General features: G+C 39.1%; 1 protein-coding gene across 2 annotated transcripts in view; it reads right to left on the bottom strand.

Annotated features, from left to right (window-relative positions):
- Window positions 1–143,544: 143,544 nt before the first annotated feature.
- Window positions 143,545–144,179, bottom strand: part of LOC127074467 (uncharacterized) — a 2,997-nt gene continuing 2,362 nt past the window's right edge. For both annotated transcript variants that reach the window (XM_051015794.1, XM_051015793.1), the window contains exon 6: window positions 143,545–144,161. In XM_051015794.1, coding sequence (XP_050871751.1) covers window positions 143,988–144,161 — 174 coding nt within the window. In that variant the 3' untranslated portion in view covers window positions 143,545–143,987. The remainder of the gene's footprint in view (window positions 144,162–144,179) is intronic.

The following is a 144,179-nucleotide window of genomic DNA, read 5'->3' as shown; positions in this document are numbered from 1 at the left end:
TCATCTAGTTTGGAATTTAAGAGTACTGCTTCAGTCTTCAACTTGGAGATGGTTTCCACATATTCTTCCTTTTCATTTTCCAGCTGAGCAAAGACTTTCTTCTGAGTTTCAACTTGTCTGCACACTCCTGCACTTTTGTGGCATAACTCTTTGTAGGTAGTGGCCAGCTCTTCAAAGGTTACTTCATCATCTCCTGAATCTTCATCAGAACCCCATCTTCCTGTCAATGCAGTCACATGATTTGCAGCTTCTTCTGTTTCACTTCCATCAGACCAAGAGGCAGCAAGACTCCTCTTTTGTTTCTTGAGGTAGGTCCCACATTCAGTTTTAATATGACCATACCCATTACACTCATAACACTGAACTTCTTTGGGCTTTTCTTCAGACCTTGTTCTTCTACCAAAACTGTTGGATTTACTGATGTCAGATGCGATGTTCTTGACATTAGATCTCACATCAATCTTTTTCATAAGTCTATTGAACTGTCTTCCCAGCATTGCTACCTCTTTTGCCAGATCTTCATCAATATCTTGACCCCCTTCCTCATCTTCCTCTTCAGTGTTTGACATGAAGGCTATGCTCTTGGCTTTCTTTTCAGATCCATCACATATTCCCATCTCAAATGTTTGAAGTGATCCAATTAGCTCATCAACTCTCATATTTGAAATGTCTTGAGATTCTTCTATGGCTGTTACTTTCATAGCAAATCTCTTAGGGAGTGATCTGAGTATTTTCCTTACTAACTTTTCATCTGACATCTTCTTTCCCAAAGCTCCAGAGGCATTGGAAATTTCAAGGATACTCATGTGAAATTCATGGATATTTTCATCTGCTTTCATCCTTAAGTTTTCAAACTTGGTGATGAGCAGCTGTAGTCTAGACATTTTCACTCTAGAGGTGCCTTCATGAGTGGTTTTAAGAATGTCCCAAGCATCTTTAGCCACTTCACAGTTGTTTACTAATCTGAAGATGTTCTTGTCTACTCCATTGAAGATGGCGTTCAATGCTTTATAATTTCCAAGGGCTAGATCATCCTCCTCCTTGGACCATTGTTCTTCAGACTTCTTATCAGCAGTGGCTTCTCCTTCCTTAGTAATTACTGGATGTTCCCAGCCTGTTAACACAGTCTTCCAAGCCTTATTATCAAGAGTTTTTAGGAAGGCTACCATTCTAGGTTTCTAGTAGTCATAGTTAGATCCATCCAAAATTGGTGGCCTGTGAATAGATCCTCTATCTCTCTCCATTGTACCAGAAAGTGTTGTCCCTAGATCTCACCCAGAACAAGAGCATGATGCCTGCTCTGATACCAATTGAAATTCTGGTATCAGATATGAGATGTCGAAGGTAATGTCACGACACTAATATCTGAATAACACAAACAGAAGAAAGATATAGAAATAGTAATGCAAAGGCACAAGCAATTGTTAACCCAGTTCGGTGCAACTCACCTACGTCTGGGGGCTACCAAGCCAGGAAGGAAATCCACTAAAATAGAATCAGTTCAAAGACTCTCTGTACACTTCAACAAGTTACAGTCTTTCTCACCTAATCTCTACCCGTGCAATTTCTACCTAAGCACTCTTAGATATGAGAACCCACTCACTTCCCTACAATCACACCTGTGATCTTAAACAACACTCCCTTGAGAAAAGAAAACACTTTTCAATAACAGACTCTTGATTTTACTTCACAGTTTCAATCAAGAAGACACACACTTGATCTTGCTTAACAACTTTGATCAAGTAGACACACACTTGATCCTGCTTAACAGCTTTGATCAAGTAGACACACACTCTTGCTTAACAGCTTTAGAGTGACAAATTACAACCACAAATCAGACCAATTCAATCATCAAAGGATGACTTGAATGGCTTACAAGTCTCACGACTAAACAAGACACAAACCCTAGCTCTCTCTATATTTCGCTCAGTATTGGTTGTGTTGTCAAAACAGGTTTTCCAAGTCCCTTTTTATAGAAGCTTTCAGCCGAGCTTCGACATCTTGAAAACCCTAAAACTATTTTCCAATTAAATCTTTTCATAACAGCTGGTTAGATCTCCTTGGAAAATAAGTAAATCAGGTTGTAATCAATGATTGAATGCGCCTGCAAATTAGATCTTCAATCATACATAGATTTCCATGAAATGCGCAATCACATAACACCAGACATTCATACTGAATGTACTGTGTACAGGATGTCATGACATCGGGTCTGACATCCTGAAACAATCCTGCATAATTCCATAACTCTTTTTATAATTTCCAACAGGTACATAACATCAGATGTCATGACATCGTGTATGACATTCTGAAATAATCCTGCATAACTATATTTTCCATTTAAACTCCAGCAGGTACACATCATCAGATGCCATGTCATTATGACATTCTGAAACATTCCTGCATGATCATGTTCTTGAACTCCAGCAGGTACACATGATATCTTATGTTAAGACATCACACATAACATCTTGTGAACACTCTTTGTTTTACCAAAATTGCTGCCAACACATAGAACCAACACTAATGATTTACCTAGTACAAGAAAACCTGCTCTGTCTGTGCACTATAAATTGTTTAAAGGCAGTCATGTCGAAGATATTGTCATGACATCTTCCATGAAAAAGCCAGCCTCAAAAGTTGGAACTATTGCTGAGCTTAAGGAGACTTGTAAAGAGCTGGGTGAAGGGATAAGGTAGATATAGCTAGGAAACAATCATTGGAAGCCTTGATTGCAAGCTTGGAGCAAGCTGGAGGTGAAAATATTGAACATGCTAAGGAAGCTGAAGCACACACCTCTATTGAGAGGTCTGCAAACGATGATGAGACAAGTGGCAATTCTGTTTCTGGTGTTGATGAAGTTGCAAGCTCAAGCTCCTCTGATTAGCTCCTTTGACTTTGGTCCTTATTGATGTGATGGTTTTTATTGATGTGATGGGTTTTCTTGTTTTTGGAAGTTTGTTTTTCTGTTTTGTTGGTTTGTATCTCAGCTTGCTTACTGCTAATTATGTACTTGGTTTTGTAACCCCTTGACTTTTGACATTTTGGTTTATGACTGAATAGACATTTCTTTTGTCTCTTTGGTCTCTTTTGGCTAAAAGGGGGAGAAGTAGATATAGCTATAGATGATGTTTGAGATTATGTTTGATACAAAGAGGGAGAAGTGTTATATCTGTGTGAAGCAGATTTGTGCTTGGTGTAGACTAGCTAAAGGGGGAGTTGGTGTGTTCTGAGCACATGCGTATGTGTGTATGTTTACTTCTGCTGCTGAACTGATACTTTAATTGATTTCTTATGAACGTATGATCTAATGTATATTTTAGCCAAAATTTGCCAAAGAGGGAGTTTGTTGGTTCTATGTGTTGGCATCAATTTTGGTAAAACTTAGAATTATAACAAGATGTCACGCGTGTTGTCTTGACATGTGATATCAGCTTCCTGCAGGATGTTTAAATATGGTTGTGCAGGATTTAGTCAAGATGTCAGACCCGATGTTAAGACATGTGCACACAGAATATTCAGTCTAAATGTTATGTGTTTTGTTGCTGCATTTTTCATGCAAATCTTTGTGTGCTTATGTGGAGATTGCATGCGCTGTTCAAGGAGTAATTATATTTAAAACCAGAATGTTCTATTTTACAAAAAGGAATGGTTAGCTGTTGTATCTTAGGAGATACACAAGTAAAATAAAATTAGGGTTTCATGCTGCCCTAGCCCATCCAAAAAGCTTCTATTTAAAGGCCATGTAAAACGATAAAGTGAGAGAGTTTTAGGGTTTTAGTCTTGTGAGAGCGTGTGTATTGTGAGCCATTCATTCATCTTGTTGATGTATGAATTGGATTGACTTTTGTGTTGTAATTTGTCCACTCTAAGCTTTGAAGTACGAGTGTATTTGTTTACTTGGTTGAAGCTTTTAAGCAAGATCAAGTATGTGTCCTTGAAGTGTGTCTTCTCTCTTTTTGTATTTGTTATTATATCACTGTTGTGATTGAGGGGGGTGAGTAGGGTCTCATATCTAAGAGTTCTTAGATAGAAGTCACACGGGTAGAGATTAGGTGAAAAGACTGTAACTTGAAGTTGTTTACTGAGAGTCTTTGAACTAATTCTGTTTAGTGGATTTCCTTCCTGGCTTGGTAGCCCCCAGACGTAGGTGAGTTTGCACCGAACTGGGTTAACAATTGCTTGTGTCGCTTGTTCAATTGTTTCTCTATTTTTATCCTGTTTATATTGCACTTGTCATTCAGATATTAGTGTCGTGAAATTACCTTCGACATCTCATATCTGATGCCAGAATTTCATTTTTAAACAATTAAAAATATACACAAAAATAATTAATTCATGAAAAATATCAAAATGAATCCAAAAAATAATTTTAATTCAGAAAATGAAAAAGGAAAATATTTGAAGTTATTTGGTGAAAGTCCCGTATTTTTTGGATTAAAAATGAAATTAATTAAAAATAATGGATTAAATGAAATATTCAGAAATTCAAAAAAAGGAGAGTCATCTGATCTCCCTCATTAATTGATGTGGCATATCAGATGGATGGAAACACGCGTTTCACATGCGCTTCAGTCAACTGTCCCACACACGTGGTAATCAAAAGCAACACACAAGATTAAAATGAATCAGTTGGATCCTATGGCTGAGATGCATGACAACACATCACCGGAGTTAGGGCTCCGGTCATCTTCTCCGGTGGACCTCACCGAACTGGTCCACCATCAACCATCACCAAAATGAAAAACAAGGACATGGATTTAAAGAAAAAATGCTCAAAAGCTCGAATCTGGCCTCAATTTTATCCAATTCCAAGCATATAAAAAGATACAGGGATTTGAATTTTGAGGATCATGAACTCAGTTGCTTCGATTTGACCTCAAAGAAACTCAATCTTCTTACCTACATTGATAGGACTTCAGACAACCAAAAATCGACAAGAATAGTGAAGAATTGAGGGAGAATCGAAGAGATAAAATTTTTGAAAATTCACCTTCAATGGAGGGTCAGATTGGCATGATCTTGCTTTCAATTATGCTTGGCCTTGCTTCAGATGCTTGATGGGAGGGAAATGGATCAAAGAAAGGGATGGACTCTTGGAGTTTCAATCTCCAAACAGATGGAGAATTGAAACTCGATTTTCAAAGAAAATCTTCAAGTTTATCCTTCAATGGTGAGGGTTTGAGGTTGCAGGTTCAAAGCTTGGGCATGAGGTCCTTAATTCTGAGCAATGAGGGTCTTATTTATAGGATATGAGATTGATTTCCACACACTTCCAATTTTGGCAAATTTTGAAATTCTCCCTTGCATGTTTGCATGGGCGTGTGCTAGGCCCATGAGATGATGTGATCTGATCCATAATTGAGTGTGCATCATGTTGAAATCATGTTAGAAGTCCATGCAAATGTGTGTGAAAAATGGAAGTTGAAATTATCCAAATGGTCCATTAACTTACAGCCATGTGCAAGTACCTCATACTTTGGCCAGATGAGACGATCTTGGACTTTTTGGAAAGGTGAGATCAAGGGGAACAATTTTCATCTTGAACACTTTTTCATTTGGAGCTTGGATCATGATGAATTTTGAGGTGGAAGTTTGGGAAATCAAACGTATTTGAAAATTTTCTAAGTCCCAAGTCAAATGTTCACTTCTTCCACCTTGAATAACTTTTTCTATGGACTTCAAATGAGAAACATTTTTTCATTAAAGTTGTAGCTCTTTCAAACTTATTCAATTTGGTCACATATTTGACCTCATTTGGATTCGGCATGAAGGAGTTATCCATTTTATAAGTTGAGGAAAATTACTTGTTCAATGGTATTGGTCCAAAGTGGCCTATAATGTTTCCTCTTGGCGGATGCATTTGCAAGTTGAATATGCACTTCCTGAAAACATCAAAGTTGAAGTAGACATCTTTAATTTGATCATGAAATTTGAATGGCTTCCATCTCATAAAAATTGAGCAAGTTATGGTCTTGGGAAGTTGACCTCCAAACTAGGGTTCAGACAAAATGACCGATAATCTTTCACCATAAAAAATGACTTTCAAAGAAAAACTATCTCTAGAATTCAACATGAAAGTTGTTTGAAATGTAATTTTGAGTAACTTTTCTCTTGTAATCATTTTCATATGACAAAAATTGTAGGGGATAGGGTCTATGAATCCCCAGTTTTGACGAGTTGACTTTCTCTGGTCAACCACCATGAACCAACTTGCTAGCTTGACATTCTCTTGACTTTTGGGAATCATGGAGGATCATATATGCATAAGATGGTGTAATGTAAAGTATCCCTTGAAATATTTGATCAATTGTTGAAGAAACTCGTTGAAGAAGTCACACAAGATACCCAGATGAATTAGGGCTTCCAAGGCAAACCAATTCCAAACTCTTGATGATTTCTTGATCAAAATAACATGTGAAGATCATGGGGATCCATATATGATGCTTAGAGTCAATGTGAACCAATTCCTGATTGAACTCCTTGTATTGAGGGTCTTAAATCCTAGATATGAGCTTGATAGAGCATAAGTGAGCATACACACTACCTACAAAAGCAACAAACTATATATTGACATATTTTTGGTATTCTGGTTAGTGAATAATGAAAAACAAAGTATGATACAATCAAATTGTGCTTGGTGATCTCTCCCAATGCAAACCCAATGAATGAGGGGTAAGAAGGATGCCAAGGTGTGATCCCAATGCTAATGCATATGATGAGATATCATGAGGGATCTTAGGGTCAAAATTGGGGTCTTACACTTCGAGAGTAAATAAATTTTGGTGGCGAATCTATTCTATCTTTGAGAGTGCAATATGCTCATGTATTTTTCACGGTACGACAGCTAGCAACTCTGTTGGGGATCTCGCTGGCAAGTCAAGCCTAGTTTTGTCTATTCCCTTGTTTGTTTGGGTGTTTATCTTTACTTTTTACTTGCTCTATCTTTATATTGTTTATTTCATTCTTTATTACTTTAAATATTCATTATATGTCATATATTTGTTATATTCTCCATTATGGGTTGAGCTTTGTGATTTTATAGAAGCTCTATACCCGAGCTTGAGTATGCACACAAGATAGAATCGTGGATAGTCGTGTTGACCTACGTTTCATGCATTAGGTTGGCACGAGACCCATACACAGACTAGATTCACTTGGAAGTACCATTGTCCTGCAAGCATTTTCTATGATAAGGTATTTTGATTTGGATCCATGACCCTGGGAGGCCTCTTTTTTACAGGAAACCATTGACTCTACATTCCTTGAAAATCATAAATGCGTCAAACCTTTAAACCATCTTTGAGGAGCATATACAGAATATCAAGAGCATGTTGGACCTTTATCTATATTGTTGCATACCGTTATTGCATTATCGTGTATATATCAAACTTTTGAATATAATTTATTGTATCATCTAACTTTTGAATCAATAGATGTTGCATACCTGTTTGCATTCCATCCACATAAACAACATATGCATACATTCATACATTTTCATTTCATACATACAAACTAGAAATAGCTCACCCTTTCCCTTCCTCAACCATAAAAACAACGACTCTCTGTCACACATACTTCACAAGAGCAAACAGACAGAAAATCATGGCTGACATTAAATAAGAGAGTGTTATTTATAAGGAGACCTTGGACCAGTTTCAAATCTAGATGAATCAGTTTCAGGGCAAGGTTGATACTATTATGGAGTACCTTCATACTCAAAAAGAGGCTACCACTTCTGTTGTCGTTGGTACTCCTGTTGAGAATACTGCTCAAACTATCTCCAACTACTTAGGCTAAAATATTGGGCCTAGTGATCACACTTCTTCTTACCCCTGGGGCATGCCTCAGAATTTTGTTCCTCAAACTGCTAATGGGGGTGATTTCATTCCTTATCAGCCCATGCCAGTGGCTACTGTTAATGGGAACTCTGCTACTTATTGTCGCATTACGCGAAAAACCGGCGGGAAAACAAGAACAACAGAGCCGCCACCGTGCGTTATTTATCCCAAAAGAGGGAAAGGAAACGCTCAGAGTAAACCTGGAAAAAGCATGGTCTCGCGACCAAAGAGAATGGGATCGGGAGTCGGTTATGCGAAGGGAAGGTATTAGCACCCCTACGCATCCGTCGTACTCGACGGGATCCACGCACAATAGGAAGGAAAATGGTTGCTAAAAAAAACACTGCTCAAACACACACACACTGGCTGAAAGAGACACAAGAAAACAGACAAGACTGACTCGGCAGGACATCGCGTCCTGGGCCTACTTAGTCTATCAAGCATAGACATCAGAGTCTAAGTAGTTCGGACTGGGGAAACGACACATGCTCGCTAGGATATCGCATCCTATGCATACGTATCTCCTTTGGACGAAGGAGAATCGGAGCATTCGTAGCTCGGCTAACACGCACACAAACAAACACAGGCAAAGGCAAACGTGGAGCCTGAATGCCAATCACAGGACTTACATCAGCATCCGAACCAACAAACCCACACTAGAACCCGAATGCCACTCGATGGACTTACATCAGCTTCCAAGCACACAACAACACAAAACAAAGACACAGGCACCCGGAGAGATCTGCTCATCTCCTGCCTACGTACCTCATCTGGTATGAGGATCAAGGCGACGTAGTTCCCCTACGAAGGGACACAGGACTAGCCTAACCAGATAACAGAGGGAGACACAACTAGGGAGACTACGACTCGAGCCTAGATGTTATCATGCAAAATCATCCCTTAGTCAAGGTTTCTAGCTAACTTGCACAGGAAGCAAGCCTATCCTAATCAGCGCAAACATCAAACCAAGCAATCACAAGTAGCACACACTATATACACACAAGTGGGGCTCAATCAAAGGGTGAGACTGCAAGAGCAAGTCATCTGTACAGGGTGATGTTAGCTCTTAACCTTGACATTAAGAGCCAAGGTGAAGCAGATGAAAGGTGAGTGAAGATTAGACTTCACAGCTCTTATCCCTGGCCAGGGAGAGCTTCAGACAAAGGAGTGTGGGTTCAGAATGTGGGAACCCTTCTACACTCAAGACACGGACTCAACTGTACAACTGTACAAGATCTTGGGTTACTGTCCTCAATGCGTCAACACAGTGGTGTGAGCAGAGGGACGACTCAACAGAATAGCGGGAGATAGATTGCATATCTCTTATATCCGCCAATTGCCTCATAGAGGTCTTTACCTGCTTGGGGACAAAAGTAAACAAGCACAAACATCGCCTCTTAAGGAGGACTTCAGACAGGTGCCTGGCCAAGTAACAGGCCAGGTCTTCCAGACTACATGGAGACAAGAATGTTATACCTCAGTGCAAATTGCTTATCAAGCAAAGCAAAGCAATATTAGCAACTAATGTACCTGAAATCAATCAAATACAATCAGTATACCAATCACAGAACTAAACAGCAAATGGTTCACAATTAACTATACACAGACAAACACAAGCCAATGCACCAAGGTGCAAGCCACTAAGGCTCAAACTCAAGCATCAAACCCTGCAAAACAAAGTCAAAATTAGCTATACACAAGTCACAAGTCAACTCCAATGGAAGCACATTTGTGCTATTAACCTGAAACACAACTCAAAAGTGAGATCACAAACCGCTAGTCCAAGACTAGGGTCAAAAGGAGATGAAAAATCCAAAACAGCAAGTGAAAAATGATCAAAACCAATATAAATCAATTAAGAAGAGAATCCAATTGGTCTCATATCAAAACTATACACCAAATTCATTTCATGCACACTTTAAGTCAAACTAGGCAAGTATGAACCACATATGAGCAAACAGAATGATCACAATCAAACAAATACCAAAACAGCTCAATAAATTCCACAAAAATTCAAGTCTAAACAGAACACATTCAATGAGCTTCATGTCAAATTTCATGCTATTTGGACAAGAGTAAGTAGGGAAATTAAATTCAACAAGTCAGGACATGCAAAAATCAATCCAAACTAGGTCACAAAGCATGTGTCAACTTCAAACAAATGTAAAACAGTGACAACAAATGAGAAATGAATGGGACCAAAGCCAACATGAAGTTAGACATGTTAATAACCACTCCATCAAATTTCATCTTCATATGATAAGGAATGAGCATTTCACAAGCTATGTAAGTTGATCACTCAAGAAAAGTTCACAAAATGGTAAACAGCAAACAAAAATACCAATCAAATAGGAAATTGATCCACAACTCCTACAAAAAATCATGGTGAAACTAGACATACAGATGGTATCACATGCTAAAATTGGGAACAAATGGCAAAGCATAGGCATGGAAACAAAATTCATGAAGTTGGCATAACCTAGTGTGACACAAATTGTCACACTCAACTTGATCACATCATATCTCTCTAACCAGGAACTCAAAATTAGCAAACTATACATCAAAATCACCAGGAAAGAGTCAAGAACATACCTATAAAATTTCATGCATTTTGGCTAAAGCATCAAGATTTCATGATTAAAATGGTAAAACATACACATGAAACATACATATCAAAGGCATTAGACAAAGTCAAAAAATTCACCAGGCACAACTTTGACTATCATACCTAAAAAAAACTAGAGAAAATTTGGAGATCAACACAAAAATCCCCATCCAATTTGGATAATCCATGATTTAATTATGATTTTTTGAAGTTTATTGGTGAAATGAAATAATTATTTAATAATTTAAATGAATTTATTTAGCACGAGTGGCAGTTTTGTAATTATCCATAGCCAGGACCAAAACGCGGCGTTGGCATTTATTCAGTGGCGCCATGTGATTGGCTCAGCCACGCGGGAAACAGGTTTTTTTGAACGCAAGCCATGGCAGTGAAGATCAAACACGCGATCTGGACCATCTTCTTCACCACGTTCATCAAACAAATTTCCAGAAAATCCAAATGCACAAATCTTTCACCAAAATGAACAAACAATATACCGTTGGAACCGTCTAAGCTAGCACAAGCATAATATCCACATGAAATCATCCAGAAATCCACACACAATGAGAATCGATCAAAAATAGTTTTGGCATCTAAACTTGGATTCAAGATTTCTCAATGAATATCCTATGAAAAGACGCGATTCAAGCTTTAGATTACTCAGCGATGAACATTCTATTGAATCCATATCCTAATTTAAGCAATTATGAAGTTTGATTTCCAACCTTAATTCGAGTGCAGTTGGAGATTTGGTGAATTCAAGCCTTGAAATCCAAAACAGATGCGCAGCAAGGTGTGGATAAGGAGATGGAATCAACTTTTCAGCTCGAAGCAACTCCAATTTGTGGCAATCTTCAACTGTCATACACAAAGTGCAAATGCCATGGCCATGGATCTTCAAGGTTCTTCTACTGTGAGCTTCAACAGAACTCTTACTCCACCTACAAATGATGATCCACAAGAGAAACAGCAGAAAAATGGAAGAAATCTTGATGAATCATGAAAAAAAGTGGAAGTGCAAAGTGTGAAAAATTGAGAGAATTTGTGAGATTTTCTGTTTAGATCTGAAAGAATGAAAATGTAATTAAGCATTTCTGTTACAATTATCTCTTTATACCTCACACTAATCCAAAATTTAATCTCAATTAGGCAAATTAGAATGATTAGTGTAATGCACATTTTCATGACTTTGGCCAAAATGCCCTTTTTCTTATGCAGTCCATGTATCAGTCAAAAATCAGTCCAAGCAAGTTCTAAATGATATTTTGGATGTGTTGCAATTGGTCCCAAGTGCGTATGGCTTGTATTTTTGAAAATCACCATTTCATGCTAAAAAATGCAAATGGATTCACTTGAAAAATGTCATTTTGCCATGATGATTTTTGATGAAATGTAATGATGCACCATGAAAGTTCATATGAAATGTGGTTTGCTCAAAGAAAAATCAGCCAATTTGGCCTTTCCATGTGAAAGTTATGGCACTTTGAATTTAGGCATTTTCTGAAAATGATTGGACCATATCTTGCCAACCACACATGGGAATTTCATGTTCTTGGACTTTTTGGAAAGGTGAGATCAAGATCTTCAACTTTCATGTTGGAAAAAATTCCATTTGAATCTTGTATGATGAAGTAATTTTGAGGAGCAAAACTTTCCATTTTGGGCAGTTGAAATTACAGGTCACCTGCCATTTTAGGAAACTTTCTGTCTGACCTCCAATTCTTCAACCTTGGTCTTTGATATGTCAAATGAGACTTATATGTGTCGCATTACGCGAAAAAACCGGCGGGAAACGAAGACAACAGAGCCGCCACCGTGCGTTATTTATCCCAAAAGAGGGAAAGGAAACGCTCAGAGTAAACCTAGGAAAGACATGGTCTCGCGACCAAAGAAAATGGGATCGGGAGTCGGTTATGCGAAGGGAAGGTATTAGCACCCCTACGCATTCGTCGTACTCGACGGGATCCACGCACAATAGGAAGGAAAATGGTTGCTAAAAAAAACACTGCTCAAACACACACACACTGGCTGAAAGAGACACAAGAAAACAGACAAGACTGACTCGGCAGGACATCGCGTCCTGGGCCTACTTAGTCTATCAAGCATAGACATCAGAGTCTAAGTAGTTCGGACTGGGGAAACGACACATGCTCGCTAGGATATCGCATCCTATGCATACGTATCTCCTTTGGACGAAGGAGAATCGGAGCATTCGTAGCTCGGCTAACACGCACACAAACAAACACAGGCAAAGGCAAACGTGGAGCCTGAATGCCAATCACAGGACTTACATCAGCATCCGAACCAAAACACACACAAGAAGGCAAACGTGGAGCCCGAATGCCAATCACTGGACTTACATCAGCATCCGAACCGAACATACACAAAGAGTGTGGAGACACAAAGGTTAAAAAGAAAAGAAAAGGCGCCCGGAGAGATCAGCTCAATCTCCTGCCTACGTACCTCATCTGGTATGAGGATCAGGGCGACATAGTTCCCCTACGGAGGGATACAGGACTAGCTTAACCAGATAACAGAGGGAGACACAACTAGGGAGACTACGACTCGAGCCTAGATGTTATCATGCAAATTCATCCCTAAGTTATGGTTTCTAGCAAACTTGCACAGGAAGCAAGTCTATCCTAAACATGACTTGCATAGGAAGCAAGCCAAACTAAACCTATCTTGCACAGGAAGCAAGCTAAAGCAAACACACAAGCACAAGTAGCACACACTATATGCAAGCAATGGGCTCAATCAAGGTTAGGTTTTAGTCGAGGGGTCATATCAACCTCAACAAACAAACCACTGTAACTGGGTAGTGTTAGCTCTTAACCCTAACATTGAGAGTTAGGGTGAAGCTGATGAAAGGTGAGTGAAGATGAGACTTCACAGCTCTTATCCCTGGCCTGGGAGAGCTTAAGACAAGAATGTGTGGGTTCAGAAAGTGGGAACCCTTCTACACATATGACACTGACTCATTGTACAATGATCTTGGGTTAATATCTGCAATGCATCAACACAGTGGTGTGAGCAAAGCAGATGACACACATAATAGCAGGGGATGGATTGCACATCCCTTGTGTCTGCCAATGCCTCTTCACTTAGGAGGTCTTTGAATAAGTGCAAGGACAAAGGTAAATAGTCACAAACATTGCCTCTTAAGGAGGACTTCAGACAAGTGCCTGGCCAAGTAACAGGCCAGGTCTTCCAGACTACATGGAGTAAGGAAATTATACCTCAATGCAAATTGCTATCAAGCAAAGCAAAGCAAAGTTCACAAAGAACTACTAGCAACTAATGTACCTGAAATCAGTCAAACACAATTAGTATACTAGACACAAGGTTAAAACAAACAGCATAAGCCAACAGACAACACAGTCAAGCATATGTGCAAAGCACAAGCTCATAACAAGTGAGCTAAGCAACCTACAAAACAAACAAGTTAGTTCATGATAAACAATCAAACTCATTCAACTCGTATTAATCTCTTTGGAGCATTTGTTGCTTAACCTGAAAAACCAAGCTTAAACATGAGTAACAAGACCACTAGGACAAGCCTAGGGTCAAAAGGAGATAAAAAAATCAAAACAGCAAGTGACAAGTGTCCAAAGTCAAGATAAATCAATCAAGAAACTAACCCAAGTGGTTTCACATTCATACCATTCATCATTATTATTTCACAAGCAAATTAGATCAAAGCATGGCATATAGAACCTCAAAGAAGTCAACAGAATGACTCAACTCAAATTAAATCACAAACATTCCAAAAAATCCTCAAATAAATCATGATCAAAAATCATCCACAACATGATACGCATACCAAATTTCAGCTCATTTGGATCAAAGGAAGTAGGTCAATGAAAATCAGAAAGTCAAAGCAAGTTCAAACATCCTCATACAAAGCATCAAAACATGCACCAACTTCAATTAATCATAAAACAGAAACAACATATGATAAATGAATGGGACTAAAGCCATGACAAGCTATTAGGTGTCTACAATCCACATGTTAAATTTCAAGTCCATCCAATTAAGCATTAGAATTTCACAAATCATATGGCATCATGTGTCACAAAAGTCAACAATTTGGTCAAACAGGAGAGAAATTACCAATCAATTAGGAAATGCATTCAAAAATTCCAGAAGAATTCACAAACATTCTAAACATGCACAAGTGTCTTCATGCAAAAATCCAGGCCATTTTGAGTTCAATAAGCATGGTAATTAAAATCATGAAGTTGGACATGCATGGTGTGACACAAATTGTCACACCCCTATTCAAAATATCATATCTCCACAACCAGCAATGATAAAATTACAAACTATACACCAAAATCACCATGAATATGTCTAGTTTAAGCACAAAAAATTTGAGAATCATTGGATAATGTATCATCATTTCACAAGCAAATTGGCAAAGTATACACAAAATGGATACACATGAACAAACCCTAGCACATTTAAAAATTCACACGTGCAAAAAATCTGGAAAAAATCACCATAATAAAATAGAGATCAAGAGGAGCATGGTGCAAAAAATCCCATCTCAAATGGACAAATATTCGTTGACTTATGATTTTTGGAAGATCATCATGTGTAATGAAATAAAAATTTGAAATGAAAAAAGGAAATAAATGATTTAAATATGATTTTTTAATAAATGACAAAAACGCCCCTTGCTGAGTACAAAACTCAGCGTTTCATTAAAAGGGGGGGGGGGGGTCAACGCCCAGTCAACAGAAACAAATGGCCACTCGCGTGCCAGCATGGCTACGGCATGACCAATCATATTGCGTCTTCTAAAAACATCATGCAAACCCTATTTTTTGCTACAGGAAATCGAAAAAGAAGAAAAAAGAAAATCTGGGCAGCGCTTCATCAAGCTCATCAATGGAACCCAGCTCAAGAACAAAATTTTGGTAAATCGAGTTTAAGCACATCATCGTGTAGCTCTCACTTCATACATCACAAATCCATATTCCGTTCATCAAGAAAGATTAAGGCAAGTGTGAATCGAAGCAAACAAATTCAGCATCAAAATATTCAATCGACCCTAACTAACTCAGAACAGCACCATTTTCCTCGAAATTCATATCAGCGTCATCACCGAACTAAGCTCTACATGAATATCACCAAGAATCACAAAAATAGAGAAGTCGAAATCCTACCTGTTGAAGAACAGCAGTTGAATTCGTCGTGATTCCAGGCCTATGAAGTTCCAAGATCCGTGTATGATGCTTATGGAGGTGTTTGGAGAAGGATTGAGTCACTAATCGTTCATGAACTCAGCTCCCATTGAAGTCACCATTGATGCTCATGCTTGGAGAATGCAGTTATCTTGTACTGCTAGCTTCGATCTCGTGTATCACGTTCTCTTCAAGAGCAATGCAGTAGTATGAATCTTGTGAGATGAATGCAGGTTGTGTGAAGAAAAAGCCAGAAAAGTTTTTAGAGCAAAATATTGATTTTAGATCTAAAATGTGAAAAATGATTATTGTCCCCTCCATTTCTGTTACAGTTAGTAATATATATGCCTTATTAATCATGTTTGTTAATCCTAATTAGCTGTAATGGAAATGAGTTAGTGAAATACATGTTTATGCACAAATTGGGCCAAACACTCTATGCACATGCTAACCTTGCTACAGTACCCGAATTTTAGCTCAAACACCTCCCAAATGTTGATTTAAGGCCAAATGTGAAGCTTAGAAGTGTGGCAAATGCATATGGTGAAAGTCACTTTTTTCTACTCTCCCTTTTTAAATTCAAACCACTTGAAAAATGCCCTTTTGATTGGATGATTTTTGATGAAATGTAATGATGCAATGTGGTAGATCATGTCAAATGTGACTTGTAGCAAAAAACCTCACTCCATTTGGCCAAATGGTTTGGAAGATATGCCACTTTGAAGTTCAAAAATTTCTGAAAATGATTTGATCATAACTTGCCAACCATGAATGAGAAATGAGTGTTCTTGGACTTTTTGGAAAGGTGAGAGCAAGATCTTCAACTTTCATGTTGGACAAAAATTTCATTTGAAACTTGTATGATGATGTAAATTTGAGGAGAAAAACTTTCTATTTTTGGCAGTTTCCAATTACAGGTCACCTGCCATTTTAGGAAACTTTTTGTCTGACTTCAAATTCTTCAATCTTGATCTTTGAAATGTCAAATGAGACTTGTATGGACATGAATGAACCCTTTCAAACCATCTCCCACCTTGAAATCCATAAAATCAGGCACAGTTGACCACAGTTGACCATAGTTGACTTTCTAGGGTTTCTGGTGGACTGAACAATGACTGATGACTTCTGAGCACCCAATCCTTGACCAAACCACTTCAAAATGATCCTCAAACCATATGAACTTGATAAATCAACCCTAGGGCTTTATCTCAATGAAAATGGCACATGCTTGCTTGCTTGACCTGATCTCCTGACCAATTTGACCTAATTTATCAGTTGAACTTGCACTTGGGCAAATGGACAATGCAATGTTATGCAGTGGCCCATGCTATGTTAATGACCTAATATGAAATGAATGTACAAAAGGTAGGGTGCAAATTTGAGGTGCTACAGCTGCCCCTATTCAATCAACTGGGAACCCGAATGGATGAGAGTGACGGCTGTCAAACCTTCAGGGTAAACAGGGATTGAATACCAAGAACCGTAGAATTTGCACAATACAAGGATCCAGCAATGGAAACGTCCACTGGGATTTGATATTTATTACTGGGTATTTTTTTTTTGGTTTTTTCTTCTCAAAGGATACGGCCACATCCAGACATCACAACGACGATGAATGGGAATAGAAATCACAACTAGATGCCAACGGACAACTAGGAAAAACTCAACGTTTATCGGAACCAACGGAGAGGTAACCAGACATTAATGAATGACTGGAAGAGATACAACCATACGTCAACGGACGAAATGGGAAAAACTCAACGTTTACCGAAACCAACGGAGAGGTAACCAACTGGGGACGACCAGGAAAAACTCGACGTTTACCAAAACCAACGGAGAGGTAACCAACTGGGGACGACCAGGAAAAACTCGACGTTTTCCAAAACCAACGGAGAGGTAACCAACTGGGGACGTCCAGGAAAAACTCGACGTTTACCAAGACCAACGGAGAGGTAACCAACCATCAACGGATGAATGGGAAGACTCGACCAGACATCAACGGATGAATGGGAGAAAACTCGACGTTTACCGACATCGAAAGATGATGTTTACTGACACCAAAAAAAGGATCGACCAGACATTTACTAATGAATGGGAAGAATTCGACGTTTACCGACATCGAAAGATGATGTTTACTGACACCAAAAAAGTATCGACCAGACATTTACTGATGAATGGGAAAAACTCGACGTTTATCGGCACCAACGGAGAAGGAGAATCCACTTCACTGAGGAAGGGTACAACAACCTGAAACCAAACAGGACGTCACCGACGACTCTACTGGGGATTCTGGCTGGGAATCAACCAGACATTAATGAATGACTGGAGAATAGGGTATACAATCACACGTCAACGGACGAATGAGAAAAACTCAACGTTTATCGAAACCAACGGAGAGGTAAATCCGCATGGGGAAGGACACAACTAGACGTCGTCGGACGAATAGGAAAAACTCGACGTTTATCGACACCAACGGAGAGGAGAAAATTCTGAGGGGAATCATCTGGTTCTACCAAATGATCTGTGGGAAATAAGCAATTATACGTCATCGAACGTATAGGAAAAACTCGACGTTTATCGACACCAACGGAGAGGAGGAACTCTTCTGGGGACGACCCTTTGGGGAAAGATAACAACTGTACGCCAACGGACGTATAGGAAAAACTCGACGTTTATCGACACCAACGGAGAGGAGGAAATCTTCTGGGGAGAGAGAACACAACCAAATCATCAACGGATGATCGGGAAAAACTCGACGTTTATCGACACCAACGGAGAGGAGGACACTTCTTCACTAGGGAAGGAGGACGACGTTACGAACATCGAAATATGATGTTTACAGACATCAAAAGAAAACCAGACACTTACGCATGACTGGGAATCACCGAAAGATGGTGTTTACCAACACCAAAGAATACCAGACACTTACGCATGACTGGAAATCACCGAAAGATGGTGTTTACCGACACCAAAGAATATCAGACACTTACGCATGACTGGAAATCACCGAAAGATGGTGTTTACCGACACCAAAGAGACAACACACGCGGGTGTCGACAGGATACTGACATCTGCAAGATGACAGGGCAAGGCTGAACACTTGCAGGGGGTCTCACCGGGGAGAAACAGGCTTTCCTTTCACCAACGGATGAGGAAATAAACCTCTGTGGGGATTGTCACCACCAAATGTTGACTGGAGCAACTGTAGCAAACGTGCCGTACAGGTTGAACAAAGATCCGCTTCTGCCGGGGATACGGTCTGATGGGTTTCGAACACATGAATGCATATGTTTGAATTTTCCTGTGGCGTAATGCTCCATATAAAATGGAAATGCTACGCATTTTGAGGATGCAATGATTACTACATGCAACAATGCAAAACTGGTTGGGGAGCCGAGCGATCAGATACTCCAACTCTGTGGGGAGACTCTGCCTGAAGAAATGCTCTGCGAGGAGACTCTTGTTGGGGAATCATAAAGCGACCTCGCTGGGGAAGACTCAACCAACCCTTAGATGGGATAAACTTTGCTTATGAGGAATAATTGCTACTCCGCTGGGGACGACCCATCCAATCCACATGTAGGATAAACTCAGCTAGGGATGCAAATATCAATCTGCTACGGAAACTTGTCCAACCCACAAGTAGGATGAACTCTGTTGGAGAAATATTTCTTTAAAACCCGCTCCACTCGGGGAATTTGCTGAGGAAAAAACAACACCAATCTCTACTCAGGAGATCTGCTAGGGAAATCCACCCTGCTGGGGATAACACACCTCTCTGCTGAGGAAGAGCAAAACTCTGGTGTGGGAAACCACCATACCAGACCCTGTGCTGGGGGAGAAACATCCACAACTCTGTCGAGGATGAGCGCTCACGACCACGTTGGGGATAACATCTGCCAGGCACTCAACGGGGAACCTCAACTGGGGAAATATTCGCTGGGGAATACACCCACTGGGGGAATCTGCAACACAAGCCTGCTGGGGATAGGCAATCCTTAGATCTGCTGGGGAAAGAAGGTACTATCCACAGACATCTCTGCAGGGGAACATAGCTCTGACAGCTCTCAAACTGGTTTGGGCTGGGGAAACGTCCTCCACCCTGAGAAACATTCTGCCCCTGACACTCCCACTGGGGGACGTGACAACCTTCAGGCTCGCTGAGGAGACACCGATCTCGGATCTGTCGGGGAGATCACACTCTCAACCCACTGGAGAGATACGGCTCGTTTGACATGGGATGTCGGTCGACTTGTTCGAACACTGGTATTCAACATCCACCCACAGTGTCGACTTTCCACTTTTAATAATCTCCCAGACTCATCTGGACTTTTCTGCTCCATCATCTTGTATTCCCAACTCCTTCGTACTCCACGGAGATCGAACTCCTGGGATTCACACATACTTTCCAATCATCAGACTTTGAAGAGTCTTCTTGATTATCCTTCCAGGATCGCCGTCGTAATCCTTCACCGTCTTTTCACCGTTCATCTATCCCTTGCCCCTGATCAGGCTCTGCAGGGATCTCTTGTCAAAAGGGTTCACATTACCACCGGCAAGTGAATGAAGATATCTAACAGTACCTGCACAAGAGATCGTCAGATAAAAGCGTGCCCCAGGCGTTCCAATATTTCAACACTTAGGTCACTCAAACTTTCGAATAAGATTTCCAGATTTCAATCTCATAAGCATGCATCGAAAGGGATCTCTATGTTTCAAAAATGCAAATATTATTATCAAAATAACGGATGTTTTCGTAATAAAAACGGTAATGACACAAAAACAAAATTTATTTGACTGAACACACACTTTATTGACTGAAATAAAAGGTGGCTCAAAACTGAGCGACGCACAGGAAGCAAACCCTGGAAAGAGGTGATTACATACAAAAAGGAAAAATCTATCCTAATGGCAATGTGAAACCGTGATCTCATCGGGTTCCAACTCGGTCACACCTCATATGTCCTCACGACTTTCCGCACTTTCTGTTTGCTGAACAAGACGCTTCCGATCGATCTCTGTCGGAGATTATCCAAATGTATCTTCCAATGTTTCAAACAATCGTGTTGGACGCAGTTGTTCGTTCAATCCCTCTTTTGCCTGGACCGCCCTTTCGGGCTTCAGTCCACCGGGATACCCTTTTTTGCCCAAGTTGCCCTTGTGGGGTTTTCGACTTGCCGGGTGTACAGTTCTTTTCTTTTATTATCCCTAACTTTTGCCCGAACCTTTTCTCTTTTTCTTTTTTTTTTTGGTTCGCCGGGATGCCCTTTTTTGCCTGGACTCTTTTATTCTTTTTGTCCAGCGGGTCTCTTTTTACGAAGTATTTTCTAACTGCGTCCGCATCCGCAGGGGATGGAAAATCCTCGCCACTCATGGTCGTCAGCAACAAGGCTCTGTCGGAAAAAGCCTTCTTGACCATGCGGGGGATTCATGACTGCATATCCACTTGCCCCACGATCGTCTCGAGGAGGAAGGATCCTTTTCAACACCACATCTCTTCCATGCTACCCACGAGGTCGCACTTCTCGGTTAACAACACGCTTCATTTACCGGGTACAACTGCCCCATGACAAGTAACTGTCAGCCCTTTTCTCCTCGGTCAGGCTCAACGTGTCATACTGAGTCCTTATCCACTCATCCTTTTTCAAGTTTACGTCCAACGGGACCCCATGACGAAGCCTGAGTCTCAAATGGTAGTACAACCTTCATCCCATATCTGAGTGAGAAAGGCGTTGCCCCAGTAGACGCACGCATCGCGGTTCGGTACCCAGGATGCCAACTTCGTACTCAGCCACCATCGTTGGTGCATTCGGGGAAGCGCTAACTCATTCACTTTAAACTCTCCCCATCAGACATCAGAATCCGTTCGGATTCAGGGTCAGGCCCCTCCTCCGGGATCGGTCACTCTCAATCTTTCGATTTGAGCACCTCGAGATGTCCTCATCAGGGAACTCAGACTTCCTTGGTTGATAATCACCAATGGGTTGCCGGGCGAGATAACCATACAATACCCTCCTCTTGATTGCTTTCTGGGAGGTACTTTGAACACCATGTCCCATCAACCTCCTTTGCCCTCTCGCAACCTGTCCGGTCAATACTAGCTCATCAAGCACATACTTGATCAGATCCATTTTGAACATCCACAAAGTCATATGAATCAGCATGCACTGTCTCAGTCGGCGAGCAGCCTATGCCAAAGTACATCAAGTTTTTTCGAACAGTGAGTGTATTGTTTCACAGTCGATAAACTTTTTGCTTAGGTAAATTGCGTGCTCTTTTCGACAAGACTAGTCATGCTGACCCAATACACCTCATAGACCCCTCGAGGGCTGTCAAATACCAGATTAACAATTGTTTCTTCCATGGAAGGTATTGGAATCAGAGGTTCCTGCCACTTATTATTTTTCTTTCCAATGCCTCTTGGCAATCATTATTCTACCTGACCGTTTGATATCTTTCTTTTGTTTGTTTTTGGTTCAGGCGTTTCTTGCATTTTTTTTTTAGCAGGATCGACCTCGATTCCTTTGATTTGCTCACAACAAGCCTCGGTAGCTTACCGGACAGCACTCCATAAGTGCACTGACTCAGACTCAACAGTATGAGTTATCTCAATCGGTCAAACAACTTGCCCCGGTCTACCAGATGCCCCGGTTTTCTTGGGACTTTGCTATCATGTCATCAACATGGCATTCGCTCTCACGATGAATCATATCATGAAACAAAGTCGCCTTAGACCTGTGATACTTGGCACCGGCCTTCTCGATACTGAACGACATCACCTTATAACCAGAAGGTGCCCCTTGTGTGATGGACATGGTTTTCTTCATATCATCTGGCAGCAATTCAATCTGGTCTTGGCCGAGAAGCCATCCATGAAGATAAACACTGAGACCCGAGCTATATAATCAACCGATACCTCGTTGTGACGTACCGGGAATTCATCTTTCAGATTAGCTCTGCTCGCATCTTGGTGGTCCGTACACATTCTCATCCTTCAGCACCGGTTTCCGCTGAAGGAGAATTGCCATCCAAGGCGCAGCGGAATATAAAATTTTCTCCTTTAATGATCCTTACGAATGAGCATGATCATTGATAGAATCGTTACCTCTTGTGGAGATTCAAACCTTTGGTGCAGATCTCTGACAATGATCAACCTTTGATACAGATCCACGGGGCGATCACGAACGTTGAACGATGACAACGTCTCTACTCAGTCCACACGAACGGATTCCTTCAATCGCAGTGCTAGCTGTTTGTGAGTGAAGGCTTTGAGTGAGAGAGAGAGAGATACGAAATTCCAACTCTTCAGTTGTGTTGTCTGGAGTATGAATTTCCTTACAAAGCTTCTGCACAAGAGCTCTATTTATAGAACCACTTGTGTGGGCTTCAAGCCAAAAAGCCCACTTAAGTGCATTTTGGCCTATATCTCATAATATGCCAAAATCACTTAAGTATTTGGTACCTTACCATATTTCGTATTCTGCTTAAGTACACCGTACCTTACGATGTCCCTCAATTATTCTATCTCTCATCAATCCGTCCTTTGTGTGTGACCCTATAGGTTTTCGCGGCGTTGGCAATTATATTAAATCATGCATTTAACATAATAAACAGTGAGCGGTATCTAGCAACACATCACTGCTACCCAAGTCACGAAAATGTCATGTGATCTGACAAAACCTCCTGTGATAATAATTATGTGCATAATTACCCCTTTGCCCTTATGTCTATATTGAACACAAGGTATAGACCGTGTCACCCTTGTCCAGTTCAATATTGGGCCCATAGACATTTATCCTGTTACGCAGGATTGGCAAATTCCATCTAGGACACTCATGTCCCTCAGCATGCTTCGTGGAGTACCCATCAACTGTCTTTATGGTCATCCAGTTACGGATAACGTTGGATCAGTAATAAAGCACTCAACTCTACATCTAGGATCCATAGTGGTTTCAGGTCGAAGAGTGGTATACACTATTATCACCATGAGAATAACTTATGACACTTTGCATAACTTTCTATATAGTATTCTCATAGCGGGTCAATCCGATATAAATATTACTCCTAATATTCATACCTATGTTTAAGACTTGATAACTCTTTATCCATGATCCATGAGATGTGATCATCAGTCTACAAACATAATAGTCTTAATGCTTTAATGTTATCCCACTTCATATTAAAGCTCGACTACGGATACTTTAAGAATAGTGTCCTTATGTTTAATGTGTTCTCATGATTAAGTCACACTTAATACATTAAACGGACTATCTATTCTAGGGACTTTATTAATCAACCATAATAAAGAAAATGCCTTTTATTATTAATAAATAATTCGATACAAGTACCAAAAGTATTGGCCTCTAGGGCTTACACCAACAATCTCCCACTAGCACTAGAGCCAATCAGACATACCCCGTATGCCCATTGATCTAGTATGGCCATCATGCTTCTGCTGCGCAAGAGGCTTTTTCAGTGGGTTAACAACATTGTCAAGTGTAGGTACTTTACATATTTTCACACAACGCCTAAGTATGTGTTTGGATCGTTGGTGAGATCTAGGCTCCTTAGCTTGTGCGATAACACCATTGTTATCATAATAGAGACCAATGGGATCCACAATGCTAGGGACTATGCCAAGTTTATTGATCTAAACAGCTTCCTTTGCTGCACTTAAGGCAGCAATATACTCATCCTCAGATGTAGAATCAGCAACTGCATCTTGCGTTGAACTTTTCAAGCTCACAGTGCCACCATTTAAGCAAAACACATAACCAGATTGGAATCATTCATATTAAAGCGTCTCAACACTTTGTCTATGTGCTCTGACTTAGGCCAAGCATTTCATGATCTATCTCTATAGATTCTGATAGGTTGCTTCACCTAGGTCCTTCATAGAAAAGCATTTCCCCAACCAAGACTTTACTTGTTGCAGGGTAGGGATATCGATTCCAATGAGTAATATGTCATCTACATATAATACCAGGAATACGATCATGCTCCCACTAACCTTCTTGTAGACACAAGGCTCATCTTTGTTCTTGATGAATCCATACAGTCTTTTCATCAAGGCGAAGATTCCATGAGTAGGTCACAGGCTCATCTTGATCCATGAGTAATACATCACCTTGATCAGATATCCATATATCTCAAGTAGGTGACGTATCCTGCCTGACCTACGCTGGTCTTGTTCTATTTGAGCAGGTTGCTCTTACACAACTACTTGTGTTTCCTGCTCTAATTCCTCCATAGGTGTATCAATGCTTTGCGATTCTTGAATTTCTTCAAGCTCTACTTTCCTCCCACTGGTTCCTTTGGAAATAAAATCCTTTTCTAGGAAAACTCCAGTTCGAGCGACAAACACTTTGCCCTCAGAAGGATTGTAGAAGTAATATCCTCTTGTTTCTTTAGGATACCCCACAAATAAGCATTGGTCAGATTTGGGCTCAAGCTTAGTTGAAATTTGTCGTTTCACATAAACTTCGCAACCCCAAATCTTCATGTAAGACATATGTGGTCTCTTACCACTCCATATCTCATATGATGTCTTTTCAACCTTTTGGATGGAACACGGTTAAGTGTGTAAGCTGATGTTAATGGTGTATGTCCTCAAAAGGAGTTTGGAAGATTGGTGTGACTCATCATGGATCGGACCATGTCCAACAGGGTTCGATTTCTTCTCTCAGATACTCCCTTCCATTGGGATGTTCCTGGAGGATTAAGTTGGGATAGGATCCCACACTCTTTCAGATGGTCATCAAACTCTAGGATTTAAATACTCATCACTTCGATCTGATCGAAGAGTTTTAATATTCTTACCTAGTTGGTTTTAACTCGTTAGGTTTCACCCTTTTGTATTAATGTTATTAATAGGCATTTCAAGATCAAGGACATACAGTCCATTGTTCATTTGTGCAGTAGCATAGAATATATCATTCAAATAAATTGAGCAACAATTGTTCTTTATTATAAATGAAAAACCAAACTTGTCCAAACAAGCAATGGAATTAATATTCCTGCTAATTGCAGGTACATAATAATAGTTCTCTAACTGAATTATTAAATCACTAGGTAAAGTCAATACATAAGTTCCTACGGCTAAAGCAGCAACCTTTGCTCCATTGCCAACTCGTAGGTCAACTTCACCTTTTGCCAAATCTCTACTCCTTCTCAGCCCCTGCACATTCGTACAAATGTGAGAATCGCATCCAGTATCTAATACCCATTATGCAGAAGTAGATGAATTAATAACAAAAATACCTGAAGTTGAAGTCTCTACTCCATTCTTCTTATCTTCCAGGTACTTTGGGCAGTTTCTCTTCCAGTGTCCGGTCTTACCGCAATGGAAGCAGGTGCCTTCTTTTGCTATGCCTCCACTAGGCTTCAAAGCAGCAACGGTGGGTTTGGGATTTGCAACTTCCTTGCCTTTCCCTTTATCGCCCTGCTTGATGGGCCTTTTGTTCTGTCTCTTTCCATTTCCGATCATCAGAATGGACTTCCCTTTTGTCTTCAGATTCTGCTCAGCAGTTCTTAACATGGCTAGCAGTTCAGGAAGAGATTTGTCCATATTATTCATGTTGAAATTCAGGACAAATTGACTGAAACTATCTGGCAACGATTGCAAGATCAAATCAGTCGCAAGTTCCTTTTCGAGGGGAAAACCCAATCTCTCAAGGTTTTCCACATACCCAATCATCTTGAGTACATGGGGACCTACAGGGGCTCCTTCAGCTAACTTGCTTTGAAAAAGGGCTTTTGAAACTTCAAACCTCTCATGCCTTGCTTGCTCTTGATAGAGCAACTTCAGGTGTTCGATCATATCGAACGCTGACATGTTCTCATGTTGCTTTTGCAATTCTGAGTTCATGGTAGCCAGCATGAGACAAGCAGTTTCATTGGCATCATCGACATGCTTCTTATAAGCATCTCTTTCTGCCTTAGGTGCAGAACTAGGAGGTTCCTCTTCAGGAACAGGTGTCTCCAAGACATACAGCTTTTTATCATGTTTGAGGACAATCCTCAGGTTTCGGTGCCAATCCAGAAAATTTGTCCCAGACAATTTTTCCTTATCAAGGATTGATCGCAGGATGTTGTTAGAGGTGTTTGCTGTCATGGTAATCTACATAAGGATTAAAGAAAATATAAGTATCATTGACATATTTAATCAGGCCTTTAATTAAACATGCTCCCACTATTTTACTCAAAACAAATGACCCTCATCATCTGATTCGGAAAATCCCGTTGGAAGATTTTCTAGTGGGTCGAGATCCATATTTCACTTCGTTCTAAGTCCGCGTAGGCGGATTACACAAAACTAGGTTATTTAGGTAGGAACTCCTTCCAATTGTATCTTATACAACTCTCGAAAATTTCAGTTGGGTGAATAACTCCTTATTCCAATCCATCATATGGATTATTCCCAACTCTTGCTTCTAAACATATATAAGAAAATTATAATCAAGTTTGACTCATCGTTTTAGCAGTTGGATATTACAATTATCCCATCGCACCTTAACTAATACAAAACATGCACCTCGTGTAGGCGAAACCTACATATCCTATACCAATCTTGATGAGTGCTAAAACTTGGAAAGCCAACATATATAATATTCTCATAATTTGTTTAGTTAAGTTTGACCCATTGTTTTAACAGTTGGATATTACAATTATCCCATCGCACCTTACCAATATATAGATCATGCACCTCGCGTAGGCGAAACCTACATTATCCATTACTAGTCTTGATGAGTGTTAAAACTTGGAAAGCTTAAAACTTAATATTTAGTTTTGAGGGAATTGCAATTTTACTGATCTCACCCGGCTTATTTATCATATAAACCGTCTCTCACATGCATCAACATACATACACATGCATCAACATACATATAAACAAAATGAAACAGTTATGGCCCCTAGCGCAATTGTTCTCCCAAGCCAATGAGAGAACCTAAGCTAACCTATAACGATCTAAGCTTCTCCAAGCAAGATCTTCAATGTTGTCTTCCTTTGGCACTGACTTCTTTGCTTTCTTCATATCATTACATTACAAAAAGAAACTCGTTTTACATACGAGGGAGTGAGATGAGAAAAGAAGTTACATTTGAGAGATTAAGAGAGAGGCACGACACGCAGGTCGTATTTTAAAAACCCAAAGCAGAATAAAGGAAAACTAAGGCCATAACCGATCACCACAAGACAATAATAAACACTTTATTATTATTATTATTAATTTCTTTAATTAATCAAATTAAATTTCGACAACCGATCACACTACGCAGAGTTAGCCGGGGGTCCGCTGCCCGGACAGCGGGAACGGGTGTTCCGCTGCCCGGTCAGCGGACGGTGGTTCCGTTGACCGTTCAGCGGACGTCGTTTTTCGTATCAACACTTGATACTTCAAAGCACTTTTTCTAGCCGAACTGGTGAATTTTTCCTTGCGTTAACCGGTTAACCATATGCATTAACCGGTTAACACTGTTTGAAAACATTTAGAAAACTCTTTTCTGCCTTGCGTTAACCGGTTAACCAAATGCGTTAACCGGTTAACACTGTTTGAAAATCTCAAAAAATTTATTTCGCATTCCGTTAACCGGTTAACCATATGCGTTAACCGGTTAACACTGTTCCAAAATTAAAAAAAAAATTATTTCGTATTACGTTAACCGGTTAACCATACGCGTTAACCGGTTAACACTGTTCGGAAAAGTGTTTAGGACGCACAACTCTTGTGCAATCAAACCCCAATCGCATAACTCTCTAACAACACAACCCTTGTGTCGTCACTAACCCTGATGCACCAATTTCAGACCGTCAAACACGTCTCGATTGTTAATTCAGTATGATTGATCAACACGTCATTGCTTCACCATACTAATGTCGGATCAAGAAGCAAACGACCATTGATCGCTCAAAGGAAAACAATCATCGAGGTTTTTGAATGAATGAAACAAGAACACTATATCATATATAATGTATTTTGCATCAGGGTTACATATATCACATATATGTAACTTGATCGATCTCAATTTAACCTTTGATTCATTCTGTTTTAATCATATTATTACAGAACAAAAACAGTTATCAGATTCATGGTTTCGTAAGTGGCTCTGATACCACTGAAGGAGAATTGCCATCCAAGGCGCAGCGGAATATAAAATTTTCTCCTTTAATGATCCTTACGAATGAGCATGATCATTGATAGAATCGTTACCTCTTGTGGAGATTCAAACCTTTGGTGCAGATCTCTGACAATGATCAACCTTTGATACAGATCCACGGGGCGATCACGAACGTTGAACGATGACAACGTCTCTACTCAGTCCACACGAACGGATTCCTTCAATCGCAGTGCTAGCTGTTTGTGAGTGAAGGCTTTGAGTGAGAGAGAGAGAGATACGAAATTCCAACTCTTCAGTTGTGTTGTCTGGAGTATGAATTTCCTTACAAAGCTTCTGCACAAGAGCTCTATTTATAGAACCACTTGTGTGGGCTTCAAGCCAAAAAGCCCACTTAAGTGCATTTTGGCCTATATCTCATAATATGCCAAAATCACTTAAGTATTTGGTACCTTACCATATTTCGTATTCTGCTTAAGTACACCGTACCTTACGATGTCCCTCAATTATTCTATCTCTCATCAATCCGTCCTTTGTGTGTGACCCTATAGGTTTTCGCGACGTTGGCAATTATATTAAATCATGCATTTAACATAATAAACAGTGAGCGGTATCTAGCAACACATCACTGCTACCCAAGTCACGAAAATGTCATGTGATCTGACAAAACCTCCTGTGATAATAATTATGTGCATAATTACCCCTTTGCCCTTATGTCTATATTGAACACAAGGTATAGACCGTGTCACCCTTGTCCAGTTCAATATTGGGCCCATAGACATTTATCCTGTTACGCAGGATTGGCAAATTCCATCTAGGACACTCATGTCCCTCAGCATGCTTCGTGGAGTACCCATCAACTGTCTTTATGGTCATCCAGTTACGGATAACGTTGGATCAGTAATAAAGCACTCAACTCTACATCTAGGATCCATAGTGGTTTCAGGTCGAAGAGTGGTATACACTATTATCACCATGAGAATAACTTATGACACTTTGCATAACTTTCTATATAGTATTCTCATAGCGGGTCAATCCGATATAAATATTACTCCTAATATTCATACCTATGTTTAAGACTTGATAACTCTTTATCCATGATCCATGAGATGTGATCATCAGTCTACAAACATAATAGTCTTAATGCTTTAATGTTATCCCACTTCATATTAAAGCTCGACTACGGATACTTTAAGAATAGTGTCCTTATGTTTAATGTGTTCTCATGATTAAGTCACACTTAATACATTAAACGGACTATCTATTCTAGGGACTTTATTAATCAACCATAATAAAGAAAATGCCTTTTATTATTAATAAATAATTCGATACAAGTACCAAAAGTATTGGCCTCTAGGGCTTACACCAACATCCGCTTCACTGGAGGACAGTCTTCTCTCCATGGTAGCTCGTGCCCCCACAACATTGGTATCCTACCTTGGTGTATCTAGATACAACCAGGCACACATATCAACCTGCTCTTTTAACAGGGCTACCATCCTGTTCTTGACTTGCCTCTGAAGCGGCCTCAATATTCGCTTTCTGACCTCGGCGGTGCTTGGAGCAACAATTCTGAACACTCCTCATGCGGTTGAATCACCTTCTCCTCTTGTTTCAACAACCTGGCTAATTCCAGCAGATCACAATCTCCTTCGCCTTCTTCTTTGGCATGATAGATCGGATTGTCGAAGTCATACAGAGATGTAACCAAATTGTTATCGATGAGATCAGGAGGGTAATCACTTTTGAGGTTGGACCGAGACAAATTCAAAAGGAAATAGAACGAAAAACATTGCCATTTATTTGTTTTTAAAACTGCAAAATTAAATGAAAAACAGGGAACACCGCTTTTAACTACAAAAACATCCATTTATTACTGATGCAAAATGTTGCAAAATGAAACACATGAGGTGGCCCTTACAATGGACCATTACGTTTCGGGCAAAACGTATGGCTTTCATGCAAACAAAATTAAAAACCAGAAATACTACACTTCCGGATGAGTGACATTAATGCTTTTGGAGACCTTCCAGTTTCCTGGTACGCACGACTTTATCCATAACCCGAGCTCGCGGTCACAGTCGATCTCTTCACCCACTGAACAAGCATGACCAGGATCCAGCATTCCTGCACTGACAAAGGCGTACGATGGGCGATATCCTCTGTTTGGTCTAGACGACTCTTGATCTGGCTGATAACCGACCCCAAACATGTCTGCTTTTACCACTATGTCAATGATCCTTCCCCAGCCTTGGGCCTCTTTGTTCTTCACCACTTCCAGAGCTTGTTTATAAGAAGAAATGGACAGCTTCTTCTCTTTCTCAGCAACAAGGGCATTCTCCACCTGGACGGTTTCAACTGCCAGACTGGGTGCTCTACATCTTACATCGTCCATTTCTACTTTCTTCATCTTCTGGGTCGTGTCTTTCATCAATACACACCCCTCTGTGGTGACGGTCGCACAACAAATATCAACAACAGGGAAAGCTCCATCCTGCATCAGAGATTTTGGGACCACAGACATTGGAACCTTTAACTGATTCTCCTCCGCCACTTCCATTCCTCTCTTGGTCTTTTTCACCATCTTTACCTTTACCGGACCCTGCCTGGGTACGGGGTTGACATCCTCATTCATTATCTGGGCCAAGCTGATAGCCTTGGAGTCCACCATATCTTGGACGATATGCTTGAAAGCTCTACAACCCTCAATGTTGTGTCCGGGTGCCCCAGAGTGAAACTCTCACTTGGCACTCTCATCATAGTTTGCAGGCCTCCGCTGCTGTTCTATAGGAATCAAAATCCTCGGCCGAACTAATCCCAGATCCCTCAACCTCTTGAATAGAAGGGTATAAGTCACGGGTGGCTCCTCAAACTGACGATCCTCCTTCTTCTTCTTTACTTGGCTCTTAGCTCTCGGTGCCTTCTGTGGAGGTGGCAGTTGTTGCTGTTGAGCAGGTGGATTACTGAGAGGAGTGGTTACAGTGGAAGCATAAGGGTGATAACGATCTTTACTACGTTCTTTCTTTGCTGGCACACCAACTGGCTCAACCTCCTTCTTGAATGGACCACTGTCGGAGGGTTTCTTTGCTACAGTTCCAGAAGGTTTGTTCACTTCGGAGGACGGAGCCTTCCCCTGAACTTTCTCCACTATCAGCCACTTCTCAATCTTTTCCAATCTCTCAGACATGGCTTTCTGCCCCAAGGCAAGCCCTTGCACAATACTGAACAAGTCCCTCATCATCTCTTTCAGTTCAAGGATGTCGGCGTTGGGAAGATCCATCAGCTTGGATTTGTTGAGTTTGGCAGGATGTCTGAGCAGACGGGCAATGCGCACCGGTTGGATACTGAAACCTACAAAACAGCAAGTGGGTTAGTATGACTCACACATGCAATGTCTATCCGTACTAGGAAAATTCTGTCCTTTGACTCCGGTTTCATCGAGACAGATAAAATTTTATCAACAACATTCTGACATCTGGATGTCTCTCAACCTGAGTCTCAATAAAAAATACTGGACCCTGAGTACGGACAGACATGATTCGAATGCAGATATATGCGAAATGATATGATGCAAATGCATGAATGCAGGCCACTGTGCCACCAAGTCATCTGAAGACCCAATATTTCTCTGAACCAGTCACATCTGTAGGACCAAGTCACCATAAATCCAACTTGGGGAGTTCCGAAATAAACGGAACTGGAGATTACATCACCATCTTCACAGGAACATCCACTGAACGGATGACAAACGGATCCTCTGAACAAGTACTCTCAACTCAACCCGGGGCTCCGAAATAAACGGAACCCGCTGATAAACCACGGACAGAACTCTGGCGTCCCAGAAATAAACGTCCACAATTCATAGTCACCATCAGTACCAAGAGTCACCAACAAGTCACCAACAAATCAGCAACTGTACCTGTAATGATCATTCCCTCCCCACTCGCGGGTGTCATCTAGGTCAGGGTAAGGTCGAGAGAAACGCAGCATAAATAACCTTTCGCAGAATATCATCATATACACACCCGAAGTATGTAACGATAATATCCCACCAGGGTCTGAACTGCTCGTGATATCAATGTTCTGCTAAGTGGCGCATACCACCCGCTTCCCATGAATCACTCTATTCCTAGGGTTCCTAGATTTCACTCATAGCCTGGGTATTGGGCCTTTTATCTCGAGTAACTCCCACCCCAAACAGAGAGACACAGCACAACCAGCAGATGAATATGAATGAATGCAAACATTAATGCACACAATAAATGCACATATATACAAATGAATGCAATAAATAAAGCAGCACAAAGCAACCAAAGCCCTAACCTAGAGAGCGCTAGGAGAGACTCGCTCAGGGAAGATGGACCAGCAAGAGGTTAACTTCTCCAACTCCCCAGCAGAGTCGCCAGCTGTCGCATTACGCGAAAAAACCGGCGGGAAACGAAGACAACAGAGCCGCCACCGTGCGTTATTTATCCCAAAAGAGGGAAAGGAAACGCTCAGAGTAAACCTAGGAAAGACATGGTCTCGCGACCAAAGAGAATGGGATCGGGAGTCGGTTATGCGAAGGGAAGGTATTAGCACCCCTACGCATCCGTCGTACTCGACGGGATCCACGCACAATAGGAAGGAAAATGGTTGCTAAAAAAACACTGCTCAAACACACACACACACTGGCTGAAAGAGACACAAGAAAACAGACAAGACTGACTCGGCAGGACATCGCGTCCTGGGCCTACTTAGTCTACCAAGCATAGACATCAGAGTCTAAGTAGTTCGGACTGGGGAAACGACACATGCTCGCTAGGATATCGCATCCTATGCATACGTATCTCCTTTGGACGAAGGAGAATCAGAGCATTCGTAGCTCGGCTAACACGCACACAAACAAACACAGGCAAAGGCAAACGTGGAGCCTGAATGCCAATCACAGGACTTACATCAGCATCCGAACCAAAACAAACACAAGAAGGCAAACGTGGAGCCCGAATGCCAATCACCGGACTTACATCAGCATCCGAACCGAACACACACAAAGAGTGTGGAGACACAAAGGTTAAAAAGAAAAGAAAAGGCGCTCGGAGAGATCAGCTCAATCTCCTGCCTACGTACCTCATCTGGTATGAGGATCAGGGCGACGTAGTTCCCCTACAGAGGGATACAGGACTAGCTTATAACAGAGGGAGACACAACTAGGGAGACTACGACTCGAGCCTAGATGTTATCATGCAAATTCATCCCTAAGTTATGGTTTCTAGCTAACTTGCACAGGAAGCAAGTCTATCCTAAATATGACTTGCACAGGAAGCAAGCTAAAGCAAACACACAAGCACAAGTAGCACACACTATATGCAAGCAATGGGCTCAATCAAGGTTAGGTTTTAGTCGAGGGGTCATATCAACCTCAACAAACAAACCACTGTAACTGGGTAGTGTTAGCTCTTAACCCTAACATTGAGAGTTAGGGTGAAGCTGATGAAAGGTGAGTGAAGATGAGACTTCACAGCTCTTATCCCTGGCCTGGGAGAGCTTAAGACAAGAATGTGTGGGTTCAGAAAGTGGGAACCCTTCTACACATATGACACTGACTCATTGTACAATGATCTTGGGTTAATATCTGCAATGCATCAACACAGTGGTGTGAGCAAAGCAGATGACACACATAATAGCAGGGGATGGATTGCACATCCCTTGTGTCTGCCAATGCCTCTTCACTTAGGAGGTCTTTGAATAAGTGCAAGGACAAAGGTAAATAGTCACAAACATTGCCTCTTAAGGAGGACTTCAGACAAGTGCCTGGCCAAGTAACAGGCCAGGTCTTCCAGACTACATGGAGTAAGGAAATTATACCTCAATGCAAATTGCTATCAAGCAAAGCAAAGCAAAGTTCACAAAGAACTACTAGCAACTAATGTACCTGAAATCAGTCAAACACAATTAGTATACTAGACACAAGGTTAAAACAAACAGCATAAGCCAACAGACAACACAGTCAAGCATATGTGCAAAGCACAAGCTCATAACAAGTGAGCTAAGCAACCTACAAAACAAACAAGTTAGTTCATGATAAACAATCAAACTCATTCAACTCGTATTAATCTCTTTGGAGCATTTGTTGCTTAACCTGAAAAACCAAGCTTAAACATGAGTAACAAGACCACTAGGACAAGCCTAGGGTCAAAAGGAGATAAAAAAATCAAAACAGCAAGTGACAAGTGTCCAAAGTCAAGATAAATCAATCAAGAAACTAACCCAAGTGGTTTCACATTCATACCATTCATCATTATTATTTCACAAGCAAATTAGATCAAAGCATGGCATATAGAACCTCAAAGAAGTCAACAGAATGACTCAACTCAAATTAAATCACAAACATTCCAAAAAATCCTCAAATAAATCATGATCAAAAATCATCCACAACATGATAGGCATACCAAATTTCAGCTCATTTGGATCAAAGTAAGTAGGTCAATGAAAATCAGAAAGTCAAAGCAAGTTCAAACATCCTCATACAAAGCATCAAAACATGCACCAACTTCAATTAATCATAAAACAGAAACAACATATGATAAATGAATGGGACTAAAGCCATGACAAGCTATAAGATGTCTACAATCCAGATGTTAAATTTCAAGTCCATGCAATTAAGCATTAGAATTTCACAAATCATATGGCATCATGTGTCACAAAAGTCAACAATTTGGTCAAACAGGGGAGAAATTGCCAATCAATTAGGAAATGCATTCAAAAATTCCAGAAGAATTCACACACATTCTAAACATGCACAAGTGTCTTCATGCAAAAATCCAGGCCATTTTGAGTTCAATAAGCATGGTAATTAAAATCATGAAGTTGGACATGCATGGTGTGACACAAATTGTCACACCCCTATTCAAAAAATCATATCTCCACAACCAGCAATGATAAAATTACAAACTCTACACCAAAATCACCATGAACATGTCTAGTTTAAGCATAAAAAATTTGAGAATCATTGGATAATGTATCATCATTTCAAAAGCAAATTGGCAAAGCATACACAAAATGGATACACATGAACAAACCCTAGCACATTTAAAAATTTACACGTGCAAAAAATCTGGAAAAAATCACCATAATAAAATAGAGATCAAGAGGAGCATGGTGCAAAAAATCCCATCTCAAATGGACAAATATTCGTTGACTTATGATTTTTGGAAGATCATCATGTGTAATGAAATAAAAATTTGAAATGAAAAAAGGAAATAAATGATTTAAATATGATTTTTTAATAAATGACAAAAACGCCCCTTGCTGAGTACAAAACTCAGCGTTTCATTAAAAGGGGGGGGGGGGGGGTCAACGCCCAGTCAACAGAAACAAATGGCCACTCGCGTGCCAGCATGGCTACGGCATGACCAATCATATTGCGTCTTCTAAAAACATCATGCAAACCCTATTTTTTGCTACAGGAAATCGAAAAAGAAGAAAAAAGAAAATCTGGGCAGCGCTTCATCAAGCTCATCAATGGAACCCAGCTCAAGAACAAAATTTTGGTAAATCGAGTTTAAGCACATCATCGTGTAGCTCTCACTTCATACATCACAAATCCATATTCCGTTCATCAAGAAACACTAAGGCAAGTGTGAATCGAAGCAAACAAATTCAGCATCAAAATATTCAATCGACCCTAACTAACTCAGAACAACACCATTTTCCTCGAAATTCATATCAGCGTCATCACCGAACTAAGCTCTACATGAATATCACCAAGAATCACAAAAATAGAGAAGTCGAAATCCTACCTGTTGAAGAACAGCAGTTGAATTCGTCGTGATTCCAGGCCTATGAAGTTCCAAGATCCGTGTATGATGCTTATGGAGGTGTTTGGAGAAGGATTGAGTCACTAATCGTTCATGAACTCAGCTCCCATTGAAGTCACCATTGATGCTCATGCTTGGAGAATGCAGTTATCTTGTACTGCTAGCTTCGATCTCGTGTATCACGTTCTCTTCAAGAGCAATGCAGTAGTATGAATCTTGTGAGATGAATGCAGGTTGTGTGAAGAAAAAGCCAGAAAAGTTTTTAGAGCAAAATATTGATTTTAGATCTAAAATGTGAAAAATGATTATTGTCCCCTCCATTTCTGTTACAGTTAGTAATATATATGCCTTATTAATCATGTTTGTTAATCCTAATTAGCTGTAATGGAAATGAGTTAGTGAAATACATGTTTATGCACAAATTGGGCCAAACACTCTATGCACATGCTAACCTTGCTACAGTACCCGAATTTTAGCTCAAACACCTCCCAAATGTTGATTTAAGGCCAAATGTGAAGCTTAGAAGTGTGGCAAATGCATATGGTGAAAGTCACTTTTTTCTACTCTCCCTTTTTAAATTCAAACCACTTGAAAAATGCCCTTTTGATTGGATGATTTTTGATGAAATGTAATGATGCAATGTGGTAGATCATGTCAAATGTGACTTGTAGCAAAAAACCTCACTCCATTTGGCCAAATGGTTTGGAAGATATGCCACTTTGAAGTTCAAAAATTTCTGAAAATGATTTGATCATAACTTGCCAACCATGAATGAGAAATGAGTGTTCTTGGACTTTTTGGAAAGGTGAGAGCAAGATCTTCAACTTTCATGTTGGACAAAAATTTCATTTGAAACTTGTATGATGATGTAAATTTGAGGAGAAAAACTTTCTATTTTTGGCAGTTTCCAATTACAGGTCACCTGCCATTTTAGGAAACTTTTTGTCTGACTTCAAATTCTTCAATCTTGATCTTTGAAATGTCAAATGAGACTTGTATGGACATGAATGAACCCTTTCAAACCATCTCCCACCTTGAAATCCATAAAATCAGGCACAGTTGACCACAGTTGACCATAGTTGACTTTCTAGGGTTTCTGGTGGACTGAACAATGACTGATGACTTCTGAGCACCCAATCCTTGACCAAACCACTTCAAAATGATCCTCAAACCATATGAACTTGATAAATCAACCCTAGGGCTTTATCTCAATGAAAATGGCACATGCTTGCTTGCTTGACCTGATCTCCTGACCAATTTGACCTAATTTATCAGTTGAACTTGCACTTGGGCAAATGGACAATGCAATGTTATGCAGTGGCCCATGCTATGTTAATGACCTAATATGAAATGAATGTACAAAAGGTAGGGTGCAAATTTGAGGTGCTACAATATGGACATGAATGAAGCCTTCCAAACCATCTCCCCCCTTCCAATCCATAAAATCAGGCACAGTTGACCACAGTTGACTACAGTTGACTTTCTGGGGTTTCAGCTGAAATTCAGCTTGAATGATGACTTCTGAGCATCCTATCTTTGGCCAAATCACTTCAAAATGATCCTTAGACCATATGAACTTGATAAATCAACCCTAGGGCTTTGTCCCAATGGCAATGGCACATGCTTGCTTGTTTGACCTGATCTCCTGACCAGTTTGACCTAATTTGTCAGCTGAACTTGCACTTGGGCAAAAGGCAATGCAATGTTATGCAATGGACTATGTTATGCTAATGATCTAATATGAAATGAATGTACAAAAGATAGGGTGCAAATTTGAGGTGCTACAGCTGCCCCTATTCAATCAACTGGGAACCCGAACGGATGAGAGCAACGGCTGTCAGACTTTCAGGGTAAACAGGGATTGAATACCAAGAACCGTAGAAATTTGCACACTGCTGGGAATCACCAACGGAAACGTCCACCGGGATCTGATGCTTATTACTGGGAATTTTGATTTTTCTGTTTCTTCTTCTCAAAGGCACAACCACCTCCAGACATCTCAAAACGATGAATGGGAACAGAAATCACAACTAGATGCCAACGGACAACTAGGAAAAACTCGACGTTTACCAAGACCAACGGAGAGGTAGCCAGGCATTAGTGAATGATTGGGAAGGGATACCACCATACGTCAACGGACGACATGGGAAAAACTCAACGTTTACCAAAACCAACGGAGAGGTAACTCTACTGGAGGATGACCAGGAAAAACTCGACGTTTACCAAGACCAACGGAGAGGTAACCAGACATCAACGGACGACGGATGAACTGGGAAGACTCGACCAGACGTCATAGGGCGAAAGGGAGAAGCTCGACGTTTATCGACACCAACGGAGAAGGAGAAAGCCACTTCACGAGGGAAAGGCACCACAATCAGAAACCAAATAGGACGTCCCTAACGACTCTACTGGGGATTCTGGCTGGGAATCAACCAGACATTAATGACTGGGAAATAGGGTATACAATCAGACGTCAACGGACGAATGAGAAAAACTCGACGTTTATCGAAACCAACGGAGAGGTAAATCCGCATGGGGAAGGGTACAACTAGACGCCATCGGACGATTAGGAAAAACTCGACGTTTATCGACACCAACGGAGAGGAGGAATCTTCTGGGGAGAGTGAACACAACCAAATCATCAATGGATGATCGGGAAAAACTCGACGTTTATCGACACCAACGGAGAGGAGGATAGCTACTTCACTAGGGAAGGAGGACGATGTTACGAACATCGAAAGATGATGTTTACCGACACCAAAGAATACCAGACACTTGCGCATGACTGGGAAAGCACCAAAAGATGGTGTTTACCGACACCAAAGAAGACCAGACACTACGCATGACTGGGAAATCACCGAAAGATGGTGTTTACCGACACCAAAGAAGCAACACACGCGGGTGCTGACGGGATACTGACATCTACATGTCAGGGCAAGGCTAAAACACTTGCAGGGGATCTCACTGGGGATCAAGGTCACGACAGCGAGCAAACGGGACGGAACACCAAGGATACCGGGTTGTAGGTGTGAAACGGGTGACCGACCAAAGCGTGAATTGGTTTGTGTTCCAAAACACTCAACATCCTGAAGAGGGCTAGAAAAGCGGTCTTGTTAAAGGATGGACATTCGATTCCGAACAAAGGAATACGAATCTTACTCAACTGGGGAGGACGACTTCGACCCAAGAGCGCATGAGATACATTATCTATAGCCGTCAAAACGTAGATAACATACTCGCATGGAAGATTATCCTTAACCGGGTTGGTTGTTAAATGGATAAATCGACCGACATCATCCTGAAGAGAGCAAAGGCAAACTTGTTAAAGGATGGACATTCGATTCCGAACAAAGGAATACGAATCTTACTCAACTGGGGAGGACGACTTCGACCCAAGAGCGCATGAGATATATTATCTATAGCCGTCAAAACGTAGATAACACACTCGCATGGAAGATTATCCATAACCGGGTTGGTTGTTAAATGGATAAATCGACCGACAAGAAAGGCATCGGGGTACCAGATTAGGTATGCAAAGATGACCAATCGAAAGGGGATAAAGTTGCTTAATCAAAGCAAATATCCGAGAGGCGAAAGGAATATCAATACCGAGACTGGGTAAGGATAACCACAAAGAGGGGATTACATCTACCGGTTAGTAGGCAGAAAACCATAGAAACAGGAACCGTCATCAACTAGGATGAGCACAGAGGGTTAACTCCACAACAAGGAGAACAGAGGATTCACATCTACCGGCTAGTAGGTAGAAGACCACAAAGATCGGACTTACAACTACCGGGTTGTAGGTAGAGGCCACAAAATCCGCCAACGATCAGAATGAACCACAGAGGTTACCTCTGCTAGGGGACGAAAGTGGGATTTTACAACTACCAGGAGTAGGTAGAAAACCACAAAGATAAGACTTACAACTACCGGTTTGTAGGTAGAGGCCACAAATTCCACTGAGGACGAGATGAATGAGTGTCGGTTAGTAAGAAACTATTCATTCATGCCCTAGGGAAGCACAAGAGACAACCACAAGGAAGCCAATTCAGGATCGATCCGAAAAGGCAAACTGAATCAAGACATCCTAATGAGGAAAGAACTCAATAGGGAAAACCCATCCCAAGGGGAGGGAACGGAACCAACCGTCATCCACGAGGATATAACTCAGTGGGGAAATGCAGAAGAAAACGACAGACACTTTCTGCTTAAGGGGTCAACTCTACATGGAGAGATCAGACACACCCACATCTGCTAGGGGAATTGACCCAATCTTGCAAGATGCTACCAATCGGGGAGTAACAATGCTGGGGATACCCACTCGACTAAAGAGTCACTTGTTGGGGAAACACTTCTCTCAACCCTGCTGGGGAACCCAATTCTGAAATCGATCCAAGCGATGCTAAACTCTTTCCAACAATCCATTCTCGGTCACCACGGCTAAGGGCTAATGGATATGCTTGCAATGCAGATGCATGAGAGTTTTTTTTTTAGCGCAATGCCCCATGATCATGGAAATGCTACGCACTAGTGATGCAATATGTTATGCTTATCTAAATGATGAATGCATAAAACACACGTCTCCTCCAGAGACAACACCGGGGAGCTCCAGGAACTCTGCTGAGGATCTCATTACCACGTCAATTTCCACCCTGCCGGGGAACGATAAACTTTGCTGGGGATGACCTCCATCGAACCCGATCCGCTTGGAGATTACCCTGCTAGGGGAGGCAGCCCATGCTTATCTCTACTGGGGATAGTCTTCGCCGAACCCGACCCGCTTGTGGACCTTGCTGAGGGAAAACCATCAACACAACCTCTGCTGGAAAGACAACTTCAGACTTGGAAAACAATCACAACTCCGCTGGGGATATGGTAACCTTCAGGCTTGCTGAGGAGGCACCGATCTCGAATCTGCTAGGGAGGTGACACTCTCAAACCCATTGGGGAAATACGGCCTATCGGACACGATCCGCCCTTCGATTCATCGAACACTGGTGTTCACCATCCTACCGCAGTGTTGACTTTCCACTTTTGAGAACTCCCAGACTCATCTGGACTTTTCCGATTCATCACCTTGTATTCCCGACTCCTCCGTACTCCACGGGGATCGAACTTTTGGGATTCATACAAGTCTTTCCAGTCCTCAGACTTTGAAGAGTCTTCTTGATTAACTCTTCCAGGATCGTCGTCCTTCTTTTACCGTCCTTTCATTGTTCGTCTATCCCTTGCCCCTGGTTGGACTCTGTGGGGATTTCTTTTTTTTTCAAAAGGCTTCACATCACCACCTGTCAGCGAATGAAGATATCTAACAGCACCTGCACAAGAGATTGTTAGATAAAAGCGTGCCCCAGGCGTGCCAACACTTCAACATCTGGGTCACTCAAACCTCCGAATAAGATTTCCAGATTTCAATCTTATAAGCATGCATCGGAAGGGACCCCTATGTTTCAAAATGCAAATATTCTTATCAAAAATGAACGGATGTTTTCGTAATCAAAGCGGTAATGAAAACAAAAACAAAACTATTTGACTGAACACGCATTTATTGACTGAAACAAAAAGGTGGCTCAGAATCGAGCAACACACAGGAAGCAAACCCTGGAAAGAGGTGATTGCGCACAAAAGGAAAAATCTATCCTAATGGCAATGTGAAACCGTGATCTCATCGGGTTCCAACTCGGTTACACCCCATATGTCCTCAAGACTTTCCTCACTTTCGGCTTTCTGAACCAGACGCTTCCGATCGATCTCTGTCGGAGATTATCCAAGTCACATCTCGAGCACAAACGATCATGCTGGACACAGTTGTTCGTTTCAATCCCTCTTTTGCCTGGACCGCCCTTTCGGGTTTCAGTCCATCGGGATACCCTTTTTTTGCCCAAGTCGCCCTTGTGGGGTTTTCGACTTGTCGGGTGTACAGTTCTTTTTCTTTTATTATCCCTAACTTTTGCCCGAACCTTTTCTTTCTGTTTTTTGGTTCGCCGGGATGCCCTTTTTTTGCCTGGACTCTTTTATTCTTTTTGTCCAGCGGGACTCTTTTTACGAAGTATTTTCTAACTGCGTCCGCATCTGCAGGGGATGGAAAATCCTCGCCACTCATGGTCGTCAGGAACAAAGCTCTGTCGGAGAATGTCTTCTTGACCATGCTGGGGATTCATGACTGTATATCCACTTGCCCTACGATCGTCTCGAGGAGGAAGGATCCTTTTCAACACCACATCTCTTCCATGCTACCCACGAGGCCGCACTTCTCGGTTAACAACACGCTTCATTTACCGGGTACAACTGCCCCATGACAAGTAACTGTCGGCCCTTTTCTCCTCGGTCAGGCTCAACATGTCATACTGAGTCCTTATCCACTCATCCTTTTTCAAGTTTACGTCGAACGGGACCTCATGACGAAACCTGAGTCTCAAATGGTAGTACCACCCATATCTGAGTGAGAAAGGCATTGCCCCAGTAGCCGTACGTATCGAGGTTCGGCACCCGGGATACAAACTTTGTACTCAACCACCATCGTGGGTGCATTCAAATGTTATCGGGGAAGCACTAGCTCATTCACTTTAAACTCTCCCTATCAGACATCAGAATCCGTTCGGATTCAGGGTCAGGCCCCTCCTCCGGGATCGGTCACTCTTAATCTTTCGATTTGAGTACCTCGAGATGTCCTCATCAGGGACCTCAGACTTCCTTGGTTGATAATCCTTAATGGGTTGCCGGGCGAGATAATCATATGATACCCTCCTCTTGGTTGCTTTCTGGGAGGTATACTGAATATCGTATTCAGTCGGCACCATTTGCCCTCACGCAACCCGTCCGTTCAATGTTATCTCCTCAAGCACATACCTGATCAGATCCATTTTGGACATCCACAAAGTGGTATGAATCAGCATACTGTCTCAGTCGGCGAGCAGCCTATGCCAAAGTAAATCAAGTTTTCTCGAGCAGTGAGTGTATTGTTTCACAGTCGATAAACTTTTTGCTTAGGTAAATTGCATGCTCTTTTCGATAAGACTCGTCGTGCTGACACAATACACACTTCATAGACCCCTTTGAGGGCCGTCAAGTACCAGATTAACAGTTGTTTCTTCCACGGGAGGCATCAGAATCAGAGGTTCCTGCTACTCATTCTTTTATCTTTCCATGCCCCTTGGCAGTCATCATTCCACCTGACCATTTGATTTCTTTCTTTTTTTCGGTTCAGGCGTTTCTTGCACTGTTCTTTTTTTTTTTTTTTTTTTTTGCAGGATCGACCTCGATTCCTTCTTCATTCTCAACATGCCTCGGCAGCTTGCCGGACAGCACTTCATAAGTGCGCGACTTCGAACTCAACAGTATGAGTTATGTCAAACAACTTGGTCCAGTCCACCGGATGCCCCTCTCTTGCTCGGGACTTTGTCATCATGTCATCAACATGGCATTCGCTTTCACGATGAATCATATCATGAAACAAAGTCACCGTAGCCCTTTGATCCGTGGCACCGGCCTTCTTCTTCATCCTATAACAAGAAGGTACTCTTTGGTGTGATGGACATTGTTTACTCCATATCATCTGGCGACAATTCCACTTGGTTTTGGCCAGAAAGCCCTCCATGAAGGTAAACACCGAGAATTGAGTTGTACTATCAACCAATACATCAATGTGAAGTACCGGGAATTCATCTCTCGAACTAGCTCTATTCACGTCTCGATAGTCCACACACATTCTCATCTTTTAGCACCGGTTTCCGCTTCACTGGAAGACAGTCTTCTCTCCATGGTAGCTCGTGCCCCACAACATGGGTATTCCACCCTGGTGTATCTTGATGCAACCAGGTGAATATATCAACCTGCTCTTTCAACAGGGCTACCATTCTGTTCTCGACTCGCCTCTAAAGCGGCCTCAACTTTCATTTCCCTTCTGACCTCGGCGGTACTTGGGATGACAATCTTGACTCGCTCCTCGTGTGGTTGAATCACCTTCTCCTCTTATTTCAACAACCTGGCTAATTCTAGCAGATCACAATCTTCTTCGCCTTCTTCTTTGGCATGATAGATTGGATTGTCGAAGTCATACAGAGGTGTAACCAAATTGTTATCGATGAGATCAGGATGGTAATCACTTTTGAGGTCGAAACCAAATGAATCAAAAGGAAAGAGAATAAAAACATTGCCATTTTTATTTTTATTTTTAAAACTGCAAAAAAGTGAAAAACAGGGAACACTGCTTTTAATCACAAAAACATCCATTTATTACTGATGCAAAATGTTGCATAATGAAACACATGAGATGGCCCTTACAATGGACCATTACGTTTCGGGCAAAACGTATGGCTTTCATGCAAACAACAATTGAAACACAGAAATGCTACACTTCCGGATGAGTGACAGTGGTGATTTTGGAGGCTCTCCAATTGCCTGGTACGCACGACTTTATCCACAACTCGAGCTCGCGGTCACGGTCGATCTCTTCACTCACTGAACAAGCATGATCAGAATCCAGCATTCCTGCACTGACAAAGATGTACGGCGGACGACGTCCTCTGTTTGGTCTAGACGACTCTTGATCTGGATAGCCAATCCCGAACATGTCTGCCTTTACCACTATGTCAATGATCCTGCCCCAACCTCGGGCCTCTTTGTTCTTCACCACTTCTAAGGCTTGCTTATAAGAAGAAATGGACAACTTCTTCTCCTTCTCAGCAACAACAGCATTCTCCACCTTGACGGTTTCAATTGCTTGACTTAGTGCTTCAACTTTTTCACTGTCCATTTCCACTTCCATCATCCTTTGGGTCGTATCTTTCATTCCTACACACCCCTCTGTGGCGATGGCAGCACAACAATCATCAACAACAGGGAAAGCTCCATCCTGTACCAGAGGTTTTGGGACCACGGCCATTGGAACCTTTAACTGATCTTCCTCAGTCACCCCCATTCCTCTCTTGACCTTTTTCACCATCTTCATCTTTACAGGACCCTTCCTGGGTACAGGGTTGACATCCCCATCCATGATTTGTGCCAAGCTGATGGTCTTGGAGTCTACCATGTCCTGGACGACATGCTTGAAAGCCCTATAACCCTCAACACTGTGTCCGGGTGCCTCAGAATGGAACTCGCACCTGGCACTCTCATCATAGTGTGCAGGCCTCTTCTGTTGTGCTATGAGAATCAAAATCCTTGGCCAGACTAACCTCAAATCCCTCAATCTCCTGAACAGAAGGGTGTAAGTCCCAGGTGGTTCCTCAAACTGACGATCCTCCTTCTTCTTCTTCACCTGGCTCCTAGCTCTCGGTGCCTTCTGTTGAGGTGGTGGTTGTTGCTGCGGTACAAGTGGATTACCAACAGGAGTGGTTATAGAGGCAGCATAAGGGTGATAACGGTCCTTACCGCGTTCCTTCTTTGCTGGCACACCACTTGACTCAACCTCCTTCTTGAGCAGACCACTGCCAGAGGGTTCCTTTACTACTGTGCCAGAGGGATTGTTTGCTTCGGGTGACGGATCCTTCCCCTGAACTTTCTCCACTATCAGCCACTTCTCAATCTTGTCCAATCTCTCAGACATGGCTTTCTGCCCCAAGGCAAGCCCTTGCACAACACTGAACAAATCCCTCACCATCTCTTTCAGTTCGAGGATGTCGGCGTTGGGAAGATCCATCAGCTTGGATTTGTTGCTTCTAGCAGGATATCTGAGCAAACGAGCTATGCGCACCGGTTGACACCTACAAAACAACAAAAGGGTTAGTATGACTCACACATGCAATGTCTATCCGTACCAGGAATATTCCGTCCTTTGATTCTAGCATCACTGAGACAGATAATTTTTCATCAATATCAATCTGACATCTGGATGTCTCTCAACCAGAATCTCAATCAACAATGGACCCTGAGTACGGATCGACATGGGTTGAATGTGGATGAATGCAAAATGGGATGATGCAAATGCATGAATGCAGGTCACTGCGCCACCAAGTCCTCTGAAGACCCATTCTATGAACCAGTCACAGTCAACTGAGTCACCATAAATCCGACTTGGGGGAAGTTCTGAAATAAACAATACCGGAGATTACATCATCATCACAGAAACATCCGCTTAACGGATGACGGCTAGATCCTCTGAACAGGTACTCTCAAATTCAACCCGGGGATCCGAAATAAACGGAACCCGCTGATAAACCACGGACAGAACTCCGGTGTCCCAGAAATAAATGTCCCTAATTCACAGTCACCATCAGTTCCAAGAGTCACCAACAAGTCACCAATAAGTCAGCTACAGTACCTGTTAAAATGATCATTCCCTCCCCACTCACGGGTGTCATCTAGGCCAGGGTAAGGTCGAGAGAAACGCAGGATAAACAACCCTTTCAAGAATATCATCCTGTGCACACCAGATGTATGCATTGATAATACCCCATCAGAGTCTGAACTGCTCGTGATATCAATGTTCCGCTGAGTGGCGTACACCACCCGCTTCCCATGAATCACTTTATTCCTAGGTTTCCTAGATTTCACTCATAGCCTGGGTATTGGGCCTTTTACCTTGAGTAACTCCCACCCCCCAAACAGAGAAACACAGCCAGCACAGCAGATGAATATGAATGAATGCAAACATTAATGCAAACAGTAAATGCAAACAATAAACAATGACTGCAATAAATAAAGCAGCACAAAGCAACCAAAATCCTAACCTAGAGAACGCTAGGAGAGACTCGTTCGGGGAAGATGGACCAGCAAGAGGTCAACTTCTCTAATTCCCCAGCAGAGTCGCCAGCTGACGCATTACACGAAAAACCAGCGGGAAAACAAGAACAACAGAGCCGCCACCGTGCGTTATTTATCCCAAAAGAGGGAAAGGAAACGCTCAGAGTAAACCTGGAAAAAGCATGGTCTCGCGACCAAAGAGAATGGGATCGGGAGTCGGTTATGCGAAGGGAAGGTATTAGCACCCCTACGCATCCGTCGTACTCGACGGGATCCACGCACAATAGGAAGGAAAATGGTTGCTAAAACACTGCTCATAAACAAACATCGGCTGGAAGAGACACAAGAAAACAGACAAGACTGACTCGGCAGGATATCGCGTCCTGGGCCTACTTAGTCTATCAGGCATAGACATCAGAGTCAAAGTAGTTCGGACCGGGGGAACGACACATGCTCGCTAGGATGTCGCATCCTATGCATACGTATCTCCTTTGGACGAAGGAGAATCAGAGCATTCGTAGCTCGGCTAACGCGCACACAAACAAACACAGGCAAAGGCAAACATGGAGCCCGAATGCCAATCACTAGACTTACATCAGCATCCGAACCAACAAACCCACACTAGAACCCGAATGCCACTCGATGGACTTACATCAGCTTCCAAGCACACAACAACACAAAACAAAGACACAGGCACCCGGAGAGATCTGCTCATCTCCTGCCTACGTACCTCATCTGGTATGAGGATCAGGGCGACGTAGTTCCCCTACGAAGGGACACAGGACTAGCCTAACCAGATAACAGAGGGAGACACAACTAGGGAGACTACGACTCGAGCCTAGATGTTATCATGCAAAATCATCCCTAAGTCAAGGTTTCTAGCTAACTTGCACAGGAAGCAAGCCTATCCTAATCAGCGCAAACATCAAACCAAGCAATCACAAGTAGCACACACTATATACACACAAGTGGGGCTCAATCAAAGGGTGAGACTGCAAGAGCAAGTCATCTGTACAGGGTGATGTTAGCTCTTAACCTTGACATTAAGAGCCAAGGTGAAGCAGATGAAAGGTGAGTGAAGATTAGACTTCACAGCTCTTATCCCTGGCCAGGGAGAGCTTCAGACAAAGGAGTGTGGGTTCAGAATGTGGGAACCCTTCTACACTCAAGACACGGACTCAACTGTACAACTGTACAAGATCTTGGGTTACTGTCCTCAATGCGTCAACACAGTGGTGTGAGCAGAGGGACGACTCAACAGAATAGCGGGAGATAGATTGCATATCTCTTATATCCGCCAATTGCCTCATAGAGGTCTTTACCTGCTTGGGGACAAAAGTAAACAAGCACAAACATCGCCTCTTAAGGAGGACTTCAGACAGGTGCCTGGCCAAGTAACAGGCCAGGTCTTCCAGACTACATGGAGACAAGAATGTTATACCTCAGTGCAAATTGCTTATCAAGCAAAGCAAAGCAATATTAGCAACTAATGTACCTGAAATCAATCAAATACAATTAGTATACCAATCACAGAACTAAACAGCAAATGGTTCACAATTAACTATACACAGACAAACACAAGCCAATGCACCAAGGTGCAAGCCACTAAGGCTCAAACTCAAGCATCAAACCCTGCAAAACAAAGTCAAAATTAGCTATACACAAGTCACAAGTCAACTCCAATGGAAGCACATCATCAAGCATAGGCCATTTGTGCTATTAACCTGAAACACAACTCAAAATTGAGATCACAAACCGCTAGTCCAAGACTAGGGTCAAAAGGAGATGAAAAATCCAAAACAGAAAGTGAAAAATGATCAAAACCAAGATAAATCAATTAAGAAGAGAATCCAATTGGTCTCATATCAAAACTATACACCAAATTCATTTCATGCACACTTTAAGTCAAACTAGGCAAGTATGAACCACATATGAGCAAACAGAATGATCACAATCAAACAAATACCAAAACAGCTCAATAAATTCCACAAAAATTCAAGTCTAAACAGAACACATTCAATGAGCTTCATGTCAAATTTCATGCTATTTGGACAAGAGTAAGTAGGGAAATTAAATTCAACAAGTCAGGACATGCAAAAATCAATCCAAACTAGGTCACAAAGCATGTGTCAAATTCAAACAAATGTAAAACAGTGACAACAAATGAGAAATGAATGGGACCAAAGCCAACATGAAGTTAGACATGTTAATAACCACTCCATCAAATTTCATCTTCATATGATAAGGAATGAGCATTTCACAAGCTATGTAAGTTGATCACTCAAGAAAAGTTCACAAAATGGTAAACAACAAACAAAAATACCAATCAAATAGGAAATTGATCCACAAATCTTACAAAAAATCATGGTGAAACTAGACATACAGATGGTATCACATGCAAAAATTGGGAACAAATGGCAAAGCATAGGCATGGAAACAAAATTCATGAAGTTGGCATAACCTAGTGTGACACAAATTGTCACACTCAACTTGATCACATCATATCTCTCTAACCAGGAACTCAAAATTAGCAAACTATACATCAAAATCACCAGGAAAGAGTCAAGAACATGCCTATAAAATTTCATGCATTTTGGCTAAGGCATCAAGATTTCATGATTAAAATGGTAAAACATACACATGAAACATACATATCAAAGGCATTAGACAAAGTCAAAAAATTCACCAGGCACAACTTTGACTATCATACCTAAAAAAAACTAGAGAAAATTTGGAGATCAACACAAAAATCCCCATCCAATTTGGATAATCCATGATTTAATTATGATTTTTTGAAGTTTATTGGTGAAATGAAATAATTATTTAATAATTTAAATGAATTTATTTAGCACGAGTGGCAGTTTTGTAATTATCCATAGCCAGGACCAAAACGCGGCGTTGGCATTTATTCAGTGGCGCCATGTGATTGGCTCAGCCATGCGGGAAACAGGTTTTTTTGAACGCAAGCCATGGCAGTGAAGATCAAACACGCGATCTGGACCATCTTCTTCACCACGTTCATCAAACAAATTTCCAGAAAATCCAAATGCACAAATCTTTCACCAAAATGAACAAACAATATACCGTTGGAACCGTCTAAGCTAGCACAAGCATAATATCCACATGAAATCATCCAGAAATCCACACACAATGAGAATCGATCAAAAATAGTTTTGGCATCTAAACTTGGATTCAAGATTTCTCAATGAATATCCTATGAAAAGACGCGATTCAAGCTTCAGATTACTCAGCGATGAACATTCTATTGAATCCATATCCTAATTTAAGCAATTATGAAGTTTGATTTCCAACCTTAATTCGAGTGCAGTTGGAGATTTGGTGAATTCAAGCCTTGAAATCCAAAACAGATGCGCAGCAAGGTGTGGATAAGGAGATGGAATCAACTTTTCAGCTCGAAGCAACTCCAATTCGTGGCAATCTTCAACTGTCATACACAAAGTGCAAATGCCATGGCCATGGATCTTCAAGGTTCTTCTACTGTGAGCTTCAACAGAACTCTTACTCCACCTACAAATGATGATCCACAAGAGAAACAGCAGAAAAATGGAAGAAATCTTGATGAATCATGAAAAAAAGTGGAAGTGCAAAGTGTGAAAAATTGAGAGAATTTGTGAGATTTTATGTTTAGATCTGAAAGAATGAAAATGTAATTAAGCATTTCTGTTACAATTATCTCTTTATACCTCACTAATCCAAAATTTAATCTCAATTAGGCAAATTAGAATGATTAGTGTAATGCACATTTTCATGACTTTGGCCAAAATGCCCTTTTTCTTATGCAGTCCATGTATCAGTCAAAAATCAGTCCAAGCAAGTTCTAAATGATATTTTGGATGTGTTGCAATTGGTCCCAAGTGCGTATGGCTTGTATTTTTGAAAACCACCATTTCATGCTAAAAAATGCAAATGGATTCACTTGAAAAATGCCATTTTGCCATGATGATTTTTGATGAAATGTAATGATGCACCATAAAAGTCCATATGAAATGTGGTTTGCTCAAAGAAAAATCAGCCAATTTGGCCTTTCCATGTGAAAGTTATGGCACTTTGAATTTAGGCATTTTCTGAAAATGATTGGACCATATCTTGCCAACCACATATGGGAATTTCATGTTCTTGGACTTTTTGGAAAGGTGAGATCAAGATCTTCAACTTTCATGTTGGACAAAATTCCATTTGAAGCTTGTATGATGAAGTAATTTTGAGGAGCAAAACTTTCCATTTTGGGCAGTTGAAATTACAGGTCACCTGCCATTTTAGGAAACTTTCTGTCTGACCTCCAATTCTTCAACCTTGGTCTTTGATATGTCAAATGAGACTTATATGGACATGAATGAAGCCTTCCAAACCGTCTCCCCCCTTCCAATCCATAAAATCAGGCACAGTTGACCACAGTTGACCACAGTTGACTACAGTTGACTTTCTGGGGTTTCAGCTGAAATTCAGCTTGAATGATGACTTCTGAGCATCCTATCTTTGGCCAAATCACTTCAAAATGATCCTTAGACCATATGAACTTGATAAATCAACCCTAGGGCTTTGTCCCAATGGCAATGGCACATGCTTGCTTGTTTGACCTGATCTCCTGACCAGTTTGACCTAATTTGTCAGCTGAACTTGCACTTGGGCAAAAGGCAATGCAATGTTATGCAATGGACTATGTTATGCTAATGATCTAATATGAAATGAATGTACAAAAGGTAGGGTGCAAATTTGAGGTGCTACACTTATCTGTGGGGAATGCCTCCCCGTCTATCTCCTTAGGTAGTGGACGTTGACAATCATGAGGTACCTCGGGAGCAACCTCAACAGAACCCAATGCTTGTAACTACCGAGGCACCTGATGAAACTGAGCCTGAATATAGGGTTCCTCCCATTCATGTTCATATTCCTTCTCAAGTTGCTCACCTGCTGCAGAGTATCTATATGAAGGTTTTTAATTTGGAATGCCTACGACCTATACTGGGGAACCTTCTACTGTTGTGCCTCCATATGCTTATCCCAGGGCACCCTATGGTCTGTATGAGGTCCAACATGGTCAAATTGTTAATCATGGTTTAATGTATCCTGCTCATATGTTTTCTCAATTTACTTCTCCATGAGTTCCTTCTCAAACTACTTCACAATTTGCTCAGCTTCCTAATACTCAAGCTCATCTGCAAGGTGAGATGATTAATTAAAATATTCATGGTGCAAGTCAGAGCAAGTCTGTTGATTATAAATTGCTAGATGAGCACATCAGGGCTATTTAGGGGTTTTTCGCGTATGGTATGAATGCAAAAGAGTTATGTCTAGTTCCAAACATGGTCTTACCTCAAACGTTTACGGTACCAGATCCATAAAAATACAAATGGATCAGTTGTTCAAGAAGTCATATCACTAAGTAATGCGGGAAGATGGCTTCCTACATTGATAATGATGTATTGCTCATCCATTGCTTTCAAGATAACCTGTCTAGGGCTTCTATTGACTGGTATATGGGCCTCGAGCGTAGCAAGATCCGTCCTAGAAGGATCTATCTGAAGCATTCTTGATACGATACAAATACAATATGGACATGGCTCCTACAAGACTACAGTTGTAGAATCAGGATTAGAGAACAAATGATACTTTTAAAGACTATTTTCAGAGATGGCGAGAAATGGTTGCACGTATTTGACCTCCAATGTCTGACACCGAACTTATTGATATTTTCATGGGTACACTTCAGGGAATGTACTTTGAGAAAATGGTTGGTAGCATGTCCTCAAATTTCTCTGATGTTGTAACAATTGCCGAGCGTATTGAAAATGGGTTGAGAGTTGGAAATATTTCTAGCACTACTAATCAACAAGCAGTAGCCAAGGGACCTCAAGGTAGCTTCACCAAGAAGACGAAAGGGGAGACAAGTGCTGTTATGGAAAATGTTCACCCTCATTTCAAGCTCTTATGGCTCCAATGCCATATTGTCCATATCCATATGTTATTGCGACCCAATACCAACAACCACCATTTCAGTATCAAACACCGCCTGTTTACACAAAAATCTCAAGCCTTTCTATCGAGGTTTACTTGTAGGACCGACTACAAATTCCTAGATTAATATGTGTTAAGTATATGGGGTTTCTGTTGGGAAAGTGTTTGGAACACTAGATAAATAAGCGAAATGTTTGCAAAATAGAGAAATGTAGTAATAGTAAGAGAGCATAAAAACAAGATAAAGATATAAATGAACAAAACAAATGAAAATAACTTGATAAGTTAAATGGTTTGAAAATAAAGGTGGAAGAAAAACTATACTTTGGCAGGAAGTTAACTCTTTTCTCTCAAACACTTGATAATTCAAGTGTTTTCATATTGCAATGTTATAAATGCCACCCCTTGGAATGAAAATTACATCTACTTAAATAGTTACAAAAAATAACTGTTGGAAGATCATGATCCATTTATGATGCACCACGTGTCGGATCCCATCAACCACGTTGCTGGTAACTTCCCACTCTCTGCTTCTCACGATCAGCTCCCATTATGATACGTTTACCTTTGACTTTGACAGAACTACCTCCTTCATCGACCCAACTTTCTTGGTTTCCCCCTTCGTCGGTTCTACTTTCAACCTCTTCTTGGTCGACCTGGCTTCGTGCTATCAAGGTCAAAATTTGCCAGCTAACAAATTGCCCCCTTAACAGGCCAGTTTCAACTGAGACGCTTCGACCGAGAAACTTGACTTTTTGACTTTCTAGATTTCGGCTGGATGTCTGACTGTTAATGACGTTCTGTGCAATGATGATTTTTTCTATGTCGCGGTATCCCAGAAAAATTGCCATCATTATGAGCTACTTCCTAGGTCGTGGGCTCTTAACTAATGCTACTAACTTTCCCTTTACCTCTTAGTGGGACAACTGTCGTCAATCGAATGACGCTTGATTGTCATTTGGTTTGCCTATAAATAACGCCTTTTTACATTCAGTATTCTCTTCCTGTTTCTTCATCTGCATATTCTCTCTGCAATTTTTCACAACAACCTTATTCTTCTCAATTTTCCTTCATCTTTCCTTTCAACGGCTTCCTCTACTCGTACCAAAAACGCCACCACCTTCAACACTAGCAACAACCTTGATGCATTTCAACTTACTGAAATGAAAAGTATGAAACCTATTCCTCAACCCACTTCTACTGATGAAGCAGTGGTAAAAATCTGGCAACGCCAGATGCTCATTACATTTTTCATTGACGAAAAACTTGTAGCATTTCACGGAACATACCCAGATACCAAAACTCAACCAAAAATGGTTCAAGGCCATTTTCCTGGTTACACTCCTGCTGCCCCTCCAGCTTTCGAAAAGGACGGAACCATCGGCATTAGATGCATGGACCCAAAGGCAAGAGTCTTTAGGTCGATGCATACTCCAGGCAACAAAGAGTACATAGTTTGGATTAACAAAGTCCAACAAAAACGCCACGACCAATGGAGAAGAGCGAGGATCTTCAATGCTATCCAGATTTCAAGGCATGCTCACCGAATCAATCCCTGTATGTTACTGGATTTGATGTATATCTAGGAAGGTTTGACCAACATTTTTCAGCTTCCAAGTGGCATGTTAACGCCAACTCTCTTCGATGTGGTGGCTATCACAGGCTTATCGCCACTAGGCGAAACTTTTGATCTCATGCTTCCGACAGAGACCACTTTCTCGTTTAGTCGTGCTAGCCTTCAAAACTATATCGAAGATTACAATAACAAGGATTCTGTCGAAGTCTCTGACAAAGAGCATACTATGTTTTCTGTCCTGGCTCTTTACAAATAGCCAAAAGTTATATAAGTTTGGCGATCCAAATCCATGAATGTCGACATGTCTCTTTAGGTAAGATTTTGCTAGCTTCTTTATACCACTCCCTGGGGCTCGCAACCCTAAAATTGAAATACCTCCATTCTACTTCCAAGACCCTGAACTTGTCAGGTCCTATGTGGCTTTTGCAACACTAGTTGAATGCCACTTTTGAATACCAGTTGGGTTATCTGGTGTCGGAGTGCATAATGAGTTTAAATGAGGATCGACCATTCGAAGGAGCAAGACTTACCCTGATGACATGCTAGGAAACCCCCAACAAATATGTTTTCATGAAGTACCTCAACATGTTTATCGAGGTCGACTCCTTCTCTCCAGGTATGGCTCCATTCGAGGATCGAAGCTTTGGCCCGAAATGGTTTAAGAATCCTTTCCTAAGTGATTCCCCTCAAGCTGCAGCATATTCGAGTGTTGTGTGAAGGGAGTTTTTGACCCTAAGACTATTATCCTTTAGGATAGAAGTGGGGTCGAAGGGGTATGGCTTCACGAGTTACCAACCCAACTTGGTGGCTCGCCAATTCGGCCTTAGCCAAATCTTACCGAAACCTTTGGTGTCACATTCAACTGACATCGTATGGTCTGGTCGATCACTAAACGTTGATGACCATAAAGCTTGCCTGAGATTCCATAAGTCCACTCAACGCCTTGAACTACCAGTGTTTAAGTTCCAACAATCCTTTTTGACAACCTCGGACTTCGACGAACGGTTGGCCGACTAACAACGTCAAGGTTTTTCTAGTGCTTTTTTCCTTCAAAATATGATCGATGCTTTTTCCAATCTCACTGGAGAAATATCGCCTCCACCACCATCTACAGATGCTCCCGACGCAACAATCCAAATTACCAATGCTGACGAAGTCCCAACAAAAAAGGTAACCATTGTTCTTTCGCCTTTCCCTTTTTTTAGAGAGAAAAAATAAACACTCCTTTTATCTGTTGTTAGGGTCGAAAAAGGGTTCCATCAACTGAACCAGCCCCTAGCAAACCTTCCAAAAGGCAACAGACGCCATCAACTCCGAAACCGAAGGTACTTAGTGTCAGCGTTTCATAAGGCTTTATTTTTACAATTTTTTCACCTTCTCACTTATCTTACGACTTAGGTTCTGGAAGAGGTATCTTCGGTCAACAATGAAGACTCTGATGGCAGTGTGTATTCATACATCTTTCTAACATCGAAGGTGCCACCGGCTACTCCACCTACATCGGCACGAAAAAAGAAAATCCAAGCCAAGAAACCCCCTTCAAGAGTCACTCCTTCGACCATGAAGATCGTAGTTCCAGATGATCTCAGTGAGGTTTTTCCCCCATTATCAAGAAAAAAGTCCTCCTGTCTCTCCGTAACACGTTGCTTCTCAAGTATTTGTCTCCTTTTGTTTTACCAACTCATGAACTATTCTCCGACGTGGGTTCTAACTTCTTGGTTATAGGAACATGTGGCCAATTCAACTCCAGCTGAGCCCGCAGTTGAAGCGAGGGTCGACAGTCAAGCAACTGAGACTATCTTGAGCCCTCAAAAATAAGACGAGTTTCAGAGCGTATCGCCCGAGGCTCAATAAAATCTCACTGCTCAACAAACTCAGGACCCTTCGATCATTGTTGGCAAAGGAATCTCTAGTAGTACTTTGACTCCGGAAGAGGTTCTGGCTACGAAGCGACAGAATCCGGAAGACGCACTAAGGAAGTTGTAGCAACTTCGTCAAATTTTGAATGAGGCCCAGCCTTCTTCTTTGACTGTTATACCTTCTCTAGGGATGGATGTCATTGTCACTCTCAAGCTTCAACAGTTAAAATACCATATGTTTGAGCGTGAATTCTTAAATGTCCTCGAAGAAGAAGAAGGTCTGGTGCGCGACATATTTAAGCTTCTCGACGAACTTTCCCTTCATGAGCTTCCTGCCCCGATTGTCAAATACTTGATTGTGTTTGAAGCTTTCTTCACCCAACTAGTCAAGGATCTTGCCCTTCATCGAAAAGTTAATTTTCAGATCAAGACCAAGATTAACGAGATGACGCTTTAGTGGGATTTTAGTGAAGAATGTGAGAAGAAACTCAGTGACTTCGAAGCCAATAAACAGGAGCGTATCATCCAACAACAAGCCTTCGATCAACAAATTCTGGACTATCAAGCTTAAATAGCCGAACTTAATAAGAAGATTGTTGAAGTGGAAGCGCAAAACGCTTCTTTGGATACGACTGAACCTCTTCCTACTCAAGATGTCATTGACCATGAAGTTCTGAAAGGGATTTCACATGGTGAAAAGGCCCTTAAGATCGAAGCCAGTTTTAAGCAGTTGTGGGGGAAGAAAAGCCTTATTGACAGCAGAATCGGTCATGAGACGACCCTTTTTTAGGAATTTAAATCTAGGTTTCCTGCTTGATTTTTCTCTTTGTAGCGGCCCTTATAAGGTCGGTGGACCACTTTGTATGCATTTTGGCTTTTAAATAATTAATGAATATTTTCACTATAATTGGATTTGAATCTCTTGTAGCATAGGTTTATAATTTTTCAAATATTTTCCATTTAATCTTAAGATCCTTCGATCTATACCCAGATCCTGAATTTCGTAGGCTTTGTTTGTAAACGTTTGGGTTATTAGAAACGGTCCTTCCCATTTTGGTGACCATTTTCCTAAAGTTCGATCTCTTTGATCCATAGGTAAAATTACCTTCCAAACATAATCATTTATTGTAAAGGTTTTCGTTGTAACCCTTCTGTTGTACACTCTAGCCACACACGCCTATTTTCGTATTAATACGTATATTGTGGCCAATCTTTCTTCGTCTAAATCATTCAGTTCGTCGAACATCAATTTCTAATACTGCTCCGACCGGATGTCGTTCTGGCGTTGCACCCTGACTGATTGTAAATAAATCTCTGCTGGCAACACAACATCGTGCCCAAATGTCAAGCGGAAAGGCGTCAAATTCGTTTCCTCTTTTGGGGATGTTCGATAAGCCCATAAAATTTGGTCTAGTGTTTTCTGACAATTCTTAGATTTCTTAGCAACGTTTTTTTTATTAAACTAATTATCACTTTGTTGGGTGTCTCGACTTGACCATTGTCTTGGGCGTAATAAGGTGTGGAAGTAACCAACCTGAACCCTGTTTCGACGGCAAATTCTTGCATCTTTTTTCCCACAAGAACTGAACCTTGATCTGTGGTAATGGTTTTGGGAATCCCAAACCTATACACAATGTCTTTTGGAATGAATTCGATCACAACCTCCTGATCCACTTTTACCAAATGGATAGCTTATATCCATTCTGTAAAGTAGTCTATTTCGACCAGGATAAACTTTTGTTGTTTCGATGAGGCCGGACGAATTTCACCGATGATATCTAACGCCCACCCCCGAAAAGGCCAAGGCTTAATAATTGCGTGCAACTCACTTACTGGTACGTGTTGGACGCTCGTGTGCATCTGACATTCTTGGTACCCTTTTGTGAACTTAATACAATCTTTTAACATAGTTGGCCAATAAACACCTTATCAGAATAGAAGCCATTTCATCTTATGGCCTGCTTGGTGTGCCCCCACAGGATCCACTGTGTACCTCAGATATGGCCAAGTAAGCTTCTGTATTTCCAAGACACTTGAGAAATATTCCTTCTGGAGTTTTCTTCAGCAACTCATTTCCCAGGCATACATAACTTAAATCCATATACTTGATTTTGATGTCAGTGTTTCCGACTGGATTTTACAAGTACTCTATGATTGGTCATCTCCAATATGATTGTGACAAATTGTCAATGGAAAAAACTTTGTGTCTTGCAAAAATTTCAAGACTACTGTTGGAGTCCTTTGCCCCCCCCCCCCCAAGTTTTTGGGATTGCCATATTAGGTGACGGCGGGATGTTTGACACCACCTTTTCCTTTATCTCAATAAAATCCTTGAGCTTTTGTTTCGATACCTTGTACCTAAACGCAATCTGTGCTAACTCGTTGGCTTCTTGATTCTCCATTCTTGGCACATGCGTAATGCTGGCTGTAAGACCCCAATTTTGACCCTAAGATCCCTCATGCTATTCTCATCACATACATTAGCATTGGGATCACACCTTGGCATCCTCCTTACCCCTCTTGCACAGGGTTTGCATTGGGAGAGATCACTAAGCACCATGAGATTGTAACATACTTCATTTTCCTTTATTTTTACTAACCAAAAATATGTCATTGTATAGCTTAACTCTTTTGTAGGTACTGCACATGCTCATCTATGCTCTATCAAATTCATATCTAGGGAATAAGACCCTCATTTTAAGGATCTCAATCAAGATTTGGTTTACTATAGCTCTAAGTATCATATATGAATCACCATGATCTTCACATGTTATTTTGATCAAGAAATCATCAAGAGTTTGGAGTTGGTTTGCCTTGGAAACCCTAATTCATCTTAGTATCTTATGTAACTTCTTCAACAAGTTTCTTCAACAATTGATCAAATATTTCAAGGGATGCTTTACATTTCATCATCTTATGCATATATGATCCTCCATTTATCCCAAAAGTAAAAATAATAGCAAGCTAGCAAGTTGGTTCATGGTGGTTGACCAGAGGAAGTCAACTAATCAAAATTGGGGTTCCCTAGACCCTATCTCCTACAATATTTGTCATATGAAAATAATTCCAAGAGAAACGTTACTCTAAATGACATTCCAAACAACTTTCATGTTGAGGTCTAGAGCTAGTTTTTCTTGGAAAGTCATTTTTTATGGTGAAAGATTATAGGTCATTTTGTCTAAACCCTAATTTGGAGGTCAACTTCCGAAGACCATAACTTGCTCAATTTTCATGATATGAAAGCCATTCAAGTTGCATGATCAAATTCACGATGTCTACCTTAACTTGGATGTTTAGAGGAAGTGAAAATTCAACTTTTAAATGCATGTGATATGAGGAAACATTATAGGTCATTTTGGGCCAATACCATTGAACAAGTGAATTTCCTCAACTTCTAAAATGCATAACTCCTTCATGCTAAATCAAAATGAGGTCAAATTTGTGACCAATTTAAAGGAGTTTGAGAGAGATACAACTTTAATGAAGGAACTTCTCTTATTTGAATCCCATAGGAAAAGTTATTCAAGGTGGAAGAAGTGAACATATGGCTTGGTACTTAGAATTTTTTTTGATATGTTTGTTTTTCCAAACTTCCACCTCAAAATTAATCATGATCCAAGCTTCAAATAAAAATGTGTTCAACATGAAAGTTGTTCCTCTTGATCTAACCTTATCAAAAAGTCAAAATTCATCCCATTTGGATAAAGTATGAATGACTTGCACATGGCTTAAAGTTGAATGACCATTTGGAATACTTGAACTTCCAATTCTCATACACGATTGCATGGACTTTCCACATGACTTCAGCAATGCTTACACATGATTTTGGACCTGAATGCATCATTACATGGGCCTATCACACGCCCATGCATCCATGCAAAGGCATTTTGCTATTTTTGAACTTTTGAAAGAAGTGTGAAAATATCAAAGGATTTGGCTATAAATAGAAGTGTCTATGCTCAGAACTAAGGACCCTTGCGCGCCAGCTTTGAAGCTACAACCCTACACCTCCACATTCAAAGGATAACCTTGAGGATTTTCATTGAAAATCGAGTTTGAATCTTCCACTGTTTTGAGATTAAAAACTCCAAGAGTCCTTCTTATTCTTTGATCCATTTCCACTCTATCAAGCATCAGAAGCAAGGCCAAGTACAATTGAAAGCAAGATCGTGTCCATCTGAACCTGCAGTGAAGGTGAATTTCTGAATTTTTCATCTCTTCGATTCTCACTCAATTCTCCATTATTCTTGTTGATTTTTGCTTGTCTGAAGTCCTACCAATATAGGCAACAAGATTGAGTTGCTTTGAGGTCAAATCGAAGCAACTCAGATCATGATCCTCAAAATTCAACTCCCTATATCTTCCTATATACTGGGAGTTAGACAAAATTGAGGCCAGATTCGAGCTCCTGAGCATTTTTTCTTTAAATTCATATCCTCCTTTTTCATTTTGGAGATGGTTGAGGGTGGACCAGTCCGGTGAGGTCCACCGGAGAAGAAGACCCAGAGCTCTGGCGATGCGTTGGCGTGTCTCTAGACCACATGATCCTCTTATTTTGTTTTAATCTTTAGCGTCCAAATTGATTACCACGTGTGTGGCACATTGACTAAGGTTCGCCATGGAACGCGCGCTCTGATCCACTTGATATGCCACCTCAATTAATGAGGGAGATCAAGTGGTCCACGTATTTTTGCATTTTCTAATTTTTATTTTTATTGCCTTATTTTCATTAATTCATATTAATTTTAATATTGATCCAAAAAATATGGGACTTTCACCAAAAATTCTCAAATATTTTCCTCTTTCATTTTCTGAATTAAAATTATTTTTTGGATCAATATTAATATTTTTCGTGATTTAATTGTTTTTGTGCATATTTTTAATTGTTTAAAAATACTTTTAAGTTTCCAAAAATAATGAAAAAAATTCTGCAAGGTCTTTTGAGCTTGTTTGACCTATGATAAATCTCTTGGCCATTTATTTGGTGTTTTGAAGACATTTTAGGATTTTGATCAACCATAATTTGATTTAATGCATTTTTAATCTATTTAATTGAAATAAATTATGTAGAGCTATTTGTATTGACTTGTTGAGTTTCACTTTTGTTGCTTGGGCCTTGGTCAAAGTGGATTTGACTTTGTTGGATTAAAATCATTGGATTTAGGGGATTGATGAAATATATATTTCATCTCCCAAAATGAATGAATGATTTTAATATGATAAAAGTCCTCCCATGACCAATTTGTGTTTGTTCCATTTCCCCTCCCTCTTCATCTTCAATCCCATTCTATCATATCCATTTGATTGATCTATGATATCTCTATATCCTAAGGCTAGTTAATTTCAAAATCAACATAAGTATGGATGAGATTAGGTCCACTCTTTTCCCATTTTCTTTTAAGTGTGGTATGTTTTAGGAGTATGGTTCATAATACCATGTCTCTAATAAGCATTACCACTAAAATTTATATTTCCCGACCTCAGATAGTTGTGACTTCTACGTAAGTCCAATTACAATTGCATAACATAGCGCTAAATTTTGACCCAAAAGCATAGCATTCTAGTAAGTGAGATTGTAAGTCTGCCCCCTTTCATGGTATTGTGTGGAAACTTGGCCTTTTTTCCTTCCTTTGGAAGATGTCTTGGTTCAAGGATCCATGCTTGTGAATAGAGGGTTGAGTGTTCTCCAAAGAATAACTTAAACAACAAAAAGCAAAAGCAATACTGACTTCTAATCAACTAACATTTAACTAACATTTAATTTCGAGCCATTTACTTTTATGCACTTTAAATTTAAGTCTTTATTCATTTGCCATTATTCATACCATTTAACTTGTTTACTTTAATGCCATTTTCAGTTTGCTCACTTGAGCCATACTTTGTGATTATATTATGATTGTATATAGTTGTTAGTATATTTTGTTTGTGTTTGTGGTCTTTTGACCTTAATGTACATAATAACAACAAAAACTCTAAAAAAGATTTGTGCGTACTATTGGATTTGATCTGAGACTTTAGACTTAGAATTAGATAGCACTCCTTATGCAAAAGGACTTGGCCAATGCCAACTTTTCTGAAGCCAGTCATTGTGAATTGAACTTTCATCTGAAGCAAGTATTGAGATCCCTTTTGAGTTCATCTGATACATGGTCTTGATGAAGTTGTTTCTTTGAACCTGTGTCTAATGCCTTATTTTGAGCCATTCAAGGAGTATGTCATCTGATACATGGGAGATTTTGAAGAAGACTATGGAGTTGCTAAGCTTGGATGTGGCTATCTTTATTTGATGCCTTGCTCTTCACCTTGCTATTTGTATTGCTTGATTCTAAAGTCCAAGGGAAAATTGGGTTTCTATATGACATTCTTGTCTATTGGATTGCATCCCATTGGTCAGGTCTTTTCAACTCTTAACTCTTAATTTTTGCTTAGGATTACTCTCTTCATCTCCTCCCCACTTCTTTAATTTCAAATCTCTCCCTCCTTTTAAAATCTTCTTTGCTTTTGATTTCTAAACTTTGACCTTTATTGCAAATTAGAAACTTTGGCATTATTCCATTGCATTTTTAAACTCTTTTTCTTGATCAAACTTGTAAATGAACTTAACCATAGTTAACTTAAAATTTCAAAAGACAAAAAGAACTAACACCCATTCAAAGTTATTTAGGCCCTTTTGTGCCTCTTTCAAACTTAAAACTTTGTTAAAAGCAACTCACTCACTTTGAAATTGTTACCATGAACTACGAGGTTTTGATCCCTCATTTTATGTTGGTACGTAGGCACAAGTTTGAAGGTCTCGTCAAACACAAAAATATAATTAATGAATTAGTTTTTTCATCCCCACACTCTATTTTATTGCAAATATCTTTTATACCAAAACACATGTACACACAAAAAAAGGCTCCCTAGGAGTACCTAGGACACTTTGGGTGCTAACACCTTCCCTCTGTGTAACCAACCCCCTTACCTGTAATATCTAGGATTTTATTAGTTTTGATTTGAAAACTTCTTATCTTTGGGTTTTGTTCGTACTTTCCCCTTTTCCCTTGGAAACAATAAAAGCACGGTGGCGACTCTGGTTTTATTGACGTTAAGTTTATCCATAGCTTAATGGTCATGAATTTACAGCTACAGAAATTAAGTGGCGACTTTGCTGCGGAGTAGTCTCTAGTGGGTTTAGCCTACTTTTTTGTGTGTATATAATTGTATATTTGATGTACGTATATTTGTTTGTATGATATAATCTGCTTGATGTGCTTGGTGATCTCTGAGTGGTGAGATAAGTTCTAACCCTAACTTGAGTGCAATTAAGACAGGAGGATGGTATAGTCATGTTCGACTTATGTGGAGTAGTCCTTAACAATTTGGCTTGAGACCCATCTACTCAGTGGAGACCCTTTTGAAGTTATTGATGTCACACAAGTTATTTGTGGTTAGGCATTACTTTCTTTGATTTGGGGTCCGAGAAGTGGAGGACCGTAGAACATTTAACCCATCTTAGCCTATTTAGGAGGTAGTGTAGAGACTGTTCAGGTGTAGACTTGATAACAGTTGTTATGCAAGACTACACTCAGACGAATTTCTCTTGAGAATATTATGGGTTGATGAGTCAGTCATCCTAACCTGTAATATCCGATAGATGGAATTAAGACTTTGGGAACTTTTTAGAACATGATCTACATGTTTTTATCCTTAGTACACTCCTTTGGGATGGTTCTTAACCTGACTCCATGCTCGTGACTCACAATAAACCCTTGATTCTTGGTTGATCCAATCAAGTCTTGTCAATATCAATGGAACTTGGGTGTTGATAATGTGAAAACCATAATCCACCAAAATGGATGATTGATCTTGACAATGACTTGATTCATCCCTTGACCTTTGTTTGTTTGCCTTGTGTGTGATCCCTTATTTGTGATTCTTGCATTCATGCATTCATGTGCATTATAACATTCATCACACGAAAAAATAACTTCAAGGAACTGAGGTTTTACTTGCAAATATTTTCAGACCATGGATTATGGACGAAGGAACACTAAGAAGTACGGTTCCAGATGTCCCGACTTGAAAGAGTTAAGGAAGCTATCATCTTTTGTATTAGATCCCTTGGACTTCAAACAACATCATGGAAAGCTTCTATCTATGTTATCTGCTGATGTGGTTGAAGGACTCTTGAGTGTATTGGTTCTGTTTTATGACCCTCTCTAATGTTGCTTCACTTTTCTTGATTATCAGCTTGTGCCTACGTTGGAGGAGTATGCACATCTCTTGGGAATACTTGTTTCTAACAAAGTGCCTTTTAGTGGATTGGAGGAGATTCCCAAATCTCATATCATAGCTGGAGCTCTTCATCTAAAGAAGTCTGAGATTGAGGCTCATTGGGTGAAAAAGGGAGGAATGTTTGGATTGACTTCTGAGTTCCTCATCAAGGAAGCTACTGCCTTTGCTCAAGTCGGTAGTATGGATGCTTTTGAAGCTATCTTTGTGTTGCTCATCTATGGATTGGCATTGTTCCCTAACATTCACGGTTTTGTTGATGTTAACGCCATTAGAATCTTCTTGATTGGGAATCATGTGCCTACTTTGTTGGGTGATATGTATTTTTCTTTGCATCTAAGGAATTCTAAAGGTGGTGGGACGATTGTGTGTTATCTTCCTCTTCTGCACAAGTGGCTTATTTTTCACTTGCCTCAGATGCCTGCTTTTATGGAGAATAAACAATGTCTAAGGTGGTCTCAGAGACTTATGTCTCTCACTAATGATGATATAGTTTGGTATGATTCTTCATTGGGTAGCTTGGAGATTATTGATAGTTATGGTGAATTATCTAATGTGCCTCTTATTGGTACACAAGGAGGAATCAACTACAACCCTGCTTTGGCTCATCGTCAACTTGGGTTCCCCTTGAGAGACAAACCTAATAACACTCAGTTAGAAGGTCTTTTCTATCAAGAGGGTAAAGATCCCCAACATTTGAAGCAGAGGATGGTGCATGCTTGGCATAATATGGATAGGAAAGCAAGATCCGAGCTTGGTCCGTGCAACTGTGTAGCTTTGGATGCCTACACTACTTAGGTGAAGAAGAGAGCTTTGGAGTTGAAGATGCCTTATGCTTGTGAGAGACCTATGTGTATGGTTGTGGCTGAGCCATCAACTCTCCCTAACCAAGATGTAGAGGAGTTGGAAGACACACTCGCCAAGATGAAGCAAGAGAAGGATATGTGGGAAGAGCGATTCCATGCTTTGAGCCGAAAGCATGAGGAGTTACAGCTAGAGTCTAAGGACAAATATACACTTAGTGAGATTCTTGAAGACCGAGTAGAGAAGAGACAGAGAGATCCAGATGGTCCATCTTCCTCTATTATACCTCAGCCTTCCGTTTCTTGGAAGAAGATTGTTGACCAGCTTGTCCTCGAGAAGGCTCAGATGAAGACCTCTTTTGAGTCCGAGATTCGACACATCCGAAGGAAGTACGCGCTTGCAGCCAGATCATCTGACACTGTTGTTAGGGGATCCTTAGGATGACTAGTTTCCTTTTATCTTGTATTTGTATTTTTGCTTCTGAAATTATACTCAGCGTAATCCTTCTAAATTATATAAATAAAAGAGATTTATATAGTCAATCAAATTGTTACAATTGTTTGTTATATATTTGCAAATAAAATAGCATGTTCCTTGAAAATAAAAACAATCAAAGTATTGCATTTCATGCATCATTTGCATAACAGCTTTTTTGTCCGGCAGATGTCTTATTAGTTATTATTTTGTGCTTCAGCCAGGCTGACTCATCGATACAATACTCACACCAATCATCCAAGAATCATGGAGCATTAGAGCAAGAGAATAGAGAGCTGAAGGACGAGATTGCCCGTCTGACTGCCATGATGGAGTCAGTGTTAGCTTCTCAAAGTCAATCTTCTCCAACACCTGCAACTCCTCCTCCTCAGAGGACTGTCATTTCAGAAGTTGTTACTTCAACCGTTCCTGCCACTCAGTTTGCTCCTACCATGCCTACCGGATTCTTGTGGGGAATGTCGGCGAACTTTGTGCCCAAAGGTTTTGCGCCTACTTTTTCTTCCATACCGACATCTAGCCCGGTCATATATGTGCCGCCACCGGTTGTTCATACCCTGCCTCGTGTTGAGGAGACCATCTACCATTCCGAGTCGTCTGAGGGTTCGGATGTTTATGAGAAAATGGACGAAATGAAAGACCAATTCCTTGAGCTACGAAAGGAGTTGAAGTTCTTGAGGGGAAAAGATTTGTTCGGTAAGAGTGATGCAGAACTTTGCTTGGTTCCTAACGTCAAAATCCCGATGAAGTTCAAAGTCCTTGACTTTGAAAAGTATAAGGGGAATACATGTCCACTCAGCCATCTTGTCATGTGTGCTAGAAAAATGTCGACGCAAACTGATAATGATCAGTTACTGATTCATTACTTTCAAGATATTCTGACCAGTGTCGCTCTGAGGTGGTACATGGGTTTGGATAGTGCGAGTGCCCACATGTTCAATGATTTGGGTGAGGCTTTTGTAAAACAATACAAGTACAATGTGGATATGGCCCCAGATAGGGACCAGCTTCGGTCGATGTCTCAGAAAGACAAGGAGACGTTTAAAGAATATGCCCGGAGGTGGAGAGAGCTAGCTACTCAGATTAACCCTCCATTGGAAGGAGACGTTTAAAGAATATGCCCTGAGTTTGTTTTATTATGAACGCATGATTGCTAGTCCCCCCGTGATTTTACCGAAATGGTAAACATGGGGATGAAATTAGAAGAAGGTGTCTGTGAGGGACGGTTATCTAAGGAAGAGGTATCTTCAAGCAAGAGGTATGGTAACAGTTTCGCTAAGAAGAAGGAATATGAGACCAATGCAGTATCAGTGGGGAGGCAGAGGAGGCCTCATGTCAGAAGCAGTCCGCAACCACGTCAGCACCATCATCAAGTATCATCTGTTATTCTAGTATTCTCCAACAATCAATCAGTGCCAGTTCAACAACAACGTCAACAACAACCACAACAAAGAACAAACAACTACAACAACAACAACACCAACAATAATCAACAACAACAGAACTTTGAGAGGAAGAAGGTCTCTTTCGACCCGATTCCTATGACTTATGCTGAATTGTATCCATCTTTGGTTCTCAAGAACCTTCTCCAACCAAAAAATCTGCCATAAATACCATAACCACTTCCATGGTGGTATAAGCCAGAGCTTCATTGTGCCTTTCACCAAGGAGCTCCCAGTCATGATATCGAGAACTGTTACCCGCTAAAATATGAGGTCAAAAATCTTGTAAAGAGTGGGATGGTGTCCTTTGAGGACCGTGTGCCTAATGTCAAAGCTAACTCATTGCCTGCTCATGGTAATTCCTCTGTTAATATGGTAGATGGTTGTCCAGGGAGTTTTCGAGTGTTTGATGTGCGGCGTATTCGTCGATCTTTGTTTGAGATGCATATGACCCTGTGTACTATTAGTGATTGTGAGCATGATCATGACCGTTGTGCAGTATGCAGTGTGAACCCCCGAGGGTGTTTAGTTGTCAAGAGAGATATCCAGAGGTTGATGGACGAGAATATGATTCAAATTCAACAATCAAGGGATATAGATGATGTCAATGTGATATTTCTTGTGTTCAAAACCCCCGAGAAGGTGGTAATCCAGTTTGATAGTAGCACCAGCAACAACGTCAATAGATCGGTATCGTCGTTGGTAATACGGTTAGCAAGCCCTTTCTCGTATTCATCCGATAGAGTTGTTCCATATCAGTACAATGTGACTATGTTAGAGAATGGTCAAGAGGTTCCATTGCCTACGACCAGTTCTGTTGTGAGTATTGCGGATGTAACGAAGGTGACCCGTAGTGGTCGTGTTTTTGGGCATGTGTTCCCGAAGGATGTAGAGGATGTCAGAAAGAAGGTAGATGTGCCTGTGGTGAATCCGGTTAGCGCTCCAAGATGTCAGTCTAGTAAGTCCAGCAGTTTGACGCCTAATGATGATGATGAGGTACTCTGTTTGATCAAAATGAGTGAATTTAATGAGGTGGAGCAGCTGCTCCAAACTCCTTCCAAAATTTCAGTGTTGTCTCTACTCATGAACTCTGAAGCGTACAAAGAAGCATTGCAAAAGGTATTATAGCAAGCTTATGTAGAGCATGATGTAACTGTGGATCAATTCGATCATATTGTGGCTAACATTACTTCCTGCAACAACTTGAGTTTTTGTGATGAGGAACTTCCCGAGGAAGGCAGAAATCACAACTTAGCATTGCACATATCAATGAACTGCAAGGAGGATGCGTTGTCCAATATGTTAGTTGATATTGGTTCGTCTTTGAATGTACTCCCGAAGTCAAATCTTTCCAAATTATCGTATAAAGGAGCTCCGATGAGATACAGTGGCGTAATCGTCAAAGCTTTTGATGGTTCTCGCAAAACTGTTATTGGCGAGGTGGACCTTCCAGTGAAGATAGGTCCGAGTGATTTCCAAATTACTTTCCAAGTAATGGATATCCACCCGGCCTATAGATGCTTGTTGGGAAGGCCGTGGATACATGAGGCGGGAGCTGTGACATCCACTCTACACTAGAGGTTGAAATTTGTGAAGAATAGTAAGCTTGTTATCGTCGATTGAGAGAAGGCTTTGTTGGTAAGTCACCTGTCATCTTTTTCGTGTGTGGAAGCTGAGGATGAGGTTGGAACCCCGTTCCAAGCTCTATTTATTGCTGAAGAAAAATGAGTTGAGGCACATACGTCCTCTTTCAAAGACACGCAGAAGATTGTTGAAGACGGTAGTTTTGATTAGTGGGGCCGGATGGTAGAGGTCACCGAGAACAGGAGCAGAGCTGGTTTGGGATTTCAACAAGGGTCTTCAGTTCAAGATATGCAACCCAGTTTCCGTAGCAGAGGGTTCATTCATGGTAATAAGCAACACTTAGCTGCTGTAATCGAGGGGGATGAAGATGAAGACTACACCAATTTTGTGACACATGGAAAAGCTTGCAACAATTGGAGCGTTGTCGATGTTCCTGTTATTATGCATCGCTCTAAGTAATTGCTTTTATTGTTTTTGAAAATCCTTCTCCTATGCCTAAGGGAGAAGTGAACATTGTCTGGCATCTTTTAATTTGATCATCAATAAAATAGAATTCTATTCATCCATATCTATGATGTTTTACTTTTACTTTTTGCCTTTTTGAAAATGGTAGTCACAGAAAAACATAAATAAATAAACATTAATTGCCTATCTGCATAAGATTTGGTCACAATTCACTTCTCTAAAATCAAAATATCAAATCATTATGCAGGTTGGTTTATAAACCCATTGAATACAATGATCCTACTCCTTCTCCAAACTTTGAATTCCCTGTGTTTGAGGCCGAGGAAGAAATTGATGAAGAAGTGTCTGATGAATTGTATCGTCTACTTAAGCACGAGGAAAAAGCCATTCAGTCGCTCGAGGAGCAGATTGAGTTAGTCAACTTGGGTTCTAAGGATGATGTAAAGGAAGTCAATATTGGATCTCGACTGTGTCCAGAGGTTAAGAAGGGGTTGATCGATCTTCTTCGAGAGTATTCAGATATGTTTGATTGGTCCTATCAAGACATGCCTGGTTTGGATTCTGAGATTGTGGAGCATAGATTTCCGTTGAAGCCAGAATGCCCGCCAGTCAACCAGAAGTTGAGGAGGACTCATCGTGATATGGTAGTGAAGATCAAAGAAGAAGTGCAGAAGCAGATTGATGTTGGTTTCCTTGTTCTTGCAGAGTATCCGCAGTGGGTGGCCAATATTGTGCCTGTTCCGAAGAAGGATGGAAAAGTCTGCATGTGCGTTGATTATAGAGATTTGAACAAAGCTAGTCCGAAAAATGATTTCCCTCTGCCACACAATGATATGTTGGTAGACAATATAGCTAAATTCAAAGTCTTTTCATTTATGGACGGATTTTCCAGTTATAACCAGATTAAAATGGCACCCGAAGATATGGAGAAGACCACATTCGTTACACCCTGGGAACATTCTTTTATAGAGTGATGCCTTTCGGTTTAAAGAATGTTGGTGTAACTTACCAGAGAGAAATGACCACTCTTTTTCATGATATGATGCATAAAGAGATCGAAGTCTATGTCGATGATATGATTGCCAAATCCAGTGATGAAGAAGAACATGTTAAGCATTTGTTGAAGCTATTCCAACGTTTGAGGAAGTACAAACTCGGCTTGAATCCCAATAAATGTACATCTGGTGTTCGTTCTGGTAAGTTGTTGGGCTTTATTGTCAATGAGAAGGGTATTGAAGTTGATCATGCCAAGGTCAAAGCAATACAAGAGATGCCTGCGCCCAAAACTGAGAAGCAAGTCAGAGGTTTTCTCGGCCGCTTGAATTATATCTCAAGATTCATTTTGCACATGACTACCATGTGTGCGCCTATATTCAAGCTTCTTCGGAAAGATCAGTCTTGTGATTGGACCGAGGATTGCCAGAAATCTTTTGACTGTATCAAAGAGTATCTGCTTGTGCCTCTGATTCTATCTCCACCTGTTGAAGGAAGACCATTGATCATGTATTGGACTGTGCTTGAAGAGAGTATGGGTCGTGTTCTTGTTCAACAAGATGAAACTGGAAAGAAAGAATATTCTATTTACTACCTCAGTAAGAAATTCACCGATTGCGAGACTCGGTATTTTATGCTTGAGAAGACTTGTTGCGCATTGGCTTGGGCTGCTAAGCGTCTGCGTCAATATATGTTGAATCATACTACTTGGTTGATATCCAAAATGGATCCAATCAAGTATATTTATGAGAAGCCTGCTTTAACTGGGAGGATTTCCCGTTGGCAGATGTTGTTATCCGAGTATGATATTGAATACCGATCTCAGAAAGCGACCAAAGGTAGTGTCTTGGCTGACCATTTGGCTCACCAACCAATTGAAGATTATCAGTCAGTGCAGTATGACTTCCCTGATGAAGAGATTTTGTACTTGAAAATGAAAGATTGTGATGAACCATTGCTTGAAGAAGGGCCAGAACCTGGTTCCCGTTGGGGCATGGTATTTGATAGAGCTGTTAATCAGTATGGTAATGGCATTGGGGCAGTGATTATTACTCCTCAAGGCACTCATTTTCCATTTACAGCTAGATTGACTTTCAAGTGTACAAATAATATGGCTGAGTACGAAGCTTGCATTATGGGGCTTGAAGAAGCCATTGATCTCACAATCAAGTATTTGGATGTCTATGGAGATTCAGCTTTGGTAATGAATCAGATCAAAGGTGGATGGGAGACGAATCAACCCGGTTTGATACCATATAAAGATTATGCGAGGAGGATTTCAACTTTCTTTACGAAGGTTTAATTTCATCATATCCCTCGAGATGAAAACTGGATGGCAGATGCTCTTGCAACGTTTGCTTCAATGATTATGGTGAAGTATTGGAATGAAGTTCCCAATCTGACTATGATGCGTCTTGATAGGCCAGCTCATGTGTTTGTTGTTGAAGAGATCAAGGATAAAAAGCCGTGGTATTTTGATATCAAGTGTTTCCTCCAAAGTTAGATTTACCCGTCTGGGGTATCTTTGAAAGATAAGAAGACTTTGAGAAGATTAGATGGCAATTTCTACCTAAATGGTGATGGGCTTTACAAGAGAAATTTAGATATGGTTTTGCTCAGATGCGTGGATAGACACGAAGCAGACTTATTGATGATTGAAGTCTACAAAGGTTCCTTTGATACTCATTCTAATGGACATGTTATGGCTAAGAAGATGTTGAGAGCATATTACTATTGGATGACAATGGAATCTGACTATTGCAAGTTTGTGAAGAGATGCCACAAGTGTCAAATTTATGCAGATAAGATTTATGTCCCTCCAATACTGTTGAATGTCATTTCCTCTCCATGGCCCTTCTCCATGTGGGGAATTGATATGATTGGCATAATTGAGCCTAAAGCTTCGAATGGACATCAATTCATTCTGATGGCAATTGACTACTTCACAAAGTGGGTTGAAGAGGCATCGTATGCAAATGTAACCAAGCAAGTTGTTGTGAGGTTTATCAAGAATCAGATTATATGTCGGTATGGTGTGCCAAGCAAGATCGTTACTGATAATGGATCGAACTTGAACAATAATATGGTGGAAGCTCTTTACAAAGACTTCAAGATTGCAAATCATAATTCTTCTCCCTACAGACCTAAGATGAATGGGGTTGTTGAAGCTGCTAATAAGAACATCGAGAAGATCATTCAGAAGATGGTTGTGACGTACAAGGAATGGGATGAGATGCTTCCATTTTCTTTGCATGGGTATCGTACGTCTATCCGCACTTCAACAAGGGCAACCCCTTTCTCACTTTTTTATGGCATGGAGGCTATGCTCCCGGTAGAGGTCGAGATCCCATCATTACGTGTGCTGATGGAAGCTAAGTTGACTGAGGCTGGATGGTGTCAAACCAGGTTTGACCAACTGAATTTGATTGAAGAGAAGAGGTTGACTGCCATGTACAATGGTCAGTTATATTAGTAGAGAATAAAGAAATCTTTTGATAAGAAGGTCAGACCTCATCTATTCAGAGAAGGTAACCTTGTGCTCAAGAAGATTCTATCTTTCAAACCAGATTCTAGGGGCAAATGAACTCCTAATTATGAAGGCCCATATGTTGTTAAGAGAGCCTTTTCAGGCGGTGCTTTGATTCTTACAACTATGGATGGTGAAGAGTTCACGCGTCCTGTGAATGCTGATGCAGTCAAGAAATACTTCGCATAAAAAGAAAAGAACAACTCGCTAAGTTGAAAACCCGAAAGGGCGACTTAGGCAAAAATGAGCGTCTCGGTGGATTGAAAACCCGAAAGGGAGATCCAGGCAAAAGTTAGAGACATGAAACAGAAAAAATTATCCCGATAAATTGAGTACCCCACCTTGGGGAAATTTATGCAAAAATTAGGGATCATGGCAAGTAACTTCATCTTGTTGATCTTCAGTCTTGAAGAGTTTCTTGAGCATAATGTTTGGTTCTGATTCATCATTGATCAAAGCCAAGAGCACAGTGAATATCGAAGGTGGTACAAGGATTAGTGACCATTGTATTCAATGTAGCCCTTTTCCATATAAATTACCATTTTTCAACTTTTGTAAAGATCTATGGAGTCTTGTCATTTACAGACTACCATTCTATTAAATAAAGTTGAGCTTTTTATCCATTTGTTTCCACTCTTATTTATTCAGCCAATTAGAATTAAAAGTTTATTATGATCATTTTGAAGTTAAAGTTTTAAAAAAAAACATGTTTTCTTAAATGATAAAAGCGGTTACTTTAAAAAAGAAGCAACTAAAGGAATATCAACAACGGTCTAAAAGCGGTAAGCCCTAAATGTGGAGCATTATTGGTTCTCCCCAAGCAGTTGGCATGATGCCTATTTCAGCAACATTCCTGCAGCATTTCAGCAGCCGAGTTAAGTTGATTTCCCCAACTGAGTTTGTATTTGCCTCCCTTGAATTGGAGGCGCCTTACTGCAGCAGTTCGCACAGTTCGGCAAAATTTTGCTTCCCCGCAAGTCGCCGTCAGATTTATCCCTAACCTCTGTTAGCCCTGATTCTGAGTAGTGTTGTAGTTGTCCCCTACAGGGTTGTCTCCCATTTGATATGGTGTTGACTTAAAATTCCCCCGCATAATTGATATTGTAGTTTCCTCAACAAATCCTCTCCTCCTTCTCCCCAGTGTCGCATCACGCGAAAAACCGGCGGGAAAACAAGAACAACAGAGCCGCCACCGTGCGTTATTTATCCCAAAAGAGGGAAAGGAAACGCTCAGAGTAAACCTGGAAAGAACATGGTCTCGCGACCAAAGAGAATGGGTTCGGGAGTCGGTTATGCGAAGGGAAGGTATTAGCACCCCTACGCATCCGTCGTACTCGACGGGATCCACGCACAATAGAAAGGAAAATGGTTGCTAAAACACTGCTCACACACACACACACACTGGCTGAAAGAGACACAAGAAAACAGACTGAAACGGACTCGGCAGAATATCGCATCCTGGGCCTACTTAGTCTGTCAGGCATAGACATCAGAGTCGAAGTAGTTCGGACTGGGGAAACGACATATGCTCGCTAGGATATCGCATCCTATGCATACGTATATTCTCGGACGGGAGAAGAATCAGAGCATTCGTAGCTCGGCTGACACGCACACGAACAAAACTAGGCAAAGGCAAACGTGGAGCCTGAATGCCAATCATTGGACTTACATCAGCATCCGAACCAAACACACGCACACTGGAACCCTAATGCCACTCGATGGACTTACATCAGCTTCCAAGCACACAACAACACAACAAGTTAATAGGGAGTCGGGGACTCGAGCCTATAACTGTCAAGCACACACTCAAACAAACAGACAACAAATTGCTAAGGAGCCAGGCACTCGAGCCTAGCAATTGTCAGACAACACACACAAAAGAAAAAGGGCGCCCGGAGAGATCAGCTCAATCTCCTGCCTACATACTTCATCTGGTATGAAGATCAGGGCGATGTAGTTCCCCTACGGAGGGATAAAGGACTAGCCTAACCAGATAACAGAGGGAGACACAACTAGGGAGACTACGACTCGAGCCTAGATGTTATCATGCAAAATCAACCCTAAGTTAAGGTTTCTAGCTAACTTGCACAGGAAGCAAGCCTATCCTAAACATGACTTGCACAGGAAGCAAGCCACACACACACTTAACTTGCACAGGAAGCAAGCCGAGCAAAACCTAACTTGCACAGGAAGCAAGTCTAAACTAAACCTAACTTGCACAGGAAGCAAGTCAAACAAACATACAAGCACAGATAGCACACACTATACACAAGCAAGTGGCTCAAACAAGGATAGGTTTTAGTCGAGGGGTCATATCAACCTCAACAAACAAACCTCTGGAACTGGGTAGATGTTGCTCTTAACCTTGCCATTGAGGGGCTAAGGTGAAGCAGATGAAAGGTGAATGAAGATAAGACTTCACAGCTCTTATCCCTGGCCTGGGAGAGCTTAAGACAAGAATGTGTGGGTTCAGAAAGTGGGAACCCTTCTACACATTTGAAACTGACTCAACTGTACAATTGTACAAGATCTTGGGTTTGTATCTGCAATGCATCAACACAGTGGTGTGAGCAAAACAGATGACACACTGAATAGCAGGGGATAGGTTGCATATCCCTTGGGTTCTGCCACTTGCCTCTTCACTTAGGAGGACTTTGACTCTATGCAAGGACAAAATTAAACATCCACAAACATTGCCTCTTAAGGAGGACTTCAGACAGTTGCCTGGCCAAGTAACAGGCCAGGTCTTCCAGACTACATGAAGATGAGAAATATACCTCAATGCAAATTGCTATTAAAGCAAAGCAAAGCAAGTTCAAAGAACTAAGCAACTAATGGTACCTGAAATAGTCAAACAGATCAGTACACAGTTCACCAGTTAAAACAAAGGAAATAGGAATCAACAGTCAATCAGAAGCAAATGGATGTGCAAGGCGCAAGGCTTAAGGCATGTGAGCCAAGCCACCTACAAAACAAACAAGTTAGACAATGATATTTAAGCAAGCTCAATCAAAAAAGAATTGGCCTCATTGGACATTTGTTGGTCAACCTGAAAACATGAGCTCAAAGGTGAGTATCAGGACCACTAGGACAAGCCTAGGGTCAAAAAGGAATGAAAAAGTTCAAACAGCAAAGGGCAAGCATCCAAAATCATGTTCAAACAATTAAGAAACACAACCAATTGGGTTCACATTCAATTCAATCATCATCATCATTTCATGATCAAATTAGGTCAAGGTATAGCAAACAGAAGCTCATAGAAGTCAACAGCAAGACTTGAATCAAAAGCAATCTTAAACATTTCCAAAAATCCCCAAATAAATCATGATCAATCACAACCCACAGCATGGTAAGCATGTCAAATTTCATCTTATTTGGACAAGTGGAAGGCAGTCAATAAAAATCAGAAAGTCAAAGCCATTTTGAACATGCTCAAAGAAGTCAACCAAACACGCATCAACTTAGAAAAATCATAAATCAGGGATGGTGTATGATAAATGAATGGGACTAAAACCATGGCAAAGACTAGGATGTCTAGTTATCTCATGTAAAATTTCATGTCCATCTAATAAAGTATGAGAATTTCACAAATGAAATGGCAACATGTGTCACAAAAAGTCAACATTTGACTAAGCAGGGGAGAAAATCTCAAACAATTAGGAAATGCCACAAATAATTCCAAGAAAATTCACATGTAAACTAGACATACAAGAGTAGGTTCATGCAAAAAATCAGATCAATTGGAGGTCAAGAAGCATGGATAAAAAAATCATCAAGTTGGACATCAATGGTGTGACACAAATTTTCACACCCTAATTCAAAAAAATCATATCTCACAAACCAGCAATGATAAATTCACAAACTCTACACCAAAATCACCATGAATGTGTCTAGTTCAAGCACAAAAAATTTGGGAGCCATTGGACAAAGTATCACCATTTCACAAATGTTTTGGCAAAGTGTACAAAATGTGCATACATGTCACAAACCCTAATACCAATTAAAATCCATTGATCACAAAATTCTGGAAAAATTATGATAAAAAAGTAGAGATCATGATGAACACAACACAAAAAGTCTCATTAAATTTGGATTAAAAATGAACAAGTTATGGATTTTACAAGATTGGTGATCAAATGAAATAAAAAATTGCAAAACAACATGGATTAATGGGTCATGGGGTCCGGGAATGGCAAACTTGTAATTTCCCGGACCTTTTAATGAAACGCGGCGCTTAAGGTTACAGGCGTGGCAAGCTGCTATTGGCTGTATGGCCCAGAAACGTGGAAAAAACATGCAGGGCACGGTTGGGAAGATCAAACACGATCTTGGTATGGAAAAATTAGGGTTTTGGCCATGTTCTTCATTATTTTTCCAGATTTTTCCAGCAAGAACGAAGTGTAACCAAAATCCACAAACAAGGTATCATCGTGTTCATCTAACTGAGTACATCAACATGGCAACATCCATTTTCATTAATTTATGCTAACAAGAGAGAACCAAGCAAAGACACATTCATATGCCAAACTTTAAAACCTCATAACTTCACAAATACTCAACCAAATCAAGTGACTCAAAGCTCAAAATACTCATGGCAAGGAGATCTATTTAATGTATATCATGGTTTTGGAAAATGAGAGATTCGATACCTGGCCAAATTTGGAGAACAGTCGTGATTCTGTTGCTTTTTCGTGTGTTTGGCTTGAAACAGTTACTCTAAAACCCTCCTAATGATGAATGGTGAAGATGCTTTAGCTTGCAACAGCTTGGAATGGCCTCAAACAACTTCTGCCATGGATGATGTCTCTTTAACACAGCAGTGGAAAAGGAGCTTCCAGTTGGAAAAATATGGTTGCAACAGGTCCACAATGTTGTATGGATGTTGTATTAAGCAAGGCAAGGTTTAGTTCTTTGGAAGTTTTTTTGACAGATTTTGAGAAATGGCCAAGAATCAATTTTTTTAGAATGAGTGAGGTTCTGTTGTGTTATGGCTGCTAGTTGGGTTCTCAATTGACAGAAAATCATGATAATCTCTGCTATGTTGTGGTACAAAATCAAGTTCATGGATATGTGGGATAGGGTTGTTGAAAATTGTACTTTTGTCCAAATTTCAAGCAACTAGGTGATGGCTATGTGTAATGCATAAGAATGGGCTTCCAACAAGTCTCAAATGCATTTTCAGATCATATTTGAATGGTAGAATTGATTAGAAATGATTATTTTGAAAAGTCAAAATTCCACTCACTTGAAATTAATTAAGGCAAGTTCAAAAATGCCATTTTGCATGGTGATGTTTTGGTACATGAAAGTTACATTTTTGGAAAGAGGGGATCAAATGTGACTTGTAGGAAAAAACCCCACCCAATTTGGCCAAATGGTTTGAGAGATATGGCCTTTTGAAGTTCAAGAATTTTTGAAAATGAATTGATCATAACTTGCCAACCACACATGGGAATTGAGTGTTCTTGGACTTTTTGGAAATGGGAGAACAAGATCTTCAACTTTCATGTTGGGAAAAAATTCATTTGAAGCTTGTATCATGATGTAAGTTTGAGGATCAAGACTTTCCATTTTTGGTAAGTTTCAGTTACAGGTCCAGTTTCCATTTTTTGGAAATTTCTGATCTGGCTTCAAATTCTTCCATGATGGTGTTTGACATGATATATGAGGACTATATGGACATGAATGAGACCTCTCAAACCAAATCCCACTATCAAATCACTGATTAAATGGACAGTTGACCAACAGTTGACTTTTAGGGTTTCTGACTGATTGTGCATTGACTGGTGACTTCTGAACATCCAATCCTTGACCAAAACACTTCAAATGGATCCCCAAGTCATGTGAACATGTTGGACCAATCCTAGGGCCTTGGCTCCTTGATAATTGTGCTTGCTTGCTTGACTGACTGATCTCCTGACCAGTTTGACCTAATTTCTTGATTGGCTTGCACTTGAGGCAAATGGGACAATGCAATGCTATGCAGTGGACCATGTTATGCTATGACCTAATATGAGAATGTATGTACAATGATGGGTGCAAATTTGAGGTGCTACAGCTGCCCCTATTCAATCAGCTGGGAACCCGAATGGATGAGAGCAACGGCTATCATACTTTCAGGGTAAACAGGGATTGAATACTAAGAACCGTAGAAATTTGCACCAACTGGATATAATACAAGAATGCCTGTCAGGATCGGCAAAGAAACAGTCTTGAAAGAAAAATCCGTCTGGAACGGAAAAAAGAAATCGGCCTGAATACCGAAACAGAAACGTCGACCTGGATACTAAAATAAATGGTAACACAGGGATAACCATGGCCTGAGCGCCGCTCGTCAGTCTGAATACTGAGCATCGGGATATGAGAGATTTGATGTTGATCTGAAACATCGGAAATTGGCCTGAATGCCACCTCGGTCTGAACACCGGAAAATTGGCCTGAGTGCCATAAGTACATCGACCTGATCGTCGGAAACTTCTTCGGTCTGAATACCGGAAAAAACATAAGTACATCGACCTGATCGTCGAAAACTTCTTCGGTCTGAATACCGGAAAAAACATAAGTACATCGACCTGATCGTCGGAAACTTCTTCGGTCTGAATACCGGAAAAATCATAAGTACATCGACCTGATCGTCGGAAACTTCTTCGGTCTGAATACCGGAAAAAACATAAGTACATCGACCTGATCGTCGGAAACTTCTTCGGTCTGAATACCGGAAAAATTGTAAGTGCATCGACCTGATCGTCGGAAACTTCTTCGGTCTGAATACCGGAAAAATTGTAAGTACATCGACCTGATCGTCGGAAACTTCTTCGGTCTGAATACCGGAAAAATCATAAGTACATCGACCTGATCGTCGGAAACTTCTTCGGTCTGAATACCGGAAAAAACATAAGTACATCGACCTGATCGTCGGAAACTTCTTCGGTCTGAATACCGGAAAAATTGTAAGTACATCGACCTGATCGTCGGAAACTTCTTCGGTCTGAATACCGGAAAAATTGTAAGTACATCGACCTGATCGTCGGAAACTTCTTCGGTCTGAATACCGGAAAAATCATAAGTACATCGACCTGATCGTCGGAAACTTCTTCGGTCTGAATACCGGAAAAATTGGCCTGAGTGCCAAAGCGTGAATTGGTTTGTGTTCCAAAACACTCAACATCCTGAAGAGGGCTTAGAAAAGCAGTCTTGTTAAAGGATGGACATTCAATTCCACAAGGAATACGAATCTTACTCTGCTGGAGAAGAAAAAGACTTCGACTGAAAAGCGCATGAGATATATTATCTATTACCGTCAGAACGTAGATAACATACTTGCATGGAAGATTATCCATAACCGGGTTGTAGGTTGTTAAATGAATAATCGACCGAAAAGAAAGGCATCTGGGTACCAGACTAGGTATGCAAAAGATGACCAATCAAAAGAGGATAAAGTTGCTTATTCGGAGCAAGTATCCAAAAAAGAAGGGGAAGACCCAATGGGGACAATACTGCTTGATCAAGGCAAGTATCCAGAGGGGAAAGAATATCAATATCACAAACCGGATACTGATAACTGCAAAGAGGGGATTACATCTACCGGTTAGTAGGCAGAAAACCACGGAAACGTAACCAGTCATGCATAGGATGAACACACAGGGTTAACTCCACCAAGGGGATGAAAGTGGGATTTTACAACTACCAGCTAGTAGGTAGAAAACCACAAAGATAGGACTTACAACTACCGGGTTGTAGGTAGAGGCCAACAAATTCCGCTGAGGATGAAATGAATGAGCGCCGGTTAGTGAGCGACTATTCATTTATGCCCCAGGGCAGCACAAGAGATAGTCAACAAGACGCCAATTTAGGATCGATCCAAAAAGGCAGACTGAACCAAGACTCACCCTAATGAGGAAAGAACTCAATAGGGAAAACTCATCCCGTGTGGGGAGGGAACGGAAACAACCGTCATCCACGAGGACGTATCTCAGTGGGGAAATGGCAGGAAAGGATAGACACTTTCTGCTTAAGGGGTTGGCTCTATATGGAGAGACCAGACACACCCACCTCCGCTAGGGAAACAGACCCAAGCTGGCAAGACGCTAACAATTGGGGATTAACACTGCTGGGGATACCCACTCGACTGAGGAATCACTTGTTGGGAAAACACCAACCTCTCAATCATGCTGATGAACCCAATTTTGAAACTGATCCAATGGCGCGATGCTAAACTCTTTCCAACAACCCAAACTCGGCTGATCACCACGGCCTAGGGCTAATGGATATGTTTGCAATGTTGATGCATGAGTTTTTTTTGTTTTTTTTTGTTTTACACAATGCCCCCATGATCATGGGAATGCTATGCACTAATGATGCGATATGCTATGCTTATCTAAATGATGAATGCATAAACACACGTCTCCTCCAGAGACAACACCGGGGAACTCCAGGAACTGTACTGGGGATCCTATAACCATGTCAACTCCCATCCTGCTGGGGAAAGACAAACCTTTGCTGGGGAAAAACCATCAACACAACCTCTGCTGGGAAGACAACTTCAGACTTGGAAAACAATCACAACTCCGCTGGGGATACGGCAACCTTCAGGCTTGCTGAGGAGACACTGATCTCAAATCTGTTAAGGAGGTAACGCTCTCACACCTACTGGGGAAATACAGCTTATTAGACACGGAACACCTGTCGAGTCGCCGAACTGCGGCATCCATCGTCCACCCATAGTGTCGGCTTTCCTCTTTTACGAACTTCCAGACGCTTCTGGACTTTTCTGCTCCATCATCTTGTATTCCCAATCTCGTCCGTACTCCACGGGGATCGAACTCCTGGTATTCATACAAACTTTCTAATCATCAGACTTTGAAGAGTCTTCTTGATTAACTTTCCAGGACCGTCGTCGTAATCCTTCACTGTCTTTTCACCGTTCAACTATCCCTTGCCCCTGATTCGGCTCTGCAGGGATTTCTTGTCATAAAGGCTTCACATCACCACCGACAAGTGAATGAATATATCCAACAGTACTTGCACAAGAGATCGTTAGATAAAAACGTGCCCCAGGTATGACCCAGGTGTTCTGATGTTTCAACACTTAGGTCACTCAGACTTCCAAGTAAGATTTCCAGATTTCAATCACACAAGCATGCATTGGAAGAGACCTCTATGTTTCAGAATGCAAATATTCTTATCAAAATAAACGGATGTTTTCGTAATCAAAACGGTAATGACGACAAAACAAAATTATTTGACTGAACACACGCTTTATTTTACTGGAATAAAAGATGGCTCACAATCGAGCAACACACAGGAAGCAAACCCTGGAAAGAGGTGATTGCGCATAAAAGGAAAAAATATATCCTAATGGCAATGTGAAACCATGATCTCATCGGGTTCCCACTCAGTTACACCTCATATGTCCTCAAGACTTTCCGCACTTTCTGTCTTCTGGACGAGACGCTTCCGATCGGTCTCTGTCGGAGATTATCCAAGTCATCATGAGCACAAACGGTCATGCTAGACGCAGTTGTTCGTTTCATTCCCTCTTTTGCCTGGACCGCCCTTTCGGGTTTCAGTCCACCGGGATACCCTTTTTTGCCCAAGTCGCCCTCGCGGGTTTTCAACTTGCCGGGTGTACCATTCTTTTCTTTTATTATCCCTAACTTTTGCCCGAACCTTTTTTCTCTTTTTTCTTGGTTCGCCGGGATGCCCCTTTTTTGCCTGGACTCTTTATTCTTTTCGTCCAGCGGGTCTCCTTCACGAAGTATTTTCTAACTGCGTCCGCATTCACAGGGAATGGAAAATCGTCGTCATCCGCGATCATCAACCACATGGTCTGGTCTGAGAAAACCTTCTTGACCACGAATGAGACACTCATAACTGTTTATCCATTTGCCCTATGATCGTCTTGAGAAGGAAGGATCCTTTTCAACCAATTCCTCCACGTGGTACGCTCGAGGTCACACTTCTCAGTCAACAATGCGCTTCATTCGCTGGGTACAACGCCCCACGACAAGTAACTGTCAGCCCTCTCTCCTCAGTTGGGCTTAACGTGTCATACCGAGTCCTTATCCATTTAGCGTTCTCTGATTTCTCATACATCTGTGTGGAAGACACTGCCCCAGGTAGATGCACATCCCAAGGTTCGACACCCACGATACAGACTTTATGTTCGGTCACCATCGTTGGTGCATTTAAAAGTTATCCGGGAAGCACTACCTCTTTTACCCTAACTTCCCCATCAGACATCTGAATCCGTTCGGATTCAGGGCCAGGCCCCTCCTCCGGGATCGGTCACTCTCAATCTTTCGATTTGAGTACCTCGAGATGTCCTCATCAGGGACCTCAAACTTCCTTGGTTGATAACCTTTCATGGGTTGCTACTAGCTTTTCAAACACATACCTAGCCAAATCCATTTTGGATATACACGAAGTGGTATGAATCAGCATACACTGTCTCAGTCGGCGAGCAGCCTATGCCAAAGTACATCAAGTTTTTTCGAATAGTGAGTGTATTGTTTCACCGTCGATAAACTTTTTGCTTAGGTAAATTGCATACTCTTTTCGACAAGACTAGCCATGCTGACTCAGTACGCACCTCATAGACCCCTCGAGGGCTGCCGAGTACCAGATTAACAATCATCCCCCTGGGAAGCATCGGAATCAGAAGTTCCTGCAATTTATCCCCTTTTTTTTTTTTTTTTTTTTTTGCAGGATCAATCTTGATTCTTCTGATTTACTCACAACAAGTCTCGGTAGCTTGATGAACAGCACCCCCTAAGTGTACTGACTCGGGCTCAACAGTGTGAGTTATCTCAACCAATCAACCAACTTGCCCCAAGTCCACCGGATGCCCCTGTTCTGCTTGGGACTTTGCCATCATGTCATCAACATGGCATTTGCTTTCACGATGAATCATATCATGAAACAAAGTCACCGTAGACCTCTGATACGTGGCACCGGCCTCATGTGACAGAACGACGTCAACTTAGAACAAGAAGGTGCCCCTTGTGTGATGGACCTAGTTTACTTCATATCATATGGCAACAATTCAATCTGGTTTTGGCCAAGAAGCCATCCATGAAGATAAACACTGAGACCTGAGCCATATAATCAACCAATACCTCATTGTGAAGTACCGGGAATTCATCCCTCAGATTAGCTCTGTTCACATCTTGGTGGTCCATACACCTTCTCATCTTTCAGCACCAGTTTCCGCTTCACTGGAGGACAGTCTTCTCTTAAGGGTAGCTCGTGTCCCAGGACATTGGTATTCCGCCCTGGTGTATCTAAATACAATCAGGCATACGTATCAACCTGCTCTTCTAACAGGGCTACCATTCTGTTCTCGACTTGCCTCTGAAGCGGCCTCAACTTTCACTTTCCCTTCTGACCTCGGCGGTACCTGGGATGACAAACTTGACTCGCTTCTCGTGCGGTTGAATCACCTTCTCCTCTTGTTTCAACAACCTGGCTAATTCCAGCTGATCACAATCTTCTGCGCCTTCTTCTTCGGCATGATAGCTTGGATTGTCGAAGTCATATAGAGGTATAACCAAATTGTTATCGATGAGATCAGGAGGGTAATCACTTTTGTGGTCGGAACCAAACGAATCAAAAGGAAGGAAAATAAAACATTGCCATTTTTATTTTATTTTTTAAAACTGCAAAAAGTGAAAAACAGGGAACGCCGCTTTTAATTACAAAAAACATCCATTTATTACTGATGCAAAATGTTGCAGAATGAAACACATGAGGTGGCCCTTACAATGGACCAGTACGCTTCGGGCAAAACGTATGGCTTTCATGCAAACAAGATTAAAACACAGAAATACTACACTCCTGGATGAGTGACAGTGATGCTTCTGGAGGCCTTCCAATTGCCTGGTACGCACGACTTTATCCACGCCTCAAGCTCGCGGTTGCTGTCAACATCTTCACCCACTGAACGGGCATGACCAGGATCCAACATCCCTGCACTGACGAAGGTGTATGGTGGGCGACATCCTCTATTTGGTCTAGACGACTCTTGACCCGGCTGATAACCGACCCCAAACATGTCTGCTTTTATCACGATGTCAATGATCCTTCCCCAGCCTTGCGCCTCTTTGTTCTTCACCACTTCCAGAGCTTGCTTATAAGAAGAAATGGACAACTTCTTCTCTTTCTCAGCAACAAGGGCCTTCTCTACCTGGACGGTTTCAACTGCCAGACGGGGTGCTCCACACCTTACATCGTCCATTTCTACTTCCTTCATCTTCTGGGTCGTGTCTTTCATCAATACACTTCCCTCTATGGTGACGATCGCACAAGAATTATCACTAACAGGGAAAACTCCATCCTGCTCCAGAGGTTTTGGGACCACAGCCATTGGAACCTTTAGCTGATCCTCCTCAGTCATCTCCAATCCTTTCTTGGCCTTCTTCACCGTCTTGACTTTTACAGGACCCTTTCTGGGCACAGGGTTGACATCCCCCTTCATAATCTGGGCCAAGTTAATGGTCTCGGAGTCCACCATGTCCTGGACGACATGCTTAAAAGCTCTACAGCCCTCAATGTTGTGTCCGGGTGCCCCAGAGTGAAACTCGCACTTGGCATTCTCATCATAGTTTGGTGGCCTTTTCTGCCGTTCTAGGGGAATCAATATCCTTGGCCGTACTAAAGCAAGATCCATCAACCTTTGGAACAGAAGGGCGTAAGTCACGGGTGGTTCCTCAAACTGACGATCCTCTTTCTTCTTCTTCACCTGGCTCTTAGCTCCCGGTGTCTTCTGTTGAGGTGGCAGTTGTTGCTGTTGAGCAGGTGATTTGCTGACAGGAGTGGTTACAGTGGCAGCATAAGGATGATAACGATCCTTACTGCGTTCCTTCTTTGCGGGCACACCAACTAGCTCAACCTTCTTCTTAAATGGACCACTGTCGGAGGGTTCCTTTGCTACGGTACCAGAAGATTTGTTCACTTCGGAGGACGGAGCCTTCCCCTGGACTTTCTCCACTATCAGCCATTTCTCGATCCTTTCCAATCTTTCAGACATGGCTTTCTGTCCCAAGGCAAGCCCTTGCACAACACTGAACAACTCCCCCATCATCCCTTTCAGTTCAAGGATATCGGCGTTGAGAAGATCCATCAGCTTGAATTTGTTGACCCCCAGCAGGTTATCTGAACAGACGAGCTATGCGTACCGGTTGAACACTGAAACCTACAAAACAGCAAATGGGTTAGTATGACTCACACATGCAATGTCTGTCCGTACTAGGAATATTCAGTCCTCTTTTTTTCTGGTTTCATTGAGACAGATAAAATTTCATCAACAACATTTTGACATTTGGATGTCTCTCAACCGGGGTTTTTAATTTAAAAATAATGGACCCTGAGTACGGACAGACATGAGTTGAATGCAGATGAATGCGAGATGATATGATGCAAATGCATGAATGCAGGTCCTTGTGCCACCAAGTCAACTGTAGACCCTCTGCTTTTCTGAACCAGTCAATTTGCGGGACCAAGTCACCATAAATCCAACTTGGGGAGTTCCGAAATAAACGGAACCGGAGATTACATCACTAACTTCACAGGAACAACCACTGAACGGGTGACAAACGGATCCTCCGAACAAGTACTCTCAACTCAGCCCGGGGATCCGAAATAAACGGAACCCGCTGATAAACCACGGACAGAACTCTGGCGTCCCAGAAATAAATGCCCCATAATTCACAGTCACCATCAGTACCAAGAGTCACCAACACGTCACCAACCAATCAGCAACTGTACCTGTAATGATCAAACCCTCCCCACTCACGGGTGTTATCTAGGCCAGGGTAAGGTCGAGAGAAACGCAGCATAAATAACCTTTCGCAGAACATCATCATATACACACCCGAAGTATGCAACGATAATGTCCCACCAGGGTCTGAACTGCTCGTGATATTAATGTTCCACTAAGTGGCGCAATACCACCCGCTTCCCATGAATCACTCTATTCCTAAGTATCCTAGATTTCACTCATGGCCTGGGTATTGGGCCTTTTACCTCATGTAACTCCCACCCCAACAGAGAGACACAGCACAGCCAGCAGATGAATATGAATAAATGCAAACATTAATGCAAACAATAAATGCAAACAGTAAACGCAAATATATACAAACGAATGCAATAAATAAACACAGCACACAGCAACCAAAACCCTAACCTAGAGAGCGCTAGGAGAGACTCGCTCAGGGAAGATGGACCAGCAGAGGTCAACTTCTCTTATCCCCAGCAGAGTCGCCAGCTGTCGCATCACGCGAAAAACCGGCGGGAAAACAAGAACAACAGAGCCGCCACCGTGCGTTATTTATCCCAAAAGAGGGAAAGGAAACGCTCAGAGTAAACCTGGAAAGAACATGGTCTCGCGACCAAAGAGAATGGGTTCGGGAGTCGGTTATGCGAAGGGAAGGTATTAGCACCCCTACGCACAATAGAAAGGAAAATGGTTGCCAAAACACTGCTCACACACACACACACTGGCTGAAAGAGACACAAGAAAACAGACTGAAACGGACTCGGCAGAATATCGCATCCTGGGCCTACTTAGTCTGTCAGGCATAGACATCAGAGTCGAAGTAGTTCGGACTGGGGAAACGACACATGCTCGCTAGGATATCGCATCCTATGCATACGTATATTCTCGGACGGGAGAAGAATCAGAGCATTCGTAGCTCGGCTGACACGCACACGAACAAAACTAGGCAAAGGCAAACGTGGAGCCTGAATGCCAATCATTGGACTTACATCAGCATCCGAACCAAACACACGCACACTGGAACCCTAATGCCACTCGATGGACTTACATCAGCTTCCAAGCACACAACAACACAACAAGTTAATAGGGAGTCGGGGACTCGAGCCTATAACTGTCAAGCACACACTCAAACAAACAGACAACAAATTGCTAAGGAGCCAGGCACTCGAGCCTAGCAATTGTCAGACAACACACACAAAAGAAAAAGGGCGCCCGGAGAGATCAGCTCAATCTCCTGCCTACATACTTCATCTGGTATGAAGATCAGGGCGATGTAGTTCCCCTACGGAGGGATAAAGGACTAGCCTAACCAGATAACAGAGGGAGACACAACTAGGGAGACTACGACTCGAGCCTAGATGTTATCATGCAAAATCAACCCTAAGTTAAGGTTTCTAGCTAACTTGCACAAGAAGCAAGCCTATCCTAAACATGACTTGCACAGGAAGCAAGCCACACACACACTTAACTTGCACAGGAAGCAAGCCGAGCAAAACCTAACTTGCACAGGAAGCAAGTCTAAACTAAACCTAACTTGCACAGGAAGCAAGTCAAACAAACATACAAGCACAGATAGCACACACTATACACAAGCAATTGGCTCAAACAAGGATAGGTTTTAGTCAAGGGGTCATATCAACCTCAACAAACAAACCTCTGGAACTGGGTAGATGTTGCTCTTAACCTTGCCATTGAGGGGCTAAGGTGAAGCAGATGAAAGGTGAGTGAAGATAAGACTTCACAGCTCTTATCCCTGGCCTGGGAGAGCTTAAGACAAGAATGTGTGGGTTCAGAAAGTGGGAACCCTTCTACACATTTGAAACTGACTCAACTGTACAATTGTACAAGATCTTGGGTTTGTATCTGCAATGCATCAACACAGTGGTGTGAGCAAAACAGATGACACACTGAATAGCAGGGGATAAGTTGCATATCCCTTGGGTTCTGCCAATTGCCTCTTCACTTAGGAGGACTTTGACTCTATGCAAGGACAAAATTAAACATCCACAAACATTGCCTCTTAAGGAGGACTTCAGACAGTTGCCTGGCCAAGTAACAGGCCAGGTCTTCCAGACTACATGAAGATGAGAAATATACCTCAATGCAAATTGCTATTAAAGCAAAGCAAAGCAAGTTCAAAGAACTAAGCAACTAATGGTATCTGAAATAGTCAAACAGATCAGTACACAGTTCACCAGTTAAAACAAAGGAAATAGGAATCAACAGTCAATCAGAAGCAAATGGATGTGCAAGGCGCAAGGCTTAAGGCATGTGAGACAAGCCACCTACAAAACAAACAAGTTAGACAATGATATTTAAGCAAGCTCAATCAAAAAATAATTGGCCTCATTGGTCATTTGTTGGTCAACCTGAAAACATGAGCTCAAAGGTGAGTATCAGGACCACTAGGACAAGCCTAGGGTCAAAAAGGAATGAAAAAGTTCAAACAGCAAAGGGCAAGCATCCAAAATCATGTTCAAACAATTAAGAAACACAACCAATTGGGTTCACATTCATATCAATCATCATCATCATTTCATGATCAAATTAGGTCAAGGTATAGCAAACAGAAGCTCATAGAAGTCAACAGCAAGACTTGAATCAAAAGCAATCTTAAACATTTCCAAAAATCCCCAAATAAATCATGATCAATCACAACCCACATCATGGTAAGCATGTCAAATTTCATCTTATTTGGACAAGTGGAAGGCAGTCAATAAAAATCAGAAAGTCAAAGCCATTTTGAACATGCTCAAAGAAGTCAACCAAACACGCATCAACTTAGAAAAATCATAAATCAGGGATGGTGTATGATAATTGAATGGGACTAAAACCATGGCAAAGATTAGGATGTCTAGTTATCTCATGTAAAATTTCATGTCCATCTAATAAAGTATGAGAATTTCACAAATGAAATGGCAACATGTGTCACAAAAAGTCAACATTTGACTAAGCAGGGGAGAAAATCTCAAACAATTAGGAAATGCCACAAATAATTCCAAGAAAATTCACATGTAAACTAGACATACAAGAGTAGGTTCATGCAAAAAATCAGATCAATTGGAGGTCAAGAAGCATGGATACAAAAATCATCAAGTTGGACATCAATGGTGTGACACAAATTGTCACACCCTAATTCAAAAAAATCATATCTCACAAACCAGAAATGATAAATTCACAAACTCTACACCAAAATCACCATGAATGTGTCTAGTTCAAGCACAAAAAATTTGGGAGCCATTGGACAAAGTATCACCATTTCACAAATGTTTTGGCAAAGTGTACAAAATGTGCATACATGTCACAAACCCTAATACCAATTAAAATCCATTGATCACAAAATTCTGGAAAAATTATGATAAAAAAGTAGAGATCATGATGAACACAACACAAAAAATCTCATTAAATTTGGATTAAAAATGAACAAGTTATGGATTTTACAAGATTGGTGATCAAATGAAATAAAAAATTGCAAAACAACATGGATTAATGGGTCATGGGGTCCGGGAATGGCAAACTTGTAATTTCCCGGACCTTTTAATGAAACGCGGCGCTTAAGGTTACAGGCGTGGCAAGCTGCTATTGGCTGTATGGCCCAGAAACGTGGAAAAAACATGCAGGGCACGGTTGGGAAGATCAAACACGATCTTGGTATGGAAAAATTAGGGTTTTGGCCATGTTCTTCATTATTTTTCCAGATTTTTCCAGCAAGAACGAAGTGTAACCAAAATCCACAAACAAGGTATCATCGTGTTCATCTAACTGAGTACATCAACATGGCAACATCCATTTTCATTAATTTATGCTAACAAGAGAGAACCAAGCAAAGACACATTCATATGCCAAACTTTAAAACCTCATAACTTCACAAATACTCAACCAAATCAAGTGACTCAAAGCTCAAAATACTCATGGCAAGGAGATCTATTTAATGTATATCATGGTTTTGGAAAATGAGAGATTCGATACCTGGCCAAATTTGGAGAACAGTCGTGATTCTGTTGCTTTTTCGTGTGTTTGGCTTGAAACAGTTACTCTAAAACCCTCCTAATGATGAATGGTGAAGATGCTTTAGCTTGCAACAGCTTGGAATGGCCTCAAACAACTTCTGCCATGGATGATGTCTCTTTAACACAGCAGTGGAAAAGGAGCTTCCAGTTGGAAAAATATGGTTGCAACAGGTCCACAATGTTGTATGGATGTTGTATTAAGCAAGGCAAGGTTTAGTTCTTTGGAAGTTTTTTTGACAGATTTTGAGAAATGGCCAAGAATCAATTTTTTTAGAATGAGTGAGGTTCTGTTGTGTTATGGCTTCTAGTTGGGTTCTCAATTGACAAAAAATCATGATAATCTCTGCTATGTTGTGGTACAAAATCAAGTTCATGGATATGTGGGATAGGGTTGTTGAAAATTGTACTTTTGTCCAAATTTCAAGCAACTAGGTGATGGCTATGTGTACTGCATAAGAATGGGCTTCCAACAAGTCTCAAATGCATTTTCAGATCATATTTGAATGGTAGAATTGATTAGAAATGATTATTTTGAAAAGTCAAAATTCCACTCACTTGAAATTAATTAAGGCAAGTTCAAAATTGCCATTTTGCATGGTGATGTTTTGGTACATGAAAGTTACATTTTTGGAAAGAGGGGATCAAATGTGACTTGTAGGAAAAAACCCCACCCAATTTGGCCAAATGGTTTGAGAGATATGGCCTTTTGAAGTTCAAGAATTTTTGAAAATGAATTGATCATAACTTGCCAACCACACATGGGAATTGAGTGTTCTTGGACTTTTTGGAAATGGGAGAACAAGATCTTCAACTTTCATGTTGGGCAAAAATTCATTTGAAGCTTGTATCATGATGTAAGTTTGAGGATCAAGACTTTCCATTTTTGGTAAGTTTCAGTTACAGGTCCAGTTTCCATTTTTTGGAAATTTCTGATCTGGCTTCAAATTCTTCCATGATGGTGTTTGACATGATATATGAGGACTATATGGACATGAATGAGACCTCTCAAACCAAATCCCACTATCAAATCACTGATTAAATGGACAGTTGACCAACAGTTGACTTTTAGGGTTTCTGACTGATTGTGCATTGACTGGTGACTTCTGAACATCCAATCCTTGACCAAAACACTTCAAATGGATCCCCAAGTCATGTGAACATGTTGGACCAATCCTAGGGCCTTGGCTCCTTGAGAATTGTGCTTGCTTGCTTGACTGACTGATCTCCTGACCAGTTTGACCTAATTTCTTGATTGGCTTGCACTTGAGGCAAATGGGACAATGCAATGCTATGCAGTGGACCATGTTATGCTATGACCTAATATGAGAATGTATGTACAATGATGGGTGCAAATTTGAGGTGCTACACCCAGCCAGGGTTGAGCCTTTGAGATGGATGATTTCTCTCTAGCAGATGTTTCCCTCTTGTGTGGATTGGCTGAGAATTGTATCGATGATTCAGACCAGTGACAGTTGTATCATTTGTGATCATTTTGTCAACATAATCATCATATATAGATATAAATATACTTATACATTCATAAAGTTCACTGTTTGCATACACTTTGTGGTTCATTATCTCTCTGATCCTCTGCTACGGTGGTATACTTTTTACCCCACGCATATTTGGTTTGTCTGTCCTCTTTCAATTGTAGAGTGTCAGCCCATTATGCAGAAAGAATTTAACCTTTTGCATTCCCCACTGAGCTACTTCCTTGTGGATGATTATTATTTCGGTTTCCTCCCCAGTTAATTGTCTGGATGGGACTACTCCCCTTGAGTTATATCCTCATTGGGTTGAGTCTTTGATTGACCTTTCCTTTCTAGATCTTAACTAGATGGATGCTTTTGGTCCCCTAAGAGTCTATTACCTAGTAACTGGTAATATTCTTCTCAATTTGCAAGTGTTTCACTTTTGCCCAGTACCTGGAAAAAATAACCCTTTTCTCCCCAGCGGATTCGTTTCTCACGTCTCCCAGGAAGTTTATCCTTGATATGTTTATCTTAACCGATGACGGATACACTTTCCCTGCTTTGAGTTTATCCTTGATATGTTCATCTTAACCGGTGACGGATATTCTCTTTTTGGTATTCTACCCAGTAAAAAGGTAGTTGTAATCCCTATTTTGTTCCCCAGAGAGTTAATTCTTGATATGTTCATCCTAACCGGTGACAGGTTTCCTTCTCTTTGCGGTCTTCTGCCCAGTAACCGATAGTTGTAAATCATGCTTCCCCTCGGAGTTAATCCTTCATATGTTCATCCTAACTGATGACGGATATTCTCTTTTCGGTATTCTATCCAGTAACTGATAGATGTAATCCTTATTTCTCCCTGCATAATTTATCCTTGATATGTTCATCCTAACCGGTGACGAATGTTCTCTTTTCTGGTTTTCTATCCAGTATCCGATAGATGCAATTCCTACTTTTTCAGGCAGTTTATCCTTGATATGTTCATCTTAACCAGTGGCAAATAACCTTCCTAGTGTCCCCAGGTGAGTCTATCCTTGATATGTTCATCCTAACCGATGACGGATTTTCTTCCCCTTTGAGTTTATCCTTGATATGTTCATTTTAACCAGTGACGGATATTCTCTTTCTTTGCGGTCTTCTGCCCAGTAACCAGTAGTTGTCAATCCTATTTGGCTTCTCTCCAGCAGGTTATTCTTACCCAGTAACTGGTAATGAATACACCTCCTATTTGCCCTCAGCGAGTCGTCTTTGATATGTTTACCCTAACCGGTAACGGATGTTCTCCCTGTCAAATTTTTTTATCCCCTTACCCAGTAACCGGTAGCGGATAATATAATTTTGTTCCTCCTGTGTGAAGATCGTTTCTTTCCCAATTGAGTTGAGTGCGTATTTCCTCAGTGAGATCGCCATTTCCACTTGGGTCGAGTATTTCAGTTTTATGCTGATCTACCCATTCCCCCTATAGATGTTCCTTTTATTCCCCGTCTGAGTCTTTCCATTTGATTTATTTTCATGGAAACCCTCGTGTCCTCCAGCAGTTTTAAGTCGTAGCCTGGCCTACGCACAACCCTTTTTATCCCTCAGAGTCTCTGTCTCCCTAGTGAGTTTTCCTTATGGAATGCATTATACTTAGGTGGACTTACGGTCTCTCCGGATTGTTTTCCTTTGTTGAAATATTCTCCCCCATAAAAATTATTTTAGCATTCATATCATAGGCATCATGAGGTCTTTTAGGGACCAAAATTTATTTCTATATGTTGTTATTTAAGTCCATTCTACTGAGTCGATACAAAAATTTTAACTTTCACCTCCTCAGCTAGAATGTCCTTAAATAGGGACAGGTGTAAGACCCCAATTTTGACCCTAACATCCCTCATGCTATTCTCATCATATACATTAGAATTAGGATCACACTTTGGCAGTCTCCTTACCCCTCTTACATTGGGTTTGCATTGGGAGAGATCACCAAGAACCATGTGATTTTATCATACTTCATTTCCCTTTATTTTTACTAACCAAAATACTAAAAATATGACATTGTAAAGCTTAACTCTTTTGTAGGTAGTGCACATGCTCATCTATGCTCTATCAAATTCATATCTAGGGTTTAAGACCCTCATTGCAAGGAGCTCAATCAAGATTTGGTTTATTATGGCTCTAAGTATCATATATGAATCCCCAAAATCTTCACATGTTATTTTGATCAAGAAATCATCAAGAGTTTGGAGTTGGTTTGCCTTGGAAACCCTAATTCATCTGGGTATCTTATGTAACTTCTTCAACAAGTTTATTCAACAATTGATCAAATATTTCAAGGGATGCTTCACATTTCATCATCTTATGCATACATGATCCTCCATGAGTCCCAAAAGTCAAAATAATAGCAAGCTAGCAAGTTGGTTCATGGTGGTTGACCAGAGGAAGTCAACTAATCAAAACTGGGGTTCCCTAGACCCTATCTCCTACAATTTTGGTCATATGAAAATGATTCCATGAGAAACGTTACTCTAAATGACATTCCAAATAACTTTCAGGTTGAGGTATAGAGCTAGTTTTTCTTGGAAAGTCAATTTTTATGGTGAAATATTATAGGTCATTTTGTATAAACCCTAATTTGGAAGTCAACTTCCCAACACCATAACTTGCTTAATTTTTATAAGATGAAAGCCATTCAAGTTGAATGATCAAATTCAAGATGTCTACTTCAAGTTTTATGTTTAGAGGAAGTGCAAATTCAACTTTTAAATGCATGTGATATGAGGAAACATTATAGGTCATTTTGGGCCAATACCATTGAACAAGTCATTTTCCTCAACTTCTAAAATGCATAACTCCTTCATGATAAATACAAATGCGGTCAAATTTGTGACTAATTTGAAAAACTTTGAGAGAGCTACAACTTTGATGAAGGAACGTTTCTCATTTGAAGCCCATAGAAAAAGTTATTCAAGGTGGAAGAGGTGAACATATGGCTTGGTACTTAGAATTTTTTTTGATATATTTGATTTTCCAAATTTCCACCTCAAACTTCATCATGATCCAAGCTTAAAATAAAAAAGTGTTTAACATGAAAGTTGTTCCTCTTGATCTAACCTTTCCAAAAAGTCCAAATTCATCCCATTTGGACAAAGTATGATTGACTTGGGCATGGCTTAAAGTTTGATGACCATTTGGAATATTTGAACTTCCATTTCTCATACACGATTGCATGGCCTTTCCACATGAATTCAGCAATGGTTATACATGATTTTGGACCTGAATGCATCATTACACAGGCCTACCACACGCCCATGTATCCATGCAAAGGAATTTTGCTATTTTTGAACTTTTAAAAGAAGTGTGCAAATATCAAAGGCTTTGGCTATAAATAGAAGTGTCTATGCTCAGAATTAAGGACCCTTGCGCGCCAGCTTTGAAGCTACAACCCTAAACCTCCACATTCAAAGGATAACCTTGAGGATTTTCATTGAAAATCGAGTTTGAATCTCCCACTGTTTTGAGATTCAAAAACTCCAAGAGTCCTTCTTCTTCCTTGATCCATTTCCACTCTATCAAGCATCAGAAGCAAGGCCAAGTACAATTGAAGCAAGATCGTGTCCATCTGAACCTGCAATGAAGGTGAATTTCTGAATTTTTCATCTCTTCGATTCTCACTCAATTTTCCACTATTCTTGTTGATTTTTGGTTGTCTAAAGTCCTACCAATGTAGGCAACAAGATTGAGTTGCTTTGAGGTCAAATCGAAGCAACTTAGATCATGAACCTCAAAATTCAACTCCCTGTATCTTCCTATATACTTGGAGTTAGACAAAATTAAGGCCAGATTCGAGCTCCTAGGCATATTTTCTTTAAATTCATGTCCTCCTTTTTCATTTTTGAGATGATTGAGGGTGGACCAGTCCGGTGAGGTTCATCGGAGAAGATGACCGGAGCTCTGGCTTCGGCGATGCGTTGGCGTGTCTCCAGACCACATGATCCTCTTATTTTGTTTTAATCTTGAGCGTCCAAATTGATTACCACGCGTGTGGAACATTGGCTAAGGTTCACCATGGAACGCGCGCTCTGATCCACTTGCTCTACCACCTCAATTAATGAGGGAGATCAAGTGGTCCACGTATTTTTGCATTTTCTGATTTTTATTTTTATTTCCTTATTTTCATTAATTCATATTAATTTTAATATTGATCCAAAAAATATTGGACTTTCACCAAAAATTCTCAAATATTTTTCTTTCATTTTCTGAATCAAAATTATTTTTTGGACCAATATTAATATTTTTCATGGTTTAATTGTTTTTGTGAATATTTTTAATTATTTAAAAATACTTTTATGTTTCCAAAAATAAATAAAAAAATTCTCCAAGGTCCTTTAACCTTGTTTGACCTATGATAAATCTCTTGGCCATTTATTTGGTGTTTTGAAGACATTTTAGGATTTTGATCAACCATAATTTGATTTAATACATTTTTAATCTATTTAATTGAAATAAATTATGTAGAGCTATTTGTATTGACTTGTTGAGTTTCACTTTTGTTGCTTGGGCCTTGGTCAAAGTGGATTTGACTTTGTTGGATTAAAATGATTGGATTTAGGGGATTGATGAAATATATATTTCATCTCCCAAAATGAATGAATGATTTTAATATGATAAAAGTCCTCCCATGACCAATTTTTTTGTTCCATTTCCCCTCCCTCTTCATCTTCAATCTGATTCTATCCCATCCATTTGATTGACCTATGATATCTCTATATCCTAAAGCTAGTTGATTGCAAAATCAACATAAGTATGGATGAGATTAGGTCCACTCTTTTTCCATTTTCTTTTAAGGGTGGTATGTTTTAGGAGTATGGTTCATAATACCATGTCTCTAACATGCATTAACACTAAAATTTCTATTGCCCGACCTTAGATAGTTGTGACTTCAATATAAGTCCAATTATGATTGCTTAACATAGCACTAAATTTTAACACAAAAGCATATCATTCTAGTAAGTGAGATTGTAAGTCTCCCCCCTTTCATGGTATTGTGTGGAAACTTGGCCTTTTTTCCTTCCTTTGGAAGATGTCTTGGTTAAAGGATCCATGCTTGTGAATAGAGGGTTGAGTGTTCTCCAAAGAATGACTTAAACAACAAAAAGCAAAAGCAATACTGACTTCTAATCAACTAACACTTAACTAACATTTAATATCAAGCCATTTACTTTTATTCACTTTAAATTCAAGTCTTTATTCATTTTCCATTATTCATACCATTTAACTTGTTTACTTTAATGCCATTTTCACTTTGCTCACTTGAGCCATACTTTGTGATTATATTATGATTGTATATACTTGTTTGTGTATTTTGTTTGTGTTTGTGGTCTTTTGACCTTAATGTACATAATAACAACAAAAACTCTAAAAAAGATTTGTGTGGACTGTTGGATATGATCTGAGACTTTGGACTTAGAATTAGACAACACTCCTTATGCAAAAGGACTTGGCTAATGCCAACTTTTCTGAAGCCAGTCATTGTGAATTGAACTTTCATATGAAGCAAGTATTGAGATCCCTTTTGAGTTCATCTGCTACATGGTCTTGATGAAGTTGCTACTTTGAACCTGTGTCTAATGCTTTATTCTGAGCCATTCAAGGAGTATGTCATCTAATACATGGGAGATTATGAAGAAGACTATGGAGTTGCTAATCTTGGATGTGGCTATCTTTATTTGATGCCTTGCTCTTCACCTTGCTATTTGTATTGCTTGATTCTAAAGTCCAAGGGAAAATTGGGTTTCTATATGACATTCTTGCCTATTGGGTTACATCCCATTGGTCAGATCTTTTCAACTCTTAACTCTTAACTTTTGCTTAGGATTAGTCTATTCATCTCCTCCCATCTTCTTTAATTTCAAATCTCTCCCTCCTTTCAAAAACTTGTTTGCTTGTGATTTCTAAACTTTGACCTTTATTGCAAATTAGAAACTTTGGCATTATACCATTGCATTTTTAAACTCTTTTTCTTGATCAAACTTGTAAATGAACTTAACCATACTTGACTTAAAATTTCAAAAAACAAAAAGAACTAACACCCATTCAAACTATTTTAGGCCCTTTTGTGCCTCTTTCAAACTTAAAATTTTGTTAAAAGCAACTCACTCACTTTGAAATTGTTACCACGAACTACAAGATTTTGATCCCTCATTTTATGTTGGTACGTAGGCACAAGTCCGAAGGTCTTGTCAAACACAAAAATATAATTAATGGATTCCTTTCTCATCCCCACACTCTATTTCATTGCAAACATATTTTATACCAATACACATGTACACACAAAAAAAAGGCTCCCTAGGAATACCTAGGACACTTTGGGTGCTAACACATTCCCTCTGTGTAACCAACCCCCTTACCTGTAATCTCTTGCATTTTATTAGTTTTTATTTGAAAATTTCTTATCTTTGGATTTTGTTCGTACTTTTCCCTTTACCCTTGGAAACAATAAAAGTGTTGTGGCGACTCTGGTTTTATTGACATTAAGTTTATTCACAGCTTAATGGTCATGAATTTACCGCTACACTGACGACCTCGAAGCATTCCAATAGTTGCATCGCCATTGCGAAATACATCAACAGATTTTCTTTAATGCACTTGTATTCTTGTGTGATATTTCTAATCACTAGTTATGAATCTCCCTTTATCTCTACTTTCTTGGCCCCTAAATCGCTTAGGATTTTGAGACCAGTTATTAGGGCTTCGTATTCTGCTTTTTTTGGAACATTTTTCATCGACTTTACATTTGAACTTCATCGAAATGTCTTGTGGGGATAATATTAAGACCCCAACTATTGTTCCATTCTTGTGGCTTGACCCGTTGAAATATAATCGCCAAGGGTTCGTGTCTACAATAAAATCTGCCACGATATGGCCCTTCATAATCCTCAAAGGCTTATACGTTAACGAAATTTCTTTTAATGCTAGCACCCATTTCCCAATTCGACTAGGTAGAATGGGTTTAGACAACATATGTTTAATAACATGACAATGAGACGAAACATAAATATCAACTGGTTTTATATATTGCTTTAATTTCATACATGAGAAGTACATGCATAGGCACGGTTTTTCAATCATCATGTACCTAGTTTCAGCATCTAACAAAATTCGACTTAGGTAGTATATGGTTCTTTCGACAGCATTGACCTCCTCTTGAGATAACATACTTCCTATGGTCATATCGAACGTAGTAATATACAAACTCATATTCTTATTCCTACTAGGAGGTAACAAAATGGGAGGCTTTATGATATATTCTTTGATGGCGTCGAAAGCCTCCCGTTGCTATTGCCCCCAATGAAAATCACTTCCCTTCTTGATCTTGAGGAGTGGTGAAAAAACCTTCGTCTTTCCACTTAGATTCGATATGAATCTTCTCAATAAGTTTATCTTCCCCAACAAAGACTGGAGTTGTTTCTTTGTCGACGGACGCTTAAGATCCAAAATTGCTTTTGTCTTTTTTTGGTTGATCTTGATGCCTTTCTTGTGTACCAAGAAACCTAAGAAGTCTCCTGCATGTACACCAAAAGCATATTTTAATGGATTGATTTTTAATCCATATTTTCTCATTCTCTCAAATGAGCATCGAAGGTGATCAAGATGATCATTTAAATGACTATTTTATCACAATATCATCAATGTATACCTACATAAATTTTTCAATGAAATTAGGGAATATGGCATTCATGGCTCTTTGATAGGTTGCTTCAACGTTTTTTAAACCAAATGGAATCACAACCCATTCATATGTCCCTAAAGCTCCAGGACATCGAAACACCGTCTTGGGGACATCATCTTCTCCTATGAGAATTTAATTATAGCCGGAATAACCATCAATCATACTCAAGTATTTGAAACCTGCGGCCGAGTGGACTGTTGGATTTAATTTGAACCTTTGGACTTAGAATTAGACAACATTCCCCATGCTAAAGGACTTGGCCAATGCCAACATCTGAGATTGAATAACCCTTGACTGTGCTTTCATATGATGCAAGACCTTGAGAGCCTTTGATTCATCTGCTACTCTGTCTTTATGCTTGATTTTTTATGTTATTATTGTTTATGTCTGATGATTTATTCTGAGCTGATCAAGGAATATTTCACCTGATACATTAGAAGATGCTAAAGACTGTTAGCTATTGGAGTGCTTGCTTGGATGATATGGCTATGTTTATTTGATGCCTTGGTCTTCATTATGATATGCTTGTTTCTTGCTAATGACCAAAGGAAAATGGGTTTCTATCTGACATTCTTGCCTTGTGGATTGCTTCTCATTGGTCAGGTCTTTTCAACTCTTAACTTTTAATTTTGTTTAGGGTAGTCCCTTCATCTCCTCCCACTTCTTTAATTTCAAAATCTCTCCCTATTTTCAAAAAAATTCTTTGTACTTTTCAAACTTAGACATGTTTTAATGATTAGAAACTTTGGCCTTAATGCCATTGAGTTTTCAAACTTCTTTTCTTAAATCAAATCTTGAAAATAAACTTAACCATATTGACCTTAATTTCAAAAAGACAAAAAGAACTAACAACCCCATTCTAATGTTTGGCCCTTTGTACCTTTTCTTGTTAAACTTTTTCTTAAAAATCAATTCACCAACTTCTTTGAAAATTTTACCACGAACTACGGGGTTTTGATCCCTCATTTTATATGTTGGTACATAGGCATAAGGCCGAAGGTCTTGTCAAACACAAAAATATAATCAATGACTTATTTCTCATCCCCACACTCTATTTTTTTATCAAACATCATTTAGACCCAAAAACATATCCACACAAAAAAGGGCTCCCTATGACACTTTGGGTGCTAACACCTTCCCTCTGTGTAACCAACCCCCTTACCTGTAATCTCTGACATTTTTATTAGTTTTGATTTGAAAACTTATTATCTTTGGGTTTTGTTCGTATTTTTCCTCTTTCCTTTGGAAACGTTAAAAGCGCGCTGGCGACTATGGTTTTATTGACGTTAAGTTTACCCATAACTTGATCGTCATGAATTTACCGCTACAATTTCAACCATTAATACTTCAAATGATTCATCTAGAGAAAAAACATTCAGAGACTTCATGAGACCATCATTAGTCTTCATCATCATGCACTCAAGAGGTTCAGAGTACAAAGCTTCTTCAACCTTCAGAGGATCAGAGTCCACTTGCATCTTTGTCCTTTCACCAAATTGAAGCCTTCCTTCTTTCAATGCTTTTTGCACCAAGTCCCTGAAAAGAACACATTGATAAGTTTTATGACCAAGAAAGTTATGAAACTTACAAAACCCCCTTTTCTTTTTCTGTTCTAAAGGGGGGTCCTTTAAACCTTGAGGAACAACGCTTTGACCATCTTTAACCAATAAACTAAATATCTCGTCACACTTAGACACATCAAACATGCAAGTTTTAGTAATGTATTTATCTGTTTTTTCTGCTTCGATGGGATTTTTCCCATTCGATGGTTTTAAAACTTTACACGTGTAAGGAGGTCCAGGCTTGAGTTCAGCCACGTTGACCTCGCTTTCATAGACAAACTCTTCATTGTCGGAAGAGTATTCCTCAACTGCTATATAAGAAACTTTCTCTTTCTTATGGTATCGACCAATTTTGGTCTTTTCAGCTTTCAGGCGTTCGACGTGTCAAACTCTGTCAGCTAATTGCGCCATATCCCTCAGATACTGGGTATTCAACTTCTTTCTGATAGAATAGTCTAAACCGCCCACGGCTATCTCGACTAACTCGTGCTCAAGGACTTGAGTAAAGAATCTAGCCTTCAACAGTCTAAACTTATTGAGGTATTAATCAACTGACTCAGTGGTCTTTCGTTTGACACTGGCTAGTTCTTTCAGACTTATTTTCGACTGTCCTAAGTAAAATTGTTCATGAAATAATCTCTCTAACTGCGTCCACATTTGGATGGACTATGGAGGTATAGTTTTAAACCAGGTGAACGCATTTTTTGTAAGAGAACTTGGAAAGTATTTCAACTTCAAATCCTCATTATTCGCCAGCTTCGATTTGATATCTGGTAACATGTTCGACGATAGATTCTTCGGTATCTCCATCGAACTTGGTGAATTTTGGAACCTTCCACCCCCTAGGCAACTCTGTTTGTAAAAAAAATATGGTAAAGGAGAAGAGTATGTCGGCCTCTGTAGGCCTGGGTTTATCCTATTTCGCACTATGATCCGCTCGACAATAGCCTCTAGGTTTTGCTCCCTAGCTATTGCCTCTTGTCGAATCTGCCTGACCACATGGTCGGGATCCTGGTTCCTATTAACTAAAACAAAGGGAGGCCTTTAAGACACCCTATGAATTTGTTCTACTTCCTGGTATTCTTGTTTTACTATTTCATTTTCCATCTCCTCATGTCGAACTGGGGTTTTCGGTCGAGGTGGAGGTGGGGGATTCTGACGAACTCGCGCTCTAGGAGCCCCTAGAAAATCCCTTATTCGGGTCATTTGAGTTGCCAGTTGTTGGTAACTCTGAGTCGAATCCCGGATTAAAGGTCTTAGTATGGTGCCTATTTACTGAGTTAGCATGTGGACCATTTCATGATTACTTTCATCCATCTGATGTCTCATGACTGCGATAGAACATGATGTGAAAGTTGGGACTGATTGAGATGACAATCCAAAACCCGGGGGTCAACCAAATTGGTTTTCCAACGGTCTTAACCCCTGGTAGTGTGGTAATGGCAACGATGATGTTTCGCCGAATATCGAACCGATATTATGCATACTTGCCATAAACTCAGTTGGCATTCCTAATGCCCTGAAGTTCCCATCGTCGTCGGCGTCGGAGTTTGAGGATGACGCGGTATTAGAATTGGTCTATTATATGCATTCGAAACCGCATGTATAGTGCCGGAACCAACATCGGTTGTTTGTGACGCGACTGTGTCTCCCCCTGAAGACGTTTCTTCATGTGGTCATGGTGACACCATCTTGCCACTATGTAGTTGCATATACTGAACACAACGGGTCCCACCAGGTGTGCCAATTTGTTTACGCAACAATCTCTAGCCTTACTATCGAGGTTTACTTGCAGGACCGACTACAAAGTCCTAGACTAATATGTGTTAAGTATATGGTGTTTATGTTGGGAAAGTGTTTGGAATACTAGATAAATAAGCGGAATGTTTTCAAAATAGAGAAATGTAGTAACAGTAAGAGAGGATAAAAATAAGATAAAGATGTAAATGAACAAAAGAAATGAAAATAACTTGACAAGTTAAATGGTTTGAAAATAAAGGTGGAAGCAGAAGTACATTTTGGCAGGAAGTTAACTCTTTTCTCTCAAACGCTTGATACTTCAAGTGTTTTCCTATTGCAATGTTACAAATTTCACCCCTTGGAATGAAAATTACATCTACTTAAATAGTAATAAAAATAATTTATGGGAGATCATGATCCATTTATGATGTGCCACGTGTTAGAGCCCATCACCCGTGTTGTTGGTAACTTCCCACTCTGTGCTTCCCACGATCAACTCCCATTATGATACGCTTACCTTTGACTTCAACAAGACTACCTCCTTCGTCATCCCAGCTTTCTTGGTTTCCCCCTTCATCGGTTCTACGTTCGACCTCCTCTTGGTCGACCTGGCTTCGTGCTATCAAGGTTGAAATTTGCCAGCTAACACCGCCTCAATTTAAACAGCCTTCATAGGCGCAAGCTCCCCCAAATTAACAACCTGCTCAGAACAATAGAAACCAAGGGCAGATACAATAGAGACAAAGGAAACCAGAAAGAATGATTGACCCAATTCATATGCGTTATGGTCAACTACTCCCTCAATTGCTCATTGGTTCAATTAAGGGAACTGGGACCTTCTCCAACACTTCTTCCTCAAGACTATGACGTGAATGCTAGATATGAGTTTTACTCAGGAGCACCCGGGCACACAATCGAGAATTTAAGAACCCTGGAGTTCAAAGTGTAAGACCCCAATTTTGACCCTAAGATCCCTCATGATATCTCATCATTTGCATTAGTTTTGGGATCACACCTTGGTATACTCCTTTCCCCTTATTCATTAGGTTAGCATTGGGAGAGAGCACCAAGCACATTTGATTGTGTCATAATTTATTTTTATTTACTAACCAAAATACCAAAAAATATGTCTATGTATAGCTTTGTCTCTTTTGTAGGTGTGTGTGTGTGTGTGTGTGTCCATATGTGGCCCCACCAAGTTCATATCTAGGGTTTAGGACCCTCAGTACAAGAGATCTTTCAAGGAAGGGTTCATAATTGTTCTAAGCATCATATATGGATCCCCATGTTCATTATTAGTTAATTTGATCAAGAAATCATCAAGAGTTTGAAGCTTGTTTGACTTGGAAACCCTAATTCATTTGGGTATCTTGTGTGACTTCCTCAATACGTTTCTTCAACAATTGATCAAATATTTCAAGGGATACTTAATTATACATCATATTATGCATATAGGATTATCTATGAGCCCCAAAGAGCAAAGTAACTTCAAGTTTTCAAGTTGGTTCAAAGAGGTTGACCAGAGAAAGTCAACTGGTCAAAACTGGGGTTCCCTAGACCCCATCTCCTGCAATTTTTGTCATATGAAAATGATTCCAAGAGAAACGTTACTCTTTATGACATTTCAAACAACGTTAATGTTGGAATTAAGAGCTAGTTTTTCTTGGAAAGTCATTTTTATGGTGAAAGATTATAGGTCATTTTGTTTGTGCCCTAGTTAGGAGGTCAACTTCCAAGGACCATAACTTGCTAAACTTTTATGATATGAATACCATCAAAGTTTCATGATCAAATTCAAGACGTTGTCTCCAACTTTTATTCTTTGAGAAATGTCAAATTCAACTTGTAAAGTCATATTCCAGGGGGAAATATTATAGGTCATTTTGGGCCATTACCATAGAACAAGCAATTTTCATCTACTTATAAAATGCATAACTCACTCGTGCCAAATCCAAATGATGTCAAATTTGTGACCAAATTGAACAGGAATGAAAGTTATACAACTTTGGTGAAGAAACCATTCTCATTTGGAGCTCATAGCAAAAGTTATTCAAGGTGGAAGAAGTGGTCATTTGACTTTGTACTTAGAAAATTTTCAACCATGTTTGATTTCTCCAACTTACAACTCAAAATTCATCATGATCCAAGCTCCAAGTGGAAAATGGTTCAACATCAAAGTTGTTCCCCTTAATGTCACATTTCTAAAGAATCCAATATCACTTCATTTGGACAAGAATTGAGGGACTTGCGCATGGATGCTTTACATGGCTTGTTTTGGCAACATTTGAACTCAAATTCCATTTAACTTTGCATGGATCCATATTATGACATCAGTAGCATTTGTACACGAATTGGAGTGGTTTGCAATGATCATTTTGGGCCTAGCATATGCCCATGAACCCATGCACTTGGATTTCTATTTTTGGCTCAAATTTTAAATGGTGTAGATATCACTTTCCATGGCCTATATAATGAACACATTGGCTTCAAATTGAGGATCCATTTGGCCCAAGCCTTGCCAAGAAATCCCAGACCTCCATTCCATAGAATTTCTTGAGGATTTCATTGAAATCGAGTTCTTGATTCCATTTTTGTTTGGGGATAAGAACTCCAAGAATTCATAGCCCTTTTCATCTCAATTGGTCACTGCAAGCAAGAGGAGGAAGAACCAAGTGGATTCACATTAAGATCAAGCCAAATCACTACACCCCGAAGGTTATTTTTCCATATTTTCAAACCTTAAAGTCTCCCCCGATTCTCCATTATTTTACTTGTTTATTGGTTGTCTGAAGTGCTACCAATGTAGGAAACAAGATAGAGTTGTTTGGAGGTCAAATCGAAGCAACTCAGATCGTGTACCTCAAAATTCAATTCCTTGTATCTTTCAATATACTTGGAATTAGGAGAAATTGAGGCCAGATTCAAGCTCCTGAGCTTTTTCTCTTTAAATTAGGGTATCCACTTTTTTTTGAATGAACTTTGGTGGTGGACCAGTCTGGTGAAGTCCACCAGAGAAGATGACCAGAGCTAGGGCTCCGGTGGTGTGTTGGCACGCCTCCTGGCCATCTGATCATGTTGGAACGTTTTAATCTGAGCCCTTCCTTTTGATTACCAACCATATGACGTGTTGACTGCATTGCACCATGGAACGCGCGCGCTTGGCCATCAGATTAGCCACCTCAATTAATGAGGGAGATCTGATGGCCCTTGTTTTTTCTATTTTCTTTTTAATTTCTAATTTTTCATTTAATCCATTTATTTTGTTTATTTCATATTAATTTCATTTTTAATCCAAAAAATATGGGCCTTAACCAAAAATATTTAAATATTTTCCTCTTCCATATTTTGAATTAAAATCATTTTTGGATTAATTTTGATATTTTTCATGAATTAAATGAATTTCGGCTTGTTTTAAATATTTTTAAAATACTTTTGACTTTCTAAAAATTATGAATTTTTTTGTCTAAGGTCCTTTAACCTTGTTTGACCTAGGATAAATCCCTTGGCCATTTATTTGGTGTTTTGAAGGGATTTGAGGTTTTATCCATTTTAAAATGCATTTTAATTCATTGTTAATTTGATTTTTAATTTAATAATTGTTTAAAAATTATGTTGAGACATTTTTATGTTCTTGTGATGTTTGACTTTCTGTTTGGCCTTGGTCATGGTTGATTTGACTATTGTTTGATCAATACCATTGGATTTAGGGGATTGATGAAATGTACATTTCATCTCCCAAAATAAATGGATAGTATTGATCAGATGAAATTCCTCCTATGATCAATTTGGGTTTCTATTTTCCCTTCCCTCTTCATCTTCATCCCTATTCTTCCCTAATCCATCATTGACCAATGATTTCTCTAATGTCTAATGCTAGTTGATTCATCAATGACCTTGTGTCTGATGAATCAACATGAGCCTAACTGAGATAGGTCTTCCCCCTTTTTTAGTGTGTGGTATGTTAGGAGTTTGGTTCTTTGTACCAAATCTCTAACATGCATTAACACCTATATTTTATTTGCCCGACCTCAGATAATTGTGACTTCTACATAAGTCCAATTACGATTGCTTAACATAGAGTTAAATTTTTCCCACAAGGCATAGCATTCTAGTAAGTGAGATTGTAAGTCTCCCATTATTCATGGCATTGTGTGAAGACTTGACCTTTTTTCCTTTCATGAGAGCTAGTGGCATACTTGTTGACTTATCCAAGTTGGAGCCCTTCTCATGGATGATGTCTTGGTTCAAGAATTCATACTTGTGAATGAATGGTTGAGTGTTCTCCAAAGAATGACTTAATCAACTAAAACACTTCACTAACATTTGACTAACTTTTATTAATATTGCTTTACTTTCAAGTCATTTACTTAATGCAATTTAATTTTTGTACCTTTATCATTCATGGCCATTTACATTTCATGCAACTTGTTTATGTTTCAAGCCCTTTTCATTTTGCTCATTTGAGCCATATCTTGTTAATGTATATAATGTTTGTTTACCTTTATTTTGTTTATGGTCTTAGGACCTTAAAATACCTAATAACAACAAAAAAAACCTAAAAAATATCTTGGTGGACTGTTGGACTTGATATGAACTTTTGGACTTATGATAGGAAACCTTCCCTATGCTAAAGGACTTGGCCAATGCCATCATCCAAGATTGAGCTATCCTTGAATGTGCTTTCATCTGATGCAAGACCTTGAGTGCCCTTGATTCATCTGTTACTTTGCCTTTGTGTTTAATTGTTATTTTGATTATGTAAGATAATTGGTTTGGGTTGATCAAGGGATATCTTAACTGATACATGGAAGACTGCTTTCTATTCGAGTGCTTGCTTGGATATCATGGCTATCTTTATTTGATGCCTTGATCTTCATTATGGATTGCTTGGATATTTCTTATGATTGTTGCTTGCTAAAGTCTAAAGGAAATGGGTTTCTATACGATATTCCTGTCTTGTGGATTGTTTCCCATTGGTCAGATCTTTTCAACTCTTAACTTTTACTTTTTGTCTAGGATAGTCCCTTCATCTCCTCCTTTCCTTCTTAAATTTCAAAGTTTCTCCCTCTTTTCAAAAACTTTCTTTGTTTGTGCTTTTCAACTTAAAAATGTTTTAATAATTAGAAACTATGGCCTTATGCCAATAAATTTTCAAACTTTTTCTTAAATCAAACTTGTGAATGAATTTAACCATATTGACTTTAATTTCAAAAAGACAAAAAGAACTAACAACCCCATTCAAATCTTTGTCCTTTTATGCCTTTTCATTTAAACTTTTGTTATAATGAAATCATCAACTTCTTTGGAATTTTTACCACGAACTACGGGGTTTTGATCCCTCATTTTTATGTTAGTACGTAGGCATAAGACCGAAGGTCTTGTCAAACATAAAATTATAATCAATGAATTATTTCCTCATCCCCTCACTCTATATTTTTATCAAACATCATTTAGACCAAAAACATATGCACACAAAAAAGGGCTCCCTAGGAGTACCTAGGAGACTTTTGCTGCTAACACCTTCCCTCTGTGTAACCAACCCCCTTACCTATAATCTCTGATATTTTATTATTTTTTATTTGAAAATTTCTTATCTTTGGGTTTTGTTCGTACTTTTCCCTTTTCCTTTGAAAACAATAAAAGCGCGGTGGCGACTCTGGTTTTATTGATGTGAAGTTTATCCATAGATGGATGGTTATGAATTTACCGCTACAGAAATTAAGTGGCGACTCTGCTGGGGAGTAGTCCTCAGTGGGTTTAGCCTACTTTTTATGTGTATATTTGTGTATTCGATGTTTGTTTGTATATATTGTTTGTGTGATATAATATGTCTATTGTGCTTGGTGATCTCTGAGTGGTGATATAAGTTCTAACCCGAACTTGAATGCAATTAAGATAGAAGGATGATATAGTCATGTTCGACTCGTGTGGAGTAGTCCTTAACGAGTTGGCTTGAGACCCATCTACTCAGTGGAGACCCCCTTGGAATTATTGATGTCACACGAGTAAATTGTGGATAGGCATTACTTTTTCCGATCTGGGAGTCCGAGAAGCTGAGGACCGTCGAACATATAACCCAACTTGGCCTATTTAGGACGTAGTGTGGAAACTGTTCAAGTGTAGACTTGATAACAGTTGTTACGCGATACTACACTCAGACGAGTTTCTCTTGAGAATACTATGGGTTGATGAGTCATTCAATTAAACCTATAGTACCTGATATATGGGATCAAGACTCTGGGAACTCTTTAGAACATTCTCTATAGGTTGGAAGAGTATGCTCATCTCTTGGGTATGCTCGTTGTAAGACCCCAATTTTGACCCTAAGATCCCTCATGTTATCTCGTCATTTGTATTGGCTTTGGGATCAAACCTTGGCATCCTCCTCACCCCTAATTCATTGGGTTTGCATTGGGAGAGATCCCCAAGGATATTTGATTGTACCATATGTTTTTTATCATTATATACTAACCAAAATACCCAAAATATGTCAATGTGTAGTTTGTTACTTTTGTAGGTAGTGTGTGTGTGTGTGTTCACCCATGCTCCATCAAGCTCATATTTAGGGTTTAATACCCTAAATGCAAGGAGATCAATCAAGAGATAGTTTACATTGGCTCTGGACATCATATATGGATCCCCATGGTCTTCACAAATCATTTTGATCAAGAATTCATCAAGAGTTTGAAGCTTGTCTGCCTTTGAAGCCCTAATTCATCTAGGTATCTTGTGTGACTTCCTTAGTAAGTTTCTTCATCATTTGATCAAATATATCAAGGTATACTTCATATTACATCATCCTAAACATATATGATCCTCCATGAGTCCCAAACATCAAGACAATGTCAAGTTTGCAAGTTGGTTCATGGTGGTTGACCAGAGAAAGTCAACTGGTCAAAACTGGGATTCCCTAGACTCTATCTCCTACAATTTTTGTCATATGAAAATGATTCCAAGAGAAACGTTACTCCTTATGACATTCCAAACAACTTTAATGTTAGAGTGAAGATCTAGTTTTTCTTTGAAAGGCATTTTTATGGTGAAATATTATAGGTCATTTTGTCTGAACCCTAGATAGGAGGTCAACTTCCAAAGACCATAACTTGCTCAATTTTTATAAGATGAAATACCTTAAAGTTCCATGACTAAATTCATGATTCTCTCTCTAACTTTCATGTTTGGAATAAGTTCAAATTCAACTTGCAAATGCATGTGCCAAGAGGAAACATTATAGGTCATTTTGGGCCATTACCATTGAACAAGTGATTTTCCTCAACTTCTAAAATGCATAACTCTTTCATGCCAAATTCAAATGAGGTAAAATTTGTTACTAAATTGAATAGGTTTTAAATAGCTACAACTTTTATGAAGGAAATATTTCCATTTGAAGTCCATAGCAAAATTTATTCAAGGTGGAAGAAGTGAACATTTGACTTGGTACGTAAAAAAATTTCAAATATGTTTGATTTTCCAAACTTTCACCTCAAAGTTCATCATGATCCAAGCCTCAAATGGAAAAGTGTTCAACATGAAAGTTGTTCCCCTTGATCTCACCTTTCCAAAAAGTCCATGATCACCTCATTTGGAAAACTAATAAAGTACTTGCGCATGGATTATTTTCAAGGGACCAATTGGATGAATTTCACCTTCACATTTCAAACTCAAATGCATGGCCACATTACCTGATTTCAGCATGATTCATAAGCAATTTTGGACCTGAATACGTCACTTGATTGGTCTATTACATGCCCATGCAAGCATGCAATGAAAATTGCTAAATTTGGCAAAATTTGGAAGTGTGTGGAAATGAATTGGAATGCCTATAAATACAACCCTCATGGCTCAGAATTGAGGACCTCATGCCCAAGCTTTGAACATGCAATCTAAACCCTCACCGTTAAAGGATATCTTGAAGGTTTTCATTTGAAAATCGAGCTTCAAATCTCATTCTGTTTTGAGTTTGAAACTCCAAGAGTCCAAGCCTCTCTTTGATCTTATGCTCTTTCTACAAGCTTCTGAAGCCAAGCCAAGCACAATTAGGATCAAGATCAAGCAAGGTTGAAGCTCCTCTGAAGGTAATTTTTCAGAATTTTCATCTCTTTGATTCTCCCTCAATTCTTCACTATTCTTTGTGATTTTTGGTTGGCTGAAGTCCTACCAATGTAGGCAACAAGATTGAGTTGCTTTGAGGTCAAATCGAAGCAACCCAGTTCATGATCCTCTAAATTCAAATCCCTGTATCTTTTTATATACTTGGAATTGGAGAAAATTGATGTCAGATTCGAGCTCCTGAACTTTTTTTCTTTAAATCCATGTCTTTGTTTTTCATTTTAGTGGTGGTTGATGGTGGACCAGTCTGTTGAGGTCCATCGGAGAAAAAGACCAGAGTTAGGGCTCTGGTGATGTGTTGGAGTGTCCAAAGCCATTGGATCATGTTCAATTGTTTTAATCTCAACCTCCCATTATGATTACCATGTATGTGATGCTTTGACTGAGGTGCATCGCCGATAGCGCGCGCGTGACCATCATATTTTCCACCTCAATTAATGAGAGATCTGATGGCCCTTGTTTTTTTGTATTTTCTGATTTTTCATTTAATTAATTTATTTTGTTTAATTCATAATAATTTCATTTTTATTCCAAAAAATATGGGACTTTCACAAAAAATCTTTAAATATTTTTCTCTTTCATTTTCTGAATTAAAATTATTTTTTGGATTAATTTTGATATTTTTCATGAATTAAATGTTTTTGTTCATATTTTTAATTGTTTAAAAATACTTCGGACTTTTCAAATATGATGAATTTTTTTGTCTAAGGTCCTTTGATCTTATTTGACCTAGGATAAATCTCTTGGCCATTTATTTGGTGTTTTGAGAGATTTTAGGTTTTGACCAAATTAAATTGAATTTTAATGCATTTTTAATTTGATTTTTAATTGATTAATTGTGTAAAAATTATATTGAGTCACTCTTATGGTCTTGTGATGTTTGACTATTTGTTTGGGCCTTGGTCAAGGTTGATTTGACTTTTGTTAGATTAAAATCATTGGATTTTGGGGATTGATGAAATGTATATTTCATCTACCAAAATGAATGAAGGATTTTAATTTGATAAAATTCCTCCCATGACCAATTTGGGTTTCTCTCATTCCCCTCCCCCTTCATCTGCATCCCTATTTTTTCCCATTCCTTTCATTGACCAATCAAATCTCAAATATCCTAAGGCTAATTGGTTCATCAATGACTTTGTGTCAGATGAACACATACAAGTATGGATGAGATAGGTTCATCCCTTTTGATCTTTTCTTTTAGTGTGTGGTATGTTTTAGGAGTTTGGTTCATCATACCAAATCTCTAGCATGCATTAACACCTAAATTTTTATTGTCCGGCCTCAGATAGTTGTGACTTCTACATAAGTTCAATTATGATTGCTTAACATAGAGCTAAATTTGACCCTAAAGGCATAGCATTCTAGTAAGTGAGATTGTAAGTCTCACATATTTCATGGTATTGTGTGAAAACTTGGCCTTTTTTCCTTCGTATGGAAGATGTCTTGGTTCAAGGATCCATGCTTGTGAATAGATGGTTGAGTGTTCTCCAAAGAATGACTTAATCAATTAAAAAACAAAACACCATTAATATTCAATTAGCCTTGACTAACATTTGACTAACTCTTATTAATATTGCTTTACTTTCAAGTCATTTACTTTATGCAATTTAATTTTCAGTCATTTATCATTCATTGTCATTTACATTTCATTAAACTTGTTTATGTTTATGCCACTTTCACTTTGCTCATTTGAGCCATATCTTGTGATTGTATATATTTGTTTGTGTATTTTGATTTTGTTTGTGGTATTAGGACCTTAAAATACTTAATAAACAACAAAACCCCTAAAAAAATTTTGGTGGACTGTTGAGCTTGATCTGAACTTTTGGACTTAGGATTAGGCAACATTCCCTGTGCAAAAAGGACTTGGCCAATGCCAACATTTTGAGACCAAGTTATTGTGAACTGAGCCTTCATCTGATGCAAGTCTTGGGATTTATTTGAACTCATCTGCTACATTGTCTTGACGAAAATTGTTATTATGATCTTGTGTCTAATGCTTTATTCTGAGTGATCAAGGAGTATTTCATCTGATACATGAGAAGACAAAAAAGACTGCTAGCTATGGGATTTGCTTGCTTGGATGTGGCCATCTTTATTTGATGCCTTGATCTTCATGATGCCTGATATTGCTAATTGCTTGATTAATAATTGCTTGATTCAAAGTCCAAAGGAAAAGTGGGTTTTCTATATGACATTCTTGTATGTTGGATTGCATCCCATGGGTCAGATCTTTTCAATTCTTAACTTTTAATTTTATGCTTAGGATTAGTCTCTTCATCTTCTCCTACTTCTTAAATTTCAAATCTCTCCCCCTTTTCAAATATTTTCTTTGCTTGTGATTTCAAACTTAGACCTTATTTCAAGTAGAAACTTTGGCCTTATGCCATTGAATTTTCAAACCCCTTTTTTTAATCAAACTTGTAAATAAATCTAATCATATTGACTAAATTTTCAAAAGACAAAAAGAACTAACAATCCCATTCCAACTTTTGGGCCTTTTGTGCCTTTCTTATTAACCTTTTGTTAAAAGCAACTCACTCACTTTGAAATTGTTACCACGAACTACGAGGTTTTGATCCCTCATTTTATGTTGGTACGTAGGCACAAGTCTGAAGGTCTTGTCAAACACAAAAATATAATCAATGAATTCTTTTCTCATCCCCACACTCTATTTTTTCTCAAACATCATTTTATACCAAAAACACATACACACATAAAAAAGGGCTCCCTAGAAGTACCTAGGACACTTTGGGTGCTAACATCTTCCCTTTGTGTAACCAACACCCTTACCTGTAATCTCTGGCATTTTATCATTTTTGATTCGAAAACTTTTTATCTTTGGATTTTGTTCGTACTTTTCCCTTTTCCTTTGGAAACAATAAAAGATCGGGGGCGACTCTGGTTTTATTGACGTTGAGTTTATCCATAGCTTGATGGTCATGAATTTACCGCTACAAAAATTAAGTGGCGACTCTGCTGGGGAGTAGTCCTCAGTGGGTTTAGCCTAATTTTTTATGTGTATATATTTGTATATTTGATGTTTGTATATTTGTTTGTATGATATAATATGTCTGTTGTGCTTGGTGATCTCTGAGTGGTGAGATAAGTTCTAACCTGAACTTGGGTGCAATTAAGATAGGAGGATGGTATAGTCATGTTCAGCTTGTGTAGAGTAGTCCTTAACAAGTTGGCTTGAGACCCATCTACTCAGTGGAGACCCTTTTGGAGTTACTAATGTCACGCAAGTTATTTGTGGTTAGGCATTACTTTCTCTGATTAGGGGTCCGAGAAGCTGAGGATCGTAGAACATTTAACCCAACTTGGCCTATTTAGGATGTAGTGCGGAGACTGTTCAGGTGTAGACCTAATAACATATGTTATACGATACTACACTCATACGAGTTTCTTTTGAGAATATTATGGGTTGATGAATCAGTCATCCTAACCTATAATATCCGATAGATGGGATTAAGACTCTGGGAACTTTTTTAGAACATGATCTATAAGTTGTTATCCTTAGTACACTCATTTAGGATGGTTCTTAACCCGACTCCATGTTCGTGACTCACAACAAACCCTTTGATTCTTGGTTGACCCGATCAAGTCTTATCAATAACAATTGAACTTGGGTGTTGATAAGGTGAAAACCATAATCCACCAAAATGGATGATTGATCTTGACGATGACTTGATCCATCCCTTGACCTTTGTTTGTGCTTGCCTTGTGTGTGTGATCCCTTGTTTGTGATTGTTGCATTCATGCATACATGCGCATCATAACATTCATCACAGAAAAATAAATTTCAAGGAACTGAGGTCTTACATGGATTGTGGATGAAGGAACACTAAGAAGTAAGGTTTCAGATGTCCTGATTTGAAAGAGCTAAGGAATTTGTCATCTTTTGTATTAGATCCCTTGGACTTCAAGCAATTTCATGGGAAGCTTTTATCTGTGTTATCTGCTGATGTAGTTGAAATCCTTTTGAGTGTTTTGGTTCAGTTTTATGACCCTCTCTATCGGTGCTTCACTTTTCTTGATTACTAGTTTATGCCTATCTTAGAGGAGTATGATCATCTATTAGGGATACCCGTATCTGACAAAGTGCCCTTTAGTGAATTGGAAGAGATTCCCAGATCTCATATTATAGTTAAAGCTCTTCATCTAAAGAAATCTGAGATTGAGGCTCATTGGGTAAAAAAAAGGAGGAACTATGAGGTTGACTTCTGAGTTCCTCATTGGAAAATCTACTATCTTTTCTCAAGTCGGTAGCATGGATGATTTTGAAGCCATCTTTCTATTGCTCATTTGTGGTTTAGCTTTGTTCCCTAACATTGACGGTTTTGTTGATGTTGACGCCATTAGAATCTTCTTGATTGGGACTCTTGTGCCTACTTTGTTGGATGATATGTATTTCTCTTTGCATTTGAGGAATTATAAAGGTGGTGGGACTATTGTTTGTTGTGTTCCTCTTCTGTACAAGTGGTTTATTTCTCACTTGCCTCAGACGCCTGCTTTCCTGGAGAACAAGCAATGCCTACGGTGGTCTTAGAGACTTATGTCTCTCACTAATGATAATATTGTTTGGTATGATTCTGCATTAAGTAGCTTGGATATTATTGACAGTTGTGGTGAATTCTCTAATGTGCCTCTCATTGGTACACAAGGAGGAATCAACTACAACCCTGCTTTGGCTCGTCGTCAACTTGGGTTCCCCTTGAGAGGTAAACCTAATAACACTCAGTTAGAAGGTCTATTTTATCAAGATGGTAAAGATCCCCAACATTTGAAGCAAAAGATGGTGCATGTTTGGCATAATATGCATAGGAAAGGAAGATCTGAGCTTGGTCCATGCAATTGTGTAGCTTTGGAAGCTTACACTATTTCGGTGAAGAAGAGAGCTTTGAAACTGAAGATGATGTATGCTTGTGAAAGACCTATGTCTTTGGTTATGGATGAGCCATTAACTCTCCCCAACCAAGATGTAGAGGAGCGGTTCCGTGCTTTGAGCTGAAAGCATGAAGAGTTGCAGCTTGAGTCGAAAGATAAGGATTCACTTATTAAACTTCTTGAAAACCGAGCAGTGAAGAGACAGAGAGAGCCAGATGGTCCACCTTCCTCTAGTATGCCTCAGCCTTCCAGTGCTTGGAAGAAAATTGTTGATCAGCTTGTCCTTGATAAGGCTCAGATGAAGACATCTTTTGAGTCCAAAATTCGATGCATCCGAAGGAAGTACGCGCCCTCATCCATATCATCTAATGGGGATCCTTAGGATGATTACTTTATTTTTCTCTTGTATTTGTCTTTTGGTTTCTGAAATTGTACTCAGTGTAATCCTTCCAAATTTTATGAATCAAAAGAGATTTCATGGTCATTCAAATTGTTACTATTGTTATTATTTAATATTTACAACTCCTGTAACTCCTCCCTAGAGGACTGTTATCTCTGAGGTTGCTACCTCGACCGCTCCCTTTGCTGCCAGCCAATCCGGTCCTTCTATGCCTGCTGGATTCCCTTGGGGAATGTCATCCAACTTTATGCCTGAAGGGTATACACCCACTTTTGTTTCTCTGTCGGCATCTAGCCCGGTCACGTCCGTGCCACCTCCAGTCGTTCATACTTTGTCTCGTGTTGAGAATACCATCTACCATTATGAGCCATTTGAGGGCCCAGATGTATATGAGAAGATGGACGAAATGAAAGATTAGTTCCTCGAGTTGTGCAAAAAGTTGAAGACTCTGAGAGGAAAGGATTTGTTTGGGAAGAGTGTTGTTGAGCTCTGCCTGGTACCCAATGTGAAAATCCCGATGAAGTTCAAAGTCCCCGACTTTGAAAAGTATAAGGGAAACACTTGTCCGCTGAGCCACCTTGTGATGTACGCCAGAAAAATGTCAACTCAAACTGATAATGATCAATTGCTGATTCACTACTTTCGAGATAGTTTGATTGGTGCTGCTTTGAGATGGTATATAGGGTTAGACAGTCCAAGCATCCATACTTTCAATGATTTGGGTGAAGCCTTTCTCAAGCAGTACAAGTACAACATTGATATGGCGCATGACTGAGACCAACTAAGGTTTATGTCTCAAAAGGATAAGGAGACGTTCAAAGAATATGCTCAGAGGTGGAGGGAGTTGGCTGCCCAGATTAGTCCACCATTGGAAGAAAAAGAGATGCATGTTCTCCATGTTCTCCCCCAGCCAGAATTGAATTCATCTTGTAGTAGGGACTTTATATCCTTCATGATTTATTTTCATCCCTAGCAAGTTCTCCATTTGGTGTTTCCATCTTGTTGAGATTAGCTGAGTATCTAGTAGTGATGATTCAAATCTTCGTCGATTGTATACTTTGTGCTCGATTGTCAGCATAATCATATGCATAATTATGCATATTCATGCCTGAACATAGCATCAGATATTTCATTATGCATTTTGTCGCATTGACCTGTTATTCTGATCCCCTGCTTTGGTGAATTTTTTATTCCCCGCGCAGATTTGGTGTTTGTCCTCCCTCAATCGTAGAGTGTCAGCCTCATAAGCAGAAAGAGTTTATCCTTTCTTCTTCCCCACTGAGTCATTTCTTCGTGTACGATTACTATTTCAGTTTCCTCCCAGTTTATTATCTGGATGGAACCACTCCCCTTGAGTTATATCCTTATTGGGTTGAGTCTTGTTTTGCAGTTTCTTTCTAGTTCTTACCTAGATAGATATTTTGGTCCCCTAAGAGTTTATTTCCCAGTAACTGGTAATATTCTTCTTGGTGTTGAGTACTTTACATGTCTTAATTTACTCAGTAACCGGTTGTAGTGGGGTTTTCGTTACCTTTAGGTTTATTGACTAAACCAAAAGTCAACATACAATTCGAGTCGCCACCGCAGTTTTATTTGTCCAAAGAAAAGGCTAAAAAGTGAACAAAATCCAAGTAAGAAGTTTTTCAAATCAAAAACTAATAAAAATGTCAGAGATCTAGGTAAGGGGGTTGGTTATGAAATGGGAAGGTTTTACGCACCCAAAACATCCTTAGTACTCTAAGGGAACCTCTTTTTGCAAATATGTGTTGTAGGTTGGTATTTGTGAAAAGGTTTATGCAAAAGATTGGAGGGATAGGAAGAGAATAGATTATATTTACAAATTTTGTTGTTTGAATGGATGAACCCATTGCCTACGTACCATCACAAAGGAGGATCAAAACATCGTAGTTTGGGGTAAAAATTTCAAAGATGGGTGAATTGATTTTAACCAAAAGCCTTAAGGTCTTTTGTTATCAAAGGGAGAAAACTCAACCTAAACCAACAATCCACCATGTGAGGAAGGCTTCAACATGCTAGTGAGGGGTTAACCCTATAATAAGCATGGAAGCCTTATAATCCAACACTAAGGATGAGGTGAGATTTACATCAACCACTATGATAACCCAAACCTATGACTAATGTTTTGAAAATATTTTTAACAAGTGGCCATTGGAACCACAAAACAACTTGAAATGGGTTATATTTACAAGTTAAATTTATTTACAAAATGAAGTCAAAGTGGGATTAAAGTTTATTCACAATGCGTATTTATGAAAATGGTTTTGAAAAGACAAAGGCTTAAGGCCTAGGTTTCTAATTTGAAATAAAGTCAAAGTTTTGAAAATGATTTTTGGCTTGGTTAGAGTGGGGAGAAGAGAGAAGGGCTATTCCTAAAGCATACAAAGATAATAGGGGAAAGATAACCCTTGGAGTTCCTTTTCTTGGAGTCATAGAGATGACTCAAGATGCTCCTTTCCTTTGGATTTAGCACACAAACAAGCAATCAATAATTTGAATTCAAGCTCCTAGGATCTCCATTTGGCTTGGCTCTTAACTTGGCTACTCATGACAATGGTCCTCTTTCCACAATCTTAAGATTGGATCCCTATCACACAAAAGCACACATCAAAAAGGTCACCACAAATAAAGGGAATGGACAAAGAATAAGTTTGAGGAGAAGTTCTTTGAGATAAACTTTGAATTTTAGCATTCTAAAGGCATGAGGCCTAGTTGCTCTTGAACAAATTTTGCATTCTAAAGGCATGAGGCCTAGTTGCTCTTGAACTCCTTTAAGCATGGGTAAATCCTAATTCTAAGTCCTTTCTCCTTTTGCATTTTGGTTCACATCAAAACAAACATAAACACAACAAAATAGCAATATATTTATATACAATAATAAGCTCAAATGAGCAAAAGAAAAATGACATAAACATAAAATATGTGCTCAAGTGAGCAAAGATGAAAATCAAGATGAATAATGAGCAAGAAATAAATGACATTAAAAGTAAATGGCAAGAATTTAAAAGCTCAAATTAAAGTTAGTAATTAGTAGAGTTATGTTAGCTTGTCATAAGATAATGTAGCGTTATGTTAAGCAATCGTAAGTGGACTAATGTAGTACTCACACCTATCTGAGGCCGGTTAATAAGAATATAGGCAAAGAACACAAGTTAGAGATCATGACTAGTAAGCCAAGCTCCATAAACTTGCCATGCCAAGCAAAAGGGGAAGGGTCTTGTATTGACTTTTGGTTATTTGCTTGACCAAGAAGCAACCTATCTTTGACACAAAATAGTTCACTTGATCATGGATCAAGTTGAATTTGGTTTGGATCAAAGAAGATTAAACTTCTTATTTGTCAAGACCAACCTCAAGACTTTAACTCATTGGCCATTGAGGGAAAGAAAGGGATGAAGATGAAAGGGAGAGGGTAAGAAGCCAACAAACAATCCCAATTGATCAAGGGATAACTCATCCTTGATCAAATTCGTTCATCTTTCTAAGTGATGATCCTTAAGGATTTTCAAACCACAAGATTCAATTAATTTGATCAAAGTTGAATCAATTCAACCTCAATCAACACCAAACAGAAGAGAAATGAATATAACAAGTCAAGAAGTCAATAATATTTTTGTGATATTTTTTGAATTAAAAGAAAATACAAATAAAAAATAAACAAACCAAATGGAACCTCAAATTCAATTCAAAGAAACTTTAAAAAGTCCAATTAAATTCTCATAGGTTCAACATAGTCAAACAAACTTTGACTAATTTTCTCACAAATTTTTGAAATCAGAAAGTAAATAAAATCAATTAAAAACAAACAAAAATAGCATAATATGAATTAAAATCTCAAACAATCTCAAAACAAATAAGAAATTGTTGAGACTATTTTTCATTGACTTATCATGATCCATAGATGCTATGAAAATATTTTTGTATTTTTTAAAAGTCAGAAAGTATTTTAAAATGAATTAAAATCAATAAAAACCAAGTAATTCATAAAAAATATTAAATGAAGTCACAAAAATAATTAAAAATCATAATATGAAACTAGATTTTTCAAGAAAAAATTTGGAATTGGTCTCATATTTTTCTGACTTCAAATGAATTTTTAATGAATTTTTGAAAATGAAATGAATTAATAGAAAATAAAAAGAAAAATGAAATAAGCGAAAAATGCACAGCCATCTAATCCACATTCATTAATTGACGTGGTACAAAGCACGACTTAGATCTGATGACACACGGTGCACTCAAGTCAAACGCGCCACATGGGGAATTAAATGAAGTATTTAAAACGGATGCACACGATTAGATCATGGAAGCAATATCCAAAGGCCAGGGAGTAACACACGTGGTGGTGGTGGTGGAAACCACCGTCTTCTCTGGCGAAGCAACAGATTTCGGCCAAAAGTTGCAGAAAATAAATCTCAATAAAAATGGAAAACAAGGACATGGAAATGAAGCTCGTGTGATGTAGATCATCACTGTGCCAATGGATTTCTTTCAATCTTCCTATATTGAGAGAAAGATGAAAGAGAAAATCATGGTGTCCACACGGATTGTTCATGAAATGAAAAATTGAATGCATCAAAGGCTTGCCTCAAGTATGAGGACTTCAGAGAACCACAGAAACACAAGCAAACTACATTGAATTAAGAGTTTCAGATCCAAAAAGTGTTTGAGTTTATACCTTTGAATTGATGAACTTCTAGCCACGAATTCTCCAAGATCTTTGCTCCTCTTTGATCCTTGAGTGTATGGAAGATGATTGGCTAAGGAATCTAGCTTTAAAACTCAGCTAATGATACTGAATTTCAAGCTCGAAAATCTGGAGAGAAAAAAAGTTAGTGATTCCTTTGGTGAGGGTTATAGTTTCAATGCAGCAGCATATGGGATCTCCAAAAGGTTGTGAAATGAAGCTCATGAGGTGTTTATTTATAGCTGAATGTGGCTGATCACACACTTTGCTCATGTGCATGAGAATTGAATTTTGGATTGCATGGGCCATTGTGGACGTGTAAGAGGCCCATGGATAGCTGAAGCAACTTGCTGAAATCACATGAAAGGCATTTGGACGTTCACATTGGATGGGAAATTCTTGCATTTCAAGTTACACCATAAAATATCAAATATGCACATAAATGAAAATAAATTCAAAACTCAAAAATGGTAGACCCCAAGGACTATTGTGAGTAATGGTTGGAAAGCTCTTGAAATAAGGAACAAAAGTCATGTTAGGCAAGAAATCATTTGGCATGTGAAAATTGATCAAAACTGGTTGGGAAAACTCAAGTACAAAACATATTCAAATCACTTTGAAAAATTAACCCAAAAGTAAGTTTGATCAAACCCCTATGTCCTCATGATACAAGCTTCAAATGAAACAATCTCCAACATAAATGTTGTAGGTACTTTAAAGATGGTCAATCTAGACTCAAAGTTTGCATCATTTGGATTTTCTATGACAAAGTTATAGGCATTTGAAGTTGGGTACTTTTTCAAATTCAATGAATTAGGTCCAAGATGACCTATAATGTTTTGCATTATCACATGTATTTCTTTTAGGATTATGAAATGTTTTCCAACATAACATTTGAATTAGACATATCAAGATTTCCAATACCTTTGGTCTCACCTCAAAATCATAAATATTAAGGAAGTTATGCCCTTGGTAAGTTGACCCAAAATTAGGGTTTCAGTCAAAATGACCTATAATGTTTTGAAATGAATGATGACCTTCCAAGCTTCAAATTGATTTTTGATGAACATTAAAGTTGTTCATATGGTTCTTAGGAACAGGTTTTCTCTTAGGGTCATCTTCATTTGACAAACACATCAAAATTATATCTCATTGATCCTTAGCTTAGTCAGATGACTTGACTGGTCAACTTTTCAAGGCCAAACTTCCAATCTTGATGAATAAATGATTGAGGGGCCTAAAATAGGCTAATATATGCATAAAATGATAAATGAAAGAAATTCCCTTGATTAAATTTGATCAGAGGTTGAGATTGCTTCATGGGCAAGGCACAGTCAAAGCATAGTGAAATTAGGGTTTCCTTGGGAAACAATCTTCAAGCCCTTTGGGTTATCTTGATCAAATTGGCAAGTTGAGATACTTGGGAGACATATATGATGATTAGGAACTTTGTGGACCATTTTCATGCTTTTTCTCTTCTTCATCTAGCCATTGCATTGGGCTTAGGAGCCTCCTAGGAGCATTATGGAGCACATGATCACTTGAGCTTCAAAACAAAAAGAGTTAGTGACATATTTTTGTGCTTTTGGTTAGTAATCAAAATAAGAAAAGAAATAATATACAATACAAGCACGCTTGGTGGTCTCAAAACACTCAAACAAGTCCCAACCCTAGGGTTAAGGAGCCAAACATGCTATGATCCTTGAGGCAATGCACTTGTGCAATAACATGATGCCATGAGGGATCTTAGGGTCAAAATTAGGGTCTTACACCGGTAAAAGGTAATTTACTTCTCTATTTTTTCTCCAATGGATTCGTTTTAGTTTCCCCAGAAAGTATATCCTTGATATGTTCACCTTAATCGGTGAAGGATATTCTTTTTGTCTGGTACTCTACCTAGTAACTGGTAGTTGTAATTCCTATTATTTCCCCAGAGATTTCATCCTTGATATGTTCACTTTAATCAGTGATGGATTGTCTCTTTCTTTGGTATTCTACCTAGTAATCGATAGTTATAATTCCTATTTGCGGTATTCTGCCCAGTAAATGGTAGATATAAATCCTATTTTCCCCTCATAGTTCATCCTTTATATGTTCACTTTAACCAGTGATGGATTTTCTCTTTCTTTGGTATTCTATCCCCACAGATAGTTGTAAACCCTATTTTTCTCGGTAGTTTATCCTTGATATGTTCATTTTAACCGGTGATGGATATTCTTCCCTTGAGTTTATGCTTGATATGTTCATCTTAACCGGTGACGAATACTCTCTCCTTGGTCTTCTACCAAGTAACAGGTAGTTGTAAATCCTATTTGATTTTGTTTCCCCGGTAGGTCATTCTTACCAAGTAACCGGTAATGAATATGCCTCATTTTTCTCAGCGAGTTATCCTTGATATGTTTACCCTAACCGGTAACGGATGTCCCTCTGTCTGAGTATATTATCTTCTTACCCAGTAACCGGTAGTAGATAATATATCTCTTTTACTCTTGTGTTGAATTTTTTCTTCCCCAGTTGAGTTTGGATTCGTATTTATTCGTGAAATTGAATCCCCTTTTGCATGATTATTTCAGCTTTGTCCTGATTTACGCATTTCCCCAGCGAGTGTTTCTTGTTGTATTGGTGTTATCCCAATACATGCATATTTCCTCTTTCCCCGGCCGAGTCTTTCCACTGATTTATTTTCATGGAAAATCCCTCCATGTCTCCAGCAGTTTTTAAGGCGTAGCCTGGCTTACACATAGCTTTTATCCCCAGAGTCTCGGTCTCCCCAGTGGGTTTTCCTTATGGAATACATTGTGCTCCTGTGGGCTTTCGATCTCTCTGGATTCTTTTCCTTTGTGGCAATATATTCCCCACAAAGATTATTTTAACATTCATATCATATGCACCATGAGGTCTCTTAGGGACCAAAATTTGTTTCTTGATGTTTTTATCTAAGTCCATTCTACTGAGTTGATACGAAGATTTCAACCTTCACATCCTCAGCTAGAATGTCCTTAAATAGGGGAAGCTGTAAGACCCTAATTTTGACCCTAAGATCCCTCATGATATCTCATCATTTGCATTGGTTTTAGGATCACACATTAGTATCCTCCTTGCCCCTCATTCATTGGCTTTGTATTGGGAAAGATCACCAAGCACATTTGATTGTATCATGCTTTATTTTTATTTACTAACCAAAATACCAAAAGTATGTCTATGTATAGCTTTGTCTCTTTTGTAGGTGTGTGTGTGTGTGTGTGTGTGTGTGTCCATTTGTGCCCCCACCAAGTTCATATCTAGGGTTTGAGACCCTCGTTACAAGAGATCAATCAAGGAATGATTCACAATGGTTCTAAGCATCATATATGGATCCCCATGTTCATTATTTATTAATTTAATCAAGAATTCATCAAGAGTTTGAAGCTTGTTTGACTTGGAAACCCTAATTCATTTGGGTATCTTATGTGACTTCCTCAACAAGTTTCTTTAACAATTGATCAAATATTTCAAGGGATACTTAATTATACATCATCTTATGCATATATGATTCTCCATGATCCCCAAAGAGCAAAGGAACTTCAAGTTTACAAGTTGGTTCAAAGAGGTTGACCAAAAAGATGTTAAAAATGACTTTCCAAACAAAGCTAGCTCTTGATGCCAATATGAATGTTGTTTGGAATGTCATAAAGAGTAACTTTTCTCTTGGAATAATTTTCATATGACAAAAATTGAAGGAGATAGGGTCTAGGGAACCCCAGTTTTGACCAGTTAAAGTACAAGATCTGATTGATTCAAAGGCTATCATGTTCACCCCCAAACGGCCCAAATATACTGAACAATCCCATGCCTCCGCATGTGGGAACATCTGCAATACCATAACCTATGCAACTCAAAGCAAGGATGGATTAAAATAGGTTGCATTTGATGGAAGAGAATGAAGGGGACCTCCTTGGGGACTATCACGTAAACTAGTACAACCATGATGACCCCAACCTGTGGGTGGATACAAAGGCTAATCACGTCGGCGATCATTATATTGTTCAATCATTTTCATTTATAATCATTTTTGTTCCTTAAGTGTTATTCACTTGTGAAACTCGTTTGTTTTCAAATAATAATAATAATAATAATAATAATAATAATAATAATAATAATAATAATAATAATAATAGTAATAATAATAATGAAATAAATATGCATGTTTCGAATCAATCCATTCGTGTTCACTCATATTTTATTTATCAGTATGAAGCTTTTGTTCAAGCAAAAATCGAAAGGAGGATAATGAAATCGAAATACACGAAACTATTGGTTGTATGCTTTTGGATAAAACCTCGCTGACGATGTATGGCATTATTTTAATTCCCAAACACCAGAGATATAACGAAGATAATTCCTAGTCAACCCCTTTGAGCCTATTAGTAGGAGATTCTTTTCTATACGAAAAAACCCTGAATCTTAACCATGGGGCAGGGTAGTCTTCAGTTAGTTTAACCATGCATTCAAATTTTAAAAAAAGAAGTATCCAATTTGAGGATCAACCATATTTTATCCTTCATGCGAGGTCGAGAATCACAAATCCACAATGGTTGTCCCTCACCAACAAAAGGAACAAGACAATCATAACCCCTTCAACAAATCAAACTAACAAATGTCACATGATTTGTTCCAGCAAACGAGAAATGCAAAAAAATAAAAATAAAAAAATATTAAAAAAAGCAAAAGAAAAGCCCGCTAAGTCAAAAACTTGAAAATAGGTGACTCAGTCCAAAATTAGGGCATCCCAGTGGACTGCAAACTCAAAAAACCAGTCTAGACAAAACTTAAAGAAATCAAAAACAAAAATAAAAACAAAGGGTCAAAAGGCAAATATCCTCAACAAGAAAAAATTTGTGTGAGCACAAAAAGAGGGTGATTGCCACTCCAAAAACCCCGTGCGTTCCTTTACCAACACTGCTACTATTCAAAGACATAATTGAAGCAAGGTTTATTTCAAAAGCATACTACAGTAAGATTATGTTAAAACTAACTCCTAAAAGTTTTCTTATCATTGGTGTTGGTATCAATATGGCATTCTAACCAGTGATTCATTCGATGAATGTTACAACATCATTTCAGTGAAAACATGGATTTCAAAATTGACATAAACATAGCATTAGAATTAACATTTTCAAAATGAACATTTTTACGTGCGAATAAGAACTTGACATCAAAAAGCTTTCCACAATGGGAAGTTTGATCGCACTAGGGGGGAAACTCCTGAAAACTCCATCGAGCAAAAGAGCAAGCCACTTCAAGATTCAATCAATCTGGGGCAATCACGTCGAGATTCGAAAAATCTATCCAAGTTCATCCAACCATGGGAAAAATTACCTCAAGCCTCGTGTTAGGGGAGGCAACCTCAAGAGCACAAGAAGTCAACAGCTCCCGAAAACGGTTAATCAGGGGCATACAGTTTCAAGACACTGGGGCAAGTCAGATCGATATTGTCTGTGACAAGATTGCTTTATAACTTGTGATTGAGGCAATCCCTGCAAATACTCAATGGACTAGGACAGTGATAGGCTACAAAGGTACAAGTTCTCTCCATGTTTCAAGGCAAGTGCAAAGGTGTATCAACAACTTTTGAGCTTGAAGTAAGTGTTGGAGGATCACGTCGTCATAACCCTCATCCTACCCTTAAATCTCCCATCTCCCGCCACGTGAGCATTTGGCAAACCATTACATAAATCATCACTATACATTAATCATGTCGCTTCACTCATGCATATCATTCATCATGCATATCACGAAGTCCTGTAAAACAAGCAAGAAAAGGTAAATCCCAATTTTGCTTGGCACCTCCCTCAAAGCCCAATTTTTCTTGGCATCTCCTTAAAGTCTAACTCGTTTGGCATCTCTCAAAGCCTAACAACTGGGATTTTGCATAGAGTGATTATCATTACATAAAGCATTACATCCTCAAATGCGTAGCATACCCATCGAGGTCGAGCGTTACACCATACAAATTCTAGCATGCATATTTTCATACCTCAAAATTCACCATACCCTTCACAATGTTCATCTAGGTCACTAACCCTAATCATATGCATATCCTTATGGTAATTCATTTCATCTGGATATCCATGGCATCATAACATATTCCATTTGCATTGAGAAGTACAAAGTCATGGATTTAAAGGTCTTTATCACACAGGGCATTGAATAGGAGGTGAGCCATTCGTCCTGGTTGTCTTTATCATGGAGCATCGCTCGCAACCCTGATTTTTGGACCATAATTGTGGTCATGGCACTGATTCAGGGATGTTGGATTGCAAGTATCATCATGATCATTCAAGTCCCTAAAACCCTAGTTTTTGATTATGGCATTATCATATATGGTGTGTGCATTCAAGGATTGAGGATTCATTTGGGTCATCTAGTCCATTATGGACGGTTCATTGGCTTGAGTAATATTCATAGTCCTGATTCATTGATTAGGGTTTATTCAAGCTTCACATGTTCATGACCTTTTAGTTGATTGGTATCCATCTGGTTTAATTCATGGCATAACATAAGTTATTTGGTTCAGTGCATTATGGTTCACATTCATTTGTCCATAAGAGATTACACAAAAATACACATTTTTACCTAAGTTGACTTTTGGTCAACCAGTTGACCAAAGTCAACCATCTAACCAAATCCATTTTTCAACCATTTTATTTCTCAATACAATACATATTCATTCCAAACCATGTTCATTGCAAAGTTCATTTTCAATCTTGATTCATTTTCACATTTTAAACCACTTTGAACCATGTTCGTTTTTCATTTTTTTAAACCATGTTCGTTTTATACAATACATGAACCATCTTCCATTTTTTAAGCCATTGGCCATTTTTTTAAAACCTTGATTCAACATTGAATTTCCAAATTCATGAACCATTTCTTATCCATAATCATGAGCAAAATAAATGACTTTGCATACACTTTGTAAACCATACCATACATAAATAAAGTCTATCCAATTCAAAATTCCATTTATAAACTCATTAAACGAAGTTCATTCTAATTCACCATTTCCATGATAAGCCAAAACCATTTATAAGTCATAACAATACATTCAATTTGCTAAAAAACCTTAAACAACCCCAACTAATTAACAAAAAATCAATCTTAACATAACTAATCAACTCACTTTCAAATTCAATACAGATCACTAACTGTAACTCTGCAAATTCATTAACACTTAACAGTCCACTAAAAGGGTTAATTCCCATAAGAAACTTCCTCTTTCAATTCCCTAACCATAACAGCTACCCTAACAACCTAGTGCAAGCCTGCTCGATTCAGTTGCTTCATCATTCTCTATATAATCTTCAAACCTCTTCAATCATTGAGGATGAACATTCCACTGAAATCTCTCAAACTCTTTAATCCTCTCTCTCTCTCTGCAAATTTCATTCTCTATCAATCTTTCTACACTCCTCTCTCTCTCTCTCTCTCTCTCTCTCTCTCTCTCTCTCACACACACACACACACACACACATACACACACACAGAGCAACACAAAGAAAACATATGGGCTAAAGAAGAAAAGAATAAGAAAGAAGAATTTGAGCAAAGAGGAGTTGAATTTGAAGAGTACATGTAGCATTGAGCTTCTTCCATTCTTCATCTTTGTCTTCTTCAATTCCTACGACTCTGGGGCCATTCTCCGCCTCGTAGGTGAGTTCTTTGTTTCCTTTAGTAATTTGCATTGATATTGTTACCACCATGTAGCCTCAGGCACGAGGAATCAAAGCCTTAACGTCTTAGGCTATGATTCCTCTTTAGCATTATTTAATTTCTGATTTTTGTTCTAGAGTTCATGTGATTTTCGTTTCATTTTTTACTATTGGTTAGGAGTTCTAGGAAATTAGTTTGAGATTAAGAGAGAAGGAGTGAAGATGAACAAAATTGGTATGTTTGAGGTTATTTGGGCCTTCACAGCCGCCAGAGAGGATTTCTGGCGCGACGGAGTAACAGGACTGGTGAGAGGTGAGAGAGACTTAAGGAAATTTGAAAAGATGTGATCAAAATTAACCTTCTGATCCTTTCACCCTTGGCGTGTTTTAGGCTTGTGAACCTTGGCCCATTGAACTTTGCTTGCACACTCCATCATATACACTACACCCCCTGCCTCCATCTTCTTTTCTTCTTTATTTCTTTATTTCTTTTGATTTTGTTGTTTAATATCATTTTCATTATTTTCTTTTAATACATTTGTATACTTTTGAACAAATTTTATTTTGCTTAAGAAAAATACTTTGAATAATAAATAATCATTAGTTTTTAGGATAATTTTCAATTTGGAATTTTAGAAAATAACCAACATGTTCATATTAGGTTAGTTTTAATTTTGAAATTAACACGCACGATAACACTTTGATTTCCTTAGGTTTCTTAAAATTAAAAATTCATGTGCTTGATTCATACTCAGACCTTATCCCTGATTGATGAGTTGATCAAATTCTTCTTTGATCAACTAATCATTTGACATGTCTGATTCCCCTGTCCAATCAAGTGATCAGAAGTCTCTTGATCACTTAATAGAACTAATCCTCTATATTGACATTGCAATGGATCTCAACTCAAGGCATGTTTCTGCTGCAAGAATTTGAATTGACTGGACATCAAGACGGGATTATCCTTCAAGCACCATAAAAATAATCTTCTTCAGCACTTGTCAGTTATGATGCGGAACGCCTGACCCAGTTGTTCAAAGTATTCACCTTCACTTGTAGACTTTAGTGGAATTCATATCAAATGATTTTCAAGTGTTTTTCCCAACTGACACACTTCTTCACCACAGACAACACTACAAGAATCATCTAGAATACTTCCTCTTTGGACCAAACACTATATTCTTTAGACTTTCATACATTCTTTGGGTTAATCACCTCGTGGTTAAATACTATTCTCTGAATCAATACTCATCATGCATTGCCCTGTAGAGCCCCATTCTCTAGAAAATCTTATGCATTACCCTATGGAGCCTCATGCTCTGGCAACCCCCCCCCCCCCTTTCTTGTAGGTCTTGATCCTTGGATCTAGTAAAAATCCTATAACCTTACATTGGCCACACCATCTATTGGTTAACGCCACACTCTTTGAGTCAGATACACTTACCTTATGGATCCAATAACATACACCTTGGTTCAAACAATATTGTCATACAAACAACAAGCAATTCCTTTCGCATTTCTTCCCAACTATTTCCTCATTGCACCATTTCTTTTATAATTCAAACAACACTTTCTTAATACAAGCAAATTTTCTCTCTTTAGTTCTATGCAAGCAACCCTTTATTTTACTTTATCACACAGATCATTTTCAAAACAATTTTCTTTCTCTTCATAAAAGAATTGTTATAATATGTTCCTTAGCAGTTAGACAAAAGCTTAGAGCATCCGAACAAGGATCAGAATCAGCTAACGTCTACACACTTTTAGGATACGATTATAATTGTTCCCTAAAAACAACCAACACATATGTATTTTCTACCATGATGTACAGAGCTTTGATTTTCTCATTATACTATGAGAATACGTAGGCGCGAGGGTTCAAATCCTTGGTGAGAATACTAATTAATAAACTTATTTTTTCCCTTTTCTTTTAGCATTCGTAAGTAACCTTTAGATAGTAACACTAATTCAAGCAAAGAACAACCAAAATGGTTCCTGTTGAGTACAACGGATGTGAGGGATGCTAATACCTCCCCCTTGCATAACCGACTTCCTTACCCTTTTTCTCTTCCCCTTAGGTTTTATCGATATTTTCCCTTTTCTTCATAAGTAAATAAAGTTCGGTGGCGACTCTGTTGTATCTTCGAGCATGCGATGCGCTCATGTATTTTTTGCGATGCGGCATATCCATACATGATATTGTTGGGACCACACCATCACTCAAAATTCACACATGATTTCAAGGATTATAATCAAAGTCTAACAAAATTTGGATTCATATCAGCACACACACTCACAACTTTTCACACGTATAAACTCCCTATATAAGTAGACCCACTGTTTCATTCCATTCCATCTACACTTTAGTAAAGTTATTCTGCATAAATTCTAAATTGCTCGGTTTTCTAACATAGTGATTCTAAATATGAATAACTATATGCTTCCTTAGAGATACACATGGTTTCTGTAAGATTTCTTTAACCTTAATTTCACCCCACCTACACTAAAGCTCTTAATTATATACTTACTCAGAGCTTCCCATTAAAGCTCTGAGCTAAGAGTGCTAAGCTTCCCTTCATACCTAGCAACAATAGCAAACCCAAAACATAACAGAACAAAAATAAAAGCAGAAATCCCATCTAAACAGAAAGAAAGAGAACTAAGAAATAGAGAGAAAATAGAGCAATTCAAATAAACCTGCGTCTAGCCGGATTCAGTTTCGTCGGACTAGCTCTGGTCTTGTAAGTCAATTCATATTTTCCATAATTTCTTATTACCATGTTGTTCTCCTTGATGTGCTGATCAAAAGCCCTAACTCAATTGCTTAATTTGTTGAACCATGGTTATTTAATTTGGTTTTTGAATATCTATGGTTTGTGTTTTTTTGCTCTATGTTTGTCTTTGTGCATTCTATGTGTGTTGTGATTAGGGATTTCTTTTCAGGATACATGAGTGCTTAGAGGCCGTCTGGATTTGAGGGAGATTTTGAAAAAATGGAGGGTGGATTCGAGATTATAGGGAAATTCAGTGGGGGTTCATGTTGGTATTTTTGGGTTTTAGGTGGTAGCTTGTCGGAGAAGACGGTGGCACATCCTCCCTGGTCGGTCAACCAACATCTTCTCTGGTGGATGTTAGAGCGAAGAAGATGAAGATGGAGAGGGAGTAGAGAGAGAGAGAGAGAGAGAGAGAGAGAGAGAGAGAGATTATGGGTTTAAAAATAAAGATAGACAATTGATTTCTGAGAAATGTTGGAGTAGGGTGTTTAGTTGTTATTGTGGTCTCATGTGACCGTATGAAGCAAGACAAGAGGCAACCTTTGGCCAGTTGTCTTCCATGCAACCTATCCATATGAATTAAATCCCATGTGTGTGTATGCATAGTATTCCATGCACTCTCACCCTCAACCATGTGATTGAGTTAACTCATCCAATTTGCTCATCATGTAGCAAGGATTAAGTCAATATTAACTCTCCTGTGGGCCTTTCCTCAATGGGCCAGCGCCCAGTCTCCTTTCCGCACCCCCTTGGATTTCTTTTCATGCGCCCTTGTATGGGTTTCCTTTTATTTTTATTTTTGCGCCCATTTCCTTTTTATCTTTTTGTTTCTTTTTTATTATTTTTGCTTGTTATGATTAATTAACCTTAATATAACTAATTAATATTTTAAATAAATTTTAATTAATTAATTGATTGATTAGTTTATTTTAATTAATTAATTGATTGATTAGTTTATTTTAATTAATTAATTGATTAGTTTATTTTAATTAATCATTTTGTAATTAGTTTTTATTAAATTGATTAATTATTTGATTAATTTATTTTAAAATTACTTTGTTACTAAACTTTAGATTTTCTTTTCTTTCTTTTTTGTGTTGTTTGATTTTATTTGCTTATTTTATTTCTCATTATCCCTATTTAACAAAATGTATCTCTCTCATTTACTTTCTAATATTTTTTACCCGTTTTCTTTTATGTGTCTCTTAGACTATAATTAATCAAGAATAGCGGAAAAATAATCATTTTCAAAAGAAAGTAGAACAAAAATATGCTTGATCCAAGTCTTTTTCCAAATCAAATTCAATAGAATGCAACACGAGTGATTGACCCAACGTTAAGTATCTCTTCAAGTCAAATCATTTCCACTATCAAAATTCAAGCATTCAAAACCATTTTCCCAATTCATCCGTCAACACAAATAAACGTCTAACCCAACATCAAGCTCTTTTCATAATCAAACTCAAAATGACTAATTCATACTTTGACACTCTTAATAATAATGAAAGAAAAAGACTACCTGGGTGAAAGGTCCAGTCATAGTCCCGAGTACTAGGTCCAAGTAGAAATCGTTTGTAAGTCATAAATACTTTGTCTTTCACCAAAACACAAGCATGTCTCTTTTTTGTAATAAATGGATAGAAAAATAATACCTGGGTGAAATGTCCAATCATAGTCTCGAACACTAATCCTAAGTTGTAATAGTTTGCAAACTCAAAGTATTTGTCTTTCATTCAAAACACTTGTAAATATTCAAATCTTTTCGCATCAAATTGGAAAGAAAAAGACTACCTGGGTGAAAGGTCTAATCATAGTCCTGAATATTAGGCTCAAGTGGTAATCGCTTGTAAGTCATAAATATTCATCTTCCAAAACCTAAAATGTACTCAAACAAATCAAACATATTTTCCGCCCTTGCGCGACTTCGAAAATTTTCTTTTCATAAACGAGTACGCTTTATATATATCGATGTGAAATAAATAAAGGTTTCCACCTCCAAGAGCGAGCAACAAGCAAATGTTTAACCACTCGATATGTCTAAAGTGCCACTCCTTAAAAGCAACCAACAAAATGTTCTTTGCTACAAAGAACTATGTAGTCTTGAGTTCTCCATCGCACTTGGAGATACATAGGAGCATGATTTTGAAATCTTGTCAGACACAATAATAAAAAACCTAAAAATATTTTCATTCTTTTTCTCGCTCAATAAGTAGAAGATAGCAAATTAACATCATGCTAACATCCAATCGCAAGTTTAACTAAAAGGTTTCCGTTGAGTACAACGGACGTGAGGGGTGTTAATACCTTTCCCTTGCATAATCGACTCCCGTACCCGAATTTGATTGCGACAACCATCTTTTTTTCTTTTAAGGGTTTTATCGATATTTTCCCTTTCCTCTTTTGGAATAAATAAAGTTTGGTGGCGACTATGTTCGAATTATTCTTCTGCGAGCGTGTAAACACCCTGCGACGGTTCGTACTTTTCAAGATGCGACACTTATGACTAAGTTTGCTCATTTTGCATAGTGTTCCATAGGAGATGATGTCAATATATATGTTTGGTCTCATTATTGGGTTAAACCAGGTATGAATTATATATATATATATATATATATATATATATATATATATATATATATATATATATATATATATATATATATATATATATATATATATATATATATATATATTTTCAATTCAACTTCTTATATATCATAATTTAGAGGACCTATTGGATCAACATGATCAATGGAATGTGGATATTTTAAAGCATTTGTTTCCTCAAAACGTGGCAACTAAAATTCTAGATATTCTCCCTCCCGATGGTAACAGTGGAAGAGATATTTTTTGTTGGCCACCTGATAAAAAAAGGTGAGTATATTTTTGCATCAAGTTATAAATTTATGTGTAACTTTGAAAGGAAAAATGGCGAGGAAAGTTGGATGTTAATATGGAAGCTTAAAGTCCCGGAACTAAGAAAGACCTTTATTTGGTTGGTGTATTATGATAGGATAATGACCAATAAGAGGGAAAATAAAATAAAACTACGAAGGTCTTATTGTAGTCATTGTGTAACAAAGGTGGCATCCATTATATATGTTAAGTTATTATATATTGACTTAATTTTCATAATTAATCAATATAAAAGTTGAATGGTTAGAATATATATTGACTTAAAAGACCTTTCACTCAAACTAAAAATAAGATTTTAAGTTATTATATATTTACTTAAATTATATATTATTATGTGATTACATAACATCATAACAGTAAACTATATATTAACAGTAAACTATGTCATGGATATGTCATGGATGTAGATGTAGATGCAGAAAATAAAGTTTATATTCTAAACCATAAAAAATTCATAAGTAATATAAATTAAATTATTTTTCTAACTATATCAATGATTCCATACTATAAGCACAAATGATGATTTTTTTTAAATAATCACTTTTTTCAATTTAAATATCAAAATAATCAATTTTTTAAAATAATTACTAAAATAACCACTTTTCCTTACTGATGCGTCGGTTGCACTGCCGCATCCAATAATTATTCAAAGGAGGCGTCATTGGAGTTGGCGCATGCTCCCAATGGCATTGCATTTAGGCGCCATTGGAGTTGGCGCATGCATGTGTGGTTGAGTGTGTGTGTCCATGCATTTGGTGCAGGCATGTGTGTGCTTGTGCCATGTGTGTGTGGCGCCTAGAGCATTGGCGTATGCATGCATGGTTTCATCTATAAATACTATGCGCATCTCCCATATTTTTTTAGACAACTTCTTACCCTCCTTTCATTTTCTTTTAATCTCCTTCAATTTTGTGTTCTTTAAACATGTCTGAATACATTCACAAGAGAAATGTCGATTTAATCTTTTCAGCAGTGCAACCTTCGATAAAGATTCGACTTTGAAATATAGAATCGTTCGAACGTCTTAATCGAACGTTGAACCGTTGGTTAGATGGAGAAATTGCATATGATGAAAGGATTAGAAGAATTCAATGGCTTGAGTTCACGCTCAACCAAAATGGAGAAGTGCGTGTATGGGTGGATATTAAGACTGACAGAGACGTTCACAGGATGATGTATAATATGTTCAAAATTGTTTTGATGGTTGTAATTGCTTAGTTATAGGAATGGTATTTTATTTGTTATAGTCGATTGTGTTATTATTTATGTGTTGCTTGTGTGTTGAATGTGTTGTATTTATTTGTGGTGGTATTTCTCCACAAAGTTATCATATGAAATAAATGTTGTTTTTAATATAAAGCAAAAGAGATACAGTTAAAATTATCTTGTTGTGTTTGTTCCAACATTGGGACAGTTAGTATGATTGTGACGGGGCTGGCGACATGAACTACATAATCGAACCATTTTGTTTGTCGTATCCATTTCGGTTTGAATACGGGTGCTGTTTGGGCGGTCCTTTTTCTTTCTTCGCATTATTTCATTGTGCCAGAGAATGCCCCCTTGATATTCAGGTCAATAATCCTCTTTTACTACCACTGAAAAGTTAATTTTGTAAACATGGGATATGCTTATGACTTTGTAAAGGTCAATAGTAAGTAGGATGGATCCCTTCGAACCTTTGAACATGCCGCAATGACATGGGAGCATGGCATGCGAAAGGCTTGGAACTTTCCGCAGTAGCACCAACCTCTATCTAGTTCCACTCTATATTGTCCCATCGGCATGCCTTCATTGTGATTCATGGACTCAACAACATTGTACCAACCGTTAGTACGGTCAAACATCGTGACCATGTGTGTGTTAGCTTTGGTAGTTTCGTGTCTAATGAATTTTATTGAAGCATCACTGAACAACTGCCCAGATTGTAACATTGAACTCCATTTGGAACGTCTGATCTCAAACATCGTCCCTAGCTTGGAATATGTTGCTTGCACTAAAGCGGTTATAGGTAGGTCTTGGATGCCTTTGAAGATAGAGTTCATTGATTCCACAAGACTTATTATCATGTGGCCCCAACGTTGACCGTTGTCGTATGCCCTAGCCCACTTCTCCAATGGAATATTGTCGATCCATCGTATTGCATCTGTGTTTGACAATCTGATGTCTTCGCGGTAGTGTTTGAAAGAAGGTTCTGTTAATGCATAACCTGCGTTGACAATCTTCTTCCACAATGTTTTGTCTTTGATCTCTCGCATAAAATTTTGAGCGATATGTCTAATGCAATAGACATGCGGCGACGGAGGATCCTGTCAGGAATTATCAATGTTTTTGTAGGCACTCACTATTGAAGGGTGTCGGTCAGAGATCAAACATAAGTTAGGTTGAGGAGCAACGTGCAATCGGAGATTTTTTAGGAAAAAACTTCATCCCTCAATAATCTCCCCTTCAACTAGGGCAAAGGCGATTGGAAAAATATTATTGTTACCATCTTATGCCACTTCCATCAGTAGAGTTCCTTTATATTTCCCGTACAACCATGTACCATCAATTTGTATAATAGGTTTACAGAAAGCAAAATCTTTGATGCATGGTTGATACACCCAGAAGAGACGGTGGAATATTCCATTTCCAATAGCACAAGTCTCGTCTAGGGTATACGCCGATAACGTTTCCAACTTGACAATAGTCTATGGAGCATACTGTTTAAGAGCCACCAAGTATTTTGGAAGTTGTTTGTAAGACTCCTTCCAATTGCCATACATTTTTTCAACCTTCTTTGTCCTAGCTACCCAAGTCTTCTTGTATGATGGAGTATAGTTGTATTGTGTTGCAATATGCGAGATTATTTTACTCACCTTTAACGACGGATTGTCGCTAATGACAGGCAAAATTTCATCTCATATTAACTGAGAGTTAAGTTTGTGATGGTCTTGCATTGGGTTCGTGAGCATGCATGTGTGAACTGGACCCATGGAACCAATCTCCCAAGAATCACTCCTCTTCCGGTAAGAAGCTGACAACCGGAAAAGGCAGCGCTCATTTCGACAATAAATCTTATACCTCATTGCATTAGTTTGATCAACTCTATAATCAGCGGATAGTTCCATGTGATACTTTTTAATGGCTTTTACACAGTCTTCTTTTGTGTGAAATGTGTCTCCTTCTTTCAATGATCTTTGAATTTGCACATAAGGATTGTAAAATATATCTGATGAAGGTTCATCGGCACCCAAATTCAAGCTTGTCATGTGTTGAGGTGGATAATATACATGACTAGCTGGTAATGGCTCCTCTTCTTCTTCATCGTTCACCATTGAATCAACCAATAACTCGGCTTCTTCTTTTTCCTCATCAACAACATTGACTTCAGCTTGTTCGTCGTCATCAGTTTCACAAAATACTTGTGGTTGATCAACAAACTGAGACACTTGTTGTTGTGGTGGTGGTAATATATATATATAACTTTATATCGCTGTACCCAGATTGTTCATGATTGACAAACATATGATGAGCATCGTCATCATCTCGAATCTTCAACTGATAAAACTTTACTTGGCTGTCTGCAGCAAGTAAAGTTTGGGAGATTGGCATCAACAAAGAGTCGATGTCCAATGGGATTATTCCGACTGGAGAGACTTCACAAAAAGAGATGTGTCGTCATTGAACGAATCGACGCCAACACATCTTAAACTAACCAGTCATACAGGGTGCTAGGCCAACTCAACATTATATGGCATGGTTTAGGTCGGTTACAACGCCACAATTTGTGTCTGAGCCAAGGTATTTGATTGATCCACACCAACTAGCTTAGTCATCATACGCCTAACAACAAATCCCCGTCCAAGAACAATGTCAACCCACCCAAATCCAACGACTAACCTCACGCCATCACCCTACCATATACACCCAACAACCAAACACCCAACCTCGCAACACATTCATGCCACACATCCAAACTCAAAATCAAGAATCAAACCCTAATCACCAACAACCATACGCAGCCACCACAACATTATATAACATGGATGATTCATACGATTCAGCGTCTTGCCATCGTAGTCCCCCACCAATGACCACCCAAACATCTCATCGCCACAACATCCAACCATTGTTTGACTATAGTACATCCCAGGAACCATTGATTCATTTCCAAACCGATTCAATGTTCCAATTCGGGAAACCATATCGTCCATAATTCACCCAACCATAACGACCCAACTACGACAACATGGGCACCGAACTCAATTACGGAAGTGTCGTTGGCGACAACTCCCCCCAACTATTGGGAACAAATGATGATACATCTATCAAAAATCGTTGGACCTTCCACCGGACCTTCACACTAGCCACCATTGGATCATGCCAGCACTCAAAGACCCCAAACACCTCAGGAAAATCGTGGGAGACCTCGAAGACAAACTAACACACCTGGATGTGGAATAGGGGGTGTTTCAATCGGGTGGATCATTGAATTTCTTGTCAATTCTATATAATTTTTCATTATAATATAATATAATTTTTATTTTCAATATTTCATTTAATTAATTATAAATTTAATATTTAAAATTTTTTTTAAAAAAAGTGAAAGGAGCATGTGCCACATGCATTGGCGCATACACTATGTAGTGTATGCATGCGCCAATGCTAGTGGCACCAAGGCATGCATGTGTCAATGCATGTGACGCCTATATGCATTGGTTTTGCATGCATGCGACATGACTCTGGATGCCTCCTATATAACTTAGTTGGATGCGTCAGTTCAATTGATAAATCAGTAAAAAAATGGTTATTTTATATATTTTTTAAAATTTTGGTTATTTTGATATTTAATTTAAAACATTAGTTATTTTAAAAGAAAAATCACAAATGATTTATGAAACTAAATTTTGCATAATATACTTAAAAAAATTCTTCACCAAACGACATTGTTAACATTTTTTTACTCTTAAACTTCATATCCAATGTGAGGATTCTAATGAGTCTTATAAGAAAACACTTATAGAATAGGTTAGAATGATCCATGTCATCATCTAAGGCAAATCTAAGTTATCATAGTTAAAAACTAAATGCAAAGCAGCTCAAATAGTATATTCCCACCCAATAACTTTACACAAATACACTTAAATTTTTATTATATTTCAACTTAAAATTTAAGTTCATACAACTGAACCGAATTATGCAATATCTAAACATCCCAACGTTGACCATAAAATTATATTGTTATATGGGTTAGTCCTAATCTTAATTTTTTGAAAGAGCAGGTGAACACATTGAAAAGAAATTAATTTCAATACAAAATCTATAACAATTACTGGTAATGCTAAGAGTGCTCTAGAAATCATGTTGCACTACTACTCTGTAGAATATATAGTTGGAAAACCAAAAAGGCTATATTGAATTTTGTGAGGAATTGAAAGGTGAGGTTAGTTGCGAGAATGATAATTTCTATTGAGAGGATATTTTACAAGTTTGTTTCTTTGCTTCTATTTATTTTTCTTTACAAATGATAAGTTTTCCCAATTTATAAGTTATAAGTAAAATTTCTACTTTATATCCATAGATTATTCTAAGACAATTCAAGACAGAGAGAGACTTATACACACTTCTCTCTACTAATTACATTTATTATTATGACTCCATTAATCTATTTTTACATCTCTTTGAAAAAAAATTGGCTATACCACTAAGATAAGACTAACAAATGGGCTTATCATATTATGGATCAAATCATGGTTATAATTCAACACATCATCTTAAATTTGATTTGTCATTCCATGTAAGCCTCTTAATTTGATAAAGTCTTCATGCTTGAGTAATTTAGTGAAGATCCCGACTACTTATCTTGAGACTTCTCATATTAAAGCTGCACTCTTTTATGTAGTGATAGCGTGTATCAATATGCTTGCTAGGTCATGAAAACAGGATTCTTTGCAAGAGTTATGGATGACTTGTTATCCACAAAAATCTTGCTCGGTTCCTCTTGTAACAATCCCGATTCTTTCAAAAGATTCCTAAGTCACACGATATGACATACACATAATGCACACTACTACAGATAATATATTTTATGACAAATCTCTTACTTCGACCAACAAATAACTGAGGTATATTTCTTAGGCGTGCCATGTTTAATTATTTTTTTAAATATAATCTATCCACACGATGTTTTGAACCAACCGAGAAAATAGATGTATCAGGGTTCATGCTTTGCTACCTAGTTACTGTCTTTTTGTTTTTGCCTTAGGGATCAAGTGTTATATTATTTCAATTTGCATCTTTCCTTTTTTAATTTCTTTTATATTAGTAAATTGATCTTTGTTGGATGAAAAATAATTACTTGATACAAAATAAATTTAAATCATTTTTTATAAACAAAAATATGGATTTCATTCAATTAATTATTTAAATTTCCCATTGTTTCAATTGACCTTTATTTTTCTATTCATTTTTATTTTATTTTAAATTTATCTATTCCCTCGGTTAGATTGCTCAACAGAGGAAAAATATCATTTGCATGAATTTTCCAGAATATAGTGTTTTTCTAATTTTTTTAATTTTAAATTTATCTAATCTCTCGGTTGGCTCTAATAACCGACGTGAAAAATCTTGTGTATGTATATTTCATAGAACTAGACTCTAACTTTTCGTTTACCTTTCAATACTCATTTCATCTTCATCCTCCTATGAAATAGAACAACCTAATATATTTCTCTTAAAAAAAACTAACCCTAGGTAATTTTTATCTTCATTAAAATGACCTAACATATTTTCCTTAAAAAATTAACCCTAGGCAATTTTTATCTTCATTAAAACGACCTAGCATATTTCAAAACTGAGATTTCATTGTTGTTTTCGAAACAACATATCTTCCAACACATGTATGTATTCGAACATCAACTCTTCAAACACGCATATGTTTCCTCCCTTCGGACTCCATTAACGCAATTAAATGAAGCTTTAAATGAAGGAAAGATAACCAAACTCAAACGAAACTTCCTCAACCATTGTCATACCTTCTTCATCATGTTTTCGGTATGTAACCCACTTTATCCATGCACATAACTTAGAAATGTTAGATTTTGTTGTTGTGAATTACTTATTGCTTATGGATTATGTTGAGAGAATTTATTATGATTATGTTGATAAAAATGAAAATATGGTTTTCCTTTTTAGTGTTGATGTTGAAAAAAGTTCATTTGTAACATGAGTAGTGAAGTCCGTATACATAAGTTAAGTAAAGTAGATTTTTTTGTTGTTGTGTCAAGTTAAATGTTACGAGGCTATTCTTATGAAGTGCTCTTAGAAAGTGTTGATGTTGTGTTGAATAAAATGTATCATATGTACCATGAATCTCACATTAGGTGTCTTTTTTATATATATATTAAGTAAAATGTTGTTGTCGTTCTCATTAAGATTGACCGAACACTAGAGTAGAAAGAAGATTGGTTGAAGAAGATGAGCGGTGAAGAGAAGGTGGTTTTCACGGGGTATCGAGGGAATCGGTAGTCGTTTCCACAGATGACGCCATTGTTTTAAGGTGGAACGAGAAATATGTAATTTCGAAAAAATAAGCTCTTTCGAGGCGATGAAGTGAGTTCCTGGTAAGGTTGACACTCCAAGGTTCAAGTCAATGAAGTAAAAGAGATATAGTTTGAGAGTGAAAGTGAGGTAATACTTTAAATGATAGGTCGTAAGGCTTATATATAATAGATGGTTAAAATTGTTTCCATCTAACCCGGTGTGATAATATACTAGTAGCTGAGATCAACTACTCGAATTTTGGTCAAATCCCACATATTTCTTTGTCCGCTAACTAGATTCTACAAATTGGATCTCATAATTGGGTCTTCTTCGGATCTATAGCTGATCCAAAACAAGACTTTTGATTGTTAGTGGATCAGAAGACTATTCTCCCTTATACTATATAATTTTAAATCGAATTGGATAAATAATTTATTTACGTTTGGTTATGGTTTTCTTCTTTTTATCTTATTCTTGTTAATTTATGATTTATATACACTATTATTATTATTTGTCTCAACATCATTATTTATTTAATTTGTGTGATTGACTCCATTTTACCAATCCCTTTGAAGTTGAAAGGCTACAAGCAACTGAAAGAAATTTATGACTTTTTAAGTTATAACAGAACGTGAGTAGTAATTGCCCTTACTAGTTGAAAGAAATTACAAGCTACATAATTTCAGTTTTCTCAGTGTCAGCGCCCTATATTCTGGAGTTTTTTAGTTACACTTGTAATTGCTTTATCCCTTTACATAGCTGTTTCTTTTGGTGGTTGGTTGAGACTTGCAAAAGCAAAATAATCACGTTTACCACTACAACCATGAAGCAGCTGGCGTTGATGGTGCTAATCACATGAATCATATCATACACATAATTTGGTCCCTTTTCAAATCTAAAAGTTCCATTCCATCTTTTAAAACATCATAAAAGTATATATAAAGACTATAAAAATTGAAGAAACAAGATTGCATAATTGCGTAACATGTGTCATATTAATGACAAACACGGGTACATAAGACACTGAACACACACGCCATCAATCTGAAGTGTCTATGCTATAAATAATTGCATACTGAATTACATGTGTCTGTATCGTATCAGTGACAAACATTGATACATTGGACGCTGAACACGCCATCGATCTGAAGTGTCGATGCTATAAAAATACACTATTAGCCTTCTTAGGGAAAAGAGAAAGAAAGAAAACAAACAAACAATTGCTCATCTTTACTAATTAATAAATTAGCTGACATATACAAGGTCATTCAAGAATGCACAAAAAAACCAAAACCTAAGACTTAGTACAAACTACAAACCAACCAAAGTCATTCATGTCATTTGAATGTTGATTGGTAGTTGAAAGAGCATTAGCACAAGAAGAAAAGTTCCTGCAGTCACTGAGACTTTAAGCTCTTTCCGTCGGACAAAACGAGTGTAGTTGATATTTACACCTTTCATGAAGAACTAGAAGAGATTATGTTATGACGAATAGTCGGCTTGTAGAAAACTCTCGTAAGAAGTTCCTTTGAGCTTGTTGGCAACTTCATCCCAGTTTTTAATGTGTTCTGATAATGGTCCTTTATGTATCTTTACTTGACGGCTCGTTAATTTCATTACCGGCAATCCTAAAAACTCTTGCACCTCTTTTAGCTTCTGCAATATAAACCGAAC

This window comes from Lathyrus oleraceus, chromosome 4 (assembly GCF_024323335.1).
Source record: "Lathyrus oleraceus cultivar Zhongwan6 chromosome 4, CAAS_Psat_ZW6_1.0, whole genome shotgun sequence".
Taxonomy (NCBI): Eukaryota; Viridiplantae; Streptophyta; class Magnoliopsida; order Fabales; family Fabaceae; genus Lathyrus; species Lathyrus oleraceus.
The sequence above is the reverse complement of the archived record's forward strand: the minus strand, read 5'-3'. Positions and strand labels throughout refer to the sequence as shown.